The sequence below is a fragment of the Capsicum annuum genome, chromosome 4 (assembly GCF_002878395.1).
Source record: "Capsicum annuum cultivar UCD-10X-F1 chromosome 4, UCD10Xv1.1, whole genome shotgun sequence".
Classification (NCBI taxonomy): Eukaryota; Viridiplantae; Streptophyta; class Magnoliopsida; order Solanales; family Solanaceae; genus Capsicum; species Capsicum annuum.
Genome location: NC_061114.1, coordinates 227,000,827 through 227,117,754, shown reverse-complemented (window position 1 = coordinate 227,117,754; position 116,928 = coordinate 227,000,827). Strand labels below are relative to the sequence as shown.

General features: G+C 32.1%; 5 protein-coding genes across 6 annotated transcripts; 4 read left to right on the top strand and 1 right to left on the bottom strand.

The window, feature by feature from the left end:
* Positions 1-8,859: 8,859 nt before the first annotated feature.
* On the bottom strand, positions 8,860-12,361 carry LOC107866964 (alcohol acyltransferase 9). The gene is made up of 2 exons (XM_016713030.2): positions 11,721-12,361; positions 8,860-9,951 (listed from the first exon to the last, which is right to left on the bottom strand). The coding sequence occupies exons 1-2, from the start codon at positions 12,144-12,146 to the stop codon at positions 9,001-9,003; spliced, it is 1,377 nt and encodes a 458-aa protein (XP_016568516.1). The 5' UTR covers positions 12,147-12,361; the 3' UTR covers positions 8,860-9,000.
* Positions 12,362-26,802: 14,441 nt separating this feature from the next.
* LOC107866963 (mitogen-activated protein kinase homolog NTF3) lies at positions 26,803-34,209 on the top strand. 2 transcript variants are annotated; one of them, XM_016713028.2, is made up of 3 exons: positions 26,803-27,664; positions 29,294-29,726; positions 33,238-34,209. In XM_016713028.2, the coding sequence occupies exons 2-3, from the start codon at positions 29,304-29,306 to the stop codon at positions 33,931-33,933; spliced, it is 1,119 nt and encodes a 372-aa protein (XP_016568514.1). In that variant the 5' UTR covers positions 26,803-27,664; positions 29,294-29,303; the 3' UTR covers positions 33,934-34,209. The 2 variants fall into 2 exon arrangements, with proteins under 2 accessions (XP_016568514.1, XP_016568515.1); XM_016713029.2 differs by having other exon boundaries at positions 26,872-27,664; positions 29,284-29,726.
* A 14,893-nt stretch (positions 34,210-49,102) lies between these two features.
* On the top strand, positions 49,103-50,566 carry LOC107866959 (bZIP transcription factor 11-like). The gene has a single exon (XM_016713025.2). It carries the CDS (start codon positions 49,794-49,796, stop codon positions 50,283-50,285), a length of 492 nt encoding a protein of 163 aa, XP_016568511.2. The 5' UTR covers positions 49,103-49,793; the 3' UTR covers positions 50,286-50,566.
* A 16,021-nt stretch (positions 50,567-66,587) lies between these two features.
* LOC107866960 lies at positions 66,588-82,209 on the top strand. The gene is given in 6 exon segments (XM_047411268.1): positions 66,588-66,834; positions 66,836-66,914; positions 67,189-67,329; positions 67,887-68,006; positions 68,090-68,162; positions 81,396-82,209. Coding segments are annotated over 5 exon segments (522 nt in total). The 5' UTR covers positions 66,588-66,706; the 3' UTR covers positions 68,144-68,162; positions 81,396-82,209.
* Positions 82,210-106,812: 24,603 nt separating this feature from the next.
* LOC124897807 lies at positions 106,813-109,416 on the top strand. The gene is made up of 2 exons (XM_047411267.1): positions 106,813-107,136; positions 107,220-109,416. Exons 1-2 carry the CDS (start codon positions 106,928-106,930, stop codon positions 109,372-109,374), a joined length of 2,364 nt encoding a protein of 787 aa, XP_047267223.1. The 5' UTR covers positions 106,813-106,927; the 3' UTR covers positions 109,375-109,416.
* The last annotated feature ends 7,512 nt before the right edge of the window (positions 109,417-116,928 follow it).

The window sequence follows — 116,928 nt, the reverse complement described above, 5'->3', positions numbered from 1 at the left end:
TATATATATATATATATATATATATATATATATATATATTACACTCAAGGAGGGTCAAAAATCACGTGTCTACAGCTGGTTGAATGCAAAGAGCTGTCTGACCCTAGTGTGCGGACTACATCTGGTATCTACATTATGAAAAAATGTAGTCACAAAAGCATATATATGGTCAGTACGTTGGAATGTACTGAGTATATGGAGACATGCACTAAATCATGAAAATATTTAAAACATGCTTTACAATTGAGGATATAAGTTATTTACTGAAATATGCACTTAAAACATGGTTGTACATGAAAATGGTAAGTTATTGTGAGATTTAGCCACAAAAATATCTAAATAATTCTATTTAGCCACAAAAATTCGAACTTTCTCATCATTTTGACAAATTTGAAAACATGCGAAAAAGAGGAATAAATATCGTGGATGAAAAATAAAGCTAGCACTTCATCTCTTATATGAAGATTTTGGAGATCCCTTAAAATAATTATCAAGTAAATGAAAAATTCTTGATTTAATCAATTACTATTTTTATTAAGGCGAAACAAACAATAGTAACTATTTTTTCAACATAAAAGAAATAATTTTACAGCTAAAACAAACATATCCGCTAACAATAAATTTAAACAAGACACAAGTTTGTCTTTTGAGCAAAGATCAAAATTTTATACATGACAATCGAAGAATAAAGTCAAAAGGCAAAACAATCAATATTAACCATTTTTTTCAACATAAAGAAAATAACTTTACATGCTAAAAACAAACATATCTACCAACAATGAGTTTAAACAAGACATGGGTATGACTTTTCAAGTAAAGATCTAAACTTTATCCAAAATAATCAAAGAATAAGGTGAAAAGGCGAAACATTCAACATTAACTATTCTTTTCAACATAAAGAAAATAACTTTACATGCTAAAAACAAATATATCCAATAACAATGAGTTTAAACAAAGCATAAATACATATTTTAATCAAAGATTGAAACTTTATCCAAAATAATCAAAGAATAAAGTAAAAAAAAGACACATAAAACTATTGTTAGCTCATTTTTATATCATGAACATGAAAATAATTAGAATATCGATACCACAACGTCCTAGGGCCTTTAAGGCCATCTACAACATACAATTCCAGCAAACAAAATTATATCTACGAACTATAAAGAAGAAAAAAAATGAAGAAGAAAATGACAATAAAAACTTTAAAAAAAGATGTGTTTACCTTTTTGGGGGCAGCAAAACGAGACTAAGAGCTTTGTCGGAATAAACCACCACCAAAAAAACATCACCAGCAACTTGAAATTTTTTATTAGCTGACCAACTCTATGAAACAAAAATTTTTACTAAATAAAAATAACTATTTTGCTCAAAAAGGATTTTTTCACCTTTCTAGCTTTTTTTTCTTCCTTTTTCCCCCCTTTTTACCAAAGTAGTGGTAGTATTTATAGGAGAGAATGAGATTTTTTTTGGATGAAGATTTATTTCTTGTCATCCACCAATGTGGGAGAAAAAGTAATTAACGGTGTTTTTGAAATTTTAAAATTGAAGATAAGGAGAGGTGGAAGATAATGTGGAGGAAAATTGTACAATGTAGTACAACTTTTAAATTTCAAAATTAGGAAAAGACAAAGTTGGGGGGGGGGGGGGGGGATACAATGTAGTACAATTTAAAATTATTTTTTTGTGGAATTAGGTAGAAGTTATGAGAGTTTTTGAGAATTTTGGGGTTATTTAAAATATAACCCCAATTGGGATTTAAAATTTAGCCATATTTATTTAATTTTGACCAAATTAGAAATCAATTGACGGATTGCATTACAATTATGGCCAATTTGATTTCAATTATGGTCAAATCTAATAGATTGACTAAATTAAATTGAAATTCGATGCGAATTAATGCTTCCTTTAATCTCGGACTTCTTGATTTTATAAAATCAAACACATATTTACCCGAATAAATTATGTTTTGAGAGTAAATTATATTTAAATTAAAACTTTAATCATTTGAATCGCTAAGCCTTGATTAAAATCTAATATTTTATAAAATAAATATTTAAGTAAAAAAATTATAAAATCTCGTATAATTGAATACGATAAATTATAATCACTACTTAAAATGACAAAATTACGTACAAATATATTTAATAAATTTTTATTCGGATGAAATAAATATTTTAATTTTATTAAAAATCAAAGAAATTCAGGATTAAAGTTAGTCGTGGAGGGCAAAAATTAGGTGTCAACAGTATGTAAATCTCATGTAAAGTTGAACATGTTGTAAAACTAAACTGGGGACCATGTATGAATACTGAGCATGAAAACATGAACCTGTAAAACTGAGAACGCAAGATTGAGTATTTACTGACTTGATCTAAATAACATGAATAATCCGTAAAACTGATTACTTGGTCAAGCAAACCTGAACTGAGATAAACTGAATACTGACTGAAATTGTGGGAGCTATCATATAACCGACATAAACCATGTGAGCTATCATGGAGTCCAACGTCTGACCCACGTTGAGGAGGATTGTTCTATCCCTGCCATCGAAGTAGAACCTGAACTGGAGTGATCACTAAACTGAGCCCATATTAGGCAAGGGAAAACACTCTCTGACGAGGCCCCTAAACCTACGGTGGCACATAGTTTCTAGGAAAGTAGGATGCGCTGAATCCACACTTCCCACTCAATGCTAAATCTTATTCCCAACTGAAAGACACTGAAATACCTATTGGTGCATGCACAGATAACTGATAAGCTCAGGCCATGATATTTTGAAAACTACAGTGCATATAGATTCTGAAGTAATTATAAACATGTAAACTGATAGTGCTCAACATGATCGTAACAAAATGAGTTTAACAATAAAATCATGAGTTGACTGACTCATTACTTGAAAGGTCTGAAATGTAAGTGAACATGTAGATATCGGGTGTTCATAACCCGCCTGCACTGAATGATTACAAAACCTCTATAACAACACTTAAAACAGTGACGTAAAATCATAATTTAAAGACCCAAAACATGAGATATTTCGATAATCTAATAAATTTTATGAATGTAAACATGGGCATGAGTTAACCTTGGGAAAATATCATGTTTATACAGTTTAAAGAGTAATTTGAGAATTTTAACATGATGTTAACTGAACATGACATGGGGTTTTGAAACTTCAAGCATGTAGGATCGTGATTTTCATGGAGTAAAACTATTAGCATAACTTGAATGTAAAACAATGAGGAAACATGGAAGAATTTCATGATTTACATTGAACTTGATCGTAAATTAGAGTACAATTCGTAATTTAAATAAAAGAGGGTTTTTAGGCTCAATGGGTGAAAGGCACCCATTGATGAATACCCTACATACCTTAATTACTTTGAATCCTTGAAGAAAACTTGAACTTGGAGCTTGGATACTTGAATTCTTGGAGAGAGAGGTTGAATTTCGTTTTTGGGAAGAGGGGAAGAGTTTTAAATCGTGTATTGGACGTTTAGGGTTAAGAGGGTGGAATGACGTGTTTTAAGACCCCTTAATTCATTTAAGAATGATTAGAAATGGTTTAGGGATGTGAAAAGACTTCAACGCCCTTAAACTAAGTCAAAACGGAGCAATTTTGACACTTTGCTTTTGCTGGGCGACGCATAAAGCACACCTGAGGGTGTGCGGCGCACGCCAAAAGAACAGCCCATCCAGTGGCTATTGGCATTTGTCATGCGATCCCCGGCCTTAGCATAGTCATTACTTTTTCGTTCGGATATCGGATTAAGACGAGATTGATATCGTTAGGAAGCTAATTCAATTATCTACAATTTGGTGGATCTTGAGATGCAAAACTCCACATATGTAAAGAGTTATACACGTTCAAATATGACCCTTGTAGAATCGAATACCAAGATTTGGCCGAATCAATGGCTCTTAACTCAACTTTGCTGATTCTTATGAACATTTTTCCACCTCATAAGCACTCTTCATATTAGGCTAATGATCATGATACATGTATTCGAATATAAATCATGGGATTAGAGTTTACACACGTAAGAATGACGGTTCGATTTCTAGCTCAAAAATACGGAGTGTTACATTGAGGTACATATAACTTGAGACACCATTATCACAAAAATAATTTTAAGAAAATTCTCACTTAACTACAGGGTAAGAAGTTCGAATTGTCAAGATAGGTAAAATTAGTTATTTAACCACTGTAAAATCATGAAATAAAGATTGAAGAACATAGACAGAGAGATTTGACTCAAAGCATGCCTAATCACGAATAAAAGTGAAAATGATTATCACAGTATAAACTTTATGATAAGCTTAACTCACACTTATGAGAAATTTATGTGCATTTTATTTATTTTATGGAGTATCCGCTACCTCCTACCGACGAAAAAAGGAATGTGAAGAATGTCAAAATCACACTCAGAAAAATTGGGAGCATGCGCGATTGTCAGCCCAATAAGCCATACATTTTGGAATCCTAGATTTGAACAAATATTTGATTATGAGTATCTTTCATGTGGATCTAAAAAGCAAGTCTAGTTGTGGACTCGTGACCTAGTAGATATGATTAGTTTTATATTATATTAAAAGGCACCAAAACTTTTGGTGTGTGAGATTCGGAAAGGATCAAAATCACAAGGATTTATTGTCTGTATACAGAGTTTATTCTATATTTTGATTGGAGGTTGTTTCTACGACTTGAATCGTGATTTTTTTAATCACATGACAATAACTATATCAGTTACCCCAAGATTCGTCTTTTATAGTTATATTATATTATATAGTATAATATACATCATGCTCATTATCATAATTTCATAGTGCATTTTAGAACTATATAGTATAACTCATTGTGACATTTTTTAAAGATTTATATCTCACTATTGTACAAGCATAATCCTTTTTTTTATTGAAACACTAGACTCCCATGCATCATTGTCTTCTACCTTTTCTCATCATGCCATTGACTTTTAACTCATATCTAATTGGTTTCCCTTAATCAACTAAGCAAAAAGACTAAAAGGAATTTAATTAACTAAGCAAAAAGTCTAAAAGGAATTTTATCTTGGATTAACCAATTATAAATGTGCATTGATTCTTTTGACATTTGAAGAAAAAAGAACCTCCTTTTGGAGAAGATAATGTGTTCGATCGTTTCACATAATTTAGGTAAAACATTTTGAAACTTTTGGGGCTCAAAAACATTACTTGATTGATTAGCATATTCAAAGGGATAAGATTTTGGTTAATTTTCTTTCAACCAATCAATGGCATTAGAGGTGGTCTAACTTTCCAATGTAGTTAAAATCATTCATTGGTAGGGCTCTTAACACACTCAATATATAATAACAAAGGCGGAGTCAGAATTTCAACTAGGGGGTTACGAAAACCTAGCTGAAGGGGGTTCAACACCTACTATAGATACATAAAAATTAATTTTTCATTATATATAAATGATATATTTTTCCGTCGAAGGGGGTTCAGATGAATGCCTTACCAAAGGGTTGGCTCTGCCCTGTATAATAAGTGTATGCAATAGAATTAAATATTGATCATGCACTGCTTGTTTCTGCTATTGTCTTTATTTTTCTTTGAGTCGAAAATCTTTAGGAAACAATCTCTCCATTTCAGATCTCAATTATGGAATAACTGAGTTTGTTATTATTGTTGTTGATGATTTAGTTGGAACATTAGTGTAGTATAAAAATCTCTATTATCAAATTGTCCCTGGAATTTGAAAGTGATTATATCCCTTTTCTTTTAGTAATATTTCATATGGACATCAGATATATATATATATATATATTTAATACTCTATACATAATTATAATTAGGTGATAGATCGTAATATCTTGAATTTAATAGAACAAGCTAAGCACATATGAATATATGCTTTCAAAGTGCATAGTTATCAAATTTGGAAGCAAGCTTACTTTTTTATATTTGTACTTATCATTTATGCAATTGTTGAATATCATATAATTAATAGCACTCAGCAACAAAGCAATCGTGCTTTATTTAATTATTGATAGATAAGTATAATGAAGTTAGGAACTATATATAATTAACTCAATATTCTTTTTATGAACAATTGATCATTGACCAAATATAATGATTCAGCTTGCCACTCAATTCCTTTCAATTTATGCCTTTGACACAGTTGAGATTGGTGAAGATAAATTTGAAAAAATAAAATAAAATAAAATAAAAGAAAGACAACTTTGTATAAGTGGTGCATCTTAAATTATTTTCTAATTAATTCCCTCCACTTCTTTTAATGGCAGAGATACATTGTTTTCACTAGCTACTTTAATATTAATGATAATGATCAATGAATAGGAGTATGATATTAAATTATTAATATATCTTCAAAAAATCACACGCTAGTGATAAGTACTCACTCCATTCCATTTTACCCGTCCTAAATTGGTTAAGTTGATGTCCCATTTTACTTATCAAGATAAGACAAACTTTTCTTTTCATGTTTTACCCTTTACATTAATTATCTTTTCTTTAAATTAAAATGTAAACATCATTTAATAGGGATACTTGATAAACTAGCCATGTTATTTATTATTTTTCTTAATTGTTGTGCCATCTCAATTTGGGACAAGTAAAATGAGACGGAGGGAGTAGTCAACAACAATACATATTTAATGTAATTATGTCCATTAATAGAATCTGAAAAAGGTAGATCGAGTAGATGCAATTTTTTTCTCATCTTATTAAGATAAAGAAGTTGTTTTCAAAAGACCTTCATTTCAAGCGTAACAAACAAAACAGTTATGAAAAAGAAAATTGAGAAATGATTAAAAACATGATAATGAAAAAGAAAATTGAGAAATGATTAAAAACATGATAATTAATAAGAATAGCATTACATAATATTTAGGAATTAAAGAAACCAGTGACACACGTTACTTTTGTTTCATGTAATAGATGTCCATGTCCATATAAGAATCAATAATACCAACAACATATTCAGTACATTCTAATAAATTGATTTCTGGGGAAGGTAGAGTATAAGCAAACTTCACCTCTATCCCAGAAATGAGGTAGATAGGTTGCTTTCAAAAGACTCATGCTTAAGACAAAAACAAGTTAGAGAAAGACGTAATGGAAGTACAAGAAACAATAGATATATAGTAATAAAAACAACAGATAATAACAAACGTCAATACAACAAAATAATACTCCCTCCATTTCATAATAAATGAAATGTTGGATTTTGACACACAGATTAAGAAAAAAACATTAAAAACATAAATTTAACACAACTTTTCATTTTTACCCCAAAAAAGAAAAAAACTGACCTTGTAATATCTATTCAAAAGTTAATTGATTGTCAAATCATAAGGGTAAATTTGAAAAAAAAAAAATCAATGATTCACTTATTTTGAAACACCAATAAATATTCCAACAATTTAATTATTCCAAAACGAAAGAAGTACTACAATCAAACTACACAAAACAACAAATATTAACATAAATCAAAGAAAAAAAATCTACAAAAACAATTCTACAACTATCATAAAAACAACATGACAATACACTTCTATCTATTAATATGGACTTACTTCTACCTTACTAATCTTCTATCATAATTCTTTTTACTCCACAACTTTCTATGTAAGTTCATCAACAAGAACCACTTATGCAAAACTTGTTTGTACATAAAATAGTACTATAATAATAGAGCTTAAAGTGGGTGAAAAAAAATATCATTTTTGTGAAATAATTGACTGTGTAGGACAAATTGGTTTCACCTTTATGCGAAAAAGAAGAATCTTGTTACATGCTAACCGAAAAAATATACGCCCTGTCTGGTGGAACTTATCTCTCTTCTTTTGATATTTTCGAATAACTTAATAGTAATACAAAATTACAAAATATACCTAGCTAGTTCCATTCCACTAGGGAATATTTTTCTTTCTTTGTTTCTCATTCGATGTTCAATACCTACATTAGAGTTCGACTAACTTATCGACGAAGAAGATCTTTATACTGCTCATCCTAAGAAAAGAAGTTTTCACTCGGTACAACTATTCTATGCTAGCATAGCATGCTTCTACTTATGTTGTGTTGCAAATTCCGGATCAGGAACAATCCTTTCTTATTCTAAGATGCCAGTCTAAATTCGCGATATGTAGAGCCCCATTCATGGGGAAGCGCTCCCTATCAAGGATTTTTCCATACTCAGGGCTCTAACTTGAGATCTCTGGCTAAGGGAGGAGCAACCTCATCCACTGCACCACATCTTGTGATGATTACTAGGAAATATTTATTACTATATAAAATAACCAAGAAAAGGAATAGCATCATCGAAAGTTTATATGGTCACAAATGACCTTTCTTCACACTAAAATACACTAATATTAGATGAGAAATGGATATTGGATGTAATTCTAAGTCTTGAAATTAGTTGACTATATGAGAAATGGTTAAGACTATATAAGGAGATTAAATAATATATCACCCATACATGTGAGAAGTCAACATTTGTATACATGTTGAGGATATTTAGATCGTTGACATTTATGAAGGTTTAATATTGGGTAAATTATAAATTGAGATGGGTTTAATATTTACATCACGATGAGAAATGAATTTTGAATAGAATTCAATTTTAAAAGCTAGGTTATGAGGCAAAAATTATCCAAAATCATACTAAGAGACTGATACGTACAATCGATCACATATCGATGTGAGAACTCAATTTATTACAATCAAATTAAAAGTTTTTCACTTATTATTCCTTTCGTTCATTTTTTTTGCCGACATTTTTGGTAGTACATGTCTTAGTTAAGGGGTGTAAGTGAATTTTCAAGACAAATTTGAGGGTTTGGCGATGAGTTAAGCCAAATATAGAATATAATTGCATTCACAATTTCATGTAACATAACATGAAATTCAAGCAGTCGAATAAGCTAGAGAATACACTCGAAGAAGAAATATTAGCTAGAGAATACACTCGAAGAAGAAACTTAAATTAATTCAAGCAGAAATCATTTTGTGGTTTTCATATTGAAGATGTCCTTTGATGATATCTCCATTAATATCATTTACCTCCCAAAGTTCCTTCATATAATATTCAAATTTCTTCACAACATTTTCTGGCAAAGAAACCAATACTCTAACAGCATCAATTTCACCCACTGATGGTAAAAACAAGCAGTAAATATCACTCGTTAATGGTCCCATTTGTATTGCTTTACCTTCTCCAAAATTTACTTCCTCCAAGCTCAATCTTGACCATTGTGAAATTACCAAACTAGTTGAGAAATCCGTTTTTACCGTTTTATCCTCTAATAAATCCACGATGGATTTTACCGCGTCGTTAGTTAATTCGGACTTTGCATGTTGCACTAATTTTACCGTGTCTTGTAAATTACCATTCACCACTTGCTTTACCGGTGCCTCCGCGCAACCTAGCACAAATCCATTCCCATAATACCCTTGTGGTAATTCCGGTTTTACAGTTTTCCTGACGTTCACGGAAAATAGGAGTTTCACGTTGATTGAGGACGGTAAATCCAACGATTTTACCCAACACCGCCACGTGTGAGATGCTAGGACTTCAAAGCTAGTGGATTTTACCGAGGGAGAACATTGTCTTTTCAAGTGAAGAATTTGGGATTGTGAAAAGGTAATAGAAGCAGGGGTAGTAGGTTGCGATTGTAAATATTGGTGAAGGTTGAGGTTAAATTGGGGATTTTGATCATTGAGGGGTATTTTCGTAAATGCGGGATGTATCGAGGTTATTTGTGGTGGATCACGGGGTGTTAACACGTGGCGAGAGTGGAACGGTGGGATTGGTAGAGTGCTGGTGGGGTCCTTGTTGTAGTGGGCCCATGAATGTAAAAATTGGGCGGTTCCGATGCCATCACATAGACAGTGATTGATTGCGGTGCAGAGGATCATGCCCCCGCAACGGAGATTTGTTACCTGTAATGGGAAACATAATTGGTTAGGAAGGCCAATTTAATCATTTCACTAAAACATGACGTGAAAAAGATAATCCACCACTTAAAACAAAGTGAAAATAACAATATAGATGAGGTTGCTCCTTTCTTAATTATAGATTTCGATTTTGAGTCTTAAGTATAAAAAATATTTCGATAAAAAACGCTTCTTCTCAATAATATATCTCTATAGGGTCGAATTCGAACTGATCAAACATCAATGTAGATACCAAACAGAAAGAAAGGAATAAAAGGGAGAAAGTCAATACGAAAGAGGCGTAGGGTCACTTTTTAAGTCATTTTCCATGGTGGATCCAAAGATTTATACTTTTTTTACAAATATAATTTTTCTAATATAGTATAATTTTTCGAAGATGGAGATTTGGATGAACTTTGTGAGCTTCCTATCATAGCTCCTACAAGCAATACTGCTTCAAATGTGTAGGTATTTTATCGTTACTTCACATACGAACCCCAGCCAATACAATAATGTACACAATATATTTTCACAAAGTGGGGACTGAAGAAACCCTAGCCAATGCTACTTGTTCAAAATTCAATCAATCGTTAAATATGTATCTAGGCTCTAGCTGAGTCGTCTTTCATATGTCTTGCAATGGCGGAACTATGATTTTGGTTAAATATTTGGCATAACTCATAGTCTCATAGTATCAAACCTTGTGTTTGCGTTAATCATTTCTTTTATTATATATATAAATTTATTCACAATTTTTTTAACTAGTTCCACCTCTAAATTGTCTTAATATGTCATGTCATAAAAAATATTCGATACCCTCGTTTGAAATATTAATTAATTTAGGTACACTTGTTAAAGTGAGCAAGTTAAGAGTATAGCGGGGTATATATGTTTCACGTCTACTTTTACTAGTTAATCATAGTTGAATATAATATACAAAGAACTTGGCCAAAATTAGGTTATTAATCAAATCAAAGTTAAGTGTGTGACCTTTATTAATGGGCAGCAAGAGAAGAAAATGTGAGATGATGGTGAAAAGGGAACCATACATGTTGTCTTGGGAACATCACACTCCACCAAGAAATTAGTCCTATTGAAGTACAAACTTCATCTATATTTAATCTTTTTAGCCATATTTACCTTAAATTATCAAATTGAGAGGACATATAGTCAATCAATAACACATATTATTAATGTTACATCTTTAAGTAAAGCTAGTTCACTGGTTGTAATTGGAGGATGTAAACTGTAAGGGTTGTTGGTACCAGGGATAAAAGATAATATTTCCTAGATAAAATATAGGATTATTATATTCTGCATTTGATTAGGATATTAATTAGTTCGTAAACTATTTATCGTAACATTTGTACTACAATAATGAAATAAGCTATCCCTTATTTATATGGTGAGAGAACTAATTAATTTCATAAAATATTTCAATTCATTGAATAACTTTATATATCACATTCTCCGTACCAAACAACTCCTGATTAGCTAAGTTTTAGTACCATGTAACTGTATTAGGATATTTCCAAAACTAACTTATATACACTAATAAAGTACAAAAAAAAACACACACGATAGAATCACCTAGCCCAAGATTGTAAAAGAACGTATCATGCTACATGTATTTTAATGTATAAACATTAAAAAATTTATTAATCTCATTTTTTTGTGAATAATTACTTGTAATTATTTTTTAGAAGATTTGACAATCAATGTATAGAAGTTAAATTCCAAGAAAATAAGAGTGTAATTTAAAAAAAAAAACTAACCTGCACAACTAGAGGAGGAATATCCAAGAAACTTTGAGCTTCAACTTTATACAATAATTTCCTCCAAGATTTATCAGGCTTATTAGAAATAACAAGAAGTTCATCAGCACTTAAATCCAAAAATGCTTCAGCAAAAACAGCACCTTCTCCATTACAATCAACTTGAAGTTTATGATTATTTTCTGGACATTTTCTTAATCTTCCTGCTAAAGGGTAATAATCAACTAAAACCCTTGATAGAGAATGTTTAAGTTTTTCCAAATTTATGGACTTAGTAAAAAGATAGAGGTACTTAATGGAAAATCTAAGGAACATTTGATCATCAAGATTTGATAAATAAAGGGTGTGATTTGGTGTTGGACTAATTGGACTTATGAAAATTGGCTCTTTTGAATAAACACAATCTGGAAGTTCTGTGAATAACATGTTTTTTTAGTGATTAAGAGGAAGTATATAGTTTTAATGGAAAGACTTAAGGTTTTTGGTGATGAACTAAAGGATATATAGAGCTTTATAAAGTGGATTAATATAGTTAAAGATCTATATTGGATATGGTTGTTGGGGGTGGGGGTGGGTTGGGGGTGGGGTGAATAGGTGAAGTACTATATGATAGATTCCTTCCCAAAGAGTAAGACTACAAATAAATTAAAAAGTAAAGCTCTCATTAGTCTTGCTATATGAGCTCAAACTTTTGAATTTATTTTTACTATTATTTGCATGCTTTTATGGATAGTGCTTCCCACATTCTCCACCCCTACCTTTTCCACCTTTTTTCTGTTTTTCATATAAGTTAAAAAATTTAACTTATATATCATATTGAGTAGTGAAATTTTCATCGACTATTTTTTTTTTTTTGAGATAATAATCGATTAGGAATGTTATTTTTATTTCTCCTGCAACTTAAAAAGATTTAACTTATCTATCATATTGAGTAGTGAAATTTTCATCGATTATCTTTTTCTTGAGATAATTGGTTAGGAAGACTATTTTTATTTCTCTTACAACTTAAAAAATTTAACTTATATACCATGTCGAGTAGTGAAATTTTCATCGATTATCCCTTTTTTGAGATAATTGGTAAGGAAAGCTATTTCTGTTTAACTTATATACCATGTTGAGTATTAAAATTTTCATCAGTTATCCTTGTTTTGAAATAATTGGTTAGAAAAGCTATTTTAATTTCTCTTGCAACTCATGAATCTTTTAGATTACAAGCTAAAAGTTCTTTTCGGATAAACTGAAAATTTTATGAGAAGATATTATATTAGACTTTGATCTAAAATTTTATAAGTTATTGCATGTTATAATTTAGTAATATTTTGTTTGTAAGATTGAGCAATATGTGAGCAAATATGCCTAGAGTTTAACGTTGGCTAAAGGGTGAAAAAAAAAAAAATCAAGGTTAAAATTAAACTATAAATTTGATAGTAGTACATAATTTACTAAGAAGTAGGTACTCGCAAAATCTGGATACCAACTTAGAATATCGCACGTACTAATTAAATATAAAAATTTGTGGCTATACATGTCTAATTAAGATTTGTATATGTGTAGTGCTTGAACAATTAGTCATATATATCCCAAAGTTGACGTGATGTAAATTGTAATGAATAAGCAATCTAGGTTCTACATATATGATGGCTAGTGACTTTGCTTTGCTGATGGAGTGCAAATCTAATGTGTAAACCACAAGTATACATTTTAATTAGAAAAAATTATCTCAATGTGTATATATTCTCTAGCATTCCTTTAGTCATTACTACCATCAAAAGCCTCCAGTTCGAACTTAGTGTGCATCAAGTCTTCTTTGATAAGACGCATTTTACTCATAAATGAAATTTTTTGGGTGATAACTGATTACTGATAAGTATTCCTTTCATTCATAATTAAAGATTTCGAGTTTGTTTATGGATGTGAAATCGTTTTTAATAAAGAATACTATTCTACCAATACTCATAAGTGAATTTTTTTTTTATGTAATTCAAAATGATCAAACCTCAAAGTGAATATCGAACCCCAGTTAAAAAAATAAGAGGCACTACCCCTCTCCACCCAACACACATTCATGAGTTCACAGTGTATGCGCTTAATTATTTATTATATCTTCCCCTGTCGGTCCTTTTTTCCTCCTTATTTTTTTTTCAAGGAATTTAAATAAAGTTTGTTTTTATCTTTCTATTTACATGAAGTGACAAAAGGAATTTTATCCTAGTTCGGTAGTCAATATTATCTCTTGGCCAAGTTTAAATGAAGTTTTTTAATCTCTCTAGCTCGAGAAAAGTATTCCCACTACAATTTTTTTATTTGTTACTGTAGAGTAGAGGCATATTCATAATTTGAATTTTATGAATTTGATATTATAATATAGCATTATCCAATGCTAGTAATTGATTAATCTAATATTTATATATATTTAATAAAGTTCTCAATACTAATATTACTGAGTTATACCGAACACGTAACTTTACTTGTGTTATTGCCTTGGTATCCCGGGTATTATTTTTATTTTAATGTCTACTGCGAAAAATACAAACATGACAAGTTAATTCCAATTTCCAAATAAGAACAAAGAAGAAAATTTGCTAGAGCAAACATAGGCACAAATCTTTAATGATATTGACCTCACTTGATTTGCTATGTAATATCTGTTAGTTTCTTTCAGAAATAATTTGATATGTTTGTTGTGATATAAGATGCAAGAAGGAACTAGAAACTAGCTATATGAAAAGACAATATTGAGTATCAATTAATTGTAATATGTTTGACTATATTAGTATATAATACCAAAGTGGTGCATTCATGAAAGAAAAAGAATTATTGCTCTTCACAAGAACAATCAAGATGTCACAATTTTAATACTGTTTTCCTTTGGGCCCATATTAGACTCGTGTTTAATCATTATTAAAAAAATAGAATATAGAGATGGATAAATTCTGTAGCTAAACGGTAAAATTTATTGCTAATTCTTTTTAATGACGACTTTCTGTTAGCTACGACGAAATTACTAACAGACTGAAGCCCGTAGCTAATCTTTTTCTTTTTGATAGTGAATATATATTTGCACATATATTACTCGACCTTACAAATAAAATTAATTATATTTTAATCTTTAAAATAACTTACAAAATTTTAAATCTTTATCTAATATTTTCTCACGAAATTTTCAATTTGCTCAAGAAGAATCTTCAGATCATATGATCTAACAGAAGAGCAAAAAGAAGGTAAATCTGTTAAGTGGCTATTCCAAATCGAGACAACTGGTGAAAATTCACTCAACTTTTGCCATCAGAGGATCAAGGTGGCGGAGATGAGAATGTTGCGATGAATGTATGAGTTGACTAGAAGAGATAGAAGTAAAAATGATGATACCTGAGATAAGCTGGGAGTGATTTTGATGGATGACAATATGCGGGAAGGGAGGTTGGGGTGGTTCGGGCATGAAATGAGGAGTTGTACAAATGCCCTAGTGTGGATAGAAAATGTGAGAAGTTGGCTACGGATGGATTGAGGAGAGGTAGAGGTAGACCGAAGAAATATTGGTGAGTGGTACTTAGACAAGGATATGGTGTGGGTGAAGCTTACCGAAGACATAACCTTAGATAGAAAGGTATGATGAACGCAAATTAAAGTAGAAGGTTAGGAGGTTGGAGTGTGTTTATGCTAGTAGATAGGAGTGTTGTCCTTATTAGTAGTGGTAGTGCTATGCTGGTAATTTTTTGTTCTTGGATTCTTGTTGATATATATTGTTTCGGACAGATAGTTTTTAGCATCATTTTGTGGTAGCATTATTCTGTATCATCTGTTGTTGTGTTACTCGTTATTGTCTTTTGTAGCCCTATTACATCTTTTTTCTGCATAGTATTTTGTCTTGAGCCAAAGATATATATATTGAAAACATTTCTCTCATCTCTAGATAATGATACGAATTATGTACACTTTACCCTTTCTGAAATTCAATGCATGAAAATACACTAGATATATTTTGGTTGTTAGAAAATATACTAGCCATGAGGCCCACGAAAGAAAAAACAAAATGATGACAAATAGCAGTTACTGTAGAATATGCCAGTATATGAGCTCCAAAGCAATGGTCCTATTGTCTACTTTTTTGACAAGAAAAATTAACCCTTCCAAAAAGCAATGTTTTACTTCCAATGAACATTATATTAGAGGAAATAAGGTAATAAAAATAAAAAGAATAACCTCTTTTTCTATGTTCAAAGCTTTGGAATATTGGAGCAAGATATGATCTTGACTAAACTTCCTATTAGGAATTTGATATATTCTGAATTGGTTCACTCCTCTTTCTCCAAAATATTCTAAAATATAAAGAGAGGATCAATATGTCTCTTCAACTGTTTTAAAATTCAAACTATAGCTTTAAAAAGTATCTAGAACCAAATCAATTTATATCCCATTCTGATATGTCAACTGTACAAAAATAATTATCTTAATTAGTTCCTATTGCTAAGTGCTAACTTGCCACCAAACATAACTAATAATTAACCCAAGGTTTGAGGCCCAGATGACTGGGCTCAACTAGAGTTGATTAGCCTGCATATAGACCCATTTTTCCTATCTCAAAATCAAAGATGTGAAGTTCAATTTTCAATTATATTAGTTTGTATCCTAGTGGCCTAAGGGTAGTGTGTTCTTAACATTGTGTGATATTCTCTGTTTTGAGTGAAGTCCACGTGATTTTTCGGGTTTCATTAATGAAAAGAAAAGGAGGCCCTCCATCTACTAGCATTGTGGTTTTCCATCAATTCTTTACTAATGAGCTACCCTTTCTTTGAACCTTGTCAATGATCGAACTTAAAGATATGAAATGAGTGTCATTTGATGAGTAACTGAGAACAAAGGAGAGGGATCTTAAAAGAATGAAGTAATGAAAGAGGAAGTTATTGCTAGTAGTAACGACTTTTCACGATCCATTGGCTCATATAGAATTCATGCCCTAGGCGTATCAAAAAACATTCTTTTCGCTAAGCGTATATAATAAAATAGAGTAAAAAGGTCCACCCCGAACTGCAGGAGATAGTTGTCCATCATACAACTCACCAACTTCACTTGCTTCTATGGGAGGCTCGCTCCGGGCAGGTTCGGATAAAAAAATACTTCATACAATGAAAAATATCCATCATCTTATAACTATTTTGTTTTCAGTTTGAGACTTTGTTCACACGCCCAACACAAACGCCTACTTATTATATCAATCAGTTTTCTTTAGGATAGTAACAATTGTGTTATGTTTGACAGAAGGAATGTCATACCTGCTTTGTGTCCAATTGAGAAAATCCAACTGATAGAATTTGGCACTTAATGAGCAAAGCCCATTTATAATTTGTTTAGTGGGCTTGGAGTTACCAAATAGTACATATGAACAAATTGTTTGGAGTTTTCATTTAAGTATCTGTTGAAAGGGACCCAAAATGACAATCATTAGATGCTAAAAATGTTGTCGATATGATCCAGAAACCAGTGAATACTTCATGGAAGATAGAAGTGATGTATGAAGACCTTTACACGCTATCAAGCGACTTTTATCATGTCGATTTTATAAATACTCCAAGATATTTAAACAGAAAAGTTCATAGTTTAGCTACATTTTCCATTCGTTTGTTGAAGGAGATCTCTTGAGAGAAGTTTTTCCCGATTGAATTGTACATGATGCTAATGTACATATGAACTATGTAGATCCTATACGTAGTAACATAAAGTGTTTTTTTTCGATGAAAAAAAAAAAAGAAATAATCATTTGATATTTTAATTTCAATAATAAGACTCTTAAATTTAATAAGAAAGGACTAATAGTACCAAATATTTTCGTAAGTGAAAATGTTCTGAATAATTAAAGCTTTCGTTACTAAGAAGAAAAACATGTTCATGATAAAATTTCTCAGATCTTTTTATTTTCAATTAATATATAATTACAACTACTAAAATGATACCTTTGTTATGATGTAAATTTATAAAAGGTGCAACAACTACTTTTCCAAACATTAAAAGGCCAAAATACTATATTCCAAAATTCAGGAATTTAAATGAAAATTCTCATTTTTTTGTCCACTTTTTTCGACCTTTTGCCTGTTACTAAGGGAGACTTCTCCTTTTTTTTTTTTTAAACTATTACTTCAACAAGTATATTTAAATATTAATTCTTCAACTTCAAAAGTATAGCACTTTCACTCCATTCTCACAAAATTAATTCAGTTCTAAACGGAGTTGGTCACTTGCTTCTTGTTAATCATCAGTAGAGACACTTATGACATAAATGCAACAAAATGAATGCTCGAGAGCAAGTTTGATATGAAAGACCTTGGAGTTACAGATATGATCTTAGGTATAAGAATCCATCCAACTCCAAAAGGGTTAGCATTGGCACAGTCTCATTATATCGAAAAAGTATTTGATAAGTTCAAGTATATGAAATTCGGTATTGCCAAGTCTCCATTGGATGTGAACTTTGCACTTCGAAAGAATGAAGGTGAAAGTGACTCACAATTGGAGTACGCAAGAGTATTGGGGTGTTTAATATAAATATGAACTGTGCACGACCAGATATAGCCTGTACTATTAGTAAATTGAGCCAGTACACGAGTAATCCCAACAAAACTCATGGGATGACAATTATGAAAAGAGTTTTGGGGTATCTTAAATACACTCAAAACTATGCTTTGCATTATAATAAATATCCTGCGGTAATTGAAGGATATAGTGATGCAAATTGGATCACCGGAGCGAACGAAGTAAAATCCACAAGTGGATATTTATTTACTATCGGTGGAGGAGCAGTTTCTTGGAAATCATCCAAACAGACTTGTATCGCTCGCTCTACAATGGAATCTGAATTTATCGCATTAGATAAAGCTGGTGGAGAAGCAGAATGACTCCGAAATTTCTTGGAAGATATTCCGTATTGGCTCAAGCCAGTGACACCAGTATGTATACACTGTGATAGCCAAGCGATAATAGGTAGGGCAGGGAGCATGATGTACAACGGTAAATCTCGTCACATACGACGGAGACATAATACCGTTAAGGAACTTCTCTCTAGTGGAATTATCACTATTGACTATGTAAAGTTAAAGGTTAATGTGTCGGATCCACTTACAAAAGGCCTATCTAGAGAAGGAGTAGAAAGGACATCCAAGGGAATGGGTTTAAGGCCTAGGACAAGTCAGCATGGCGGTAACTCTACCTAGCAGACTGAAGATCCCAAGAGCTAGGTTCAAGGAGATCAAACAAAGTTGTGTCTGGCAGGTTCTACATTGTCAATTACCTAACCTATTCTCATGATGTAGACAATGTACAGTAAACTAGGATAAGACTTAAGGTGAAAAGTCTTTTAATGATTATCTAAATTTGGCAGATTTGACCAAATATTTTAATCTACAGAATTGAACATTTAGAAATCACCTATGCGAAGGTGAAATGGAAGCCACTTCAAGGAGAATGTTAGTAAAGGCCTATTTTCTAAGCTCTCATAAAATCGGGACGTGTTCATGGCTGAAAAGAACAAAACCATAAAAATCATAAACGCTAAAAGGCTGGTTATGTGACATGTATTGTCTAGGTGTACAATAAAGCTCGGCGGTTCAAAGATATCAAATCTACCGATTGACCGAGTGCTCCGATGCATGTTCACTACGAAAAGTTCAAAGAGAAACCCACCTATCCAGATGCAATCAGTCTTTGCTTGATGATCACATACTTATCCGTAAAAGTTTTATGAAAAATATCCATTCCCCATTCATGTGGGGGATTGTTGGGTTCATAGAAGAGTGAATGGAAAATGGAGAAAAAATGAGTTTTGTTGGGATTACTCGTGTATCGACTCAATTTACTAATAGTACAGGCTATGTCTGGTCGTGTACAGTTCATTATATACATTAAACATCCCAATACTCTTGCGTACTCCAATTGTGAGTCACTTTCACCTTCATTCTTTCGAAGTGCAAAGTTCACATCCAATGGAGTCTTGGCAATACCGAATTCCATATACTTGAACTTATCAAGTATTTTTTTGATATAATAAGACTGTGACAATGCTAACCCTTATAGAATTCGATGGATTCTTATACCTAAGATCACATCTGCAACTCCAACGTCTTTCATATCAAACTTTCTCTCGAGCATTCGTTTTGTTGCATTTATGTCATAAATGTCTCTACTGATGATTAACATATTATCCACATATAAACAAACAATGACTTGGTGATTTGGAGTGTTTTTAATGTAAACACATTTATCACATTCATTTATCTTGAATCCGTTTGCCAACATGGTTTGGTCAAACTTTGCATGTCCTTGCTTAGGTGTTTGTTTTAGTCCATAAAGTGACTTAACAAGTTTACACACCTTTTTTTTTTGGAACCATAAAACCCTCAGGTTGTTCTATGTATATTTCTTCCTCCAAGTCTCCATTTAGAAATGTGGTCTTCACATCCATTTGATGAATTTGAAGATCATATACCGCCGCCAAGGCAATTAACATTTGAATCGAGGTTATCCTTGTTACTGGCAAGTATGTATCAAAGTAATCAAGGCCTTCCTTCTATTTGAAGCCTTTTACTACAAGTCTTGCCATGTATTTGTCAATAGTACCATCCGCCTTCATTTTCCTTTTGAAGATCCATTTAGAACCTAAAGGTTTATTTTCAGGAGGAAGATCAACCAATTCCCATGTATGATTGCTTAAGATTGAATCTATCTCACTATTAATTGCCTCTTTCCAAAAGGATGAGTCTGACGACCACATCGCTTCTTTAAATGTTTGAGGCTCATTTTCTAAGAGAAATGTTACAAAATTCGATCCAAACGAAGTTGACGTTCTTTTACGTGTACTACGTCTTGGATTTTCTTCATTATGTATATTCTCACTTGGTTCATCTCGAGGTCGTTTAGATCCTCTACTAGACTGTTCATGTCTAGTTTTATACGAGTAAATGTTTTCAAAGAATTCAGCATTGTCTGATTCAATTACCGTATTTTTATTAATATCCGGATGTTCAAATTTATGAACCAAAAATCGACATGCTTTACTACTTTTTGCATATCCTATGAACACGCAGTCCACCGTTTTAGGTCCTATCTTAACCCTTTTAGGTATAGGAACTTGAACCTTCGCTAGACACCCCCACACTTTGAAATATTTCAAGTTGGGTTTTCTTTTTTTTTTTCGTAAGGAATTGATTGTGTCTTACTATGGGAAACTCTGTTGAGTATACGATTAGCTGTAAGGATAGCTTTCCCCCATAAGTTTTGCGGTAAACCAGAACTTTTAAGTAAGACATTCATCATTTCCTTCAAAGTTCAGTTTTTCCTTTTCGCAATTTCATTAGATTGAGGTGAATATAGGGTCGTAGTTTGATGGATTATTCTATTCTCTACACATATTTGTGCAAAGGGAGATTCAAATTCTCCGCCCCTATCACTTCTTATCATTTTGATTTCAACTTCAGTTTTATATTGTCTAAACGCATCTATTGCTTCATCCTTACTATTTAGCAAGTAGACATAACAATATCTAGTGCAATCGTCAATAAAAGTTATGAAATACTTTTTCCCACCATGTGATGGTGTTTGTAAACATCTAATTTTTGATCAAAACCTAATGTTTTACGTCATTTTAGTGTTTAATATATATATGTATTTTATTTTTAGGTCTAAGTTAGATATTTCAATTTTATCTTAGTTTAACAAAGTTTGTTTTAAAAATTTTGAAAACTACAAAAATAGAGTCACATTTTAAATAAGTTTCATTTTTAGTTTTTATTTATTTATTTATTTATTTTTAGAAAAAAAAAAAAAAAACCTAAACTACCCAAACCACCCACAATTCCCCACTCCTAATTGACCTCTCCCACTCTCCCACACACACACACACGACACAAACTAACACACTACATGCACACATGCACACACACTACCTATATAACACACTACATGCACACATGCACTAAGACTACTATATATAATACATAAGACACACACACACGGAGGATAGAAAGAAGAAAACAAAAAGCAAAAAAAACAAAAGGCAAAAAAAAAACAGAAGAGGAGTAAGCGAGAAAAAGATTTGAGAACAAAGAAAAAACAAAGGAGAAGAGGAAAAGAAATTCGGGTTTGGAGTTTAAGATCTCCGTTTGAGTTTCTGGTTCGACATAAAAGCTTCTCTTTTGATTTAGTTCGTCATATAGGTTTTTATTCAAATCCCGTACTATTCTTTTACAAGTTTTGTTGTGAAAACAGAGCATGAATGAAGTTATTTCAATGGTTCTTCTTTAGATTATTTAGTGTGTATTTATTATTTCTATTGTAGTTTGCTCTAGGTCTTTGTTTATAACTTATTGTCGTTCCAGAATAATGATTAAGTGAATTAATTTTGAACTTATACGAGATAACTTGTTAAAGTAATTAGCGTTGAAAATGTAACTTTAAGTTTAGTTGACATGTGATTGGTATAGTTGAGATATAAATTACAACTTAGAACTCATGCATGCCTGTAATAAAATAATAAATGAATAAAATAGATGTGTGAAAACAGTAAACACAATTATTTTTTTTTTAAAAAAGGGCAGTGAGTAAAAGAGAGAGAGACGAAAATCAGTAAAAAAAAAAAAAACTGAAAAGAAAAAAAACTTGCTAAAGAAAAAAGGCATGGCAAATTAACTAAAATATTTTGAACATTTGTACATTTATTGTCTAAACAACAAATGATGTCAACGATGCTAAAGTGATCATTTTATTGTATTTCCATGATCTATAAAATAATTAGATGAACTTATGGTATGGATGCTAAAATAATATAAATTTAAGTATTTTCTTCTTCTTTTTCCGAAAGAAATTTGTCCAACTACCTTTACATTATTCTTAGTCAGTTCTTAGTTAGAATTTTCTTCTTTTGTTAAATCAATTCTATATTTCATGATTGGTTGTTCGCCTGTTTGATACTGTGTTTTCTTTAGCTTGGAATGAATTATTGGTATACGCTAATGTTACTGTGGCTTAGAGTTAGCATGTATGATTAATTAATTTACTATTTATTAGTATAAAAAATGAATGAGACGAGACACGAGTATTACTTTCAAACCCATTATTAAAAGGATTTTTTAATTCATAAAAGAATGAATTAGTACCTTAACCTCTAGAAAATTAAAATTGTATACAAGCAAAAATTGACGATGAAGTTGAAAAGCCCTGCTACCGACCATTTGTCATAATTAAATTAATTTACCATTTGAAGCCAATTGAATTGGGTTGGGGAGGTTTAAAACCCATTAGGTCATATTTAGATTGGAAAAATAGGGACGACTTATAAATGCCGTAAAGGCGCGAGAAACGTGCCAAAATTTGTGGTGAGGCCAAAAAGTACTACTATCGGTAAGCCACACGTCAATAAATAATTTCAAAATAAATTAAAAGCGGGAGGCAAACAACTTTTAGGTTGACAAATATTACAAATCCTAAAAAAAAAAAAAAGGTTTTAATTTAAGCCGGACGTAAGTCATTAAAGCGACCGTGCTAGAACCACGGGACTCGAGGGGTGCCTAACACCTTCCCCTCGGTCAACAGAATTCCTTATCCGAATTTCTAGTTCGCAGATCGAAAAATAAAAATTAAAGAGTCATTTTCTTTTTGAATAGGGATTCAATAAGGTGACTTGGAACACCCAAACTCAATTCCAAGTGGCGACCCTGTAAATAAAATAATCCCTTTTCAAAACGTCACTTTAATTGGAAAGACCCATTTTCTCTAAAAACCAACTCCCTAGCGGGGTCGGATGCGGTGAAAAACAGGGGGGTGTGACAGTGTTGACTTCATATCACAAATGTCAGTGCGTATTAAGTCTAAGGGATTGAAATTCCTTTCAACGGACTTATAAGGATGCTTTGCATACTTCGATTCCATACACATTTGACACTTTGATTTATTGCACTCAAAGTTTGGCAAAACTTCTAAGTTAATCAGTTTTCATAATGTTTTGTAATTAACATGGCCTAAACGTTCATGCAACAAATCATACTACTCAAGAAAATAAGAAGAATTTGAATTTTTATTTATTTCAACAGTCATTACGTTCATTTTATAAAGCCCTTCGGTCAGATAGCGTTTCCTTACATACATTTCTTCTTTGCTAATTACAATTTTTTCAGAAACGGTTACACATTTGAATCCGTACTTATCTAGGAGTGAAACAGAAATTAAGTTCCTACGTAACTCCGAAACATATAACATTGTTCAGTGTCAATACCTTGCCGGAAGTCATCTTTAAACAGATTTTTCTTGTTCCCTCCACCTTAGCAGTAACAGAGTTAGCCATGTAGATCATTTCTTCTGCTTGAACCGAAGCAAATGATGAAAACAACTCCTTGTTGGAACATACATGGCAGATGGAACTAGAATCCATCCATCATTCCCGAGGATTCCCTACCAAGTTGCATTCTGATAACATAGAACACAAATCATCTCATTCTTTGTTGGATTCAATCATATTTGCTTGATCTTTTTTCTTGCTTTTCTTCGGGGCTCGACAATCTGTGGACTTGTGGCCAATTTTGCCACAATTGAAGCATTTTCCCTTGAGCTTTTTCTTGGGTTGATTGCTTCCATGTTCAACTTTCTTTCTTTTCTTCGAATTATTTTGGTCATCTTCTACAATATGTGCTCCATTAATTGTAGAATTCCCCTTTGACCTTCTTTCGGTAGCTTTATTGTCCTCCTCAATACGAAGTTGGACAATAAGATCTTCAACAGTCATCTTTTTGCACTTATGCTTTAAGTAGTTTTTGAGTCTTTCCACACAGGTGGTAGCTTCTCAACTATCACTGCTACTTGGAAAGCATCATTCACAATTAAACCTACAAAACAATTTATGTGAGTATTAAGAACATTTTTAATTTGTTCAACTAAGGTATTTTTCAAAGATATATATTCTGCTAGGAGATCATGTATGATGACTTGCAACTCCTGTACTTGAGAGACAACAGATTTGTTATCTATCATTTTGAAGTCCAGGAACCGTGCAATAAGAAATTTCTTAATTCCACATCCTCCGTCTTATATTTCCGTTCAAGTGCCTCCCACAGTTCCTTTGATGTCTTGGTTCCACTATAAACATTGTAGAGGTCGTCTTGGAGACCACTCAGAATATAACTCCTGCAAAGGAAGTCCAAATGTTTCCAAGCTTCTACAATAATGAAGCGGTCTTTGTCCGAGGTTCCCTCGGGCACCTCAGGAGCGTCTTCGCTAGTGAACCGTTGCAGACATAAAGTGGTAAGGTAAAAGAACATCTTTTGCTGCCACCGCTTAAAGTCAATGCCCAAAAATTTTCTGGGCTTTTCCGCCGGTGCCATTGTTGGCGGAGCATTTGTGCGACTTGATGTGGCAATATTAGTTGCCCCCACAGGCGTTGTCGCATCCATCATTTGACTTTTAATTGCCATTTTTCTGTCACCACAAGACAAAAAATACTTAGTATTTTTAGAATACTACTAATATAAATTAAGCAACTTTAAATTTTTCTTCTTGTTTCTAGTTAACTGTGAAGTTTTTATGACTTCCAATTGCCAACTGAATGATCTTTAACTTGTGACGAAGTTTTTATGACTTCAAAGCACTAGTTAAATTCAGGCGGAGTAGAAAGTAAAATACTTTAATCTCCGAAAACAAGCTATACAGATTCTGTAATAGTATTATTTCCTTAAGATTGTTATTTCCCACAATATGGTCGGGTATGCAGAATCTGTATATTACAACAACAACATCAACTAGAGTTCAAGTATAAACAAGAACACAATGAAGTATCAAATACCTTCAACACAAGATCAAAATGACATTTCCAAGAGGTGTATTTATTTTTCAGAAAAATAAGATGAAGCAGAAATTGAATAGGCCAAGTCGTCCGAATTCACGGATTTTTTTTTAAGGAAATAATCCCCCTCACTGTACCCGAGGTTGTGGAATTTTTCCTCCCAGAATAAAATGGCTAACCAGACCAACAGTAGCGGTACCTCAAACGGTTGGAATTTCTTCGAACTCATAGAACGTTTTGAGTGATCACACAAAATATTTTTGAGACAAAAAGATAGTTTTTTAATCTGAAAATTTCTTATGCAAACCTGTGGATGAAACCAGATTTTTATAGCCACAAGATGCCTCTTCTGAAAAGTGGCAAAGGTTCATCTAAAAGGTGTAACCTTTTCTGAAAATTCATATCTATTCGTCCAAACATTGTGACTGTTCTGAACAGGCATGCCATTTAGTGAATAAGTATGTCAGTTCGTTGAAACAATGCATCAATTCAAAAATTTATCTGAAACATTTGTTCGAAATAACTTCTGCATGCATGCTTTCGTAATGAAACTGAAATCATATAAATGGAGTATTAAACAGCCGAAGCTGAAGCCGAGCGAGCTACGACGACGGCGCGAGGCATCTCTTATTTTTTGCCTCACTTATTATGTGGAGTAAGTGTTCATCATTATAAACACTCCAAAGTTCCTTTGTCCCACCAATGTGGGAGAATTAGTGAACTTTCCAATTTTGAGAGTACACTTTTCAAATTGGTGTCTCCTCTTCTCCATCATTTTTTTTCTCCATTTTCCATTAACAATTCTATGAACCCAACACTTCTCATATAATTCATTTATATTTTATTTTAAGAAATAAATTTCAAATTAGCCCATTTTCTTTTATGGTATATTTTTAAAAAATCTCTTATTACACAAAGGAAGCTCTCAGTCCCTAAAGTATTGCAAATATTCACTTTTTTTTTAATTGACAATAAAAATGAGACGGTACGAAACGTATCAATTGAAAGATGAACAACATTATTATAAAAAAATTTTAAATTTAATTCAGCTGATACTCTAGTGACACCAATATATTCATTACACTCAAAAGTGAAAGTTTGAAAAGATGGAATGCACAGACTTTATCTTCATATATGTGGGGTAAGTAAATTATTTTCGATAGACTCTTGGTTACAAAAAGAAAAATTGAATTCAGCTAATGCTAATACAATTAAAGATAAATTAATACCAAACATAAAAAGGGGCAAGCACACCCTTTAAAAAATAATAAATAAAATAAAAATTACACTATATTATTAAATAAATACGATGGGAAGAAGTAATAATAGTGATAATAAGTACTAGAAATAATAATTGATGTGAAGTATAGTTTACTTCATCAGTCTATGTGATCCACTTTCAGACAATTTACACCCTGATCACGACAACATAACGGATCATCAGTTAGTGTGTGTCTGTGTGTGTGTGAGAGAGAAATAGAAATAGAATATCCCATAATCTTTTTACTTGACAAAGATATTTATATAATGTTACTATTACTATTATCTTTCTGAATTTATGCAAAGAAATGCGAGGCTAATTAATCTAGATCTTTTCTGATCTGATTCTTGTTTTTTGTGTATTGTGAGTAACAGGCTACTTTCTAGGTGACCTAACAACTAGGGTGGAAAATTCAGCCACTGTGTTGGTTTTGCTTGACCCGACCCGAATGTAAATTGGGTTTTCTTGAAAACCCGGATTTTATTTTGTTTTTATGAGCTGAATTGAAGTGAAATTTTGGAACAAGATTGGATTTTGATGAGATGGGGTTTTCTTGAAAAGTGGTATTATTTGTTTTTTGGAGGTTAATTGAGCTGAAATTTTGTGAAAAGTTTGGATTTTGATGAGATGGGGTTTTCTTGAAAAGTGTTTTGTTTGTTTTTGGAGGTTAATTGAGCTGAGATTTTGTGGAAAGTTTGGATTTTGATGAGATGTGGTTTTCTTGAAAAAGGGTTTTATTTGTTTTTTGGGGGTTAATTGCAGTGAAATTTAGTGACAAGTTTGGATTTTGATGAGATAGGGTTGTTGAAGATGGGCTTTTTGCAGTGAAGAGTGACTTTGGGTATAAGCAGAGTGCATAAATTAAAGGTGAGTGTTTTTTTTTTTTTTTTTTTTAAAAAAGTTTCTTTGTTTCCATTTTTGTGAGATCAGTGAAATTATGCATCATGAATTTCCATGTATTTACTGTGTAAAGCTAAGTTTTTTATTTCTATCTTTGTTCCTTTGACTCTACTTTTATAGCTTACTGGATATAGAGAATTGGATATGGTCAACAACATTTACTTTCTTGTTTATCTTTATATAGAAAGCTTCTATCTTTGCCATGATTGATTCAATTTGATTACAACAAGATACCTAGTGTAATCACTTTTAAGGAGTTTGGGGAGGGTAGAGTGTACGCAGAACTTACCCCTTCCTTGGGAGGTACAGAAGCCGTTTCCGATAGACCATAGTGTGACGCCCCGTGTCACTACCCATTAAATTCATCCCGTTTTGGGCACAATTCCGAGCGTTTCGGGTACATTTCGGAGCCCGACGGGGCTCCCACAACGTCTCGTGACAAGGCCAACGTGAGGGCATCTTTGGGAGGTCAAAATACAAGCTCGGGTCAACATATATGGGGCTTTGGAGCCTTGACCAGCTGAGCAGAAACTGCACGACAAAAACAGCTTACTAGACAAGGGCCTTTCCACTAGTTCATGGATTGCATGCCCAAATGTAGTAATGTTGACTAGCATTTATTGTATCCCTTGACTAAGGGGCATTATATATACCTTGTAAGGCCCTCTTGGGTAGATCATCATACTTGTTTTACTCAAGAAATATAATCAGAAAATTGGCTCTTCGGGCCTCCCAAATCGAGTGTCTTCCTTGCTATTTTCCTTTCGAGTTTGTGTGAGTGTTCAAAGGTTCTTGGGGACGGATTTAGAGCTGGTTTAGGACTGAGTTTAGCCTCGATGTCGAGAGTGTTAAGCTGTCCGCACGCGGCTAAAATTAGGCCCGTGACAATAGGCTCAAATTGATCCAATTTGATTCAGGAAAAAAAAAAGTACTTGACAAAATTAAATGTTGGAATTGGAAAATTTTCCTTGAGTTAATGGAAATGCCGAAGTAAGACTTTAATCAGTAAGGTAAGGTGTCTTTGGGGGGAGAACTTTAATGATCTTGTTGGTATTCAATTGACTGAACTACCTCATCTACAAGATAAAGTTGTTAAAGAGGAGATAATTGTATTTGTTTATTTATTTAGGTCTGCAATAGGTTGTGCTCTGCTGTGAGGGAGATATATTAATCGGGACTGATTTTAAGACTTGTTTTTGGGATTTGTTTATTCCAGTTCAAACACACTAGTTCATTTGGATAAGTATTTAGATGATATGCAGTGTTTGGGCTGTATTTCAAACTACTGTGAACAAATGAGTTACCAATAATGACAGTCAGGCTTATGAATCATGGTAGGCTTCAGAATTAGGGAGGTCGACGTGCTAAGTTTCCAACCAACCTGTTTAATTTAGTTCTTCGTGTTTTTGGGTGGTTGATCTGGATCTTTAGTTTGCGTGCAAATTTGTGTGATCAGGTTATATGCACCTTTTTTTTTTTGTCTTACTGGTTTTTTGAGTTTATAAATAATTTTGTAAAGGAATAACTTATATCATGTATTTGCTAAATTGTTCTGCGTAGCATAGTTTCTAACTTACTATGCCTAGTTTGTCACAGTTTCAGGAATATGGCAACTCCAGTTGAGCCACCAAATGGGGTTAGGACCCCAGGGAAGCATTACTATTCTATGTGGCAATCCCTTTTTGAAATCGATACAAAATATGTACCTATTAAGCCTATTGGTCGAGGGGCATATGGAATTGTTTGTTCTTCTGTTAACAGGGAAACAAATGAGAAGGTTGCAATCAAGAAAATAAACAATGCTTTTGAGAATCGTGTTGATGCTCTGAGAACGTTGCGTGAACTGAAGCTCCTTCGCCACCTTAGACATGAAAATGTGATTGCTCTGAAAGATGTCATGATGCCAATCCACAGGCGAAGTTTCAAAGATGTTTATCTGGTTTATGAACTGATGGATACAGATTTACATCAGATAGTCAAATCCTCTCAAACACTTACAAATGATCATTGTCAGTATTTCCTATTCCAGGTACTTCCGATGGAGACCGCTATCTGTCTTCACATTTAACTGTATGATAGTTGGCAGCTTCATGATGGAGCTGTCTCTGAGTCTCTCTTTTAATTAAACTTAACTACGTTCTGTTTCTCTTTTAAATATAAGTTCCTGTTTGGAGTTCTATGCTTGAAGGGAACATTCTTGCATTGATCGACAATGTGATTGTGTTCGTCTTACAATTAAAGTGCGGTCTACCATAATGAGGGGACTGATGTGAACCAAAATCTACTCAATGGATGGCTGCTATTTGGCTGCCTCCTGATCTTCTTTCCTTTGTTTATCTTTTATGACCTTCTTTACTTAATAGTTCTACTGTTAAATAAGTTTCACAATAGTGGCCTTTTGGATTAGTAGAAGAGGGCGACGGCATATTTTCTGTTTATCATGTGAATGTTGTGCATTTTAATGCTCTAAGTCATTTATCGCTCATGTCACTGAATGCTGTCCAAGTAGAAGAAATCATGGAGGCGCTATCTTCTCTGCCCGGAAATTCAATGTCAATGTTTTAGTAATGTGCATTTTGTCTTGCATGAAATTTTGATTCTATCAAGGCTCTCTATTTGAAGAGGGGGAAAGATAACCGCCATCCATTGCTAGTATAGTGTATTTTGTTAGATTGTGGTCATCCTATTTTTTAAGTTGTTCTCAACGTCCAAAAATATGCATCGATCTTAAGTAAGCCATGTGTGGTCTAGGTCCACAAATGTGCATCTATATACATGATCTCTGTGCTCCTTATCAAAACAAATAAAAAAAGTATATGATATGTGTCCTAATATCTGGTTGTTCCGTTTCATTGTCCATCTTCAAGCATTGGAAGTTCTAGATTTACATAGTATCTATTGTATTTGCTAAGTATGTGAATCTCCAACTGTTTTCAGTCAACACTAAATCTGCCGTGAAAAAAGATTTTCTGTATTATTCTCCTTATTATATAATTTATGAAACTTTGTTGAGTAATAAGTGAAAATTGAAATGACACAAAGTAGGCTAACTTCCTCAATTGATTCAACCATAGAATGATATATAGTGATAAATACCAGCTGAAGGGATATAAAGCTTGAACAAAAATGAAGTATGATCAATGGGATATAAATCATTATTCTGCAGTACCTTCGTTGACTTTCCCCGCTCCTTTCACATTAAGAACGAAAAATTGGAACACTTAATACCGTGCTTTATATTCACTAAGAACTACATAATACAGGCTTGTAACAGCGACAGGAAAAATTAGCGTGGAGAACACGGATTATGAACCAAACTGATTAAACTTATGCTTGGAACATGATCCGGAAGTTTAATCCTGATATTCCTTGAGCTGTCTTTATAAAATTTTATCTTGGAAGATTTTGATTACTATTGAAGCTTTAGCAGATCTGCAATAAGTGCCTGAGATAAGGCTTTATACAGATTCCAGTCTCATCTAGTCTCTATTTCGGTGGAATAGACAATATCAAATCATCCTTTGATAGGAAGTAGTAAAGCGGAATCATGTTTGTGATCACGCGTGCCTAGCTGGTGTGAATTGTGAGTCTATTTTAATACATAAAGTGGTTGTAGTTGCTAAACGTGCACTTCTCGTCTCTTATTAAAGAATAATATTGTGACAATAAGTAGACATCGACCCAGATTAGTTGGGTTGACTCTTATCATATTTTTGTTAGATAAGTCGAAATTTCTTTCGGGATCAAACCCTTGCCATTTGGATGAGATAGTTTTGAGAACTTATGGTCAACCAGTGCTCCTGGATGCTATGGTCGGTTATGTCATTAATGAATATTTTTAATAAAATGAAATACTATAGCATGCATCAAATTGTCTTCGCCACATGTTGACTTCTCAATATCTTGGTTGGATTCGATAAATGGTTGCAGTGAGACACTACTTATATCAACAAAAGCCTTGACATGTAACTAGTGTTTGTGTACCAGATTGCTGCTATCTGGTAAAGTCTCTTCAATAGGAGACTAAGGGATGTTTACTGCTTTCGACTAGTCCATCAAACTCGTCGAATACTTACATTCTACTCTATTCTACCTCTTGCATGCCCTCCTGTCCTTCCTCAAAATGCCCACTCTCCCCAGTCCCCATCAGACAGCTAGCGACGTATTATGAAACAACTTGCACCTATATTTTCTTTTTGATGAAGTTTAGAAGTTGCATATTTGAAGATCAGTTCTAGCATACTTATGCAAATCAACCCATAGCACAACTTACTCTTATAAGAAATATCGATGCATATTTGTTTTGGGAATTTAGCTCTCTCAATTTGGTGTTGAAGTTTTTTTCACTTTTTGTCGATGATTTAAAAAATATAGGAAAGATCTTTTCTACATTTTGTCTGTAGTGTCATGCATCTTGCAGAATCTTTTTTCCAGTACCAGAAAGCATTAGTTCCTTAGTAACATGCCTATGGTGAATAACATTGTGAAACTATATACACATATGTAGACATACCTTTTTGTTTTCTTGCTTTCCGTTAAAGTATGTGTGAAATCTCTGACTGCATGAACTTACTGCCTGAAACCATTCAACCTATAGTATCTCTCTGTTTTTATTCAATAATTCTAATTTTCATTTTCCTTTCAAATGAGATGAAATTCAGATGGAAGACGATCAATATAAGAATCTCGTGAAATTTTTATCTTGATGCTCCTCTTCTCAGCTTGTACTAGTTCTTCAGATGCTCATATGCTCATCCAGGTCCAAAAGTAAAGCACCACTCAAAAATGGGCATACTATCCTGTGTTTCCGGCTTTCTCTCTTCAAGACAAGACTCTGCTGAAGTGTTGTGAAGCTTCACTTTAGGAGTTTCTGCCACCTTCCCACTTTCAAGAAGTCGAGATATGGCCTTACGTTGCCCAGACTCTTCAGAAATGCTGCCACAACCGTTTCAGATTCTCCAAAAATGCATTACTTTTGGAGGATCCAACATGCACCTGTAGGCATTTTTGAAGAGTCCGAGCAACATACTCCTACATTAATCACGATTTCCTCCTTGTTTGATTCATCCACTCCTGCTAATTCGTCTAATCCATTTTCCAGAATGTTCTCTTTGCCCCTTTCCAGAATCCACCATTCTTGGAACCTTGGGTTAGTTGGTTATGGTTTTTCCGTATCTAATTTGGTTTCTGTTTGTAGAACACAAATTTTCTAGTGATCCAGGAGTCTGACACATCAAGGCGGGAACTGGTTTTATTCTGCACTCTTCATATTCCCCCAGACCTCCTTTAAACATGTCATGTAGTAGACATCGTCATCTGAAGGGGACTTCTAGACTAAAGGATGCGTAGCTATTCCTTTTTCCTATTAGTTCTCTAACTTCTTTCTGTGTGGATAAACTTGAGAAAAATCTCATGAAGGAGGGATCCTTGAGCTGCAGCATATGAGAACTGAAAAAGGAGCTAAGAAGATTATAAAACTAAACTGGACATTTGCTGATTTAACTGTTTTCGCTGATGAAACTGATGTTATTTTTGTGCAGTTGCTTCGCGGTCTGAAGTATCTCCATTCTGCAAATATTCTTCATCGTGACTTGAAGCCCGGGAACCTGCTTATCAATGCTAACTGTGATCTGAAAATCTGTGATTTCGGGCTTGCACGTACAAGCAGTGGCAAGGACCAGTTCATGACTGAATATGTAGTTACACGCTGGTATAGGGCTCCGGAACTCCTCCTTTGCTGTGACAACTATGGAACTTCTATTGATGTATGGTCTGTTGGTTGCATTTTCGCGGAGCTCTTAGGGAGGAAGCCCGTCTTTCCAGGTACCGAATGCCTTAACCAACTGAAACTGATTATCAACATCCTTGGCAGCCAGAGGGAAGAAGATTTAGAATTTATCGACAATCCAAAGGCGAGGAAGTACATCAAATCACTTCCATACTCTCCCGGAACACCATTTTCCCGCCTCTATCCCCAAGCTCATCCTTTGGCCATTGATCTCCTGCAGAGGATGCTCGTCTTTGACCCTTCAAAAAGAATCAGCGTCATGGAAGCACTTCAACACCCGTACATGTCTCCTTTGTATGATCCGAACACTGATGCCCCTGCACAGGTTCCTATCAATCTTGACATAGACGAGGACTTGGGGGAAGAGACGATAAGGGACATGATGTGGACGGAAATACTTCATTACCATCCTGAAGACACCGCAGCTGCTATGGAAGCTGTTCTGTAAGCTTACGTTAGAGCTTTCTGTAACTTAATCTAAAAATGTTTCCCCTGCTTTCAATAAATATCGAGTCTTGATTCATCGACAGTTTGAGCTGCGATGCATAAAAAGAACTGCTCAATTATAAAAGCTGGAACTTCTTGAGCATGTACTTCTTAATCTGTATATAGGTGTGGTTTTGTACCTTTTATTATGGACCTTTACGCTACATGAATGTACGGACAGTTTTAGTTGTTGTACTAACTGTTTGTGATATGTCTATCGGAAACAGCCTCTCCACGATCCCACTTGTGAAATACACTGGATATAATTGTTATTACTGACTTCATGTGATGTTTGTTGATGTTTCCTGAGTTCATATCTAGTTGTTGGGAAGTCGTATGATAGATGGTAACCATCTTGTAACGAACGATACATAGATAATCTATTTACTCCGATCGTTGGGGTAATCTTTTGTTGGAGTATTTAGCCTTGCAAGGTGGTTTTTGCTGATTCACACAAAATTCCACATGCATCATGCTACTCGAGATACTACCTAAGCTAGTAAAATTATCTACCCTGACCTGACAGTAACTTATGAGACTTAATTCCATTTTCCTTCACAAATAGTTTTTTTTTGGTTTTCCATTCGGTGTCCGGTATCCGCATTGGAGCTCGATTAATCCGAATTCGCGCCGCGTAGGGCTCCATTCGGGGGGAAGCGCTCCCTAACTGAGTTTTCTCCATACCCAGGATCAAATCCTCGACCTTTGGTTAAGGGTGGAGCAGCTCCATCCACTGCACCACAAGCCACGTTGGTTCCTTCACAAATAGTTGAAGAACAACCAAGTGTTTATCATACATTACTAAAGTCTAGAAACAAAGTACAATATTAAAAAAACTTATCCCAAGTCTAAAAAAAATGCCCTTAGTGATTGATTACTTCTTGGTCTTAGGCCCATGTCAGAATTAAGCAAAGGTCCATACCATGCCCACATGGAAATAAAGTTTTAAAATTTTTTCTTTCTTTTTCATCTGGTGTTCGGCGTCTGTATTGGAGTACGACTATTCGAATTCACACATTGTAGGGCTCATATCTAGAGACGACCCGCCCCCTATAATTTTTTTTCAATTTACAGAACTTGAATCTAAAATCTTTTATTAAGAATGAAGAGATCGCGATCATCTCACCGCAAAGTATTTGGGTAAGTGTAGAATTATTGGGTCCATTTTGCATGATTAATTGAGTTTTAATATTGTCAAATCAGCCCCACATGTTCCCCATCAAACCGCACCTACAACATGTAGCTCAATAAAAATCTGCTGATTTTGCGGTCTATATATTCAGCATTTTTTTTCTTTAATCATGTGCATATTAGACATCACAAAAAAATATTTTGAATTATTGTTTTAGGTCTTTGGAATTGTTTTTTTTTTCTTTTTTGGGAGACCGATAAGAGGATGTACTTATAACTTATGAAAGCACATCATTAATTTGGTAAAAAAAAAAAAGTGTATTAATTTTGCTTGTAATGCTGCACTTGAATCAAGAACAGCTAGCCTTTCTACCTTGACGAGATAGTGATAAGGTGTGCATACGCGGTATACACTATTCTCTCCGGATCTCATTTGTGAGAATTTACTGGACAGGCATATTAATTCTGCATACTCCCCACTCCAGTAATTTTTCGAACTAATTTTGGTGGGTATCTAGCTAGCAAGAATTTAGAAGTGAAAATTGGGTTGGACATTATATTTGATGGAACATATTATAGTAAAAATCCAATGAAATTTTTATGTAACTTTTGTTGACAGACTGAATTGATTGACCGTACAATAATCAACTTGTCTAGTTGATCACGTGTACATAAATGGTGCTAATTATTTATCCAAAATTTTTAGGTCCGTTCAATATTTTTGAACATTTTGACTTTTTATCCATCTTGATAATATATAGTCATTTGTACGCCATTAATTTAGGATTTTAGATTGTGAAACATGTAGAACACTAAAAGACCAAGGTTAATTACTCACTCAATCGCTTGTTGAAAAACGTTTTTTGAAAGATTTTGGCTTTTATACTCTAGTGTATCGTCTTTGAGATCCTTTTGCTGACTAAGTCGAAGAGATCGTAATTCGATCGATTCCACAGAGACTTAACTACATATGATGATGGATAGTCTGTCGAACTCCCTTCATAAAAAATAACATATATATATATATATATTATTAATTCTTGATCACCCTTAGCCTATATTGATGAGTTTGGTATTGTTAAATTCCAAAATTGTAATGTTAGTGAGATTTTGATTTGAGGATCAAATTTCAAATTCAAATATTCTCCATTAGTAGTAGGTGAAATGTATGTATAGCTAGCAATGGTTGATGTATATTAATTCATTGAATTCAGTCATATTAAGGCATATCCTTAAATTAAAATATCAATTTGTTCAATCTCAAATCTCAATGACGGCTACAGACAGACAAGAATATTATCACAAACAAAAAGGTAAACAAAAGTCTGAAATTTTCCTGTTTGCTTTGTCTCATATATAGAATTAAGATCAAATTATATTGATTGGTAGGGAAACTTCCTTGCTAGTAGTTTGATTGAGTTAATGGAAAGGGCTTGTAAAAATTTTCATTATTATTAAAGTTGTAAATAAAACTACTACTATAACAAGTTAATATATTGACTTTTTATATATGAACGGATTAATCTTCGTAACAAGCCTGATATGATAGCTTGAATAATAGAATCATAATTTGTCATAGCTACTTAAATAATTATGGCTCGAAAATAACGCCAACTATATATTTAATACATGCAAGTCGAAACTAGTGATATATAGAAAAGATCATATTATATTGATTGAGAGGGAAGCTTCCTAGATAGCTAGGAGTTTTAAGATAAAAAAAGTTCATTATTTGAGTCTTAAAGTTGTAAAGAAAATTACTACTATAGGATATTTTCCATGAGTTTAAGTTTTGCATTAATTGGTATATTTATTTTTTATTTATCACTTGGTTAAATTGACTTGTATAACCGATTAATCTTCATGACAAGTTCACTATATATGATGATTTGAAAAATAGATTAATAATTTGTCATAGCCACTTATAATTTATTTATTTTTTCCCATATAAGCGACTATAGTGTTTTTTTTTGTTCAACGTCTAGAAAAGCTCTCAATTTTTTTCGCTGCTTTAATAAATACAACTCATCGCCAGTACGACAGTAATAAAATTGAAAAAAATCATTTATGTGGAATTCTTTGTCAGCTTCTTTGATATTATCACACGTGCTTTGATTTTGCACTATTAAAATAGAGTAATAAACTCTGTATAAAACTTTATCCTATTAAAATCTTGGAAGAGAACTGTTAAAATCAGATTAATTTTAGGAAAAATTACCTAAAACCACAACATAACTATCTAAACTTCTAAAAATATCCCCACTTTTTAAAAATTACTTAAATCCCAACATTTCATATTTTTTACTATTTCTGAGATACAAGTTAACTCCCCATGTATCTAATGTATGTATCTACTGTGATACAAGCTAATCACATTAGATACATGTATCTGCAGTATGTATCTAATGTAATTAACTTTGTGAAAGTTATGTTTGAGAGATTTTGAAAGATATTGAGATTTTTAATAATTAATGGTAAATATGTTGGTATATATATAAAATTTACTTAATTTTAATCACTTTGTGAAAGTTATGTTTAGTGGGCTACTATATATCTTTAATTTTCTTGTTCTTGAATATGACAGAAAGAACGTTAAGGGGAATGAACCAAATCCTTAGTCAATAAACGGATTAATTAGTACTACTTTTTCCGCCTCAAATTATTTATCATATTTTTCTTTTACACACTTTTTAAGAAAATATTATCAAAACAAACTTTTGACTATTCTATCTTTATTTATCTATTAATATATATAATCTCTCTTGATTAAATATTTATTCTGTTAAGGTATTTGTAGACTTCAAAAAATTTACTACTAATGATAATGTGGAAGAAAACAATTAATTATGTCATGAACTTTTAAAATGACTAATAATTTAACTAAGATAACTATTTTAAGAATCACAAAAGATGATTTGAGATTGAGAAAGTAAATAAATAAAATATACATAGTCAATGTTTATCTTATTTTCATGAGTCGTACAAAATTGACGAAATTTCTAAAAATATGAAAAGGTATTATATTGGCAGTCACTATTTAGTAGTCAACCTTGTAAAAAGCAAAATTATTTTATCTGAGAATAACGTAACTAAAGGATAATATTATTTGGAGTTTGAAATGGCTGCTAGAACGAGCTCTTTTCATTATTTTACTTGTCAACTATCCATTATATATTTCAATTAATTGTAGCTAATGCATAAATTCTTTTTATAATTAATGGACTCTAACCATTAGACACATTTATATATGCTTATAATAACATGATTTAGTAGTTTGAGGCTTTTTTTTTAGTACATAACTACGTAATAAAAATTGTCTTTGCATCAAGAATTCCATAAACAAGTCACTTCTACTACAACAACAACGGACCCAGTGTATTCCCACATAATGAGGTTTGGGAAAGGTAGAGTGTACGCAGATCATACGTACCACTACCTCAGGTGAAGTAGAGAGGTTGTTTCCGATGGATCCCCGGGTTAGGACCGATAATAATATAACAATCATAAAACATAAATGCGTATAGTACGCAAAATAATAAACTAACACCGCTATCCACAAGATAGTACTACAACCACAAGATAATACTAAAAACTATATATCCGATATCATAGACATCACTCAACACTACGAACAAGAAACTTCAAATTAAACACCAATAAATAACGCTCTCATACTGTAACCGACACACTCCCACCCCCTAACCCTCTACCCTAATCCGTGTCCTCACCTACTTATCAAGAGTCATGTCCTCTGTAAGTTGTAACTGCTCCATATCATGCCTAATCACCTCCCTCCAATACTTCTTTGACCTACCTCTACCCCGCCTAAAACCATCCATAGACAGTGTCTCACACCTCCGCACCGGAGCTAGCATCAGAGCCCCTCCTCATCACGTGCCCGAACCAATGTAATCGCACTTCTCGCATCTTGTTCTCCACCAAAGCCACCCCCACCTTCCCACGAATAATCTCATTCCTCACCCTATCTTTCCTGGTATGGCCACACATCCTCATCTAATTATCTAATAACATGCACATGCTAAGCTATGATACGCATTACAATAACTAACTTGCTATCATACAATATGTATCGACCGGTCAATAATCTATCTTTTTATACTATTAGTATATTTACATTATATTTATCCAAAATCAAGACAAATTAAATAGGAGAAAGTCACAAGAAGTAAAAGCTCCCAACAATGTGAAGAACTTTTAGGTACATTTAGAAAAAGTAAAAAGAGATTCCTTCTTAATGAAGATATATAATTACATAATTGGTAGGAAATCTTCAACGTTGTGATGGCTACTCCACATGTTTCTTGTGATTGATAATTTTTTTTATATGTTAACTATATATGTTTTCCATTAGTTCACAGACTCAGCACTTATATATACACTACTAACATATATGTTCCATCCATGCACCAATGTTCTATTTACTTCTCGACGTAAATTAAAAATAAATTAATGAAGACTTACCCTTCTCACTTCGATTATTTTGCACTCCATGATCTTAAAATCAACAACATATATACTCCATGTATTCCCACAAAACAAAATCTGGGTAGGGTAAAGTGCACGCAGTCCATATCATTACCTTAGATAAAGTAGAGAGGTTTTTTCCGATTGACCACCGTCAAAGACAACTAAAGTATAGCAAACAAAGAAACAAAAATCATAAAAACAGACACCAAAAAGGAATAACACACCACTAAATAATAAAAGAAATCGACACCCAGAATACAACTACAAACTACCTATTCGGAATCATAAATATCAAGAAAACACCATAAACAAAGAAGTAGCAGGCACACGCATACTATGGCAGAGCCACATTGAATTCAGGGGGTTCATCTGAACCCCTTCGTCGGAAAATTATACTATTTTTACATGGTCAAAAATATTTTTATGTATATATAGTAGATGTTGAACCGCCTTCGACTAGTCCGTATATTTACTTCTGAACCCCCTCAATGAAAATTCTGGCTCCGCCACTGCACGCATACCACTATGACTATTGGCACAAAACTTAAAACTCTAACAAAAATTCTTGAATTTTTATTTTTAAAATAGTTTTCAAATATGTGTATAATTTATTCAAATCTTATATTAGAAGGCTAGGGCAGGAGCAGGGATAGGAGGGTGGGGATGTAAAAATATTCTCTATTAATACTTGTAATACACTTCAAAATCGATAACTTCGATTACTGAATTTGACTGTCTCTAATCTGTTCTTAATTAGAAAATAAATATTAGTAATAAGTTTGCTAGGTTTTCATCACTCTTATCATGCATACGTAATGTCTTACGTGAGTTTCAACTCTAAAACATTTACCTAATTGCCAAATATAACGTTTATAAAATTAGGAAAGCGTGAAATGTCCTTTACGTTGTTACTTTATTTAGTTGTGTAATCCGGCAAAAAACTACTAACTTATTATTAATGTTTAATTAAACTGATCAATAATAGAGACTTATTAGCTTAATTAAGGAAAAAAAACACACTCTCTTATAAGTCAATTAACTCTATATGAATTAGACACGAATTCAGAATTAATACAGCAGTGTCATCACATCCTCTCCTTCTCAACCTTTGCGCATGCCCACGGGCAGTGGAACTAGTAAGAAAAAAGGGGTTCAATTAAATTACCTTCGTCAAAAAATTATATTATGTATGATAATAAGTTTAATTTTTTTAAAAAAAAAATAGTATAAACTATCAAATCCCCGCTGTAATTAGTTCATGAAAGTTCCATTTAATTGTTAAGGAGGTAAAAGTCGCTTTAGGTTATAGGTTAAAAGGTAAAAATATCAATTACGTTATAACATTTTTCTAAGTTTTCTTATATAAATTTCTAGATCTTGTCCCTGCCTCTGTCCACATAGGTTCTAAATCTATTAATTTTAATTTTTAAATATTGATTTGGTTTCATTAAAGTAGCCCAATGGTAACAATTTCACGTACTACTTAAATGCAACCCCAATCATCATCGATTAATTAATTTAACTATAATAAATTTACATGACTTGTTGTACTAAGTAAGTACTCGATACGAATAAATATCAATCCTATTCAAAAATATATTTTAAATCCAAAAAAGAAATAAATAAATTGAATGACAAAAATAAGACCATTAAATAATGGAGATAAAAAGTGTCATAAATTCTCTATTCACAAGAATGCAAAACAAGGGAAAAGAAAGACATAAAGGCTAATAGCATAGATGTTTCAAGTTGCAAGGATGCCAAGGAAGAAGTAAAACCAAAAACTTTCCTCATATAATACTCCATTTTATTTTATGCAGTACCTTTTGGTTTGACATAGTGTTTAAAAAAAAGAAAGATTTTTAAAATTTGTCGTCTAGCTAAAACAATTCTTAGATATTTGCGTGATTTTAAATCATTTCACTAAGATTAAAGGGCAATTTTTACGTTAAATTATTTTTAATTATAGTAATATAACATTCTTTTTTAAATGGATTAGAAATTAAAAAAGAATGTCACATAAAATGGATCGGAGATAGGGTGGACCTAGGTTTAAAATTGTGGTGCTCTGGCACCCGTTAAATCCGATATAGAATAGGTCTAATTAAATAAGGAATCTATAAAAATTAGTATAACATGGAACAAAGCACCCGTGAAATCAAGAAGATGATTGGATGCTTTGATTTGAGGCATAACCTTAAAGCTTTTGGCGTCAGTATGTGAATTTGAACCTTCAAACATACTCATGACTTCTAAATTCTGAATCTGACACTGGACGGAGAGAGTAGTAATAATGAATAATTGAAAATGAAGGTTTTGAAAGTTGTGATATACTACTATCTTTTAAGGACCTCTCTATTAGCAAGTAGTGCTTTTTAGGTCCATGTGAAATCTCTGCCTAATGTGTATAAGTACCACTCTACATATATTTATTTATACTTGCTCCATTGTTGTTACTGTTAGGGTCCCATTTGCATAAAAGTGCACTTGCAAATCGAAGTCACCATTTCTCTCTTTTTCTCTTTTCAGGTAGGTCCTTTATGACCCCACTAACCGACCATTTACACTTGGTCTATAAAAAATTAATTTCTACCCCACCCCCACGCAATCAGATGCGGAGGCAAAATTCATGCTGAGGGGGTTCAAAATCTGAAGAAAAAATTCATCGAAGGAGTTTAACATCTATAATAAGTACATAAAAATCATTTTAATTATACATTAATAGTATAATTTTTCGTTGAAGAGAGTTCGGACGAACCCCTATTACTAGGATGGCTTTGCCTCAGTACCAACCTCAGTTTCAAAAACATTGTTGAAAGAATTTTTTTTTAATTTCCCACTCAATTTCGATATCCGTATAGGAGTTTCGACTAATTCGGATCACGCATTGCAGGATTCATTTTTTTTGGAGTGACGTTCCTAACAGAATTTTTATGTACCCAAAACTTCTGATTAAGGGTGGAGTAATCTCACCACTACACCTCAACCCCGTGTTAGTGAAAGATAAAAAAAATTATTTAACCATGCTTGAAGAGAGGGAGGGTGGGAGAATAACGAAACAAAAATTATTTATTGAGGTATAGATTGTGGTACATGTTAAGTAGGTGTTTAGCCATAGATTCTAAAAAGAAAATTTCATTCTATTTAGTATTTATGAGTTGAAATTGAAGATGGAGTAGTGTTTGATTATATTATTTTTCGAATGATGTTCATGCTTGAATGTTTCAATATAATATGACTTCAAAAAGTGAAAAACCATGTGTCATAAAACAACTTATAGGTTATTTTCAAAAAATTTAAACTCCCGTTGGATTGAAATTTTTCATGGGTTATTATTCTATTTTTCATATTACATGTTAGATTTACATGGTGAAGTTAAATGATGCAAATAATCCACATATTGTTGGTTAATACATAACGTAAGCAGTAAACTACAGTACAAAAATCTATTGTAATAAGTTAAAATCACATACGGTTAATAAATGTGATTTTTATGTTATATTAGGGGCTGGCTTTTCTCTGATTAATATAAGGCTATAAGCTTATATCTTCGACTTAGTTATTTTTTTCGTTTGATCTGATAAGCAATTCTTATTGTCTCCTATAATATTGGTCAGTTCAACAACAACAAAAGAAAAAGGGAAAAGTTGTTCAATACTTCAATATTATATAAGGAAAATAACCGAAAAAAAAAATACTGCAAGTTCAATCTTACGAGATTTTTAATATTGAATTCATTATATTTTAAAGTTATAAGTTTATGCCTACTATTTATTTAAATTTTAGTAAATTTATGTTATAACGTCTATAGTTATGAGCCTAGTTGAACACGCACCAAAAATGATACATCAGCTTACAAGTAGGGGCGGAGCCACCTGTTCATCTGAAACCTCCTTCGACGAAAAATAATACTATTTATATATGGTTAAAATTATTTTTTATGTATATATCATTGATCTTGAACCCCTTTAGTCTAGTTCGTGTGCCTAGTTCTTTCGATTTTGAACCCTTTAGTGAAAATTCTGGCTCCGACATTGCTTACAAGTAGTGGTAGCTTATACACCTGATATGTGGTTGGCATTATGGAATATTAAACTGAATTAAAGCTAAGAAAAAAAAAAAAAAACATATGCAATGAAGCATATTCTTTTTGGAAACATAGGTATCTAGGCTTTAGTGTTTCTAGTTCATATAATTATTCTTCTTATTCTTCTTCAACTTTTATGAAATTTTGATGCCAATTGCCAACCAAACACGTTATTATGTTTCTTTTTTCTTCATTAAAGTCGACCTAGGATTTTGTTTTTTCAAAGTTATTTCTATAGTGCAATTATTTAATCAATTCATGTGTGTAAAATGTTATGTTTGCCTTGTCTTAGCTATATGTATGTACTTCCACTATGTAATTACTTTCTCCATGTCTGTCCTGATTAATTAAATGCTTTATCCTTAGTTCATTAACCTAGTTCCAATAAACTAGGACTTGTATATGAATTAAAAGGAGTTTTTTTTTTTTTTCTATGTTTTACCCAAGATAATTGTAATTGTATTTCACAAAAATCATTTTTTGATTCATGATCTCGACATGTTGTGGTTTTTTTTTTTACGGTTATTAGTAGTTTGTCTGCGATAGATTACCATATGCTTCATCAGGTAGTTACCAGAGAAAAAAATTTAGAATTTACTTCAACAACTATACACCCATATGTAACAACTTCAACGTGCTACTTACAACTTAATTATGTATGGTACGTTATATATATCAAATTGAAAGTAGCGAGTTCAGACGTATATACATAGTATTGCTTGAATAAGAATTCTTTTGAATACTTTTCAAAAATAAAATCCTTCTTTGGTTGAACAAACGACTAGCAATTGATTATTCGAACAATTGATGGACCATATTGGTGAAAGACACAATAGTAACTGAAATAAAAAATGAATTAAGTACAATTCAAAATATACAAAATTCTTATTGATAATATATTTGAGGTCGTAATTGGACTCGAAATATATAATAATAGTGACAAAGAAACAACATCTTCGAAAACGAAATGCAATCATAAGGTATCAATTAATACTTCCAAAATTAAGGGAAAATTTTTAAAATGGAAAAGAAGGGTAAAATAGGAATATCCCAACAAATGTTGATTGCCTACCACAAACTTTTAAGTCATAGTATCACTAGCAATAAAAGCAATAAGATTTCAATTGAGACTTAGGGCTAAGGGCAAAATGAAGGTCCCCTACCCCCTACAAAAAGAAAGATATTAATTTTTTTTGTTTAAACCACCCGGTGTCCGATACTCACTTTTTAGGAGTTCGATTATATTCGAATTCGCTCCGCGTCGGACCCCATTTTGGGGGAAAGCTCCCAACAGAGTGTTTGTCCATACCCAGGGTCGAACCCTCGACCTCTGGGTAGGTTGGGGCAGCCCCTTTCCGCTGCAGCACCACTGCTGTTGGTTAGAAAGATATTAATTTAATAAGTTATAATATATTTCTCTTTTTTAAACTTAATGGTTTTTTTTTTTTTTAATATTACCAACTGATTTTTAATTCAAATAGTTTAGGTACATTTATAAGATCACAAGATTAACAAAAACGTCTTGATACAATCAGGGGCGGAGCCCTCCCCTCGGCAGGGGGTTCGAACAACTTCGACAAAAAAAATACAGTACTATTTATACAAGATTAAAATTATTTTTTATGTATTTATAGTAGGTGTCGAACCCTCTTCGACTAAGTTTTCTTTAAATATTAAACCTTTTGGTTGAAATTATAGCTTCGTCTCTGAATACAATACACATAGACATTCAGTAGAAATTTGACTTACTGAGAAATGTTTTATCGAAAACGTTATACGAGTTAAATTGTGATGGATGCTATTCGAAATTATCAATTTTTTTTTAATTTCTTAAATTAGATGATTAAAATGGAAGGAATATAAAACAACAACTAATATAACGTGGCTTTCTCATCATAAATAAGACCTTTCACCAACATAGCAAAATGGTGGGACTCTATTTTTAATTCATTGATCTTCATAGATCTTTTAATAGTTATTATGGTCTCTAAAAGTATCCACTCATGGGGTTTCTTTTTTTTTCTTTTTTTTGGGGGTATTACTATTAATGCGTATGTTGAATTTTATAAATTCTTATCCTGATTATACTCTACAAATTACAACTATGTGTTTTTCTTTTTCTTTTTTTAACCTAGCATCAAAATAATACTCATGACTTTGGTCCATAAATAAAAGAAATTAAAAACGTAAGGACGAAAGGTGACTGTTTATTTCATACATTTAGTGGATTGATTGTGTTGAGCTAATAACATTTTATAGCGTAATTTCTTTTTTTAAAATGACGATATATATATATAATTAAAATCATAATCTTTACGTGTTAAAAAGACATAAATCCCACTGAATTAGTACCTTTAATACTTTCATGCATGTAAATACTTAAAATAGGAGTATTTAATTTGCAGCAGGAATTCAACCACTTAATTAATGGTGGTCTAAACACGAAGAGCATTGAATTAGGTCTCTCTTTTTACATATTAAAATCACTTGATTCTCTCAGTTGCATTGTTATACGTTTTTTTTTTTTTTTTTTTTTTTGGGGGGGGGGGGGGGGAATAATAATTAAACAAATAGGGTGTATTAATTTATTTATTCAGTCTCACGGCTGCCAGCTGTGGGATACAGAAAAGAAAAAAAAAATTATTTATTCTCTGCTCATCGTTTGTGGAACTGTATTTACGACTAGAATTAATTAAGTTGCTTATTAACGACTGTATATTTTCAATCAATACTTACTGTCACAATTCGTAAGTGACAGTAAGTACTCAAAAAAAGTATACTCTCCGTCCCATTTTACCTGTCCCAAATTAGGATAATATAGCTATTAAGAAAACAATGATTGGTAATGTAACTTTATCATTTTGTCCCTCTTAATTGTGTCTTGTTGTTAGTTCCAAATTCCAATATTGATGGATGGTCAATACCAAAGCACCATTTATATTCTTAATGGTGTACTCTTAATGGTACTTTTCTTTGCAATATTTTTCAAGAATGCTAATAACAAGGAGTAAGCAATTACACTAAGGATATAATAGGAAAAAAAATTATCTTGTCTTGATAAGTAAAAAAAATAACAAGTGAAATGGTACATCAAATTAGAAAATTTGGGACGGATAAAATGGGACGAAGGGAGTAATTATCACTATATATATGGTTTAATTTAGGTGAATCCTTATACGCATTGAGCTAACTCCGCCCAGTTGCGGAGCCTGGATTGAGACCAATGAAATTCACAAGTGAACATACGAACTAATCGAAGGAGGTTCTGATAAACCACCTACCTTATATGTAGCTCCGCCCCAATGATATCATGTCACATGTCAAAAATATTATTTTACTACGTGGACGGGACTAGAACCTAATCAAATGACAACATGATTCAGCATGAGTCTGATTTAATTAACTTCTTAAATTTCATATTCAATCACTGTATATACCGCCAAATACCGAAATAAAAAAGCATTAAACGCGGGAACCATTAGTAAAAATGTACTTATTGCATTTAATTCATATACTCTCTATTACCAAAAAAAAAAAAAAAAATCATTCCATTATAAGGGAGAAAATTCCTTCTCTAATATCTTCCAAATTAAATATTATTCTTTGTATTTATTGCATTTTTCTTTTCCAATCCAGTTTGAAAAATAGAGATTTTTTAATTTAGAAACTGTTTAATTTAAAATTTTCGAACATATGATCTTTTAAAAATGTCGTCGTTAGAATGCATGTCGAAGATCATAAATTCTAAAGTAAATTTTGATATAGAATGAAAATAAAATAATTCATTCCTAAATTTTTAATTCAATTAGGATCTGCACATTCAATTTCTTTTTTTGGAAATTTCAAGAAATCGCTAGACAAGTATTATGTGATGAACTCGACTGAGAAGAGATCTGACATCATTGCTCTATTTTTGTGTAATATTTTGCAAACTACAGATAGATCAGATGAGGAGAGATCCCCGACGACTAAAAAAAGGACCGGTGAAAGGAGATCTGTGATATTAGTGCTCTACTCTAATGCAATAGCTTGCAAATTACATGAAAAATATTAATCACGCTAAATAAGTTATGTGAAACGAGCACAACCGAGAAGGGACAAGTGATGACTAATCCCTGAAATCCCTTCCGCTACACCAACTCAATCGATCGAGAAAGGATCCGATCGGATATAATTCATGATCCCCCCTACGAATTATGTACTGCTACACCTACTCAATCATTCTCGTGGTCGAAAGAAAGAACTTGTTTAGGAGTAAATATATGTGGCAAATTCCACCAAGAGAAGTCAAGAAAAAGGAAAAATGCATTGTTTTCATACTAAACTATACAATAAAAGTCGAGGTCACATCTAAACTAAGTGATAATTTTCACACCATGTAAAGCATTATATCACTTGCATGAGGTGTGGTGTATTACACGCGCCTGCCACGTCAGTATAATACTAAAAAAATATCAAAACCTCCTTTTTTTTTTTAATTTTATCATTTATAATAGTAGGTCACCAATATAATTTAGGTGTGATCTACACTTTTTTTTTTTTTTTTTTTTTTTGTATAGTTTGAGGTGAAAACGGTCTTTTCTCCCCCAAACAAAAAATTTACAACGGTTACCATTACCACATCCAGTTAACCCATCAACTCAGTTAAAGTAATAAAAAAGAAAAAAAAATCTCACATCACAGGTTAAAAAAAAAAAATCAAAAGGAGACAAGGTATGTGGGGTGGTGAAAACAAGGTAAATCAAAATTTAAAATATTTCAGACTCTGCATTACTTTTACACTCATTGATTTCATAAATAGACAACAGATACAGCTGGAATTGTACACTTGTGTCTCTTCTTTCATCTCCACCCTACATTTGCCCAATAAATAAATAAATAGAAAAAAAATTCCTCCGCTTCATTTTAATTATTCAACGTTCAAAAAATAATTATACCATATCACTTTACAATAATAATGTGGAAACTTATTATAAAATTACAAAAAAAAAAAAAAAATTAAGAAATAAATTAACAAAATTATTTTTTTTATTTACGATTCCTTATGCACTAAAACGAAAAATGGACAATTAAAATGAAACGAAGAGGGTAACAACAACTCAATCAACCACCAATAAAGGTTGTGGTGCAGTGGATGAGACTGCTCCACTCTTAATTAGAGATCGAGCGTTCGACCTAGGATGTAGAAAACTCTGTTGGGAGTGTTGTCACCTTAACAAATTCTGCAATGCGCGATTTGAATTGATCGGACTCCAATGCGAAATGAAAAAAAAAAAAAAAAATAGGCTCAATCAACCATCCTTGAAGATTCCTTCACTTTTTTCCCCACCCACCCCTTCAAATCCCTGCACCCCCGACCCCGTCTACCCCATACCCCACCCACTTGTTTATTATTTTCTTGTTGATTTTTTTTTTTCACTCTTGCTACCTTTTTGTGCCTTTAAATCAACCCACAATCTCAAAGATCATTCCTTCCTCTTCTCCCTCTTCTCCTCCCTTACCCATTTGCTTACTCTTTTGAGTTTTCTCCTCCTTTTTAGTTTAAAGATCCAATCTTTTCACCATTTCTCCCCATTTTACCCCCCAACTTCTCCCTTTTTACTCTTTCTGGTCAAAATCCATTCTGGGTTTTAAGTCTTTTTGCTTGAAACCCATTCAAGATCCAACCTTTTGTGTTCTCTTATTAACTAAAATCCATTAAAGATCCAATTTTTACCCCTTATTCTGCCCATTTTACCCTCTAAAATTTCTGGGTTTTTAGTTTTTTTAGCTAAAACCCATTAAAGATCCAAACTCTTTTTTATACAAATTTGCGAACCAAACAAAAATTAATGCTATATAGAAATTTATTCATGTTCAAGATTCATGTCTCCAGTTCTTAGTGAAGTCCTTCGTTCTGGTTATATAATTAGTTCTTCACTGAGACGCCGAACCCATCTTGTTCAATCTTTTTCAGTTTGTTTCCTTTACTGGTTTTACTGTTTCTCAGAATTATAAAAAATCTTAATCTATAGTTCTTTTTAGTAGTACTACTTTATTATATTCACCTAGCATAGCCTTCTTTTTATTTTGCGTACATATATATACCTGCATAGCGACAGCTTTGACAAACCCTGATGGCTACTTCGAGTGGAAATTCATCTCAAATTCAGACTAATTCAGGTTCCGAAGAGGTGTTAATGGTGGTTGATGAGAGGAAGAGAAAGAGAATGCAATCGAATCGCGAATCAGCAAGGAGATCAAGAATGAGAAAACAAAAGCATCTTGATGATTTAAATGGTCAAGTAACACAACTGAAGAATGAAAACAGTAACATCCTCAACAGCATCAATGTTACAACACAACAGTATTCTAATGTTGAGGCTGAGAATTCTGTCTTAAGAGCACAAATGATGGAGTTAACTCAAAGGTTGCAATCTCTTAATGAAATCCTTAATTACATCGACAACAATAATAATAACAACAACATTAATAATAATAATAATAATAATAATGGGGGTTTTGAGATTAATAATTATCATCAAGATGATTTTCAGATTAATCCATGGAACATGATGTATGTTAATCAGCCAATTATGGCTTCTGCTGATATGCTTTATCAGTATTAGTTTTTTTTTTTTTTTTTAATTGTTGTTGTTGTTGTCATGGTGGTGTAATGTTCAATTAATGGTGGTGGTGGTTTATTTTTATTAGTATCTTTATTATTGTTATTTGGTTATGTGGTTATTATAATTAAGAAGTATTAGCAGTAAGATTTGAGTTATTAGAAGTAATATTAGAATGAGTTTAATGTGAAAACAGTCAAAGAGGATGAGCTTGACTGATATTTGGGCATGTAAAAAAGGGGTCATGTGTTGATATATTATTGGAATGAATGGTTGTCAATGAATTGTGTTTTTTCTATTTTTAATAAATGCAAGTTGTTTCTTTGTGTACTATATATTCGTTGTTTTTTTATCTTGCTTTTTACTAGTATTTATTTTATTTTTGCTATAAATTCGCCAATTTTCCTACTCAATCTGTTAATTTATTTGACATATTACCAAAAGAACGACCTAATTTTTTTGAACAACCGTATTAAAACTTTCATTATGTACAGAATTCGAGTAAGAAGAATTTATTATAGGTAATTTTATTTTATATTTTTGAAAGAGATAGTTCACACGGCTTAAATTCGTGACCTTCATGTCACATAACAACAATTATTTATAATTAAAAATTATTTAATATTAAATTCTAATTTCTTTAAAAGACAGTTATGTCAAATTAAACAGTGTCGGAGTCCCAAATCGGTGAGATAAAGGGTCTTTGGCCTCCTTATATGGTCTTGGCAATCCTCCCCCTATGAGCTAGCTTTTGAGTTTGAGTAAGGCTCAAGGTTCATTTATTTATCATGGTATCAGAGTCAGGTCCACCCAATTCATTGTTTCCAATGTTGAGGCCCCCGTCTTATATTATCCACGCTCCAGATGTCCAGTCCTGGGCATGTTGAAGTCGCACATCGATGGGTTAAAGGGTCTTTGGTCTCCTTATATGGTCTTGGGCAGTCCTCCCCTCATGAACTAGCTTTTGAGGTGGAGTTAGGCTCAAGTTTTATTTCTTTATCAAACAGTGATATAAGTTGGGATTGAATGAATAATAGTACTTTTGAGATCCAAACAAATACGGTTAGGGACCCTTTTTACATTTTTGCTATGGAAAAGTACAAAATGTTTGTATCAAATTAAAGATAATTTGCCATGTGTTTTGTACTTATGTAATTTAGAAATGATTAATTAATATGTATTTTATTTTAATCTATCGTTTAATTGTGATAAATCAGAATGCCAAACACATAAGTTGATTGAATAATTTTGAAAGTTTTAGTGGTCCTCTTTTTTATTATATAATTTTAGTTAATTTAGAACTCCTGGACAAGTTTCATGTACCAAAACCATGTGGTATAATAAATGAAAGACACATGCTTAATTCAAAATCTTGCAGTCTCCTGTTACTTTTTTATTTTTAAAGTATTTCGTATTTTATATTTATATTAAAATTCGATTATATGTCAAAATGTTTCATCACTGAGTAAAACTTTTCTTGGCTAACAATACTTTCATGGTCGTAACTTAAATTTTAAACTCTTTAAATATGAAAGAGTACATACCGCTCCATCATAGTTTCGACAATTTGTCTTGTGAAATCAACAGATGAGTATATTCTCAAATCAAATATCGATTTGTCATATTTACCAAATCAATTAATTCAAAGTTACTTAATTGTATTGCATGAAATTCTGAGAATAAATAATTTATTTACCTACGTATACAATTTTTGTTTTCACTTGGGTTGTAAATCTATTTATTGATTTAAGTCTATTTCTTTTTGCAAGCTTAGTTCACAAGTTATAATATTAAATATAATCTACTTTTTTTCCTTAAGAAATTTAGCTGCTGCCAGCTTCTAATTACCATCATTAAGCTTAGGATGCCAAAGTAAAGCAAAAGTTAATTAATCCTTTCTTCAACAAACATTACGTCTTACTGATGGAAAAGTATTAATGAATAATAATGATGATTAGTGCCTTGAAGATGCAATTAGTTAATTCAGAATTTAAGAAAAGGTTAATTTGCATTTTTGATCCCCGATCATTGATAATTCTAATTTAAATCCTTATAATATCTGATTAAACACATTTAATTTTCAATTAATTGAAGTGTGCACATTTGATCTATTGCTTGTGAATTTTAAACAAATAAACAAGAATTGCACTATTTAATTACTCATATATTATGTTAACATGTATTGTTACTCCATATTCAAGCGCAATAATATAATCTTGAAAATAATCACACACATTTCTTGTTTATAGAGATCGAAAACACAAATTCTGATTTTACTGTAATTTAAATGTAGCAAACTATATATCATAAGAATCAAAACTAAAATTTTCAAATAATAAAGGGATCAGAAACGCCATGCTAAGAAGAGGCAAAAGCTTAATAGCTCATTGTGATGAAAGCATCAACTAATCTTTCTATTTTTGGGAAATGATTGCATGCATGTAAAAAAAGAAAATGTTAGAAATATTTTCATAAAAATTCTCACCATTTTCTTAAGAACAACCTTATAATTTCGACGCATATCCTCTTATTATTAATCTAACGGAAAAGGTACGAATATACCCTTTAAATTTGATAAATGGTATAACCCTCCGTCATACATTTAGATCGGTTTGTGGGTTAAATTAGAGTTATTTTCGGATAGGATCGGAATAAATTAAATTAAAAAGGGCAAATGAACAAGATTGTGACACGTGTCCTGCCGTTAGTGAGAAAAGGTATATATGTACCTTATCATTAATGATAAGGGTATATTTGTACCTAAAGCATGGCGGAGGGTATATATGTACCATTTATTAAAGTTCAGGGTATATATGTACCTTTTCAATGACGGGGGCATATCGGTACCATTTATTAAAGTTCAGGGATATATAAGTACATTTTTATTAATGACAAGAGTTTATTTATACCTAAAATATAAAATATGACGGAGGATATATCTGTATCATTTATTAAAGTTGAGGAGAATATTCGTAGTTTTAATCTAATAAATTAGAATTGTTTGACAAACTACCAAGCTTAAACATGGTAAACTATTTTCTCAAATTTGAGAGTTAAACTCTTACCCTAATTGAAATAATTATAGTCCGTGGTTAAAGTCTTTTAATTAATCAAATAAATATGGTTCATTACATCATACCATGTGTCAAAATTATAATGTTGTATTTTGAGGAAATGGAGGGGAGCCAAACTCATATTAAATAATGTTTCTTTGTTAATATTATGCTACTGAAATGATGAAGCATGTGGGCACCATTAATTAAAAGAGGGATCACTTCAAATTAATTAAGAAATTATGGAGGGATCCCTAACTATACTTTATAAACCAGCTAAAAGCTATGGAGATTAATAAATAACCAAAAGTTTTCATCTAATTAAGCTAAACCAAAGCTTCTTTTTTAAATTCTAAATTATGTTCAAGAAAAGTTGTTGGTTGGAAGGCATTGTAATAAAATGCAACCAATAAATTTATAAGAGAAGTGGTCCGGAACATTAAGACATCTTTTGGTAGAGTGTATTAAAAAAAAAAGGAAATTTTACATATATATATCGACATGTTTACTCTTAATTATCAGAAATCTCAACATTTTTCAAAATCTCCAAAAATCGCAATATTTGACCTCTGATGATACAAGTTAATCACATTAGATACTTACTGCTGATACATGTATCTAATGTGATTAACTTGTATCATACATTAGATACATGTAGGGTTACATTAGATACATATAGGGTTAACTTGTATCTCAGAAATAGTTTCAACTATGAAATGTTGGGATTTATGTAATTTTTCAAAAGTGGGGGGATTTTTATAAATTTTGAAAGTTATTATGGTTATTTATGTAATTTTTTGTAAAAAAAATAACGCATAAATTAGCTTTATGCATGTACTTCCTCCGTCCCAAATTGAGATGAACATTGATTAAGAAAAATAATTAATAACATGACTAGTTTACCATAGTACCCCTATTAAATGATGTTTACATTTTAATTTGAAGAAAAAGTAATTAATGCAAAGGGTAAAACATGGGGAAAAAAATTGTCTCTTCTTGATTAATGGAAAAAAAAAAAAAAGTAAAATGAGAAATTAAATTAAGAAATTTGGGACGGAGAGAGTATTATATGTGTCTTGTTTGATAGATCTAGGGATGTATAAGTAATTAGAAAAAATGAATTAATAATAATGACCGAATTTAATTTTATTAATTTATACCATGCAAAATGGGTAAAATTGAAAGTTTTGTGTACACAAAAGCTGTACGATTCCTTAATAATGTTATATCTATATACATTCTATGTTTCTCAGATTTGTATTTGTGGAATTACACCGAACGTATTATTTGCCTTATTTTGTTTAATCTTATCTCCTAAGACACAAATGATTCAATTATTATTCTAATCATATCATGATATCAATAATATTTACAATCCAACTGCATTACGCCACGTAAATGGGAATATTTTCAAACATGATTTTATGTGATATGCATAAAAAGACAATCTTCAAGAGTTAGGTTAGGTAATATGATAGTGAAATGTTTTATATGAAAATTTTTGTTGCCTTTCATGCTTAATTTTCTGAAGTTGGTGAGATGTATGTGTAAAAATTAAAATCTTTTAATTGCCCAAACCAAACTCAAGCATATTCCTTCTACTAGAGGTGCATGCCCGTGTCAGCATAGGCCCAACACTATAAATATTTTTTATCACTAAAATTTGATATTGATGAGATACAAACATAAATATACATTGATTTAATTACATATTATTAATTCTGATATATAAATGACTTATAACAATTAATTAGAGGTAATATAGTAAAAAATGTTATTAATTTTAATGCATAAATGACTTATAATAATTAATTAGGGGTAATATAGTAAATCACGGAACAATTAGGGGTAATATAGGCAGACATGGTAAATATTTTTTTAATTAAATATTATTAATTTTTTAATAGATAAATGACTTATAATAATTAATTAGGGATGATATAGTAAAATCACAGTTAAAGCAGTATAAACAAACATCATAAATATCTATTTTTTTAATTAAATATTATTAATTCTAATGTATAAATGACTGATAATAATTAATTAGGGGTAATATAATAAAAAAATATCATTAATTCTAATATATAAACGATTTATAATAATTAATTAGGAGTAATATAGTAAATCACGGAGCAATTAGGGGTAATTAGGTAGACATGTCATCTATTTTTTTAATTAAATATTATTAATTTTTAATATATAAATGACTTATAATAATTAATTAGGGATGATATAGTAAAATCACGGTTAAAGCAGTATAAACAAACGTCATAAATATCTATTTTTTTAATTAAATATTATTAATTCTAATATATAAATAACTGATAATAATTAATTAGGGGTAATATAATAAAAAAATATTATTAATTCTAATATATCAATGACTTATAATAATTAATTAGGGATAATATATAAATCATGGAGCAATTAAGGGTAATATAGTAAATGACGAAGTAGTGGTCGAAACCAAATGACTTATAATAATTAATTAGGGGTAATATAGTAAAAAAATATTATTAATTCTAATATATAAATGATTTATAATAATTAATTAGGGGTAATATAGTAAATTACGGAGCAATTAGGGGTAATATAGGCAAACATGTCATCTATTTTTAATTAAATATTATTAATTTTTAATAAATAAATGACTTATAATAATTAATTAGGGATGATATAGTAAAATCATGATTAAAGAAGTTGAAACAAACATCATAAATTTCTAGTTTTTAATTAAATATATTAATTCTGATATATAAATGACTTATAATAATTAATTAAGGGTAATATAATTAAAAAAATTATTAATTCTAATATATAAATGACTTATAATAATTAATTAGGGGTAATATAGTAAATCACGGATCAATTAGGAATAATATAGTAAATGACGAAGCACTGGTCGAAACCAGTGCAGGCAGACATGTCATCTATTTTTTTAATTAAATATTATTAATTTTTTAATACATAAATGACTTATAATGATTAATTAGGGATGATATAGTAAAACCACGGTTAAAGCAGCTGAAACAAACGTCATAAATGTCTATTTTTTTAATTAAATATTATTAATTTTCTATAAATAACTTATAATAATTAATAAGGGTAATATAATAATAAAATATTATTAATTCTAATATATAAATGACTTGTAATAATTAATTAGGAATAATATAATAAATCACGGAACAATTAGGGTGTAATATAGTAAATAATGGGGATAAAAAAGTAAATCCTCGAAGAGGTGGTCGAAACCACCTCTTCTATATAATAGAAATAGAAAAGAAAAGAAAAAAGAAAAATAACTTATAATAATTAAATAGGGATAATATAATAAAAAATATTATTAATTCTAATATATAAATCACTTTTAATAATTAATTAGGAATAATACAGTAAATCATGGAGCAATTAGGGTGTAATATACGGTTAAAATAGCTAAAACAAACGTTATAAATATATATTTTTAATTAAATATTATTAATTCTAATACATAATGAATTATAATAATTAATTATTGGTAATATAATAAAAAATATTATTAATTGTAATATATAAATGACTTATAATAATTCATTAGGAATAATATAATAAATTATGGAGCAATTAAGAAGTAATATAGTAAATGATTTGGGGTAATATAGTAAATGTAATATAGTAAATAATGGGGGTAAAAAAGTAAATTCACGAAGCGGTTGTCGAAACCACCTCTTCTATATAATAGAAAAATGAAAAATAACTTATAATAGTTAAATATGGATAATATAATAAAAAATATTATTAATTTCTAATATATAAATGACTTGTAATAATTAATTAGGGTTAATATAGTAAATCATGGAGCAATTAGGGTGTAATATACGGTTAAAGCAGCTGAAACAAACGTTATAAATATCTATTTTTTTCATTAAATATAATTAATTCTAATATATAATGAATTATAATAATTAATTAAGGATAATATAATAAAAAATATTATTAATTGTAATCTATAAATAACTTGTAATAATTAATTAGAAATAATATAATAAATTATGGAGCAATTAAGATGTAATATAGTAAATAATTTGGGGTAATATAGTAAATGAAGAGGTGGCCGAGACCACCTATTCTGTATAATAGAAATTCCACTTTATGTTCCGATTTACTTTTTAATCCACTAGTTGTCATTTAGATAATAAAATCATTTTATTTTGGTTTTTATTTTGTGTGTTCGTTGATCCTTTTCAAAATAAGCGGCCATGTTTGAGTCATTAGATATTCATGATCGGTCGGCCCAAACAAATTTCATATTATGGTCATTTCATAATTTGGGTCATTTTGACTCAAGTAGTTCAAATACAGTTTATATATTATATTGATACAATTCATATATCATACTGATACAGTTCGTAAAAAAAATAAAAAAACAAATTTTTGGGTAAAAATTGTATTATTATTATATAGAATATGTATTTTTTAATATGATGCGCATAGAGTTTGAATCATTGTTGTATAAATCATATATATGTAGAAGATGCGTATAGAAATTATATATTTATTCTATAGACGACATATTTATATAAGATATATGTCAAATTTATATTAATATACTATATATATAAAACTGCCATCAAATGATTAAAAACTGAAATTAAAATTCAATGCTATTTTTTGTGTCAATAATTTCTTCCAAATTGTTGTTGATGTCCTTTTCGATGATTAAATTCATGGAGAACTTTTTATAAAATTTGTTTTTAAGTGATTAACATGGGGCCCATTTTTGTGGAGGGAATTTAAGCACTTTTGGTCCCCCAAATATTGACACATTCATATTTTGGTGCTTGTGCTTTCTAATTAAGCAACTTTATCTCTAATTGTGCATGTTCTCAGATTTATCACAAACTATTAAGAGCTAAACCATTCAATTATCGATATATTATGTTAAATTTGTCTTCCTATAACTCCATATATATAATCTAAATATTGCATATTTTCACTATAAAGGAATCAAAATACATTTTAATCAACTGAAGGTTACACGTGCTTAACTAAGTATAATATAAGGATAACCCTTGTTAAAATCACATTAATCTTTGAAATTTGAATTGTTCAAGTGTTCGCTTTTTAGATTATTGCTAATTAATAAGCTAGGACTTGGTTATAAAGCAACAAATTAATGGAGATTGTCAATCCAATTAAGGATCAAATGAGCAAAAATTCTATTGGCTCAAAAAAATTAAAATCTAAATTGAAGCATTGTTAATTAAATAATGATAGCATCAGCTTCAATGGATGCAGGAGTTAGTTGGATATACCTCATGATAACAACAATTTGATTAAAATTAAAGTTAGAAACAGACTTTATAATACTAGAGGGATATCTAATGACACTTTCTAATTATGACACTTTGGCCCATACAGGTTTAGTCTAAATTGACTATGACCTAAGCACTTTTAAGAAAGACAAAAGAAATTAAATGTGTTTAGATGAAAGGTATATAAAGAGGAGAAATTATCCACTATCATTGTGGAAATTTTCACACTTTAATAAGTAATTAATAAGAGCAAATAAACTATAATTAAATTACAAAGAGTTTATTATAATATTGAGAATTTTAATTTTATAATCAAACTGTGGTATAGTAGTAGCAACATACTAATTACTTCTTCATCTTTAATAAGGAATCTACGATATGAGCCTTGTTAGTCGTTGGTATGAAATCACCTTTATTAGGTAACGTTTTAGTCCAAATATAAAACTTTTTGACGTAAATTCAAATTTAATCCGCTACATGTACATTATATATGCAAATGAAATCTATGGTAGTCATTTTCTTGATCTCAGGTAACATCATTATTAGTGAGGCCCTAATTAAATTGATATAAATGACTTTACAAAAGCTTAAAACAGCTGTGGAGATTAATTAAATATTAAATGTTCATGCAAGAGCAAGATGGATATTTCGATCAAACAAAAAAGATTAACATTTGAAATCAACAAACATTTAATTAAGCTAAAGTAATGCTTCTTGTTCAAGCAAATTTATCTGGTTGGAAGGCATGATAATGACATGCAACTATAGTTTATTATTATTTTTATTTTTAAAAAAAGTTGTTCTAATGGAGAAAAAAAAAGGGATGGATTACATGCAAAACATCATTAATGACCTCATTGGTTTACTTAACTTTTGGGCAAACAATATAAATCACGATAGTTTGGTGCTTAATTATAAAAAAAAATTCTGATATTTTACATAATGACTGAAAAATTCAATTTTGGATCTGTCGAGATACATAATTAGTTCAAGATACATCCAACAAAGATACACTTTTTCCTTTGTAAGGATACACAATTAGCTCTCAATACATTTTTTTCAATTTTGGGTCTGTCGAGATACATAATATATTCGACGAATATTTTTTCTTTTGTAAAGATACATAATTAGCTCTCGATACTTTTTTTTTTTGTAATTTTAGATCTGTCGAGATACATAATTAGCTCCCGATACAGTCAATAAAGATACATAATTAATTGAAATTTTTATAGTTATTTGTAAGGGTGAAGATTTGTATAAATATGATAAGTTAAAGGTGCATGTTTATATTATTTTTTCCTAACAAGGTTTACTACTCCCTCCACCTTATTTTAATAGTCACTCTTTTTCTTTTACACGAAAAACATAAATACAAAATATAGCCGTATAAATATTAAATTATTCCTATTCATTAAATATAGATATTATTTTAAAATTCTTCTGAGTCTAATCATGCCTCTATGGACACGAATGCTCTATTTTTATTATACTATCTTTATCATATCATAAATATTGAGGACAAATTACAGCATGACACGTAGAAGGGATAATTCGACATGATATAATTATGTGAAGTAAATTCAAAGGGTCCATTAATCTTTCATAAGTACAATTAGGTACTATGTATGTCAATGATAAAATGTTTAAATCACATCCCAATACTGAAAAAACCCTTTATGCCTTTCTCTTGTTACATTACTAATGGAGTGTGATTTAGGTAGTGACCTCAAATATCTTTTTTTTTTTTATTGATAAAACTCTAGGATTGAGTTAATGAGTACATCACGTGCTCGATTGTATTCAGTAATTTTTGTTTAAATCTTATATTTGTATTAATATATTCATTGAATGTGTTCAAACTATTAATTTATAATGTAATAACATAGTAGGATTAAAAATCGAACTCATATAAACTTCAAATCCTGACTCCAACTCCGTAGAAACAAACCCAAAGTACTCATTGCGTCCTTTTCACTTTAATTTCCAATTTAATTTTACTTTTACTCAAATCTTTATGTTAGCTATGTTCTTTGTGAGGTTAGTTTCCACTACTTTCTTTCTACTCAATCAAGTCTTATTCTACTTGGTACTTTATATTTGGAGATTGAGAGCGGGGCAAAGAATAAGATATACTTGGTACTTTATATTTGGAGATTGAGAGCGGGGCAAAGAATAAGATATACCGTATCTGAAGTTCAACCATATAAAACTTCAATATTGTGTTAGAAGCTAAGACTTTGTTAATTTTAATTCTAAACATGTATATTTGAAGTTATTCCAAATGTTTACGCATATAAAATTAAAAATAAAATTAAAAAAAATGTACACAAATTAAATGACGTCATCAAAATTGAGTATTCGTGCACTTTGTCCCCCTAAAAAGGACAAAGGTTTCACTAATGACCCTTCCTAATTATGATAAAGATTTTGTCGAAATTGATTATCACCTAAGCCCTTTTTACGTTCTCTCTATATACAAGTAAGTGGCACTTTCATAAAGTTTCAAATATCTATGACAACTACATACATATTAAGTTTCTTTTTGGGTTCAAAATGTTTCAACACTTCTACTAAAAGTCTTCTTGAGAAAATTTGTAAATTGCTATTTAGGGCCTGTTAGTGTAAATATTGTTATTGCCGGCTATAATTTACAAGAAATCCCAACTCCCTAAACATATTATAAAAATTTCAACATATACACAGAATGCTATGTATATGTCGGCTATGTTATGTATATTAATAGGGAGAGCGAGTAAAGTAATTAAAAAGTAGGAGAGAGTGTAGTTACTTTCAAAAGGGTTGGTGTTTATGTTATTTATACTAATTATTTTCGCAACTAAAAATGATTGTGAACTCATTGGTAGAACTGTCGATAAGGGTCGACCCAACCCATTCGGACTAGTCCATATGAGCTTTAAGTTTGACGGGTTAGACCGATTGGCCCATCAAAATAACAGGCCAAAAAACATCAAACTCATACCATTACTCTATAGGCTGCGGGTCTCAAGGGCAAGCCCATTTTTTTTAAAATAGTAATATTTTGTAATTTAATTTTAAAATGTTAATAAATAGAAATATCATCAGACAATATTACATAGTGTTAATACTTATTAATCAAGTCTCCAACATCCAAAAAAAAATACTTCTAATACGCAAAACTAATTTGACATGATATCCTTCAATCCAAATAAAAATACTAATAAGCAATCTACATAGTTGCATGTCTTTGACTTACAGGCCGGCCCACGGGCTAGCCCAACCTACATTGCTCAAGCCCCATGGACTACGGGCTTATCCGGGCCAGACTAAAAAACTTTGTTCTTAAATGGGGTACAAAAATTGAAATCCACTTCATTAAATTACAGGCTGAGTCGGGCCGACCCATCGGATCTGACCCATATCGACAGTTGATACGGGTACGACCACGAAGGTGGGTGAATGCGAGAGTGAATTGACCCGAGACTAGGAGTGTACAAGGTGAGACGTGAAAACTACAAAAAAAAAAACTGAAAACTGGAATTTCTAGAAAATAGCAATCTGTCCACTTTGTGTTCTTGGCCGAAAATTGTGTTCTTGTTGTATTTTGACCGAAATTTTTACTTGTCTTAAGTGTTTCTAGTGTTAGTATTGTTCTCCACTAACACTTTGAGTCTATATCTTGATTTGAGCCTTTGTTGTTGATGTTGCTATTGTGAACTTGGACTTGGCCGATTGTTGTTGCGGGTTCAAGACTTGAACGTGTGATGTGTTGTTGGTTCAAGTGTTGAACGTGTATTGTGGAGATTGTGTTGTGGAATTTAAGCTTGAAAAGTTGTTGTTATTGTTTGGGAGGTCCAACTTGAACCTTAGAACTTTAAGACTCAAAGTTTGTGTTCTTGGTATTCTTGGTGTTCTTCACCATATCCATATATTGTTGAAAAAAAAAAGTGGCTGTTGATCTTAGAAGTTGAAGAAAAAAAAGTGTGTATTGTGTTAGTCTTGCAAGACATAGATCCAAGTTTCAAGGTGTTGTACTTGTGACTCAAAGATTTTTCCTACACACTAAAGACTTTACATCACTTCTTAACCACTTTTTCCATGAAACAAGGGTCCTTGTTTTAAGGAAAAGCACTATAAAAGTCAAGTCTTGAAAACTTGAATTATAAAAGGCTCCAAGACTTGTTTGAATTTCCCTCCTTAAAACAAATTCCACCAATTCCTAAATTGTAAATTGACCAAGACTTGAAATTGGACAACAAAAATTGTTAGAAACCGCAACCAATATTTGACTGCCACATCATCATTTTTTACTTCTCATGTAACAATTTTGGCTCAAATTTTAGATTTCTTAGTTTCATTTTATTGTCTCTTAGTTTGTTTGTTGGTTCGAACACTAATTGACAACCTAGTAATCTCCTACTAGCTTGTAAGTTAGTTTTGTGTCCGTTTGTTCGTGTTTACGTTTGTTGTGTACTTTTATCTTTTTGAATTCGTTGTTAGTTCTTGACTCAAGTCCTACAAGATTTCGTTTGAGTTTCAAACAAAAATCCATTCCTGGACAAGAGTAGACTCGACACTCAATCACCCACGAAGTACAAGCCGGCTTTCAACACTTGTGAAACCAAGTGTGAGGTAAAATCGAGAGTGAGAGTGTGGTGAGGCATTTTTGATCTAACAAGTTTGTTTGTTTTCTTTGTTTGTTGTGTCTTTTTGTTAGGTACAATGACTGCCCATAATTTCATTGCCACATGTGATCGTATCAATGACAATATTGAAGATATGAAACGACACATTGAAATTATATGCCAATTGCTACCCAAACTCTACCCACAAAATCCAATTGTCCAAGCACCTTGCGTTGAGAGCTTCCCGGAGGAAGTTACTGCCCAACTTGTGAGTAAAAATTGCCCACCACTTGAGAATATGTGTGATGTGATTAATGAATCTCAAGTGAGTGAAGGATTTAAGGATGTTGGCCAAGGAAAAGGGAGTGAACCTATGAGCCTATGTTGTTGTAAAGATGCTAATGTTTGTTTGGCTCATAGGGTTAATCATGTGCTTGACATATTTTTGAAACTTAATAATGATTCCTTAGAGAGTGAAAGTTCCAAATCTATCCGTGGGTTAGATCATTTACTCTTTAGGTACAATGTCTTGTTTGAAGATAGTTTATTTACTCCTAATGAACCTAGTGGTGCAAGTGATGTTGACGGTATGGCTTGTCTTGGAAGCTATAGCCTATATGCTAACCTACTATGGTGTGACAATATTCCTCCTCAAGATGGAAATCTCTTCTTGGAAGATGAGGGTACTTTTAAGGGTGGGGAATGTGTAGTCTTGAAAAGGAATAGTCAATCGGGTGAAGATGACCATGGTTTACTTGATTACTTGCGAAACCCGAAATGTGATTGTTCTTGTAAAAATATTTTTGTGAATGATTCCTTTGCTGCCCATGGTGATTTATATCTATGTGGGGATTATTCTCTTGAAATAAAAGGTGGTGCATGCTTAGAAATTCTATCTACTTCTTCTTTATGTGTTCCCTATGTTGAGCATACTAGTGGTGATGGACTTGAAGCTAGTGAGTACATGCATAAGGACACCATAGTTGAAGTTAGCTTGTGTGACACCTTTCTCTACCCTGTTTGTGCTCATGATATTTCCACTAATGATCTAGATGGTATGCCTAATTTTGAGAACGACACCTTAGGGGAAAGTGAGAGTGGCCGAAACCCATGTCCATGGCTACTTCTTCCATTTGATCCTGATACCATCTTAGGGTATGGTAGGAGTTGTCTCAGCCCATGCTCATTATTTATTAATGTTCGTCATAGCCACTTCCTTTGTGACATTTGTACTAAGTTTTTCACGATCAACCTAAAGGATTCTTGGTTGTACTTCAAGTGTGTACCACCTTGGCATGATGATGTTATTTGTTAGATTGATTTTTGTTGCACTAACCCTAACCCTCATGCCATGAGGATGTGTGCTTGTTTGTCGTCTCTTTTGATTTTGCAAGGTACGGATTCGAGGTCGAATCTTTTTCAAGAAGGGGAGGATGATATGGGTACGACCACAAAGGTGGGTGAGTGCGAGAGTGAATTGAATCGAGACTTGGAGTGTACACGTGAAGTGCAAAGGAAGGCCTAAATAGGCTCCAAAATTAGTCCATACAATGTACTCCAAGGGAGCCCACTTGAAGACTTTGACTAAGGGGTTATTTTGGACATTTCACACTATTCTTGTAATACACTATAAATACAACCTTCTAGGGTTTCATTCATTAGACTTTGATGATAATGAATGTTGTATAACATTGAAAGACAAGTCCTCTTTCCTTGAGGCACAAATCTGAAACTTGTAACTAGGGTGATACTAGGGTGGAATCACTAGTGTTGCATTCTTGCTTAGAACGTTGGGTGATAGAGGAGGTTGAGATCTCACTTGTGCTCACTGAAGAGAGTAGGTGTTTCTATTATCATTGTATTAAGGGTCTAGGTGCTTGAATACACTTAGGTTCTTAGTTCATGAGAGAGTGTATGTCACTCTATCTATCCTTTCTATTCTTGCAATTTTGTAACTCTTGTATCTCATATTGTACCCGTTTATATTGTTGTTGTTATTCTCATTGTTAAGTTCATCTTGTTCTTTATCTTCTTGTTGTTAAATCTAGTTTGGTGGCTGTTTTGGGGTTGAAACACACCCTTATGTTTCGTTCTTCTTATTGTTGTAGTGAATCCGAGAGTGGTCACTAAATAAGTCCACGGGTTCTTCAAACTAGTGGACTAATTTGGTGTTTATTTTGTACTTCCGTCGTCTTTTCCGTATCAACAACTCTACTCAATAAAAACTAGAAATATTACTATTATTCAAACTTGAGAGAATCTTTTATTTGAACCTCTTCGATTTCAAGTTTCTAGGTGATTTTTGTATTCTTACATCAAGATTATAATCTTTTATAGTTTATTTAAGCTATATATGGTCAAATATAATCACAAGAAAATCTTGTTCTTTCTACACCCGCAACTGTCTCGGGTCTTACATCGAATTGATTCTGTCTATGATACGTACCATACCATAACATAGTGGTAAACAAACATAAACTTACACTTTAAGTTACTATATATATATAAATTTTCACCCTTATAGAGAAATTATCAAAATTCCAACTAATTATGTATCTTTGTTGGATGTTTCGAGAGCTAATTATATATCTCGATAGACACAAAATTAAAAAAATATATATATCGAAAGCTAATTATGTATCTTTAAAAAGCTAGGAAAAAATATTTTCGTTGGATGTATCGGGAGCTAATTATGTATTTCGATAAATCCAAAATTGGAATATCAATAATTATGTAAAATGTCAAAAATTTGTGCAATTAAGCTCGAAACTCTGGAAATTTATGTTGTTTCGCCTAACCTAGTAGGTCTTGGGCCCCTAAAAGAGAGGACTTTCAAGTCTCATCCAATACCAATGTGTGGTACTCCATTCCATTTTTTTTTAATTGGTTTTTTCATCCGGTGTCCGGTACCCGCATTGGAACCCGATTAATTTAGATTCGTGCCGCGTAGGGTCCCATTTGGGGGGAAGCGCTCTCTAACAGAGTTTTCTCTGTATCCAGGATCGAACCCTCGACCTCTGACTAAGGGTGGAGTAGCCCCATCCACCACAACCCATTCATCAATATGTCCACGAACAAAAAGCCAACATTCCAAAAAAATTGAACTACTACTAATTTTCGACAAGCCACATTATAATCAATCTCATCAAATTAAACAAGGAAAAATTCCAGCAAACACATCGAATGATCGGATAATTTTTTGAAAAATAATATTTGGGTATTAGGTTACCAATAATTTTTTCCCAAATGGAAAAAGTATAATTAATTCTTATACTTGAAGTAGGTTAACGTACATACAGCTTATTTATGAATTGAAATTCAACCATCTAACTACCTGCCCAACAATTTATGTACATTTAATGAAACCCTTAAATATAGTTGCCGACGTTTTCTTTTCTTTTTTACTCTTTTTCATATCTTTTATACATATATATTTAGTGTATTTTTATTGCTAGAGAATTTGCTGCTACATGGATGATTCAATCGTAAATTTGATAGTATTTGGAGTTATATCATGGACAACATTATTTTTATTAACAAGAAAGTTGTTCCCAAATCGTTCTTTTGATTTTTGCAATCGTTTGCTTTCAACACTTCATGGTGACTTTAAGTTCAATTTCTGTTCAAGATTGGAGTTGTCCAGTTTGTCCTTTGTCTTCCAAATCTTCTCACAAACAGGTATATATGTTAAGTCTCAATTTATGTGATATTTTTCATTTTCAAATTTCAATCAATGTAAAAAAAGAATTGAAATTTTTCTATATTTCGTAATGATTTAACTTTAAACAGAAATTTCTCTGACTTATTTTATACTCACATATTTCAAAAGTCTTCATTTTCCTCTTGAGTCAAACATCTTTACATCAACCGAAACAAAGGGATTTTTTTTTTTTTAAGAATATGGTAATGTTTTGCTCTAATTATGGTGATTGTTGAACAAATTAATGAACAGATGAGGGCATTGGCAGTGTCAGTAGGCTACCTTATTTATGATTTAGTATGTTGTCTTTTTGACAAGCAAGTGAAAATTGATAACTTAATTCATCATTTGGTGAGTGCTATTGGACTAGGAGCTGGGCTTGCCTATGAATGGGTAAGTTAGAATCCCTCTTATAGTTTTATTATATTTTTTTTAACAAAAGAGGTTCATATGAACTCCCTTCAACCTCTAGTTTCGACATTACATATAGGTAGGGATCGAGATGATGTCATGTCAAGGTCGTTCAATTGAATCTCCTTCGCCAACGACGTATATTAGTAAATAGGGCAAAGTGATTTTGTTATCATATACAAACTATTGAATCCCTAAGTGATCTTCTAGTCTATTGGTAAAGGTCATGAAATTCAAATCCAAAGTGTGTGACATCCTAGTAATTTTCTAAATCTCGTTACATAAGTTTTTACAATAATTAATTAAAAGAAAAGGCCAGCTTCGTGGACAAAAAATTTCGTATTCACGCAGAGTTCGAGAAAGGACCTCACCTCAAGGGGTGTGATGTGAATAATGTACCATAGTCCAAGCAATAGTTGTTGGCTCCAAGTACTGAACACGTGACCTTCAAATCGCACGAAGACAAACTTTACTATTTCCTTGTTTGAAAATATGTTTATAGTGTAAAAAAATTAACTTAACAATGTTTGTATATGCAGTGTGGTTCAGAAATGGTAGCAGCATTGTAGGTGACAGAGATTTCAAGTCCATTTTTACACATGAGGGAGATTCTCAAAGAGCTTGGATATAAAGACACTGACCTTAATCTTGCAGCTGATGTTAGCTTCTCATATTCTTATTTATTTATTTATTTATTTCCAAATTTAAAAACTATTTTTTTTTTATCTGCAGTGATTTTTAGTTGTACTGGGATGATAGGGGGGCCATATCTAACTTATGTCACTCTTTCGGTTGATAATCCAATCCTCATTAAGGTAACTTTAATTTAAATATTTATCTACTGGTAAAACACATTTTTTTCTACTTTAACAAAAATCTGTTTTAAAATACTAACAAATTGATGACATTGTTAATTAGTCCCTCTGAATTAGTACCTTTAATACTAATTAAACAGAAAGCAATCACCTGTTAATATAACATTCATATTAAAAAATTTCAAATATGAGAAAACGGCTATTAATGTAATTTTATATATGTCATAATTGAAATTCATTAAATTTGACCATGTATATGTAATTATTTTTATAATAGTGGCTAATTGTGTTCTTTTTCCATTAGTAGGTAAATTTTAGTTGGGTGATTTTGATAGTTTGTAAAAGTTAGGGCATAAAATCATATTTAAAAAAGATTTTTCAAAAGTCAAAAAAAAAATAAAAAATTAAAAAAGACATGGCCAAACACAACTCCAACTCCAATTTCAACTCCAACTCCGAAAAATTTTACTTTTCATGGCAAACGACTACTTAGTGTGGTTAACATTTTTTGTGTAATTTGCAAGCTATTGCATTAGAGTACTAATATCACAGATCTCCTCTCACCAGTCCTTTTTTCAGTCGTCAGGGATCTCTCCTCATCTGGTCTATTTGTAGTTTGCAAAATATTACACAAAAATAGAGCAATGATGTCAGATCTCTTCTCAGTCGAGTTCATCACATAATACTTGTCAAGCGATTTCTTGGAATTTCCAAAAAAAAGAAATTAAATGTGCTGATCCTAATTGAATTAAGAATTTAGGAATGAATTATTTTGTTTTCATTCTATACCGAAATTTACTTTAGAATTTATGATCTTCGACATGCATTCTAACGACGACATTTTTAAAAGAGCATATGTTCGAAAATTTTAAATTAAACAGTTTCTAAATTAAAAAATCTCTATTTTTCAAACTGAATTGGAAAAGAAAAATGCAATAAATACAAAGAGTAATATTTAATTTGGAAGATATTAGAGAAGGAATTTTCTCCCTTATATTGGACGGAGAGTATATGAATTAAATGCAATAAGTACATTTTTACTTTAATTTAATGATTTTTTTATTTCTGTATTTGGCCGTATATACACTGAATATGAAGTTTAAGAAGTTAATTAAATCAGACTCATGCTGAATCATGTTGTCATTTGATTAGGTTCTAGTCCCTTCTACGTAGTAAAATAATATTTTCCGAATCTCCTTCGATTAGTTCGTATGTTCACTTGTGACTCTCCTTGGTCTCAATCCCGACTCCGCAACTGGCGGAGTTAGCTCAATGCGTATGAGGATTCACCTAAATTTTCTTCATCTCAAAAAATTAAACCATATATATAGTGATAATTACTCCCTTCGTCCCATTTTATCCGTCCCAAATTTTCTAATTTGATGTCCCATTTTACTTGTTCTTTTTTACTTATCAAGACAAAACAATTTTTTTTCCTATTATATCCTTGGTGCAATTGCTTACTCCTTGTTATTAGCATTCTTGAAAAAATGTTGCAAAGAGAAGTATCATTAAGAATATAAATGGTGCTTTGGTATTAACTATTCATCAATATTGGAATTTAGAATTAACAACAAGACATAATTAAGAGGGACAAAATGGTAAAGTTACATTACCAATCATTATTTTCTTAATAGTTGTGTTATCCTAATTTGGAATGGGTAAAATGAGACTATTTTTTTTTTAGTACTTACTGTCACTTACGAATTGTAACAGTAAGTATTGATTGAAAATATACAGTCGTTAATAAGCAACTTAATTAATTCTAGTCGTTAATACAGTTCGACAAACGACGACCAGAGAATAAATAATTTTTTTTTATTTCCCAAGGTATCCCCACAGCGAGCAGTCGTGAGACTGAATAAATAAATTAATACACTCTATTTGTTTAATTATTATTATTTCCCCTAAAAAAAAAAAAAACGTATAGTGCCATAACAATGCAACTGAGAGAATCAAGTGATTTTAATATGTAAAAAGAGAGACCTAATTCAATGCTTTTCGGGTTTAGACCACCATTAATTAAATAGTTGAATTCCCGCTGCAAATTAAATACTCCTATTTTAAGTATTTACATGCATGAAAGTATTAAAGGTACTAATTCAGTGGGATTTATTATTCAAATATTTAGACTATGAAGGAAAACATGAACAATTTCAATTCTAAAAGGAATTAAATGTAATGTGAATTTTTTTATAAGAGTCTTATGTAATTTTTTTAAGGAAAGAACTATTGATGGAAAGGGAAAAAAAAAATAAGAACTAAAATTTATAGTTAAAAAATACGCATGGAAAAAAATGATTCCTACGTAAATTTTATAGGAAAAAATTATAGGAACCAAAATATATTTTTTAAAAAAACATAAGCATGAAAAAATAAATATATTTTATTTAGATAAGAAATCATAATATTTGACAATTTTAAATCAATTGTAATTTTACCTTATATAAAATAAAAAAATGTCTATAATTCTATTTAAATAGTTATTTGATCATATTTTACTAGAAAAATAAGTGTAATTTTTCTACTTCTACATTTCCTGTTATTCTTCTTATTTTTGTTTTGATTTTGATTGGTGGTCAATTAAAGTTTTCTTCTTGGATTCTTTAGGATTTTTTTGCCTTCTTCATTATATGAATTTTCTTTTAAATTTTTATTTATATGCAATTATTTTATTGTAAATAAATTAAGAGATTTAGCATATCATCATTATGTTTATTAATAGATTTTAATGACTATCCTTACTTTTTAGTATAGGCTCTAATAATTATTACACATATAGAATATGATCAAACAACCTTTTTAGAAGTAATTTTAATTTCTATTATCAATTTAAATAACATTTTCTAATGGATGATGCTTTGCAGCTTGCAAACATGTTTCTTTATTCAAAGTAATAGTTCAAAATTGGGACGTACCTTCTTTCTAGTATCTTCTTTTTCATTATTTTTTTCTGTATATAAGCCAAAGTTAGAGTCTTCCGACGAATTCATTTTTTTAAAGTCGAATGACACTTTCTAATAGTTTTATTTTTCATATACTTTTATCATTTATGTAATTTTTCAAAGTCATCTATGCATGCATGCATGCATACATATATATATATATATATATATATATATTCATATTTTTAATATATGAAACATTCTTTTTCAGCGTTAAATATTTTTAAAATTAATAAGTCGTAAAATATATGATAAGAAAATTTTTTATGTTAAGCATTAAGGAACTTTAAAATATATTATAAGAGAAAAATATAGGGTAAATGCAAATTAATTCTAAAATTATAGGATTCTTAAGTTGATAAAATTCATATTGTAATGCAAACGGGACTTTTTCTAATTCTTAGGAACCATATATATGAGTTATTTTTAAAAAAAAGAAAAAAAGCCATTTTATTAAATAAAAGAAGCATATAAAGGTGAACCAAAAAATCAAATCATACACATCTTGAAAAAAAATTACAAAAAAAAAAAGAGAAAAATATGTTAGTTTATATTTGGAATGCATATTATTTTAATATTAAAAATAATTTATAAAATAAAAATCTATCATATTTAGATATTTTTTTAAGGGAAAATTTTTAGACATCTAAATCAATTAAAATTTTACCTTATATATTAAAAAAATTCTACAATTCTATTTAAATAAAATTTTGATCAAACTTTAACACAGAAAATTCGTCACTTCTTCTACTATAAAATTAGACAAGACAGTTGCTGCCAAATAAAGTAAATGTTTATCTTGCCTAAAAACTAACATTTATATTATGGGATTGGTGATTCTCTTTTTTGTTGCCAAAAAATTTACTCCTTTCAAAAAATTTCATAGTTTTTATGTAATTTTTTAAGGTTATAGGATATATGTTGTGTTAAATGGACTAGAGCACTTTGAGCTCCATTAGTTTTGAAGTCTTTATTCTTTTGTTTTTAAACTTTCTATTTGAACTATATATAAATTTGTCTTGAATTCTTTTCTGTTTTGAATTCTGAATGCAAAGACTTTTACGATAACAGTTAGGGGTATTCATCGGTTGGTTTATAGTTTGATTTTATGCATTACCAGTTCAATTTATTAGTTTTTAATTTCTAAACATGCTAAATCGATAACCAAATCAATAAGGTATTTCTTATCGATTTGGGTCATTAACAGTTCGATCTTTGAGTTAATTGATAAAAAAATACTTATTTATATACATGATATGAAAATGTTCATATAGCTAAAGATTTTGCTATTGATTTAAACGAAAGTAATTTGGTATTATGTTTATGTAGTATAATTTTTTACTATTTTAATTTCTATTTCATAGCTTTATTATCAATTAACGCGACACACGTGCAAAACACGTACACTTGACTAGTATATTAAAAGTGTGAAGGGTCTTAGAAGTGTTGTTTGAACTTTTGCTCTTCATTAAAAATCTTTGCTTTAGACAAAATCGTTTTTTCACTATTTTTCTAATATTTAAGATATGAAAATTAAAAAATATATTTATGGTAATGATAAATCTTTCCTTATTAGAAGTCATCAGAATTAATGACAATTATACTTTCCCATTAGCTTAAGAATTTTAAATCAGTTAAGTTTGGTTTTAAGAAAATTTGAAAAATCTTGAAATAAATATAAAGGGTTAAAATAAGAAAAATTTAAAAAGTAAAAGATTTTTACGGTTAATAGCCTTTTCTGTTTGTTATTAAAATTTAAAAGATTGATTTTCGTACACTTTTAATTCCTTCACAGAAGTGTTAATTTGAAAATTTTTGCTACAACTATTATTTTACCAAAAATAAGACTTATATGCAAGATTATGAATAGGACTCCTTTGACATTGTTAAGCTAGGACACCGAATCTTATTTTGCTTTGCCAAAAATATGACGCTAGGAAAAGTTTATGAAATAAAGAGTTTAGTAGGTATGTTAAAAGTGGAAAACAAATGTCTTTTGAACTTTTTGTCCTTCATTAAAAATATTAAGAGTTAAAAATTAATAAAATATAAATATGAAAAATCTTTCCTTATTAGAAGTTATCAAAATTAATGACAACTAATAGTTTTACTATTAGTTTAAGTATTCTAAATCAAACATTTATGTTTAATTATATTATTATATTAAAGTGTGAATTTTTGAAAACTGATAAACTTTACACTTCATTTAAAATTTTCGTAATAGATAAAATCATTTAAGTTTTAAATAATCAAACGTTACACGTGCGAGCCACGTCGGTTAAACTAGTTTTCTTAATGAGCTGAAACAACAATCAAAATTAGACGGAAGGAATATTACTTAATCTCCGTTAATTAATTAATGTGCATTTTAATTCAACTTATCACTTGCATCAGTTGAAGTCCAAGTAGGACAATGCTACTGCGCATGAGCTTTTTTTTTTTTTTTTTTAAGCAAATTTAATATTATGTGTCAATTTTTTTTCAAAAAATACAATAAAAATAATAATAATAATTAAATCACACACTTGGAATTGAAATCATACCATTGTATAGTGAATTTGGAGTTGCAATCAAATATCATAAACAAATAGTAGTAACTTCAAATCCAAAAGACTTCAAATTTAGGGTCCAAATAGTTTGGTCAAATGGGCTTTAATAAATAGTAGACATGTAACCATGTTGTACCTGCCCATCTTTCATATACATCTAATGACACTTGAATATATAGTACTACTCCAAGTGGGAGAAGAGTCCTCCTCCTTTTATGAATCAGCTAACAAAACCGATACTCACCAAGCCCGAGTTAAGATTTCAATATAAGAAAATTAAGAGAAACTGATTTGGATCAACGAGCCAATTAATTACCTCAAAGAATTGGGTATTTTCACCCTCAACTTCAACTTTAGTTCCCAGTAGGATTACCGGAAGGTCTTTAGCATGCTCACGAAGATACGGGCTTCACTATAAATGAAAGAACAGTTTTTAATTACCTAAAAGGGAAAAAAGAAAAAAAAAAAAGAGAATATGGAAAACAAGTTTTACCCTTTGAACTACAGTAGTTTGGAGATCATCCATATTTGTAGAGTCAAATTGAATCACCACCATTTGAAAGGTGGAACGTTTGTTTGCAAGTTAAAATTGTTTCTTTTCGCCTTCCACAGATTAATTTGAATGAGTTCTGATTCCACAGTGATGTTCACACTCCAAACTTTATAATTATTGCGGTCTATACCCTACAGTGTATATAAATAATTTTATATCATTTACTATTAATTATAAATGGCAATGATAAGTCGCGGCCGTAAGAGACCTAACGTAATTATATTATTTAAATCAATAAATTCTAGAAGTACTTGAAGGTTGACAAATATTGTACTTTTGAGTGCAATGCTCTTATTTCTTCATCTTAAGCACATGCACGCCAGCCTCCAAATCACCTTCTCTCTATTTGTTTTTCTTTTAGCACTGAAGTATGAAGCTTATGGAAATTTTTTTTTTTTTTCCGTAATTGTTCTTTGGTAAAGATATACTATTTGGTGGAGGGGAAGGTATATCATTCACTCTAGCATAGTCTAAGTTAATGCAGTTAGGCATTAATATAGCAGGTAATGTAATGTTACTCGATCGACATCTCTTAATACATTAAGTTGTGTGTTCATGAGTATAACTCATGGTTCCTAATTCAACTATTTGTAAAATAATTTAGATAATAAATACATCCAACTCTAACAACTTTTATTGCACATACAACACCGTTCCATTCCAGCAACTCGTAACAACTTTTATTCCACACTCTAAGTTTCATTCCATATTCTCTTCTTCCACACTCTATAGTTTCATTCTATATTCTCTTCTTCCATGCACACTCATGACCAGTGAGCTCAACATCCAAACAAGAAGATAAGGAACCAAACAAAACGCCGGGGAGGGGAGGGGAGGGGAATTAGAGAACTACTATAGGACTTCAAAAGAGAAAATGGTGGATTTTATTCTTATAGCTTATTATGTTTTCACGTTCATCGCATCAGTCGTTATTTCCACTCGTTTCTCCCTAAAACATCCTACCAAAGAAAACATTTTGGATTTTTGCTACTTGCTAAATGTTTCATTCGAGGGAGGAGTGGCCTACGGGATGTATTATCATCCCACTAGATGAGCCACAAGACTAGCTAATTGTGGGCTTGCACTAGCCTCGTCGGCGGTTGCTTTCTATTGTGCGGGATATGAGATATACCTTGAAATACATAAAAAGAAACCCAAAACTATACTGGATAACGTTGACTCTAGTCTTCCAACCACCGTGACGTGGTTTAGCCGATCTTCTGAATGTTTGAATGAATACATGATGATAATGCATGCTGAGCACTATCTCAAGGTGATTGGTTGTTCTCTGCATCTCATAGTTAAGGTAGACATGGACATAAATCGACAAGTGGATTGCTTTGCACCCTTTCTGATTGCTATGATTGGGTGGCTCGCAAAGCTTGCGAGAAAGCCCAAAAAAGTCAGATCTTCCATGAATGTTTTGCTTTTAGAATCTGAACTTGCTTTGGCAGCACCTGTGGCAGCTCCACCAGCGGTAAAACCATTTGTGCTCAATGCGTTTCCTAATGAGGAACGTGTCTTTTGTTATTTAAACTAGAGAAATTATCCATTCAGATCTCATTAAATTTACGGAATAATAGTCTCTTAGTATTGAGTTGATCTTTGAACGTATCTTCTGCTTCCTTACACTTTTTTTGAACGTATTGAGGTGATTTTTCATGTTTATTATGTTGATTTTAGCTTAAAATGTTTTAGAAATTAAACTGATCAAATAATCAATAATAACTAGCTAGCTGATGTTATTATTTGTTGTAAATGTTGTCGATTTTGAGCTCTAGCTGAGGTCGATTCAGCTCAAGCTCGATCATGTACGTATTTTTTTTTTGGACGTATTGAGATGATTTTCTTGTGTATATTATATATGTTAATTTTAGCTGAAATGTTTAGAAGTTAAACTGATCGAATAATGATAACAACTGGCTAGTTGATATTATTTGTTGTAAATATTGTCGATTTTGAGCTCTAGCTGAGGGTCGATTCAGCTCGAACTTAATCATGTACGCATTTTTTTAGCGTATTGAGGTCATTTTTTGTCTATATTAAATTTACAAATAGTTGAATTAGGAAACATGAGTTATACTCATGCACACACAACTTAATGTATAAAGATATGTCGATTGAATAACATTACATTACCTTCTATATTTGTGTCTGACTGCATTAACTTAGACTACGCTAGAGTGAATGATATACCTTCCCCTCCACCAAATAGTATATCTTTACCAAAGAACAATTACTGAAAAGTTTTTTTTTTCATAAGCTTCATACTTTAGTGCTAAAAGAAAAACAAATAGAGAGAAGGTAATTTGGAGGCTGGCGTGCATGTGCTTGAGAGGAAGAAATAAGAGCATTGCACTCAAAACAAAACCATTTAGAGTAGGTGTCATATACATCTTAAAAGAAAACCACAAAAAAAAATTTCCTTTAATAGCTTCGAGTTTCATTTTCGCATGAAATTCAAAACTGAAAATCCAAAAAGATTTTCCTTGGTAATCATAGATTTCACTTTGTATAGGGGTGTTTAAACCTGAAAAATACAAAAAGATTTTCGTCAGTTCTTTTGACAAATTGTTATTTTCTTTTCTTTCAAAGTTTCAAGAAAAAGAAAAAGAGTTTAATTGATCATTCTGGCAAGACTTCACGAACTATGCACACCTGATTCTTCTGTCTCAGGAGTGAGATACGTAGGCGCCCTTCTTGGGTATGGTGATCTTTTGAAAAAAAAAAGAAAAAAAAAGAGGTTTTGAAAAAGTGTTGAACTCTAACACATTTGTTATCTCTTGTTCAGTTAGTTTAAGGTGTTTGGTTTGTGGCATCTTGGCTAGTCCTCCTTATCACGCCAAATCTGAGGAAGAGCTAATTGTGTCCAACAAGGATATAAAGAGTGACCTCATGGATCAAACAAAGAGTCAGAAAATTGAGAGTTTAAAGGAAGAGAATTTGAGACTAAGACAACAAATGATGAAAATGTATCGAGTTTGGGCCAGTGGGTTGTCTCCACCTCCATTTCTTACAATTGATCCTACAAATACCTCGAGCTTTCCACCAAAATTGTAAAGTCAGTGTCCTACTGTTGTTGATGCACCACAACATGACTCAGAATTCATTCCAAGCCAAAAGCATCACAATGCTTCCTCCACCTTTCCTCTAGCTCCTCAGCATAAGCCTGCTACATTCACAACACCACATGTCGTCTGTGATTTTGTTGCTCAATCCTCTACTGGGACTTCCATACTGGCTCGCCCAACGGTTGTGTGTCCCTATACTGCTAGTGAACCTATATTCAATACTCTTGGTTATCATTGTTATACTCCTGAGCCTGCTTTTAAGTTAACTGGACCACCAAAATTTCTTAAAAAGAAGTCTAGTGTGCCAGAAGAGTCAGAGAAAATGGTTGGAAAAATGAAGCGTGCAGAAAATGCTATGAAAAATTCTGTAGGACCTGCGGGTAAAGAAGGTGCTTCATACAAAGACTGGGGGATGCCTTCAAGTCCTAACCTTCCTCCAATCTTTAGATATCAAAATTTGAGGAGCAATATGGGCATGAGGAATCCGTGAAACATTTGGGACAATATTGCAATCAATTAAGGGAACCCGGAGGGAAAAAGAATGAGAAAGATGACACTATTATTGTAATTAGAGAATGGGCACATCCAAGAAGACGACGTCGTCGCACATCCAAGAAGACGACGTCGTCATTGCCGTCAGTCTCAAGCCCAAGTTCATACCCAAGCTCTCCATAATCACTTCCAAATTCTATTATACTCTGTTTCCCCACCTCCATATCTAGGATATTGCGCACAACCATATGTTTAACTCCCTCTTTACCCACAATGGCACGCACTAACTCTTCAAAGTCATCCTTCAATTCTACGAACATACCAAAGCCCTTCTAGGCCCGATGTTCGATCTAAGTTAAACACTGAAATGAGGCTGAAATTGAGGGATAGTTTCACACCAATTGGAGAGTCGTATACCAGTTTATTTCAGAGATTGGAAAAACGAAGGTCACAGTATTAAAGATTGTAGTGCTTTGAAAAGAGAAATTGAAAAGATGATTCAAGACAAATTGATTATGGTGCAGAACATTAACAGTGAGGAAAACTCTAGTCATGCTGATATGCAAACCAGTGGCTAAGATGTCAGGTTGCGCAATTGAGAAGTCACCCCTCCCCCTACTAGGAAGAGGTCTGGTAGTTTGCTTTGTTTTATTTTCTGTTATCCAAATTATTTTAGGGTTGTAGTTCAAGATCTATCTCGTTTTGTCATTATGTTCAAACCCTTCTATCTTTTATTTTAATTAAATGAAGTGTCCCTTTTTCCTTTGTGTTTTAAATATGTGTTGTTTGTTCATTTTCTTTACATAGTACATTTTAGGTTAATTCTAGTGATATGACATGCTAGCGAAATTTCAGCCAGATCTTAAAATTCAATTTAAGCATGAACATTGAATCAGAGGGTTAAATTTAGAAAAAGAGAGCATCTGAGTAAATAGGTAGAGTGCTGAGACATTTGGTGACAAGTTCAAGCCTTCTTTGAAAATTAAGGCAATTATTTTGAGAATCACAAGAATAACTTGGTCATCAATTGAAAAACATTGCTCGATTAGGTCAAATAGCGGATGTGTGATCACGAGGGATAGAAAAATCGACTTCACGAAAGCATGAGTCATTTGATGTGAGGAATGTACAACAAAAGTTGAGTGATATGTCGAACAAAGTGCAAGAGTAGTGATGCACAAACTCAATTAAAGTTATTGCTTAAAAAATGTCACAAATGATCTTCATCTCTCACTTTCAAATTGCATGATATGTACTTGCATTTTCAAGGATTGATATGACTAAGGCATTTCATTCTGCTATCCAAACATCGTGTCATCCTTTGTTTACCCCATTTGAGCTTTAGTCCTTTTTCTTTCATACCCCTCTTTTGGAATCAAGATAGAGTCAGCAAAGCTCAAAAGAAAAGTGTCGAGCAAAACAATAGAGTCAGAAAAAGTTCAAAAATAGAGAAGAAAAAGAAAATATGTCAAAAAAAGGTGTCATGACAAATAGAGTTATAAAATTCAAAGAGAATAGAGTGTCAATAAAAGAAACATAGAAGAAAAAGAAATTAGAATCAAGCAAAGAAAGCTGCTGAAACTACGTGCGACCTGATTCTCCTCTCTCGGGGGTGAGATACATAGGCTACCCTACCCGGGGCTCGGTCTAACCAAATAAAAAATTTAGAGTCACACAGTCAAAAGAAACTGGGGCATGAGTTAATCCTCATTGTTTGAGTCGATTCCAAAAGTTGTAAGTCCCACCCAATAAACAATTTAGAGTCATCCACTTTAAGTGTCGTGTGGGCCCCATGCCATCCTTTCTTTCTAACCCTATCCAAAAGCCAAGTTACAACCAACGAAAGACCTTCAGATCAATCTTTGAGAATGTTAAGACTAAGCATGCAATGGATGTGATGATGCATTTTGGTAACTACTTATCTTCCTCAGCATAAGGAATCAGGAGAGAAATAAAAATGAGAGAGTTTTATCGGTGAAAATTCTCACGGGCACCGTAAGACGATGGTAAGCTGAGAGAGATAACAATGAGAGAGTCTTATCGATGAAAACCCTCACGGGCACTGTAAGACGACGGTGAGTTGAGATAAATGAAAATAAGATAGTCTCATTGGTGAAAAAACCCCATGGACACCATAGGACAATGGTGAGCTAGGAAAAAGAAAATGAGAGAGGCTTGTTGGCAAAAACCTTTCATGGTGCCACTAGCCGAATGAGGTCTTAAATGCAATTGACCTAAGGAAGCAACTCAATTTCGAGGTCATTAACTCAACAACAATTGGTATAAGGTTTTGGATGGAAAGATCAGGCTGTTTAATCCAATATGCATGGCATAATCATTAGAGTTGACTGTCATTTCTAGATAAGTTTTTCATTTCTTTGTTTTAAACGGGTACATTCATTGTCTTTTCTTTCTTCTCTTTATTTTTATTTTGTTTTCTTGAGTTAGTGGTCCAAATAAAAGTCATTGTCATTTTTCTCTTTTCTTTGAGTCCAGTCCATATCAAAACAAGTAAGAAAAGATTTTAAAACTGGCTACCAGCTTCTTCAATTGCACAAAGCAAGACAAAGTCAGCATATGAAAGAGACATGATTGTGAGCTGAATAAGGCATGCAGAAAGTTTTGTCAACAGACAAGCTGGGGAACTCATGAAAATACCAAGGTTTAAAGGGTTTATCTGAGAAGCATGACAAAATAGAGATATTGTGTTTATTTCAAAGTCACTCTTAATAATCTGAGTTTGGGTCAATGACACGACAAAGCAGGGGCAAATACCAGTAATCTGAAACAAAATGAAGGGAATGAACACTGGAGCAGGTGTCGGGACAGCCAAGTGCCGCAAGCCACCACTAAGTTTTTAACTGACAAATTTTCTTTGTTGAAACAGGGGAAAGTTTGCTTCATTTAATTCAGCTACCATTCTAAATGCACATCCTTGAGATTTTACTTTCTGTTCAGGACCCTCCTGAAAAATGAGATTTTACTTTCTGTTCAGGACCCTCCTAGAAAATAAGATTTTACTTTTTGCTTAGGACTCTCCTGGAAAATGGGATTGTATTTTCTGTTTAGGACTCTCCTGGAAAATGGGATTGTATTTTCTGTTTAGGACTCTCCTGGAAAATGGGATTGTATTTTTTGTTTAGGACCCTCCTGAAAAATGAGAATTTACTTTATGTTCAGGACCCTTCTGAAAAATGAGATTTTACTTTCTGTTCATGACCATCTTGGAAAATGAGATTTTAGTTACTGCTCAGGACCCTCATAAAAAATGGGATTTTAGTTTATGTTCTAGACCCTCCTAGAAAATGAGAATTTACTTTATGTTCAGGACTCTTTTAGAAAATGAGATTTTACTTTCTGTTCAAGACCCTCCTGAAAAATGAGATTTTACTTTCTGTTCAAGACCCTCCTGAAAAATGAGATTTTACTTTCTGCTCAGGACCCTCCTGAAAAATGGGATTTTACTTTATATTCTGGACCCTCCTGAAAAAGAGAATTTACTTTATGTTCAGGACCCTTCTAGAAAATGAGATTTTACTTTCTGTTCAGGACTCTCCTGGAAAATGGGATTTTACTTTCTGTTCAGGACCATTCCGGAAAATGAGAATTTACTTTATGTTCAGGAGCCCGCCTGAAAAATAGGGTGATGAAATTGAAAGTCAAGCAACAAGGGGAAGAAATTGAAAGTCAAACAACAAGTTGAAGGAATTGAAAGTCAAAAGTTCGCCTGAAGAACAGGGTGATGAAATTAAAAGCCAAACAACAAGTTGAGGAAACTACCAATCACGAACCCGCCTGAAAAATAGGGTGATAAAGCTTAAGTTAGGAGTCCAAAAGAAGCTGCGTAGATGGGATTTTTGTAATTTCATTTATGTTTTAACTCGTAATTTTCATTTCTGATGTAATGACAGAGTCGTGGACCGGAACCTCGATGGAACCTCACTCGACTCTCTGACTCGGCATAGTCCACCTTCTTTCAGTCCTTGGGGATACTTGTGACTTGATTCCCTTATCACTAGGGATGAGTATGATGTCCAAAGTCAAGAGTTGGTTTCCCTTCTTTCTTCTATTTCATTCTTTTTGAATAATGGTCGGGACAAAATTTTGTCTCGTTGTCTACTTTTTTGTCTGTAAACACTTCATGTTTACATTCAAAGGGTTATGCTGTAGACACCTAATTTTGTCCCTCCCAAGTCCAATTTTATTCATTTTTAGTTCACCTTATCACACATCCTCATCCATGTCATTATACCCCACAAAAATACAGAAAAAAAAACAGCCCTTAACATAATCCCTAACCTTATCCTAACCACCTACCCCATTACCCCTACCCCCACGTCACCACCCCCTCACGTTCTTTTTGATTCCTTTTAACCAAATACACAACAAAGAAAGACTTACTGGGGATAATTTCTTTGTAAATTGATTTTTTTTCAATTATTTGTTTTTTTAAAACTTTTTTTTTAACAATTAGCTATTTTATTTTATTTAAAATAACTTAAGTAAAGTAGGAGAAATAATCGGCTATTCTATTTTAGATTAATTTTTTATCACTTTTTTAAAACTTTTTCTTAAAAATTAGATATTTTAGTTTCTTTAAAATAAATAAAATAAGAAGAACATGAGAGAAATATTCGACTCTAGTATTCTAAATTAATATTGTTATTGCTTTCTTTTTTTTTTGAAACTTTTTCTTTAACAATCATCTGTTTTATTTTCTTTAAAATAGGTGAAATAATAAAATAGGGCAACATAGGTGAAATAAAATCGTAATTATAGCAGTTCCTAACTGTTTCTTCAAATCGGCAGTTCAAATGATTTTTAACTCACTAATAAATATTTTTAAACAAATACTTCCAGCAACTTATGAATTTACCGAAATTGGAGCATAAAATCAAGAATATCCCTTTATTTTTAATTCAAACACTTAATTATTTATTTCAAATAAAAAGAAATTCGAGTAAGAATCTTGGACCTTGGTATTCCATAATAATTCAAACCAATAATACAAGATATTCATAATCTAACTTCCCCTTGCTAAGATTGTGCGATTATAATATTTTTTTTAAAATTCAATATATAATGTATTTATTATCTAAATTATGGTTAGAAATTTATTTTAGAAAAAATAAATCTTACCCATTCAATTTGAGCTATGCCATATGTCAGGAATCAAGATAGGAACTTGGGGAAAATGGAGAGAGTGGAAATGGAGAGGAGCCATATCCGAATTATAGGCATTATCCGGACATCTTTCCAACTTTTCTCGGGATTATATATTTATGTATTGTTATTTCACTATTAATGTAAGACAAAAATAATACTATTAATACTCCCTCTTTTTCAAAAAGAATGATCAATTTTTACTTGGCAAAACTTTAAGAAAATAAAGAAAACTTTTGAATATTACGGCCTTAAATTAAAGTTGCGTCAAATGTATCAAAATACTCTTTAATCTTGTGGTCTTAAACATGTCATGTGGAAAGTTGAAATTAAAGTATTGTCAAAAAAGAAAAAAGGTCATTCTTTTTTAAACGGACTAAAACGAAAAGTCGGTTATTCTTTTTTAAACGGAGGAAGTATAATCTAAAAAAAGTATTTATTCAACAATATTATCTCAATTAAATATATAATAATTTATTTTAAAATTAATTATGTGTAGCCCTCATATCATTGAGGGGTCGTTTCTAAATTTTGTCTCATTAGAATCAATTGCATTGAATACAAATTTAAAAATTTTAGTTCTTTTTTCTTAATTCATTCGTATCTGTTCTTGATTTGAAAATAAAGAAAGGTCTTTCAAATTTGAACTCAATTTTGGTTCATTATCAAATTCATCGATTAAAGTTAAGAATTCGTCAATTTCTATTGATAATAATTTTTTATCAATCGTATCCACTTGTTTGCACCTTGACTATATTCAAGCATTTGTTGTCCTCCACTAGCACAAAGTTCACTCATCAACTCTTCTATCATGTAGATGTTGTCTCCCATGCCACTACTATGGACTAACTCTATCTATGAAGGCTTAGTTGCATCACTTCACAGCAAATATTGGATAACTTTATATATTGAAGTTTGGACATATGAAAAGAAATTTTCTAGTATTTTTTTGTCAAAGAGTGAGAGAATTTTAGTAAAATGACTATTTTACTTGTCAATGTTTTATTTTTTGAGGTAAACCAGCATGAACTTTGACCAATATTTTAAAATGTATATCATCATCATATTAGGATTGCAACTTATAACATTTTTCGTATAGTTTAGGACCATCTAAATTTTAATTTAAAATACTAAATTATATACATCTTAAAACATATTGATCAAAATTTATGCAATTTGACCTCGTAAAATGAACTATATATGGCAGTTCTTGAAAACATCCCATTTACGAAGCTCATTAAAAAAGTAAATACTCTCCAAAATTATATAACCATATCAAATTACCCATTGAAAGTCAATGCGGATAACATAATATGAAAATACAGTTATTGATTCTCCTGAGTGGTCATAAATTGTAGCGAAAAAAATAAGAATTATACAAATACTTTTTTTTGTTATGCTTCTAATTAGAGGTGTCAAACGGGCCGGGCCAGGCCAACCCGGAACCGGCCCTTCCATTTTAACCGGGTTGCAGGCTGATTAAGGGCCGGGTTTGACATTAATCGGGCCGGGTCGGGCCGGGCCAAACAGTAAAAAAATTAAAACCCACCCTAACCCGGCCCACTTAACCCAACCCGGTCAAACCCACCAAAACCCGGTCAAACCCGGTTAAAAACCGGTCAAACCCGTTTAAAAAATAAATAAAAAATCCAATATACACTATATACACTCCAATATACAATATATATTTTTAAAAAAATATATAAACAATTACACATATATACGTACTATTCAATATATAATTATATATGACTATACGTACTACTTTAAATAAAACATATGCTATAATAGTATAATATATATATATACACTACAATATATATATATATATATACTAATTTATAAAACATATACACATGTATACGTTAAATATATACTACTTTAGAAGATATATACACATCTATATGCACCATTCAATATATATGTACTACTTTAAATAAAATATATACTACAATATACATATATATATATACAACAATATGTATATATATATAGTTACATACTAATTTATAAAACATATACACTTGTATACTTTAAAGATATACGTCTATAGAAGATATATACACATATATACGCACCATTCAATATATATGTACTACTTTAAAAAAAGTATATACTATGATATATATACTAATTTATAAAACATAAAGTAATGTATACGTTAAATATACACGTCTATAGAAGATCTATTCACATATATACACTCTATTCTATGTATATGTAATACTTTAAATGAAATATACTATAATGTATATACATTACAATATATATTTGTATAGTTATATACTAATTTATAAAACATATACACATGTATACGTTAAATATACACGTCTATAGAAGATCTATTCACATAGATACACTCTATTCTATGTATACGCACCATTCAATGTATATATACTACTACTTATAAAATATACTGCATTATATATACATTACAATATATATAGATATACTTATATACTAATTTATAAAATATATACACATGTATACATTAAATATACACTTCTATAGAAGATATATACACGTGTATACGCACCATTCAATGTATATTTACTACTACTTATAAAATATACTACATTATATATACATTACAATATATATAGATATACTTATATACTAATTTATAAAACATATACACATGTTTACGTTAAATATACACTTCTATAGAAGATATATGCACAAATATACAAAACATATGCTACTTAATATAATAAATTAATAATATTTGGTAGTAAATTAATAATATATTAGAAGTAAGTTTTTAATTTAAAGTAGAAAACTAGAAATTCAATTTAAAATTTTAAATCGTTAAATAAAAAAATAAAAAACAAGGACTAAGGAGTGAATGAATTTGGGAAATTTTATTGATTGCAAAATGATCCGAAATTTATAATTTACGTAAATGAAAAATCTATAAATTATGCATCATTTTTTCCAACTCATTCATGTTAATATTAATGGGAACTTGCATAGGATAATCGAAGTCAACGGGGGCAAAACCATGCATTGGACTTGATTCTGCTGAGTTCTTCCGTGAAGTCATAATTTCTTCAAGTTTCAGCTCGTCGCTCGGCTCCGATTCCATTCCTTGGTTTCTTCTTTCCGCTCTAATCCAATCTCTGAGGCAAACTAGAACATTCATTGCATTGCTTCCCAGTGAGTGTCGGTTGTCTCCAAGCTGCTGTCGTCCCTGACTAAAGGCGCTCTCTGATGCAACGGTTGACATTGGAACATTCAAGATATCTCTAGCTAATCTTGAAAGCACAGGATATTGTGTTTCATTACTCCTCCACCAATCCAACGTGTTGATCCGTCGTCTGCGATCCTCTGGTGCCGTCCGAAGATAATATTTCAGCTCTTCCCGATAAGTTGATGTGTAAGTTCTCTCAGCAACACCGTTCCACCAATTTAAATCATAAAACGAATCAGAAAAATCACTATGTGCCGGTCTTTTAGAAGATGATGGCTCCTCGGGAGGATGAGAGCGACAATTGGAGTGATATTTGTAGGTACGGCTAAATCAAATAAATCAGCATAGTGATTATATAATTTTTCTATGTAATCCTTTGCATCAGCCGTAGCCGTACACAAATCAGGTTGTACTTGTTCAGAATCATGGTTATTATTTATTTCTAAGTTAGTATAAATAAGAGTACTAAAGTGACACATATGATTATATTTAAAGCACGGATTTAGCATAGCACCAACCAAGTAAATAGGGGGAATCGGAAAAAAATATTTTTTAAATTTCGTAAACATGGCGCCAACAGCTTCTTTATAACCTTCTTTATTTTTATATTTTTTGAGCAAACCAGAAATATCGGCTATATATGCCAAAATATTACAAACAGTAGGATAATAAGCATCGAAAAATTCAACCGTAGCTACATAAAAATTTTCTAAAAACTTAACAAGATCATTAATTACAACCCAATCAGAATTATGTAGCATGCAATCAGCAGAATCAGCAAATGAACCGCAATGTTGGTTAAAAGCTATTGTAATAGGAATTCTATATTTATAACAAGTTTTTAAAAATTCATACGTAGAATTCCATCTAGTATCAGTTTCCTTAGGCATCAAAATCGGTGTAAGTCCATTTTCTTGACATTTAACTTTAAATTCTCTAATTCTCGATCTACGATTATTTCCTTGAATAAAACCAACGGCAAGACGAATTTTTTCAATATAAAGCTCAAAAAACTCAAGACCATCTTTTACAATTAAATTATAAATATGACATGCACACTTAATATGAAAAATTTCAGGCAAGGGCGGAGATAGCGTAGATTTTATTTTTGTTATAGCAGTCTTGTTGTTAGAAGCATTATCAAAAGCAATACATAAAATTTTACTTTCGATACCATAATATCCGGCAATTTTAACAATAAAATCAGCAATAATTGTCCAGTATGTTTACGATCTTCATCATATAAAAAAGCAAGAATACGTTTTTGCATCACGAAATTACTATCCATCCAATGACAAGTAACGGTTAAATAATCATTTTTATTTACAGCACGACCAAGATTAGAAGTTAGGGACAATCTACATTGAATATTTTTTAACAATGTTGATAAGTAAAAACAATATTGTGAATGGAGTCTAAAAATATCAGACCGACAAGTAGTTCTAGAAATACCATTAAACATAGGATTATACATTGCTTGTATATAATGAATAAAGGCATCAGAAGAAGGAAAACTAAAAGGCAAACAACCCACAACTACCATTTTAGCTATTTCTTCCCTGTCTCTCAATTTATTATACTTCTTAGCTACGTGACCGGTTGCTGGGTCCATTCTAGTTTGCGTTGACTCACCAATATCCCCACCACCTTTTGCAATATTTAACTCTCTTTTGTGATCTTCAGCTATATGTCTCATTAACGTACCCGTACCCCCTTGCTTGCCTCCACTTCTATGCTTATATATTTGTTGACAAATATTGCATTGCACATCAATATCTGATATACGTTCAAAAAATTGCGATGCAATACTAGTTCTTTTACGAGGTTTTGGGGCACTGGGAGGACGGGAAGGGAGATTAACTGATTCAGATCTAACGTTAGCATCTCATACTGCGGGTGTCTCAACAATATTTTCATTATCTTCGTCTAAATTAACCGCATCTACTTCATTTTCTTCTTCTATACGGTAATTTTTTCGAGCTTCTACATAATCCATATCGTGAGCACCTACACCTATTTCTTCCTCAAAAGGTGTACCAAGCGGTACCGGAGGCGAAGGCACACGGGTATATCTACTACTTGAACTACCTCTACCGCTAGTAATTCGCTTTTTACTACCACTACCGCTTCCGGGACGAAATTTTTTAACACCTTTAGTAGCGAGGTTTTTAATTTATCCATAATATAAATTAAATTAAACTAAAAATATTCAAAATACACAAATATAATAAAATTAAATATTAAACAATTAATACAATAAATAAAAATTAAACGTAAGAGATGGAACGACAATACCAAATTTTGGAAGTATCCGAAGATTGCGACTTTAGAAACTTCCGCTCGTACTTTGTAAACGAAAAATCAAAAAATTAAAGTGAACACTTTAAGAAATTAAATATATTGAATATTTGAGAATTGAGATTTGAGAGAGAATGAGATTTGAGAGAGTGAAAAATTGTGTGAAAAATGATTTGAAGTTGTAGGGTATTTATAAATTTTTTTTTTGGATTAAATTTTTTTTTAAAATTTTTAATAAATGGGCCCAAACTAGCCATTTGGACCCAAAAACGGCTATATAGCCGTTGGGCCAACGGCTAGTTTGGCCCAAAATCCAAAATATCTTTTTTTTTTAATTTTTTCGGGCCGGGCCTGGCTGGTTAACCGGCGGGCCTGGACCGGGCTTGGTCCGGGTTGGGTTAACCGGACCCATTTTAACAAAATAATCGGTCCAAGACCTGGAACCCTAAAGCCCTAGGGCTTATCGGACCGGATCAAACTGGGCCGGGTTAGGTAGTCAGGTCGGGTCGGGCCGATCCACTTGACACCCCTACTTCTAATACTTGCTTTCTTGTTTTGTCCAAGCCTGACTGAGAAAAAGTTATGGGACTTAATACTAATACTTTGGTAGTCATCGATCAATTCGTTAACATGTGTAGTTTAAAATTATGACTAAAGGTTGAATAATAATTAATTCAAACTTGCCAATAAGGAGTTGGGGTGGAGTGGTAAATACTATTTCATCTTTAATTATTAAGTGGGTTCGAGCCTTTTATTAGGGAGCGATTTACCTCACATTAATGTGGAACTTTCGGACACGAATCTGAATTTAGTCGGATTTCATAGCATATATCAGACACGAGGGAAACAAAAAATAAACCACTTTCTTTTTCAAAGGATCTGGATACGAGGAGACATTGAATTAGAGCTCCGCTAAGTGGTAAAAATAAAGATGAGTCAATTTACTACTTCCTCCATCTCATATTACTTGTCTCTTAGTAAATTATCCCTCGTAAGAAATTTCTTATTCTCTTAATGAGCTAAAACAACAATCAAAATTAGACAGAGGATAGATAGATAGATAGATAGATAGATAGATAGATGTTGCATGGACATTGATATACCATTGTTGATCAAGATGGCGGCGGATCAGAGGGACGAAGTGGAAGCAGACATTGAAGCAGCAGCATGTTGTGTTTACATAGACAAGGGTGATGGGGCTGGTCGAACTTGTGATATCTACAGGTCTATCTGCAATAACTGCTGGTATTACAGCTTTTTCCGTCTACTCAATTGTGAAGCATCCGGATGTGTCCTCTTATGTCATGTACCCTATTCTCGTCGGTTTATGTACATTCATAGCCTTTTGGTGCATAATCTTGCACTTCCCCTGGTTAGCTGCAGCAACTAAAACAGAGGCGGCTCAAGTACATTCGTAGCCTAATAACGAGGAATTCTAACAGAAGAGGCATTTTTGAGACGTAGCATTCTAGATTTATTATCAAACTTGTAATGATTATTTAAACTTGACAGATTTGACCAAATAGTTTAATCTATAGGATTGAACGTTTAGAAATCACCTATGTGAGGCCGAAGTAGAAGCCACTTCAAGGAGAACATTAGTAAAGGCCTATTCTCTAACCTCTCATGAAACCATGACATGTTCATGACTGAAAAGAACAAAACCGCGAGAACCATAAACGGTAAAAGGCTGGTTGTGTGACATGTGCTGTCTAGGTGTACATTAAAGCTCGACAGTTCAAAGATATCCGATTGAACGAGTGTGTTGGTGTTAGCAAACCTCAAGCTTGTAATGATAATGAAGATGAAGTAAACTTGAGCTCTGAGGAAATGAAGAAAAGTCCACAGTTTGATAAGGTTCAGACAGATTGAACTCTTCCCATCCCTTTACATCACAAGCGTCCATCAAGAAAAAGGGAGATTAAATCTGGACCATTGATTTTAGATCAAACATGTCACATGGACTGCATGAGTCATTAAGTTGTGGAACCTTCTTTTCTTTTCCAATTTTAATCAGTTAATGTAAGCAATTTATTATTTTTCATTTAGTTGTAGGTTAGACAGATAGAATTTGTACAGCTGTCATAGGCCTAACAGAATGTGATTCCTTTTACTTGTATTCATACATGTACAGTGATGAAGAAATACAGAGAAGGAAAATTTTTTCACAAGTCATCTTCTTCTTTCAGTTTTTCTCCAATATGGTATCAAAGAGGTAGATCTTTCTTTCTCTCTCTTCATTTTTATTATCACTTCATGATGATGAATCCACCTGGTAATCAAACTCCTGCAAACAGTGAGACTTCATCTCCTTTAATTGCTGGTAGCCCCTCAGCTACCATCAACAATGAACAACACGGACACCCTTTTTACCTGCATCCTTCTGATCTTGTGAATGCTCATGTTAATGGCAGCAGTTATGGTTCTTGGAGAAGGGCCATGTTCATCGCTTTGTCCGCTAAGAACAAGCTTGGGCTTATTGATGGAACTATTTTGGAGTCCAAGCTCTCTGATCCTTTATTTCCAACATGGAATAGATGCAATGACATGGTTATCTCTTGGCTTCTCAATTCTTTATCCAGGGAAATTGCTGAAAGTGTAATTTATTCCAGATCTGCAAGAGAAATTTGAAAAGAGTTGGAAGACAGATTTGGTCAAAGCAATGGACCTAAGCTATATCAACTTCAAAAAGAGCTCAGTGATCTGCAACAAGGTACCTCTGATGTTGCAGGATATTATACCAAGGTTAAAAGGATATGGGATTAATTAGATAGCCTTGATACCTACAATCATTGCATTTGTGGAGGTAAAGAAAAAACCTCCAAATCCCACCACGTGGGAAGGTTGATTCAGTTTTTAATGAGGCTAAATAATACTTATTCGGGAATGAGAAGTAACATTCTCATGGGTTCTCCCTTTCCCAACATTAATCAACCCTACTCCCTTTTGGTTCAAGATGAAAAACAAAAGGAGATCAAAGTTGCTCAACACCCAGCTGAATCTGCTTTCCTAGCAACTAGAAATCAGAGGTTTACTAATCCTAGGACCTATGATGGTAAGAGAAATAATTTGATTTGCTCTCACTGTAAGAAACCTGGCCACTCTTCAGAAAAATGCTATAGACTCATAGGATTTCCAGCAGACTTCAAATTCACTAAGAGTAAAAGGAATCCCCCTGGTCATGTTTTTGGAAATACAACAATTGGAACTTATCCTGAAGGAATTAACTCAACATCCCATAAGGGAATCACTCAGGAGCAATATTACAACATCTGTCACCTTCTTTAACAAGCAAAATTTGAGATCCCAGAGGAAATCAATTCTGAAGTCACAGTCAGTGCTAATTGTGCTGGTATATCTAAACACTCTTCCATTAAACCTTCCCCTATTCTTTGAATCTTAGACTCAGGTGTATCTGAGCATATGACCTGTGATATAAGTCTATTATTCAACATTAAAACTCTTTCTAAACCAATTTTTGTCAATCTTCCTAATTTTCAAAGAGTTAAAGTCACTCAAGTCGGATCTGTTAATATTTTTCCTGATTTTACTATCTCAAATGTCTTATTCCTTCCTACCTTCAAGTTTAATTTATTATCCATCCATAGATTATGTGAATTAGATGATGGTATTCTCATTTTTTCTCTTTTTTGTGCTATTTTGCAGGCCCCTTCAATGAAGAGGCCATTGGTTCTTAGTAGACAGAGAGAGGGACTTTATGTACTCCAATTCTTCAAACCTAGTTTTAGCTCCTTAGATAAAATTAAGGACTCTTGTCCATCTTCCTTCAGTTGCAGTGGCTTACAACTTTTAGTTTCTACTTCATGTTCAAGTTTTGTTTCATCAAATGTACTGCTGTGGCACAACTATTTGGGGCATTTACCCTTATCTAATATGAGAAATATTTCTTCCATTCCATGTTCTTCTTCTCATTTACTAGATCAATGTGTTATTTGTGCAAAAGCAAGACAAGTCAAATTATATTTTCCTTCTAGCACTATTTCAACTTCAAGCATATTTGAACTTATACACATTGACACTTGGGACCCTATAAATAATCTACTCATGATGGTTTTAAATATTTTTTAACCATCGCTGATAATTTTAGTAGGGGGACTTGGACTTTTCTACTTACCACCAAGTCCAATGCATTTACTCTTCTTAAATCTTTCTTGGTCATGGTAGAAAGACAATTTGGAAAAAAGGTAAAGAGAATTAGATCAAACAATGCCCTAGAACTTGGGAGTAGCTATGCAGGGTCTCATTTTTTTTCTTCCCAAGGAATCCTACATGAGACTACTTGTGTATACACCCCTCAACAAAATAGAGTTGTTGAGAGGAAACACAAGCACTTGTTAGAGACTTGTAGGGCACTGTTATATCAATCTAATTTACCTATCTGTTTTTGGGGTGAATGTTTATTGACTGCAACTTTTCTCTTGAATCGATTCCCTTCCTCCACTCTCAATCACAAAACCCCTTATGAGGTCCTATTTGGTGTTTCACCTTCCTATCTTTACCTAAAGGCTTTTGGTTGTCTTGCTTATGCTTGCACTATCTGTGTTCATAGATCTAAACTTGATCCTAGGGCTTTACCCTGCATTTTTATTGGTTATCCAACTGGTAAGAAGGGTTATAAACTTCTTAATCTTGAAACAAAGAAAATATTTGTCTGCAGAAATGTCAAATTTCACGAAACTGTCTTTCCTTACATCTATCACACTACCAACTTTAATTTTTTTCCCCCACTATATCATCTTAAACTTCTTCTGATGATACACCAATTTTTGATCACATTAATCACTCTCATGATCATTACTTTACTAACTCTGATGAACTCATTTCTTCCCCTTCTATTGATTCCTCTATCTCTACTCCTTCTGTTACTGCAGATGTTTCTACTTCTATCACTACTCCTCCTCCTACTACTACTAGAACTTCTACAAGAATTCATAAGCCCCCAGTTATCTTAAGGATTACATTTGTAATTTAGTTTTTTTCTCTCCTATCACCACTTCTTGTTTTTCTGCTCCCGTTACTCCTCATATTCTCTCATTTTCTGCTCTTTCTCCAACCAATCAATCCCTTCTTAGCTCTACCTCCTACATTTCTGAGCCTTCTTCCTATTCCCAGGTAGCCCAGCATCCTGGGTGGAAAATGGCTATGACTAAAGAATTTGAGGCCCTCAACCTAAATAAGACATGGGATGTTGTTTTACTGCCTGGAGGACAACGTGTCTTACCCTGTAAATGGGTCTACGAGGCCAAATACAGGTCTGATGGAAATTTAGAAAGGTTAAAGGCTCGTTTGGTCATACGAGGTAATACTAAAAAATCGGGGATTGACTTTACTGAAACATTTTCACATGCATATTGGCTGTGGCTATCAAACTTGGTTGGGATCTATTTCAACTTGATGTAGACAATGCCTTCCTGCATGGTGACTTACAAGAGGTTGTCTACATGAAGTTCCCGCCGAGTATGAATCCACCATCTCCCAATCATGTGTGTCTTTTAAAGAAGTCTTTTTATGGTTTACGTCAGGCATCCCGACAGTGGTATGCTCGACTCACAGCTACCTTAAGTTTTAAGGGATACTCTCATTCATTGAACGACTATTCACTATTCTTTAAGAAATCTGGCAGTCTTATTATGATCCTCGCTGTTTATATTGACTATATTCTAGTTACAGGAAATGATTTACAGGAACAATTGCTGTTAAAGTATTTTCTACATGCCGAGTTTCGTATTAAGAATTTTGGCCTTGCTCACTTTTTCCTTGGAATGGAAATAATTAAGGAGCCAACTGGTTTGGCACTTACTCAAAAGAAATTCACCATGGAGTTGCTCGAAAAGTTCAATTGCTTCAATCTCCATCCAGCCTCTGCTCCTCTTGATCCCACTCACAATCTCCATCCGGATGAAGGTAAGTTGCTTTCGGATCCGACTGTCTATCGGTGATTATTGGGCAAGCTAAATTTTTTAACATACACTTGCTCAGATCTCTCCTTCTCAGTGTAGTATCTCTCTCATTTTATGCAGACCCCCCGCCAATCTCATTTGGATACTGCATTTCACTGTCTCCGCTATCTTCTTAAAGACCCTAACTTGGGGCTTTTCATGAATGTTGGTCCTTGCCTCGATTTATTGATTTTTTATGACTCCGATTGAGGATCCTGCCCTGTTTCTCCGCGCTCAGTGAGTGGATATTACATCATTTTTGGGGGATCTCCTATTCTGGAAATCAAAGAAACAATCTTTAGTTTCTTTATCATCGACGGAGGCTGAATATCGTTCTATGCGAAGGGTGGTTGCCGAGATTACCTGGTTGGTTCATTTATTTGTCGATTTATCCATCACACCTTCTTTGCCGGTCACTTTGCACTCTGATAGCCAGGCTGTGATTCACATCGCGAAAAACCTAATTTTTCATGAACGAATGAAGCACGTCGAACTTGACTGTCACTTCGTCCAACAACAGTTCCTCACTGGCCCAATCTCTCTTTCCTATCTTCCTTCTCAATCTCAACTCGCTGATGTTTTCACAAACCATTATCTGGTCCCTCTCATCAGCAACTTATTTGCAAGTTGGGTGTTACTTCGTCCCCCTCCAACTTGAGGGGGGATGTTGGTGTTAGCAAACCTCAAGCTTGTAATGATAATGAAGATGAAGTAAACTTGAGCTCTGAGGAAATAAAGAAAAGTCCATAGTTTGATAAGGTCCAAACAGATTGAACTCTTCCCATCCCTTTACATCACAAGCGTCCATCAAGAAAAAGGGAGATTAAATCTGGACCATCGATTTTAGATCAAACATGACACATGGACTGCATGAGTCTTTAAGTTGTGGAACCTTCTTTTCTTTTCCAATTTTAATCAGTTAATGTAAGCAATTTATTATTTTTCATTTAGTTGTAGGTTAGACAAATAGAATTTGTACAAATGTCATAGGCCTAAAAGAATGTGATTCCTTTTACTTGTATTTATACATGTACAGTGGTGAAGAAATGCAAAGAAGGAAAATTTTTTCACAAGTCATCTTCTTCTTTCAGTTTTTCTCCAGTAGAGTGCATCTGATGAATGTTCACTACGGAAAGTTCAAAGGAAAACCCACTTATCCAGATGTAATCAGTCTTTACTTGATGATCACATACTTGTCCATAAAATTTTACAAAGAATAGTCATTCCCCATTCATGTGGGGGGATTTTTGGGTTCAATTGGTGTGAATGGAAAATAGAGGGACACAACCTTTGAAAAAAAGACATATTATTTTGAAAAAGATGTGACTGATCAGATAGTTGTGTCTGTTCAGAAAAGGAAAAAATATTTTGAATGAAAAGATATGACTCTTCCAAAGGATACACCTTTTAATCGAACCATTGCCACTTTGCAGAAAAGGCATTTGATGGCTATATAAACCTGCTTTCATCCACAGGTTTAGACATGAAAAATTTTCTGAAATAGAAACTCTTTGTGTCTTTAAGACATTTCTTGTGATCAATCAAATCGTTGAGTGAGTTCGTTGAATCCAAAAATTTAAGGTACAACTATTATTCGGATTGAAGGCCATTTTATCCTGGGAGGAAGATTCCATAACCTCGGGTACAGTGAGGAGAATTATTCCTTAATGACACTCCGTGAAGTCGGGGGACTTGGCCTAAAACTTTTGTTTCATATCTTTTCTGAAAATTAACACACTTCTTGGATATATTATTTATAATCTTGTGTTTAAGGTGTTAAAGAACTCTATAAATGTTCTTGTCTTAGACTCGACCTTGAGTTGAAGTTTTTCTTGCATTTTATACAGATTCTTGTACCCGAAATACTGAAAAAATAACAAAGAAAAGGACAACTTCATGCATAAAAAATTTCTTATTCACGCAGAGTTCGAGAAAGGACCTCACTTTAAGAGGTGTGATATGAACAACTTACCATAGTTTTGCCTCCAAGTGTTGAATACATGACCTATAGGTTGCACGAAGACAAACTTGGACTTGGCTCCTCTTTATTTCCACTCTCTCCATTTTCCCCAAGTCCCCCTTTCGATTAATGACATATGGCTTAATTAAAATGAATGGTTAAGATTTAATTTATTTTAAACTAAACTCTCAACCATGGTTAATATAATAATTTATTAAATCAACTAAAATAGATTGCGTATCCAATATTCCCTCCTAATTATTGCTCTTTAACTTTTTCTCATTCCCTCCAAATTTATCAATTCTAAAAAGCTCATAAATTACATAAGAAATAAAATGAGGATCATTACTAAACCACTGGTGAAAATATTATATATCTTTTTAAGACTTGTTAATTAGCTTTAGTCCCTATAAGAAACAAGAGTAAAAATAGCCTCAACACTACAAATATGTTCCATAACTTCTCTTCATTCTTCTTCTTGCAATAAACTATAAGCACACAACTAAAACTAAAAAATAATGAGATATGCACTTCAAGATCCATTACTTTATTTGTCGTTGGAAATGAGCATGTAACTTTCTTTGTTATTCCTCCTTTGAGTTTCTTAGTATAGATAGAACATTGTATTTTACTACTTAAAAAAAAACCTTTGTCACTTAAATTAATCATTTACTAGTAACTACCTTTTAAGTTTTATGTTAAGACATGTTAACACATCTTTCCAACTTTTCTCGGGATTAGATATTTATGTATTGTTATTTCACTATTAATGTAAGACAAAAATAATATTATTAATACTCCCTCTTTTTCAAAAAGAATGATCTATTTTTACTTGGCAAAAGTTTAAGAAAATAAAGAAAACTTTTGAATCTTATGACCTTAAATTAAAGGTGCGTCAAATGTATCAAAATACTCTTTAATCTTGTGGTTCTAAACATGTCATGTGGAAAGTTGAAATTAAAGTATTGTTAAAAAAGAAAAAAGATCATTCTTTTTTAGACGGACTAAAATGAAAAGTCGGTTATTCTTTTTTAAACGAAGGGAGTATAATTTTTTAAAAAAGTATTTATTCAACAATATTATCTCAATTAAATATATAATAGTTTATTTTAAAATTAATTATGTGTAGCCCTCGTATCATTGAGGGGTCGTTTGGTGTGGGGTACTAAATCAAATAGTCTCGGGATAAAATTTTTAGTGCATCGTATGATTGTGTCAAGGTCGGGATAACTTATCCCACCATTTACACCATAGTGATGGAATAAGTTATCCCATATGGATGGTGGGATAAGTTATCCCGAATAATCTCGGGATAACTATTTTCCAACCAAAACGACCCCTGAAAGTATTAGCAGTGAGCCACTGAAAAAACGAGACTTTGATGGCTTGATAAATCAAGCTATGTTAAATTAGATTAATTCGATATTTTAAAGTTTAAATTTTGATGGTTATAAACTATACAAAAAGTATTTAAATGTATAATTTTCTCCTATCAATATGTTGAACACTATATTTTAAAATATTAATCAAAATTTACATTATAATAAAAATGAAAGTTACCAAAAAAAATTTCCTAACCTAGAGAAATGTGTTATTTTTTTTTGGCGAAGGTAGGGTTAATTACATCCGTACATATATAACTTCTATAACTTCATTTTTATTTGTCACTTCCGTACCATAAACTAAAATCATTTTAAGTCTTTTCTAATCTTGTCCCCCGTGAACGACCAACATAAAGTTAATCATATGTAAATATAGGTCTCTTAAAAATACTCCCTTTATTCAATAATATTTATTCATGTTACATAAAATAAATGTACAGCACAAATTTCTTAAAAGATACTCCCTTAGCCAGTTTAATAACACTTATTCGTGTTACTAAAAGTAAATGTCGAACAATATTTTCTAACTAAGAAATACAAAGACAATTTATTTAATTCTATCTATTTTATTCGTAATTATTCATTATAGTTATTATCCAAGAGAATTTTTTCAAACTTTTATTTTTAAGAACACGAATAAGTATTATTAAATGTAATGCAATAATATTATAAATCAAAGATATTCATATCAAAAGTACTACTACCTATCCGTAGTTTTGACAGCATGCAGACTAATTTTGGTTTTTCTGACAGCGCAGAAAAGTACTACTATCAGTTAAGCAAATTTGTTTGTTTTGAACATCATGCATGTTTATAGTATACTTTACTCCCTCCGCCTCGTTCATTTTATTCATTCCAAATTTTTCATAATTTGATTTTTTATTTTATTTATCTTTTTTACTTATCAAAATAAGACAATTTTTTTTTTCATGTTTATCCTCTATATTAATTACTTTTTCTTTAAATTAAAATATAAACATCATCTAATAGGAATATTATGGTAAACTAGCCATGTTATTAATTATTTTTCTTAATCAATGTGCTATCTCAATTTAGGACGAATAAAATAGGACGGAGGGAGTAATTCATTATTTACGCTTAGAGCCTGACCCCAAGTTAAGAGTTAGAGTTATATTTATTAAAATTCAAATTTATGAATTTGGATATTAGTACTAATTTAGTCCGCTAAACAATAAAAACCTCCGTTAACGTCTACGTTGACTAACCTTGGCCGTTTGAAAAATCATATATTTAATACGCTAAACTTATTTTTGTATCACTTTTAAAACGCGACTTATTTACTCATATAAATACTAGTCTCTTAAATAACACTTTCTATCCATCCAAAAATATTTATTCATATTATTAAAAAATAGATATATAATAATATTTATTTAATTTAAAAAATCAATAATTAATTTATCCAATTCTATCATAAATTTACTTGTATATTATAAACATACTACATCCATTTCTTTTTGTTGTTATATTTCATTGTTCGAAAGTCACATTTAACTAATTTTTAAAGAAAATTTAGATTACATTAATTTGATATTTTAAAATTAAAATATAGATAATCAAAAATTATAGAAAAAGTAGCATAAATTAAAATTTTCTCAAATTAATATGATGAAAATTATAGTTTAAAATGTTCATCAAAATTTATGTCACACAAAGAATAAGTCACCCGAAAAAAAAAAAATCCAAATTAAGAGACATGAGTTATTAACTTCTTTAAGTAAATAGGGTTAAATTAACTTTTGGAATTACAGTGTCATCATCAGCTAACAAGATAATTAAAAATGAAGGATAAATTACCTAATCTTTTCAATATGTAAATTTTAGAACAACAATATACCCATTATATTTCCACAAAAGTGTGGGCGGAGGAGAATAAAGAGAAGTTATTTTCAATGGACACTCGACTCACGATAAAAGAAGTCTAGAAAAAAAGACATAATATAAGCACTAGCGGACCCATAATTTAAGGAGAGTGGGTGCTTACTACAAAAAAAAAAAAATACATCAATCTGGTTTGAACCCGAGCACACCTACCAATGGAGAGCTTAGGTTTGAACCAGAGCACACCTACCAATGGAGAACTTTAAGATTAACCTAAAAGCTGGTGCACCTAACCAACTTCTTGTTTAGTGGGTGCTTTTATATAATCATTTTCGTATATTTTTTTATGTAATTATACCTATTTCACGTCAAGTTTAGTGGGTGCCGGAGCTCCCAATATTTATGTGTAGGTCCGCCCATGAATATAATCACAACAAATTATAGATAGTAACAAAAATGACAGATAATAATATAAATAAGATTGTCTTTAGGTAATTCTATATTCGATTTGTCTGAAACAACAAACGTCACCAAAACTCCAAGGACACAAGATACTACAACCATAACATTACAACTATTAGCACAAATTGCATATAACAAATTACTCGATCTTACTAATAATGACACACTCTTTCCTGCTAATCTCAATAGGTTAATTTATTTATTTGACAGCATATATATTTATATATTTTAAATTAATTCATGAACTATGCTTAGAGCTTGACCAGAAGTCAGATCGATATCATTAAGGGTTGAATTATTTTTCATTAAAATTAAATTAGCGAATTTGAATGCATACATATTTGAATAGTATTAAAATATTAGTAGTAAAATATTTAAATTTGAAAATTACACAACAATTAACCCCCCCTCCTTCTCTTTTACATGTCCACAATATTGGACTTTGCACTTCTTGAAGAAATAACTAGTACTAGGATATGTTTGGATGTGCGACCTGAAATTAATGATACGAAATTGAACTTTTATTTGGACATGCAATTTGAATTTTTAAATTTTATCTTTTTACTTCATAACAACAACAACAATAAACTCAGTATATTTTCACAAAGTAGGGTCTGGAGAGGGTAAGAAGTACGCAATCCATACCATTACCTCCGAAGAAGTAGAAAGGTTGTTTCCGATAAACCTCCGGCTCAAGATAAAAATAAAAAATCTATAAGTTATGAAAACTATATAAAAAATTCAAAAATTTCACACAATCTTATCACTGGTTTGTAGGGTGGTATTCCACCACGGCTGCTCGGGATCGAATCCCCCCTCAATGCCTTTGAGCCATGAGCATGCCAAGGTCGGGATAACTTATTCCACTATCTACACCATAGTGAAGGGATAAGTTATCCCATATGGACGGTGGATATGCTATCCCGAATAATCTCGGGATAACGAATTCCAGGATAACTATTTTCCAACCAAACGACCCCTGAGAGTATTAGCAGTGAGCCACTGGAAAAACGAGACTTTGATGGCTTGATAAGTCAAGCTATGTTAAATTAGATTAATTCAATATTTTAAAGTTTAAATTTTGATGGTTATAAAGTATACAAAAAGTATTTAAATGTATAAATTCTCATATCAATATGTTGAAGACTATATTTTAAAATATTAATCAAAATTTACATTATAATAAAAATGAAAGTTACCAACAACAAAAAAAATTTCCTAACCCTAGGGAATTGAAGTCACAGTATTTCATTACCTAAGAGGATCCATACTCAGTGATCTTCCGATGCATTTTTGGTTGTTTATAATTTGTAACATAGTTTACCCTTTGGGCAATGTGGGACTCGGCGTTTTTTTTTCTTTTTTTATTCCCCTTTAATTCACTTAGCTCACTCAAGTTAACGCGTTAATTACCACCACATCACAAATAGGAGCAAAGCATAAAAAGTGAAGGGTAAATTACAAAGTGTAACAGTAAGATAATACAATGTATTCCACAAGTGAGGTCTAGGAGGTTAGATATACATACATATTTATCCTACTTTTATAAGGTATAAAAGGTTGTTTACAATAAATTCTCGAATTAAAAGAAAAATTCTCATGCCAAACTTGGTTGGCCTAGTGGTTAGCTCACTAGGTCGCTTAAGCAAGTGTCGGGGGTTCGATTTTCGTCTTGTGCATGCAGCAACTAATTGGCCAGCGGCAAATCCTTAAATGGAGGTCAGATCCGCTGAGGATTAGTCCTTGGCCTGTCGGAACGGAGGATACCTTGGGAAACCAAAAATATATATATATATATATATATATATATATATATATTGAACTTTGCACTTCTTGAAGCAGTGGCGGGCTCAGAATTTTGTTCAAATAAGTTCAAGTTATAATGACCATAATGTTAATCTAGAATAATAATAATTGTTTTTTTGTTCTCTTAATATCTCCAAAACATTATTTTTGAGATAGTATTTTCGATGCTAAAATAAATGAAAAATATGTAGATACATACACAAATACATACATACATTACACACACACACATACATATATATATATATATATATATATATTATTTTTCTAATACCATTAAAAATATTATTTTGAGGTGGTGTTCGATTTAAAAAGGAAAAAAGTAATTAGACAAAATAATGTTTCCTTTGTCTCAATTTATGTGACATATTTTGTTTCTTGAGATTCAATTGGACATGAAATCTTCAATATTTTTAGAATAAAATTTTTATATTTGAAAACTATGCAAAAGTAATATTATAAATAACAATAACTCACTATTCAAAATATTTGAAACATATATGAAAAATTTATGGACAAACATAGACATATTTGAACCTCAAAAAAGTAAAGTATGTCATATAATGAAAAGTAATATGTAAATAAGAACACGTAAATTGAGATGAAGGGAGTAATATTTCCTAAGAAAAGATATATCAAGTTTAACTATTAATTATATAAGGTTGAGGTTTTTACGTACGTATCTTCAATATAAAATGTTATTAATCTTATAAATAACAATTAAAATATAGAAATTTTGAAAAGTCATAAATAAAACAAGAAAAGAATGTAGCAAAACAAAAATAAAAATAAAGAAACACTAACTAGTTTTCTATACCAAGGAAGAAGGAAAAAAATATACTGTACAACTTTATATATTACCAAATAAAAAAAATTAATCAAACACAATAGCAAATAAGCTATAAATATATAACCTAAATAATTAATAACATTTAGACCAATCTCAAATAATTAAGTTATAAGGAAAACTGAAGGATTAATAATTAACTTATACGGAAAACTGAAGCATTAATAATTTTAAAGCATTAATTACCGTGTATTTCCTCACTAAATTTGGCATTTATAGTTAAGTAAAAATAAAAATAAGAAAAATAGAGCACTATAATTAATCGGAGTTTGGGACCCACCACTAGTGACCTAAAAAAGCCTACAAAAAATGTAGAGAGTTGTTAAAAAGTGATCCGAAGTCTTCCAGCAAAAGAAGTCGCCCATGAACCAACACGCTACGCCCTTACACAAATTCTTAGCATCTAAAATTAATATATATGGATGTGTCTCTTCCATTTCAATTCCAATTACCATTTGAGTTACTTCTGTACAATTTTTCATTGCTTATCACTTCTAAATTCATTTTTATTTATCTGTTATTTACTTAACAGACGTCATATGAAATGATTAATAATTTATAATATAAACTATGCTTCTTTTTTTTCACAATGAACAAGTATCGTTGAATATTTATTTTTAAAATACTGGATAAATAAAGATGGATGGATTAAATAGTGACTTGTCAACTTATAAAGTTTGCACCAGTGCACATAAGGAAATTATCCATAAATAGCATCAGATTTGTTTTACTATATAAGATGCCATAAGAAGAGGGAAATTCAGATATATATTGACTTGTTTTTGAACATCTTTTTAAAAAAAAAAAAAAAAAAAATTATTTTGATTACACTCTTGTTGGATTATATTTCATAAAAATGTTTATGAAAATATTTTAAATTGGCGGAATAAATTAGTTAAGGACAAGAGACAAATTCTATATTTGCTGTTATTATTACATTTTAGATAAGCGAAAAGAGGGAGAATTGAATAAACGATATTGAATGTTGAAAATAGAATGTTATCAAATATAGAAAGTAACATTCTTTTTAGACCAAACCAAAAAAGTGATAATAGCTAATCAAAACTAAAAGTTTGAACAAATCAAATAACTAAGGCAAAACTTTTTATTTTACTACGGAACTCTATATATAATTTCGGAATTATTTTTTTTCTTCTAAAATGCTCAAATTATATTATATGATAATTACTGATGTACTTGAAATTTAGTGTACTTAAATTAATAGTTGGCTAATTCAATTTCAAGAACTCTTTATACTAATCGTATAACAAGGTTAGAACTTTCACTTGTCTAATGTTTTATGAATAGTCTAAGCGTTGCTTTTAATTTTTTATTTTCTTAAAAGATATATAGTAAGATTAATTTGTACATAGATGTGTTCACCTATTTAGTTGAGTTAGTACAATACCAAAGTATATGCTCTACGTATATCATCATCTATTCTGTGCTATTTGTAATAATATGTGCTCAAACAAAATATGTAGCGACTTCGATTTCGAAATAGATATCCTTTTAGCAAATATTAAAGGCATCATTTATTTTAAGAAAATTTCCTTGCTTTAGCTTGTGCTCTAATTTACGTTCAATAATTACATGACTTTCACTTGCACGCGTCTTTGCTCGTGATTATTTAGAGACCCCCTTTCCATCAGTAGGTACTCCCAAGTTAGCCTTTCTAGCAGGAACATCCACAAGAGATCCACAATCCCTACATTCTTATTCTCAAGATTCAAGGCTATTCATTTCCCTTCAACCATTCTCCTTACTTGAATCTCATTTTTAATAAATGATATATAACTTTTAAAAGCAAATTCCACATGTATCTGTATTTACTTACTATAGAAAACAGTAAGGGATAACTTGTTAAATAATCTTTTTATAAAGTGATCTTTTAAAACTAAATTAATAAAAAAAATTAAAAGGAAAAAAGGAACCAACGTAACGGTGGTTTTATACAAATTGTTGGGCCCATTTAAGATCAAACGGAACTTAATGAACGCAGGGAAGCCAGCACCTACATATATAATGTAAAAAGGATTTGGAGGGCAATTGTTACATCCAAAATGCAAACGAAACGGCAGCTTAAATATCTGCTCATCAACTATAAACACAACGAGGAAAAAGAAAAGGTTGAGCACTCTAAGCAAGAAATGAGGGTAATATGTAGAGTAAACACACATAGAGAGAGTAAATGAGTCCTCTCTCGTTGCTTACCTACGTCTTCACACGGGTTGGATCAAATTAATTAATATTGACATGATGCACAGAAAGGAAAAAGACTAACCATGACAAGGGGCAGTGAATAAGTGAAAAATTTCTAGGCTGTAAATTTCATCAATGAAGAAATCAGCCTGTTCATTTTTAGAAGTAACTTTCATCAACTTCAAATGATAACTAAAACTGCACCCATTGACTAATTGACATATACACCTAATTGGAAAACCACGGATTGATTTCTCAAATAGTCACTCAACTAGTAATTATTACCTTTCTTCTTGATTCTAATTTCCTTCAACAAAGAATTTAACTTTCTGAGATGACAACTATTAGTTGAAAGATCATATGGGAATGTAGAGTGTACGCGGATCATACCCTACATCACAGGTGGAGAGGTTATTTTCAACAGATCTTGGCTCAATAAAAACAACAATAGTCTAACACTGAAATATGCATGTTCTTTGTTTGGGGGTGGGGGTGGGGGTGGAGGGTGATCACCGCGAAAACAAGAACGAAAAAAATCCATTACTATAGGCAGGAAAATGATCAAAAAGAGAGCAAAAACAGTTCAAACTGGAAAATTTTCAACAACTCCTGAAGAAACTACACTTAAAGAAAGCAAATTCAGAATTGAACACCCAACATCAAAAAAAGAATGAGCAATATTATCATCAATATAACATTAATATCCCAAATAATATGGGCAAAAACAGTTCAAAATGGAAAATTCAGAAGACGAGCAAATTCAGAATTGAACACCTAATAATGATAAAAGGAGAACAAGCAACATTATCTATCGACATGGAAAAAAACACAAAAAGGAAAGCTACATAATTAACAAAAATAATATATATACTGGTAAAAATAAGCAAGAAATTCAAAGTTCTAACCTTTCTTGATGACTTGCTCTCAATGTATACTTTCTATTTGAGTTAAAAAAATGATCAGTTTGATATGTGCGAATTTGGACCGAAATAAGTCATTTTTTGAATCAATTCACCAAAGTAATTTGTTTTTTGAAAATTTTACAAAACTAGTATAAACGTTGTTCCCAATAACGTTTTATGTTTTAAAAAGGTTAACGGCTCAAACGGAATTGGTGTTAGACTTTAGAATATAAAACGTTACTCACAGTAACGTTTTGACATAAAACGGTACTCTCGGTAACGTTTTAGACATAAGACGTTACCGCCAGTAACGTTTCTCTGTAGCTCTGCCACCCAAGAATCTCTGTACAAATCTGACATTAAATATGTTATCACCAATAACGTTTTAGCTGTAAAACGTTTCTCCGGATAACGATTCTATCAAATCAACCCAACAACTTTTTTGATAGAAATTTTGCCTTGAAATCGTAATCACTAGTCACATTTTTAGTTAAAAATGTTACTGTGAGTAACGTTTCTAGCGAATCAAATCACAGACCTGCAAAGTTTTAGGACAACAGATTATATAAGTGACAGTATGTATAGAATATTCAAACACATTTTTACAATTCTAACCAAAGCTTTTGCTTATGTGATTTATTCTAGAAACGACATTTACAAAGTTTTAATAGGTATGGCTAGCCAATATTTTGTAATGCATTAAAATTATTTTGATGTTTTAATAATTATAATACATATCTTATTTTTGTGTATAGCAGAAAAATGGCTAATTTTGAAGAAAATGTGATGGTTGCTTTGTATTGGGGTGGTGAAATAATTTATGAAATGAGTGGATTTAGATACAGCGAAGGTGCTAGAATGATTGTTAGCATGTCTATTTCAACTAGCTACGTTGAACTAGTTGCAATGTTGCATGAAAAAATGAGGACAAACAGTGAAAATATTTAAATGGATATTTCTGGAAAATATCCATGCTCATTTCAAGGTAACATTACAAGGTTTATTGAATTTAAAATAGAGAATGACCCAGTCTTTGCTACAATTTCTTGTCATTCCTCAAAAATTTTCGAATAAAATTGATATAAATCTTTTGGAGATATATGTAAAGACTAGACCAACAAATCATAATAATCTATTTCAAATGAATGGTCAGGATGGTTATCATATGAATTTATTAGCTCAAAATTATGGATTTGCCATGCTCAGTCATCCTCATTTTGCATATACTGCAACCCCTAGTATCCATCAATCACTTGATGCAAGCCCTAACGAACATGAGTATCAATCATATGATGAAGGATTAAGCAGTCAAGGACACATTGAAAGTGGCCACAGACAATATGAGATCAGGTGGGTGATCTTTACTTTTTTTGAAACTATAAGAAATCTTATGCATCACTACTTTACTAATTCATTATTTTTTTTTTCCGCAGAGAAGATGAGGATAACTTTGATTTGTGTAATGATGCACATGCTCAAATTTGTGATGAAAGTTCGGAGGAAGATGAACCTTCAGAAGATGATGGAGAAAGTGAAACCTTAGAAAGTGAATCTGATGAAGATACCAATGATAGTGAAGATTTACCTCAAAATGATATTGGTGTAAATCTTCATAATCAATTTGGTCAAAGTGTGTCTGAAATGCAAAATCATGATATACCCTACTTTACAACATTAGAGAATGAAAAAGATATTTTTATCTCTACTCGTGAATCTGAGATGAATTGTTGTTCTGTTTGGTTTGACGATGGCAAAAAAGATTTAAAAAAAGGAATGTGTTTTAGCAGCAAAGATAGATTGAAACGGGCTGTGACAATTTGGAGTTTGCGCAAAAATAAAGAATTCATAGTTGTAACATCAAGAAAGAAACTATGGATTGTCATATACAGGTTTCACGAATCATTAGGTTGTCGATGGTTTCTTCGAGGCCGAAAGGTTGGAGGTAGCCTTTGGAAGATAGGAAAGTATTTTGATAATCATAGATGTGAGACTGAAGGGCTTACTACAGGTCACGCTAACCTAGATACCAATTTAATTGCATCTTTGTTTCTAAATCAAATACGTAAAAATTCAAAATTGTTGGTAGTAGATGTCATTTCTAAGGTTCATGAGATATTTGGTCATCAAGTAACATATAGGAAAGCGTGGCTTGGACGTCAACGAGCATTTAAATTGGTGTATGGTGATTTTCAGAAATCATTTAGTGAGCTTCCTAAGTTTTTTGTAGCTTTTCAACACTTTAACCATGGAACAATTGTAGAATGGAAACACGAAGAGTCAATGAGTTCGTTAGAGGTAAAAACGTTTAAATTTGTATTTTGGGCTTTCAAGCCATGCATTGATGGATTCCGAACTTGTCGTCCAGTTATTTCAGTAGATGGAACCCATTTGTATGGTAAATATGAGATAAAATTATTAATTGCTGTTGGAATTGATGGAAATGATAACATTCTTCCTCTAGCATTTGCTATTGTTGACAGGGAATCGAAAGAGGCATGGAAATGGTTTTTTAGAAAACTAAGCGCACATGTAATAAAGGATAGAGAAGATGTATGTATTATCTCTGATAGGGCAAAAGGAATCTTAGCTAGTTTATCGGAGTTGTGGCAATTCCAGGAGCCTCGGGCCTTTCATCGATTTTGCGTAAGACATCTTAAGAGTAACGTTCAATCTTATTTTCCAAATAGGAATCTCAGTGATCTAATGTGGAATGCTGCATCGGCTCATCAAGTAAGGAAGTTCGAAGATTTGATGTGGGAAATCAGGAAAGAAAATGAAGAAGCATATGAATATCTCATGCAATTTTCATTGGACAAATTGACGATTAGCCATGATGATGGAAAAAGATGGGGAGTGTTGACAACAAATCTTTCAGAGTCTTTCAATGGTCTTCTAAAGAAAGCTCGAGGATTGCCTGTCACTTCCATGGTGAGACTTTCATTGGAGCAAATAGTTGAACGGTATACGCGTAGATCTCAAACAGCGCACCAACTTGTAGAGCAAAAGGAATTCTGGACAAACAGGTTCAAAGTAAAGTGGGCAAAGAACTACGAAAGTTCAAAAAGACACTTTGTTTTTGATTGGAATATATCCACTGGGACATATGAGGTTAGATCTATTCAAGTTGATGGTACTGGTGGTAATCCTCATTGTGTTTCACTAAATGATAAAAAATGTGATTGTGGAAAATGGGCTAATTTGCACTTTCCGTGTTCACATGTCATGAAGGTTACTGAAAGAATGGGAGGGCTAGCTAGAAATTTTGTTAGCGAGCATTTCACAACAGAGAATTATGTTGCTACATATTTCGGGACATTCTCACCGGTTGGGCACGAGGCATATTGGCCATCTCCAAGTTTTATAATGAGAAGTAATGAATTCTATCGTCGTCCTAATCGACAAAGGACAACTAGAGTACCTAATGAGATGGATCGTGGTCCTGCAGTATATGGGCGAGCTTGCGGGTTGTGTAGACAGACTGGATACGATAGGCGCCGATGCCCAACTCGTAATCAAACTTTAGTGGGTACTCTTAAAATTTCTAACCGTTTTAAGTCTAATGAATTCTGTTTTGTGGATTATTTCTAAGTCTAATAATTGTTTCATGAATTAATTGAGTAGAAATCTTGTACCAACATTACAACTAGCATTTGTAGCATTAGTACTTAAGACATAAGAGTTGTTGGTGTTTTATGTGAAATGATTTCCGATAGAGTTTGCAACTCTTTTCTATCTTTCAGATGTCATCTGTGAGTATTATATTTCATCTTATAAATATCCTAAAACTTTTGGCAACATAAGAGCCCTACCAAGCTCAAGATTAAACATAGTTTCTGTAATACCCCAAAAAATTTTCTTCGTAAAGATTTCGTGAGAAACGTATCGAGTTCTACGCTTTAGATCGATCTATAAATTTTTTGTGTAGTATTTCTAAGACTTTGACCTACCATTGCGTAGAGTATCGAATAATCTTTCCAAAGATATGTAGATCATTAAAAACGGACACTCGAGCGATGAGTTACGACCATTCCGATCGAACAACGACCATTCCGATCGAACTATGACAGTAAAACGTGCAGGAAATTAAAATTATTGCAGCCAGACGAATTTCAGGGTCAACTTCAAATGATCATAACTCCTTGTACATAATAATCTGGGTGATCTACTATATATCAACGGAAAGCTCTATGAGTCCTCTTTCTAATGAAATTGGTTTCATCCAATTTGACTATCAGAGAAAACAGTTATAGTCAATCTAGTTCAGCCTATCAAAAGCAAATTTTTGGGTCAACTTCAAACGACCATAACTCCTTGTACATAATGATCTGGGTGAGCTACTATATATCAACGGAAAGCTCTAAGAGTCCTCTTTCTAATGAAATTGGTTTAATCCAATTTAGCGGTCGGAGTAAAACTTTATGGTCGATCTACTACAGCCTATCAAAACAGTCCACCAATGATTGAATAAACTTTGATTTATATGATTATCTCAATGTTTTCATGGTATGATTTAATAATTATCATTGCGAATTACGCACTTTTACCACGAGGTGGTATTTTGAATGATTTTGGGACGTATGTCGAGATGGTATCTTGGAATAATATTTTGAGATATGTGTCAAGCTTTATGCTTTCCAATGACAATTTGAATTATTGAATATATATTTGAGACATGAGATGTCTTGATATCTATAATTGTAAATTTCATATTTTTATTTTGAATGATTTCGAGATATATGTAGAAGTAATGAGAAGTAATGAATTCTATAGTCGTCCTAATCGAAAAAGGACAACTAGAGTACCTAATGAGATGGATCGTGATCCTGCAGTATATGGGCGAGCTTGCGGGTTGTGTAGACAGACTGGACATAATAGGCGTCGATGTCCAACTCGTAATCAAAATCAAGTGGGTACTCTTAAACATAGTTTCTGTAATACCCCAGAAATTTTTCTTCGTAAAGATTTCGTGAGAAACGTATCGAGTTATACGCTTTAGAGCGATCCATAAATTTTTTGTGTAGTATTTATAAGACTTTGACCTACCATTGCGTATAGTATCGAATAAGATTTCCAATGATATATAAATCATCAAAAACGGACACTCGAGCGATGAGTTACGAGCATTCCGATCGAACTACGACCATTTCGATCGAACTGTGAACAGTAAAATGTGCTTCAAACGATCATAACTCCTTGTACATAATAATCTGGGTGATATTCTATATATCAACAGAAAGCTCTATGAGTCCTCTATCTAATGAAATTGGTTTCATCCAATTTGACTATCGGACAAAAAATTTATAGTCAATCTAGTTTAGCCTATCAAGAGCGAATTTTTGGGTCAACTTCAAACGATCATAACTCCTTGTACATAATGATCAGGCTGAGCTACTATATATCAACGGAAAACTCTAAGAGTCCTCTTTCTAATGAAATTGGTTTCATCTGATTTAGCTGTCGAAGTAAAATGTTATGGTCGATCTACTACAGCCTATCAAAACAGTCCACCAATGATTGAATGAATAAACTTTGATTTATATGATTATCTCAATGTTTTCATGATATGATTTAATAATTATTATTGCGAATTACACACTTTTAGCATGAGGTGGTATTTTGAATAATTTTGGGACGTATGTCGAGATGGTATTTTGGAATAATATTTTGAGATATGTGTCAAGCTTTATGCTTCCAATGACAATTTGAATTATTGAATATATATTTGAGACATGAGATGTCTTGATATCTATAATTGTAAATTTCATATTTTTATTTTGAATGATTTCGAGATATATGTAGAAGTAATGAGAAGTAATGAATTCTATCGTAGTCCTAATCGACAAAGGATAACTAGAGTACCTAATGACATGGATCGTGGTCCTGCAGTATATGGGCGAGCTTGGGGGTTGTGTAGATAGACTGGACATGATAGGTGCCGATGTCCAACTCGTAATCAAACTTAAGTGGGTACTCTTAAACATAGTTTCTTTAATACCCCGGAAAATTTTCTTCGTAAAGATTTCGTGAGAAACGTATCGAGTTCTACGCTTTAGAGCGATTTATAAATTTTTTGTGCAGTATTTATAAGATATTTACCTACCATTGCGTAGATTATCGAATAAGCTTTCCAAAGATATATAAATCATCAAAAACGGACACTCGAGCGATGAGTTACGACCATTCCGATCGAACTGCGACAATTCCGATCGAATTATGAACAGTAAAATGTGCTTCAAACGATCATAAATCCTTGTACATAATGATCTGGGTGATCTACTATATTTCAACGGATAGCTCTATGAGTCCTCTTTCTAATGAAATTGGTTTCATCCAATTTGACTATCGGAGAAAAAAGTTATAGTCAATCTAGTTCATCCTACCAAAAGTGAATTTTCGGGTCAACTTCAAATGATCATAACTCCTTGTACAAAATGATCTGGGTGAGATAGTATATATCAATGAAAAGCTCTAAGAGTCTCTTTCTAATAAAATTAGTTTCATCCAATTTAGCTATCGGAGTAAAACATTATGGTCGATCTACTACAGCCTATCAAAACAGTCCACCAATGATTGAATGAATAAACTTTGATTTATATGATTATCTCAATGTTTTCATGATATGATTTAATAATTATCATTGAGAATCACACACTTTTACCACGAGGTGGTATTTTGAATGATTTTGGGACGTATGTCGAGATGGTATCTTGGAATAATATTTTGAGATATGTGTCAAGCTTTATGCTTTCCAATGACAATTTGAATTATTGAATATATATTTGAGACATGAGATGTCTTGATATCTATAATTGTAAATTTCATATTTTTATTTTGAATGATTTCGAGATATATGTAGAAGTAATGAGAAGTAATGAATTCTATCGTCGTCCTAATCGACAAAGGACAACTAGAGTACCTAATGAGATGGATCGTGATCCTGCAGTATATGGGCGAGCTTGCGGGTTGTGTAGACAGACTGGACATGATAGGCGCCGATGTCCAACTCGTAATCAAACTCAAGTGGGTACTCTTAAACATAGTTTTTGTAATACCCCAGAAATTTTTCTTCGTAAAGATTTCGTGAGAAACGTATCGAGTTCTACGCTTTAGAGCGATCCATAAATTTTCTGTGTAGTATTTCTAAGACGTTGACCTACCATTGCGTAGAGTATTGAATAAGCTTTCAAACAATATGTAGATCATCGAAAATGGACACTCGAGCGATGAGTTACGACCATTCCGATCGAACCTCGACCATTCCGATCGCACTATGAACAGTAAAACGTGCAGGAAATTAAAATTACTGCAGCCAGGCGAATTTCAGGGTCATCAAACGATCATAATTCCTTGAACATAGTGATCTGGGTGATCTACTATATATCAACGGAAAGCTCTGCGAGTCCTCTTTCTAATGAAATTGGTTTCATCCAATTTGACTATCGGAGAAAAAAGTTATAGTCAATCTAGTTCAGCCTATCAAAAGCAAATTTTTGGGTCAACTTCAAACGACCATAACTCCTTGTACATAATGATCTGGGTGAGCTACTATATATCAACAGAAAACTCTAAGAGTCCTCTTTCTAATGAAATTGGTTTCATCCAATTTAGCTATCGGAGTAAAACATTATGGTCGACTACTACAGCCTATCAAAACAGTCCACCAATGATTGAATGAATAAACTTTGATTTATATGATTATCTCAATGTTTTCATGATATGATTTAATAATTATCATTGCGAATTACACACTTTTACCACGAGGTGGTATTTTGAATGATTTTGGGACGTATGTCGAGATGGTATTTTAGAATAATATTTTGAGATATGTGTCAAGCTTTATGCTTCCCAATGACGATTTGTATTATTGAATATATATTTGAGACATGAGATGTCTGGATATCTATAATTGTAAATTTCATATTTTTATTTTGAATGATATCGAGATATATGTTGCAGTAATGAGAAGTAATGAATTGTATCGTCGTCCTAATCGACAAAGGACAACTAGAGTACCTAATGAGATGGATCGTGATCCTGTAGTATATGGACGAGCTTGCGGGTTGTGTAGACAGACTGGACATGATAGGCGCCGATGTCCAACTCGTAATCAAACTCAAGTGGGTACTCTTAAACATAGTTTCTGTAATACCCCAAAAAATTTTCTTCGTAAAGATTTCTTGAGAAACGTATCGAGTTCTATGCTTTAGAGAGATCCATAAATTTTTTGTGCAGTATTTATAAGATATTGACCTACCATTGCCTAGATTATCGAATAAACTTTCCAATGATATATATGTAGACACATAATTTTGCCCTCCTTAGAAGTTCAATTTTATTCATTTTTCTACCTTAGCATATCATGTACCCTCCACGATGTCATTTTTACCCACTCTTATTTTATCCTACCGTATACCCTCACTCATGTCATTATACCCTGTAAAATACAAAAAAAATAAATAATAAAATAACTAACCCTATCTTATCCTAACCACCTACCCAATACAAAAATAACACCTCACCATTACCCCCACCCCCTCTCTTTTTTCTTGTCCAAGAAGAAAGGACACAATATATACCTACCCACATACACAAAAAAAGAAAATGAACAGGAACCAAAAAAACAACAAAGAAAACAAAGATCAACACTCTCTCTCTCTAAACTCTACTCTCTTTCTTCCTCTCTTTAACCTCCGTCCGCCGCCTCTCTCGCCGTCGCCGGCAAGACCCTCCCTTCTAAGCTCTCTTCGGCCGGTGACCAGCGAAACCACCGCCGTCGCCGCCGTCTTTCCATCATTCCGGTGACAACAGCGCCACTCAGATCCGTCGGCTCCCGCCGTCAGCGACCAGCACCGTTCGCCGGCCGAGAATCGACCAGCACCGTTCGCCGGCCGATAATCGGCCAGCTCCAGCCACGGCGCGTCGGTCAGCTCCGGCGGCAGCTCGTCCCTGCGACTCCGACGAGATTTCGCGCGTTGGGTCTTTTCGATTTTTCATAATTTCAGTCGCGGTTCATCTGGTATTTCTTATTTCTTCGTGCAAGGATAGTTGGAAATCGTTGATTTGGGGTTTTGAATCTGGGATCTTGGGTTGTTTTTTTTTGAAGTTTATTCGGATTTGTGGGTTATTCATCGTGAGTTTTTTGTCGTGGTTTTTCGATCTGTCCGGTTGAACTCAATATCGAGTTTGGAGTTGTTCGTTGTGAGGTTCTCCGATCGAGTATTTTGGTCTTCGGATTTCTTTATTATCAACGAGGAGTAGTTTCGTCAAGGTCCACTTCTTCTAACCGAATCTTTAATTTATTTTGACTTTTTATTGATGTTGTTGATGTGGATGATTTATTTGTTGTGTGTTTGGTTTGAATCTTCGTTGTTTGTGTTGTTTTTGATGTTGGTTTCGGATTATGAGATGTGATTGAAAAATCGAAACATGCATTAATCATGTGGTTTAAAGGGAATTCGGGGCGCGAGTTAAAAAATTGTTAAAGTGAACTAGGATTAATTTTGATTTGTTGTTGTTTCGATTCGTCGTTATTGTTACTTTCACGGCTAATCATCAATTTCGTGATAGTATTATGATAAGTCAAGTGGGTAGGCAATCGTAGGTTCGGGTAGGCAAAATTTAGAAATAAATGTTCCGTTGGATGTCGAATGTGGAGTATGTGTTGAATGTTTTCTACTTTATCGCATTCAATTCAGATGTATTTATTTAGCCGGGGAATGCCCCGAGATCATTTGTATTTATTCACCGGGAATACCCCGACGTATCATATTGGTGGAAAATGATCATGATGAAGGCCCGCGGCGTCGGGTAGGGCAGTGGAGCTTAGATTTAGTGTTAGACTAGGATTTATATTTTTGTATTTTTTTATTTTTTCGGACTGTATAATTGGACTGGCCTTTTACGTTTCTGGACTGTTCTGTTTTGTTTATTGTTTGATTATTTTGTGTTCTTTTGTGTGGTTTATACATTTCATAATGCCAAAATAGTCGATACACTCCACCAAGCGACTGTGGTCGAAAAACGGGATCGAGGGGTCCCTAACACCTTCCCCTCGATCAACAGAATTCCTTAGTCGGAATCTCTGTTTGCAAATCGGTTTAAGAGTCAAACGGTTTCGAAAAGGATTTTCCAAAGGTGACTTGGCACATCGGATTATGTCAAGTGGCGACTCTGAATAAAAAATGCAAATAATCCTTTTTTGAAATAAATTTACATTTTTCTTGTCACTTAAATAATAAAACCCTTTCGAACTTTAAAAATATAAACATTTTTGGAGTACGCGTTAAAAAAGGGGTGTGACAATATAGATCATCGAAAACGGACACTCGACCGATGAATTACGACCATTCCGATCGAACTACGACAATTTCGATCGGACTGTGAACAGTAAATGGTGCTTCAAACGATCATAACTCCTTGTACATAATGATCTGGGTGATCTACTATATATCAACGGAAAGCTCTGCGAGTCCTCTTTGTAATGAAATTGGTTTCATCCAATTTGACTATCGGAGAAAAAAGTTATAGTCAATCTAGTTCAGCCTATCAAAAGTGAATTTTTGGGTCAACTTCAAATGATCATAACTCCTTGTACAAAATGATCTGGGTGAGATACTATATATCAACGGAAAACTCTAAGAGTCTCTTTCTAATAAAATTGGTTTCATTCAATTTAGCTATCAGAGTAAAACGTTATGGTCGATCTACTACAGTAAAACGTTATGGTCGATCTACTACAGCCTATCAAAACAGTCCACCAATGATTGAATGAATAAATTTTGATTTATATGATTATCTCAATGTTTTCATGATATGATTTAATAACTATCATTGCGAATTACACACTTTTACCACGAGGTGGTATTTTGAATGCATAGTGGACGACCATCAGGATGAAAGTGTAGGGTCCAAAGTGGAAACACTGAGAGTTCTGTTAGCAGATTTGTTCAAGACGGTAGAAAGGTGTCAGAAAAATCTTTCCAAGTGCACTCCTCATGAAGCAGTAATACGGGCCCGAAGCTTCTTCCCCAGTATCAGGGTATCTTTACAGGATATGCTACAAGTCTTGAATGGGAGAAAGAGAACTTCAGAGGTAGGTCCATATCAACCAGGGTCATCATGCAGAGCACCAGTCTGAATGTG

What these genes read in the sequence shown, in the direction of transcription:
- LOC107866964 (XM_016713030.2), bottom strand. Translation starts at nt 12,146, where the DNA reads ATGTTATTCACAGAACTTCCAGATTGTGTTTATTCAAAAGAGCCAATT. An exon ending in TTCCTCCTCTAGTTGTGCAG is followed by an intron (nt 9,952 to 11,720) that starts GTTAGTTTTTTT and finishes TTCCCATTACAG; the next exon opens with GTAACAAATCTCCGTTGCGG.
- LOC107866963 (XM_016713028.2), top strand. Translation starts at nt 29,304, where the DNA reads ATGGCAACTCCAGTTGAGCCACCAAATGGGGTTAGGACCCCAGGGAAG. An exon ending in GTCAGTATTTCCTATTCCAG is followed by an intron (nt 29,727 to 33,237) that starts GTACTTCCGATG and finishes ATTTTTGTGCAG; the next exon opens with TTGCTTCGCGGTCTGAAGTA.
- LOC107866959 (XM_016713025.2), top strand. Translation starts at nt 49,794, where the DNA reads ATGGCTACTTCGAGTGGAAATTCATCTCAAATTCAGACTAATTCAGGT.
- LOC124897807 (XM_047411267.1), top strand. Translation starts at nt 106,928, where the DNA reads ATGAATGGTCAGGATGGTTATCATATGAATTTATTAGCTCAAAATTAT. An exon ending in CACAGACAATATGAGATCAG is followed by an intron (nt 107,137 to 107,219) that starts GTGGGTGATCTT and finishes TTTTTTCCGCAG; the next exon opens with AGAAGATGAGGATAACTTTG.